General features: G+C 50.8%; 5 protein-coding genes across 7 annotated transcripts; 3 read left to right on the forward strand and 2 right to left on the reverse strand.

The window, feature by feature from the left end:
- The first annotated feature begins 9,135 nt into the window (after positions 1-9,135).
- Positions 9,136-12,283, forward strand: P2RX2 (purinergic receptor P2X 2). Of its 2 annotated transcripts, XM_065889639.1 has the most exons (12): positions 9,136-9,311; positions 9,606-9,741; positions 9,849-9,920; positions 10,031-10,106; positions 10,186-10,282; positions 10,456-10,536; positions 10,663-10,801; positions 11,179-11,309; positions 11,546-11,636; positions 11,757-11,822; positions 11,909-11,986; positions 12,179-12,283. In XM_065889639.1, exons 1-12 carry the CDS (start codon positions 9,136-9,138, stop codon positions 12,281-12,283), a joined length of 1,248 nt encoding a protein of 415 aa, XP_065745711.1. The 2 variants fall into 2 exon arrangements, with proteins under 2 accessions (XP_065745711.1, XP_065745712.1); XM_065889640.1 differs by lacking the exons at positions 11,909-11,986; positions 12,179-12,283 and having other exon boundaries at positions 11,738-11,791.
- A 3,485-nt stretch (positions 12,284-15,768) lies between these two features.
- Positions 15,769-69,999, reverse strand: POLE (DNA polymerase epsilon, catalytic subunit). Its single transcript, XM_065890100.1, has 49 exons — positions 69,938-69,999; positions 64,960-65,101; positions 64,433-64,513; positions 63,958-64,002; positions 63,712-63,804; positions 63,247-63,401; positions 60,514-60,655; positions 60,307-60,387; positions 59,463-59,570; positions 59,051-59,161; positions 58,691-58,776; positions 58,397-58,516; positions 56,804-56,936; positions 56,597-56,710; positions 56,274-56,486; positions 55,890-55,997; positions 51,548-51,676; positions 51,371-51,473; positions 51,133-51,279; positions 50,576-50,721; positions 46,722-46,870; positions 45,581-45,673; positions 45,193-45,337; positions 42,810-42,967; positions 42,237-42,432; positions 41,380-41,594; positions 39,775-39,877; positions 39,260-39,340; positions 39,024-39,146; positions 33,407-33,619; positions 32,962-33,171; positions 32,559-32,702; positions 31,027-31,167; positions 30,668-30,821; positions 30,485-30,591; positions 30,085-30,261; positions 29,755-29,978; positions 29,401-29,621; positions 28,946-29,150; positions 27,653-27,826; positions 26,584-26,709; positions 24,725-24,857; positions 23,071-23,242; positions 21,932-22,063; positions 21,624-21,817; positions 17,261-17,461; positions 16,772-16,897; positions 16,006-16,095; positions 15,769-15,882 (listed from the first exon to the last, which is right to left on the reverse strand). Exons 1-49 carry the CDS (start codon positions 69,997-69,999, stop codon positions 15,769-15,771), a joined length of 6,840 nt encoding a protein of 2,279 aa, XP_065746172.1.
- Positions 70,000-70,342: 343 nt separating this feature from the next.
- On the forward strand, positions 70,343-79,332 carry PXMP2 (peroxisomal membrane protein 2). The gene is given in 6 exon segments (XM_065890534.1): positions 70,343-70,475; positions 72,142-72,259; positions 73,764-73,807; positions 73,810-73,925; positions 76,657-76,776; positions 79,264-79,332. Coding segments are annotated over 6 exon segments (600 nt in total).
- A 3,022-nt stretch (positions 79,333-82,354) lies between these two features.
- PGAM5 (PGAM family member 5, mitochondrial serine/threonine protein phosphatase) lies at positions 82,355-89,133 on the forward strand. 2 transcript variants are annotated; one of them, XR_010656483.1, is made up of 7 exons: positions 82,609-82,799; positions 85,145-85,323; positions 86,268-86,393; positions 86,460-86,548; positions 86,685-86,815; positions 88,774-89,052; positions 89,093-89,133. XR_010656483.1 is itself a non-coding variant. In XM_065890071.1 (6 exons), the coding sequence occupies exons 1-6, from the start codon at positions 82,609-82,611 to the stop codon at positions 88,922-88,924; spliced, it is 870 nt and encodes a 289-aa protein (XP_065746143.1). In that variant the 5' UTR covers positions 82,355-82,608; the 3' UTR covers positions 88,925-88,970. The 2 variants fall into 2 exon arrangements, 1 of the variants encoding a protein (XP_065746143.1); XM_065890071.1 differs by lacking the exon at positions 89,093-89,133 and having other exon boundaries at positions 82,355-82,799; positions 86,682-86,815; positions 88,774-88,970.
- Position 89,134: 1 nt separating this feature from the next.
- ANKLE2 (ankyrin repeat and LEM domain containing 2) lies at positions 89,135-113,841 on the reverse strand. Its single transcript, XM_065889546.1, has 15 exons — positions 113,668-113,841; positions 112,995-113,001; positions 105,972-106,442; positions 104,795-105,001; positions 103,568-103,761; positions 103,303-103,491; positions 100,388-100,510; positions 98,716-98,782; positions 97,339-97,511; positions 95,862-95,968; positions 94,839-95,029; positions 93,896-94,538; positions 93,218-93,349; positions 92,833-92,976; positions 89,135-89,192 (listed from the first exon to the last, which is right to left on the reverse strand). Exons 1-15 carry the CDS (start codon positions 113,839-113,841, stop codon positions 89,135-89,137), a joined length of 2,880 nt encoding a protein of 959 aa, XP_065745618.1.
- Positions 113,842-121,080: the final 7,239 nt, after the last annotated feature.

A 121,080-nucleotide genomic window follows, 5' to 3' on the forward strand; every position in this document is an offset into this window, starting at 1 on the left:
TGTTAGCTATGGGCTTGTCATATATGGCTTTTATTATGTTGAAGTATGTTCTCTCTGTGCCCACTTTCTGAAGAGTTTTTGTCATAAATGGATGTTGAATTTTATGATATTTATAGAGATTTCCATCTGAAAGCAGCAGAATACACGTTCATCTCAAGAGTACATGCAGGGCTTTCCTGGTGGTGCAGTGGTTGAGAGTCTGCCTGCCGATGCAGGGGACACAGGTTCGTGCCCCAGTGCGGGAATATCCCCCATGCTGCGGAGCAACTAAGCCCGTGAGCCATGGCCACAGAGCCTGCGCATCCAGAGCCTGTGCTCCGCAACAGGAGAGGCCACAACAGTGAGAGGCCCGCGTAATGCAAAAAAAAAAAAAAAAAACATGCAACATTCTCCAGCATAGATCACATGCTGGGCCACAAAGCAGGCCTTGGTAAATTTAAGAAAATTGAAATCATGTCAAGCATCTTTTCCAACCACAATGCTATGTGGCTAGAAATCAACTACAAGATAAAAAATTGCAAAAAACACAAACATGTGTCCAGGCTAAACAATATGCTACTAAACAACCAATGGCTCACTGAAGAAATCAAAGAGGAAATCAAAAATACCTAGACAAATGAAAATGAAAACACAATGATCCACAACCTGTGGGCTGCAGCAAAAGCAGTTCTAAGAGGGAAGTTTACAGCAATAAAAGCTTACCTCAGGAAACAAGAAAAATCTCAAATAAACAACCTAACCTTATGTCTAAAGCAACTAGAGAAAGAAGAAGAAACAAAACCCAAAGTTAGTAGAAGGAAAGAAATCATAAAGATCAGAGCAGAAATAAATTAAATAGAGACTAAAAAAAAATAGAAAAGATCAATGAAACTAAAAGCTGGTTCTTTGAAAAGATAAACAAAACTGGTAAATCTTGCAAATAGAGATTATTATACTAAGTGAAGTAAGTCAGAAAGAGAAAGACACATACCAGGTGATATCACTTATTTGTGGAATCTAAAATATGACAGAAATGAACTTATCTGTGAAACAAAAAACAGACTCACGGACATAGAGAACAGACTGGTGGTTGCCAAGGGGGAGGAGGGGGTGGGGGAGGGATGGAGTGGGAGATTGGGGTTAGCAGATGTATGCTTTTATATATAGAATGAATAAACAACAAGGTCCTACTGTATAGCACAGGGAACTATATTCAATATCCTATGATAAACCATACTGGAAAAGAATATTATATAAAATGTATATACATAGATGAATTAAATTTTTTATGTAATAAAAAAAGAAACAATAATACTTTGGATGTATTAGGTTAAATAAAACATATGAAAAAAATATGATAGAACTTTAGCCAAAATCATCAAGAATAAAAGGGAGAGGGTCCAAATCAATAAAATCAGAGATGAAAAAGGAGAATTTACAACCAACACCACAGAAATACCGAGGATCATAAGAGCAACTATATACCAATAAAATGGACAACCTGGAAGAAATGGATAAATTCTTAGAAAGGTACAATCTTTCAAGACTGAACCAGGAAAAAATGGAAAATATAAACAGACCAATTACCAGTACTGAAATTGAATCAGTATTTTTGGCCACGCCACGTGGCTTGCAGGATCTTGGTTCCCTGACCAGGGATTGAACCTGGGCCCACGGCAGTGAAAGCGCGGAGTCCCAACCACTGGACCACCAGGGAATTCCCTGAGTCAGTAATTTAAAAACTCCCAAGGAACAAATATCCAGGACCAGATGGCTTCACAGGTGAATTGTACCAAACATTTAGAGAAGAGTTAGCATCTATCCTTCTGAAACTATTCCAAAAAAATTGCAGAGGAAGGAAAAGTTTCAAACTCATTCTATGAGGCCACCATCACCCTGATACCAAAATCAGATGAAGATATCACAAAAAAAGCAAATTACAGGCCGGTATCACTGATGAACACAGATGCAAAAATCCTCAACAAAATACTAGCAAACTGACTCCAATAATACATTAAAAGGATCATACACCATGACCAAGTGGGATTTATCCCGGGGATGCAAGGGTTTTTCAATATTGGCGAATCAATCAGTATGATACACCACATTATCATACTGAGGAATAAAAACCATGTGATCATCTCAATAGATGCAGAAAAAAGCTTTTGATAAAATTCTTTAACTTATTTAAATATGTTTATGCAAATTGCAAATTTTAACTGACACATTAACTGTCACCACTGACTCTGTGGTTGGGGCCATGCTTGTTTTCTCCCAGCCTGAAGTTTGCATTAAGACTTTCCACTTTTAATTTTCCTGCCAGGACGCTTCGAGACAACTCACCTGAACCTCACAATGAGCGTTTGGGGTCCAGACACAGGCTTCGCGCTGACTTGGAGAGGCTGCTAACGGGAGAGTTCTAACGGGGTGGGTGCACATGGCAAAGCCACCTTCCTGGGGGCACCCTGCAGCTGTCCTGTTGTCCTCAGCGTGACCATAATGACACAGCAGAAAACTCTTCTCAAACAGTGAAAGGATTCACTAAATGCTTGGACAAACGAGATTTTATAACATACCTTTTCTTCTGAGAAAAGATAAGGAAAAAACATTACACGTTTTCAGAAGACAGAACACCTGCCACAGCTGGCCGGGCAGGACTTTGCCCAGGGGGAGGAGGGTGACCTGCAGGGGAGAAATCTCCCTGTTGGTGTGGGTTTCTTTCTATCCCTGAAACGCCGGTATTTTGCCCTGACACTTTAGGTGTGAACCTTTTTTTTAATATATAAATTTATTTATTTATTTTTGGCTGTGTTGGGTCTTCGTTTCTGTGTGAGGGCTTTCTCTAGTTGCGGCGAGCGGGGGCCACTCTTCATCGCGGTGCGCGGGCCTCTCACTACCTCGGCCTCTCTTGTTGCGGAGCACAGGCTCCAGACGCGCAGGCTCAGTAGTTGTGGCTCACGGGCCTAGTTGCTCCGCGGCATGTGGGATCTTCCCAGACCAGGGCTCGAACCCATGTCCCCTGCATCGGCAGGCAGACTCTCAACCACTGCGCCACCAGGGAAGCCCCAGGTGTGAACCTTTTTAAAAATCCTCTTGCCTGGGGCCCACCAAGTCCATTTATCAGTTCTCCCCAGTTTCTCTTCTTTCCTGAACCGTGTGACAGCCTCTCAGAGCTGCTCACACCTCTCCTCCCTCATGACCTCTGTTCGTGGGGTCAGTGTGCCAGATGTTGAACGCTGCAGTTGTTGGGGTCAGGCTACTCGTGGGCCACACACAGCGACCAGCCCCTGGCCAGTGGAGAGCCCTGTACTGTATGCTCCTGTAACCCGTGCTGGGCAGACTGGCCAGCCACTCCCCTTCAAGGGCACAGGGAGAAACCGCCTCTGCTGACAGCAGCATCCGTGGGCCCAGGAGCAGGGCAACACCCCAGGGAAGGGTCTCTGTTGCCTCCAGGTCGCAGGCAACGAGGGAGCAGGGCCCCATCCCACCGTGGCCCCCTGGAGGTCCCAGGACTCTGTAGCCCTCACTCCCCATCTCCCCCCTCACCCAGTGCCTGGCAACCATTAATCTGCTTTCTAGCTCTATGAATTTGCCTGCTCTGCACATTCCATATAAATGGATTCATACAACAGGTGGTCTCCAGGGACTCACTTCTTTCAATGAGCAAAATTTTTTCAAGCTTCACTCACATTGTAACGTAAAAGGTCCTTCATTTTTTTCATTGCAGAGTCATTCTGTTGTATGGATTTACCACATACTATTTATTTATCAGTTGATGGACATTTGGGCTCTTTCCAATTTTAACCATTATGGATAAAGCTGCTGTGAACACTTATGTACACGTTTCCGTGGGGACACGTTTTCGTGTCCTCTGGGTGTTCCACCTGGAAGTGGATTGTTGGGTCCTGTGTAACTCTAGGTTTAACCTTTTGAGAGACCGCCAGACAGTTTTCCAAAGCGGCTGCACCACTGTTCATTCCCACTGGATATAAAAAGTATCTGACTTTTCCACATCCTCACCAACACTTGTTATTATCTTCTTTTCAATTACAGTCATCCTGGTGGGTGTGAAGTGGTCTCTCACTGTGGTTTTGATTTGCATTTCCTACTAGTGGATGCCGTTGAGTAGAATTTCATATGCTAACTGGCCATTTGTGTATCTTCTGTGGAAAACTTCCTATTCAGATCCTTTGCTCCTTTTTCAAATTGGTTATTTATCATTTTATTATTGAGCTGTAAGAGTTTTTGAGGTACAATCCCTTATCATAGATATGATTTGCAAGTATTTTCTCATTCTACGGGTTGTCTTTTTACTTTCTTGATGGTGTCCTTTGAAGCACAAAATTTTTTTAATTTTGGTGAAGTTCAATTTATTTATTTTCTCTATTTGCTTATACTTATGTTATCATTTATAAGAATCCATTGCCAAACCTAAGTCCACAAATATTTACACCTATGTTTACTTCTAAGAGTGTTATGGTTTTAGCTTTTACATTTAGGTCTTTAATCTTGAATTAATTTTCATATATGGCGTGAGGTATGGGTCCAAGTTAATTCTTTTGCATATGGATATACAGTTGTCCCAGCACCATTTGTCGGAAGACTACTCTTTCCTCAATGAATTATTTTGGTATCATTGTCAAAATCAATTTATTTTATTCTGGTTTACATATTTATATTTTCTTTCTTTGTTCTCAATTCAGTTCCATAAATCTACATTTCTATCCTTATGCCAGTAAGTGCAAGTGAATTGTTGGGTCCTATGGTAACTGTTCTGATTACTGTAGCTTTGTAGTAAGGTCTGAATTTGGGAAGTGTGAGTCCTCTAACTTCACTCTGCTTTTTCAAGATTGTTTTGGCTACTCGGATCCCTTGCATTTTTATATGAATTTTAGGATCAGCTTATTCATTTCTGCAAAGAAGTCACCTGGGATTTTAATAGAGATTGTGCTAAAGTTGTAGATAAATTCAGGAAGAATTGCTATTTTAACATCATTAAGCCTTTCAGTCCATGAATGTGGACTGTCTTCCAACTTACTTAGATCTTCTTTAATTAAAAAAAAAGTTTTATAGGTTTCAGATAAGGTGGGCACTAGTCCTGTTAAATTTATCCCTAAGTATTTTATTCTTTTGAATACTATTGTAATGGAACTCTTTTCTTTTTATTTATTTATTTGTGGCTGTCAGGTCTTAGTCACAGTGCGGGGGCGGGGGGGGGGGGGAGCGGGCTTAGTTGCCCTGAAGCATGTGGGATCTTAGTTACCCGACCAGGGATCGAACCCACACCCCTTGCATTGGAAGGCGGATTCTTAACCACTGGACCACCAGGGAAGTTCCTGGAACTGTTTTCTTAATTTTCAGATTGCTCATTGCAAGTGTTATAAATATAACTGATTTTTATATATTTTTGTTTTTGGCCACACTGCATGGCTTGCAGGATCTTAGTTCCCTGACCAAGGATTGAACCCAACCCCCCTGCAGTATAAGTGCAGAGTCCTAACCACTGAACCCTCAGGGAATTCCATATATATATATATATATATATATATATTTTTTTTTTTTTTTTTTTTTTTTTTTTTTGAGAATTTTTTTTTTTTTTTTTTTGTGGTACGCGGGCCTCTCACTGCTGCGGCCTCCTCTGCCGCAGAGCACAGGCTCCGGACGCGCAGGCCCAGCCGCCATGGCTAACGGGCCCAGCCGCTCCGCGGCACGTGGGATCCTCCCGGACCAGGGCACGAACCCGCGTCCCCTGCATCGGCAGGCGGACTCCCAACCACTGCGCCACCAGGGAAGCCCCCTATATATTTTTTACCGAACCAAACTTAGGTCTTCTCGCCTGCAAACAGTAAAGCCAACCCACTGACTCCGGGTTGTGATGAAGGAAAGTGCAGCATTTATTGCAGGTACCAAGCGAGGAGTCCAGGGAACTAGTGCTCAAAAGACCTGAACTCCCCGAAGGCTTTCAGGGAAAGGTTTTTAAAGACAGAGTGAGGGGGGCTTCCCTGGTGGCGCAGTGGTTGCGAGTCCGCCTGCCGATGCAGGGGACGCGGGTTCGTGCCCCGGTCGGGGAGGATCCCACATGCCGCGGAGCGGCTGGGCCCGTGAGCCATGGCCGCTGAGCCTGCGCATCCGGAGCCTGTGCTCCGCAACGGGAGAGGCCACAACAGTGAGAGGCCCGCGTACAGCATTAAAAAAAAAAAAAAAAAAAAAAAAAGACAGAGTGAGGGAGGGAGGTTGTGGGGTGTGTGATCAGCTCGTGGACCTTCTTCTGATTGGTTGGTGGTGAGGTAATTAGGGGTCAACATCATCAGCCTTCAGGTTCCAGCCGGTCTGGGGTCTGCGTGCGTGTAGGCAGCAGACAGTTAACTTTCTCCACCTGGTGGGGGTTTCAGTATCTGCAAAACAGCTCAAGGACACGGCTCAGCATAGTATCTACAGCCCTTGAGGAAGAACTAAAGGCCCTTAACTTTGTTTAATGGCTGAAATGTTGTTATTTTGTCTTGTTTGACTGTTTTCTTTCTGCATTTTCTCACTTCTCTGATTAAATTTGTTCTTGGAACTAGGGGAAGGCCTAGGAGGCTAAAGTTCTTCTACAGACAAGAGGCAGGCAGAGGATAGGGGAGGGTCTGTCCCGGGAAGGCCCCACAGGGTCCTACTCGGTTACATATTGATCTTGCATCTTGCAACCCTGCTGAACTTGCTTATTAGTTCTAATAGGTTTTAGTGGATTCCTTAGGATTTTCTATTTCTATTTTAATTTTGTCCCCATTTTCTTGCTACTTGCCCTGGCTGGAACCTCCAGGACAATGTTGAATAGAGGCAACAAGGGAGGACAACCCCTTCTTATTCCTGATCTTAAGGAGAAGCATTCATTCTTTTCACCATTAAGAATGATATCAGGGCTTCCCTGGTGGTGCAGTGGTTGAGAGTCCGCCTGCCGATGCAGGGGACACGGGTTCGTGCCCCGGTCCGGGAAGATCCCACTTGCCGCGGAGCGGCTGGGCCCGTGAGCCATGGCCGCTGAGCCTGCGCGTCCGGAGCCTGTGCTTCGCAATGGAAGAGGCCACAGCAGTGAGAGGCCTGAATCCCGCAAAATAAATAAAGACTTTTGTGCATCAAAGGTCATTACCAATAAAGTGAAAAGACAACCTACAATGGGACAAAATATTTGAAAATCATATATCTGATTAGGGTCTACTATCCAGAATACATAAAAAATTCTTACAACTGAACAGCAAAATTTTTTAACCCAATTAAAAAATGGGCAAGGTGGGACTTCCCTGGTGATCCAGGGGTTAAGAATCTGCCTTCCAATGTGGGAGACATGGGTTCAATCCCTGGTCTGGGAACTAAGATCCCACATACCACGAGGCAACTAAGCCTGCATGCTCTAGGGCTCGCATGCCACAACTAGAGAGCCTGTGCGCTGGAACTACTGAGCCTGTGCTCTAACTAGAGAGGAGCCTGCATGCCACAACTAGAGAGAAGCCCACGTGCTGCAACGAAGGGCCCGGGTGCCACAACGAAAGATCCTGCAACTAAGACCCGATGTAGCCAAATAAATATTTTTTAAATGGGCAAGGAACTTGAATAGACATTAATCCAAATAAATTATATAATTTCATCCACTAGGATGGCCGTAAGTGAGTGGAAAATAACAAGTGTTGAAAAGGATGTATAGAAACTGGAATCCTTGTATATTGCTAACTGGAATGTAAGATGGTTCAGCTGCTTGGGAGACATGTTGATGGTTCTCCAAAAAGTTAAACACAAAATTACCATATGACCCAGAAATTCCACTCCTAGGCATATACACCAAAGAATTGAAAATAGTTGTTCAAATACTTGTACCTGGATGCTCATAGCAGCACTAGTTACAATAGCCAAAATATAAAATATAAAAGCTCAAATGTCTATCAGTGAATGAGCAGATAAATTGTGGAATATCCATACAGTGCCATATTGGTGTGCCATAAAAGGGAGTGGAGTACTGACACATGTTACAACCCAGATGGACCTTGAAAACATGCTAAGTGAAAGAAGTCAGACACAAAAAGGCAAATATTCTACGATTCCATTATTTGAAATATCCAAAGTAGATAAATCCATAGAGAGAAGGTAGATTGGTGGTTGCCAGTATGTGTGAGGAGCAGGGGGACGGGAAGCTCTCGATGGGCACGGGGTTTTATCTGGTGATGATTAGAATGTTCTGGAAGTAGATGCTGGTGGTTGCACAATATTGTGAGTGTACTAAACTTCAATGAATTGTTCATTAAAACGGCTAATTAAATGCTATGTGACTTTCACCTCAAAAATGTGTACAACATTTAGTGAAATAGTACGATGTCTGGGATTTGGTCCAAAATAATGAGGTGGGGGTAGAGGTACAAAAAGTAAAAACAAAAACATGTTTCCTCCGAGCCGTATAGGGAACAAAACAAGAGACGGAAATAGGTAGAAGCCTAGAGTGCGGAAATCCAGGTGAGAAACGCGGCGGGGCGCTTTGTGCGGGGGTGGGGGGGGAATAGGGCTAGAACCCAACAGCACTGACGTGTATCTGTAGACAAAAGCAAGAGGACTGTTAGGGCAAAGAAAGAGATCCAGATTTTTTGTCTGAACCCTGGAGGCAGGGGTGCCTTTGCCGAGCTGCGGGGAACCGCGGACACGAATCAAGGATTGCTCTTGGGAAATCACCTCCTTGTGCACCTTAAACTTACAAAACTTCACGCGTCGGTTGTATCCCAACAAAATTGGGTAAATATACATATATTTTTTTAAAAGGGATTGCTCTTCGGGTTTAGTGCGCGCTGCGCATCAGACACCGGCGGAGACGCAGAGGAGGCGGGCGGTGCTCTGCCGCGTCTTCTCCCCGAGTTTTAAGTATCCTCCCGAGGGACGCGAGGGCCTGCACCGTCTTCGCGCCCTCCCTGAGCGGGCTGGGGGCGACGGCTGCCGCGACCCCGACTCTGCCCGCTCGGGGCCCCACCTGGCGACACCTGCCAGGTGCGCTGCGTGTCTACGCCCGGCGCCCCCGCGGCTCGGGGACCGACCTGGGGCGGGGCGAGGCGTGACAGGGCGGGGAGCGCAAGGCCACGCCCGGGAGGCGGCCACGCCGGCGCCCCCCAGCCCGCTTTCCAGTCCCAGCAGCTCGGGGCCATGGCGGCGGCCGAGCCCAAGACCCCCGCGGGGACGGCCGCGGCCCGACGCCTGGCCCGGAGCTGCTGGTCCGCGTTCTGGGACTACGAGACGCCCAAGGTGATCGTGGTGAAGAACCGGCGCCTGGGCATCGTGTACCGCACGGTGCAGCTGCTCATTCTGCTCTACTTCGTGTGGTGGGTGCGCACGGGGGAGACCCGGCGGCGGGGGGTGTCCAGCGGGGTCAGGAGCGTAGGGGAGGGCGCCGCCGGGACGTCCCAGGTTGGAGGGGCCGCTCTGGGCAAGGGGTGAGGAGAATGCTGGCGGCGGCCGCCAGGCTGGCCCCTCGGGCGCCGCAGAGCCTACCCGGCCGGCCCCCGAGTGGCGGTGACGCAGCCTCGATCCCGCCGGAGTCGAGCTGACTCGGCAGGGGAGGGGTCCCGGGCCTGCCGCGGGGTCGCCTCCAGAGCCGGCCCTGCCCGTTCGCACAGGTACGTGTTCATCGTGCAGAAGAGCTACCAGGACAGGGAGACGGGTCCCGAGAGCTCCGTCATCACCAAGGTCAAGGGCATCACTTCGTCCGAGAACAAAGTGTGGGACGTGGAGGAGTACGTGAAACCCCCCGAGGTGCGCCACTCGGGCCCCGCCCCCCCTCCCCGAGCACCCCGAGGGTGGGACCGAGCGGCGGCCGAGCTGCCCGGCGCCGGCCGACCGTCCCTTGTTTCTGAGCCCAGGGGGGCAGCGTGTTCAGCATCATCACCAGGATCGAGGTCACCCCCTTCCAGACCCTCGGAACCTGCGCCGAGGTGAGGCCGGGTAGAGAGCAGAGCCGGGGCGGGAGGGAGGGGCCCTGCCTGGTCCGCTGTGCCTGGGGGAAAAGGGTGTCGGGCCCCTGACCAAGAAGCCTCCTCCCTAGAGTATGAGGGTCAGAAACGCCACGTGCGACTCGGACGAGGACTGCGTGGCTGGGCAGCTGGACATGCTGGGAAACGGTCAGTGTGTGCCAACTGGGGGCGGGGGAGGGCCGCACCCCTGAGGGCGCATCTGCCACCTGAGCGCGTCTGCCCACAGGCCTGCGGACCGGGCGCTGCGTGCCTTATTACCACGGGTCCTCCAAGACCTGCGAGGTGTCCGCCTGGTGCCCGGTGGAGGACGGGGCCTCAGTCAGGTGTGCACGCCCGCTGTCCCCACCCACCTGGGGCCAAGCTCCTTTGCTCCTTTCTCCTACCTGACCGGAGTCGGGGTGTGTGGGGGGAGAAGGACGGGAGGGACAGCGCAGCGGGGGAGCCTGGGGGACCGGGAGAAGGGGAGACTAAACACACCCGGTCTGTGCCTCCTCAGCCAGTTTCTCGGTAAGATGGCCCCGAATTTCACCATCCTCATCAAGAACAGCATCCACTACCCCAAGTTCCAGTTCTCCAAGTAAGAGCCATTAGCGCGTGGCGACAAGGGATAGGCTACAGGGGGGGTTGCCTCTTGGAATGTGTTGTTTGGGGGTGCATGGCTTCTGCTCCCTCCCCATCTGATGCCACTAGGCCTTGTCTTTAGGGGCAACATCGAGAACCGGAAGGACGGCTACCTGAAACACTGCACATTCCATGAGGTCTCTGACCTCTACTGCCCCATTTTCAAGCTGGGCTACATCGTGGAGCAGGCAGGGGAAAACTTCACGCAGCTGGCACACGCGGTGAGGGCACCAGGGAGAGTGGGTGGGACAGCTGTCCGTCCAGGTGCTGGCTCCCACCTGCACACAAAGGGTCTCATTACAGCCGAGTCCGTCTGCAGTCTTGGCCAGCCCTGGCCCTGCTCGGGCAGAGGAAAGAAACACGATCGTCTGACCCATCTGGGTGTGCATGGCTCCTGCTAAATTATTGACTCCTGGCATCCCCTTGTGCCTCAGAAGCAGGGCACTCAACGAGCCCCCTTCCCCAGCTCTCTGCCCTGAGCTGCCCTGGGTGCCTCACAGTATGCACCCCACACGTAGCCTCAGCAGGACCTTGGGGCTGTTGAAGGTCCTCTCTGTGAGCCCACCCTGACCCCGTGTCTGTGCCCACTTCTGGACAGGGTGGTGTAATTGGGGTCATTATCAACTGGGACTGTGACCTGGACCTGTCGGCGTCAAAGTGCAACCCCAAATACTCCTTCCGGAGGCTCGACCCCAAGCATGTCCCAGCCTCATCTGGCTACAACTTCAGGTACCTTGGCCTTGGGACACTGGGTCCTCGTCTGCCCTAGCCGTGGAGGTCCAGGAGTCAACAGGGCAGGTGCCCAAAGGTTCAGGGGCGCCAGTGGTCGGCTGAGTCTTGGAGCTGCCCCACTTGGGCAACAGGTGCACCCCCCGTCATGCTCCTCAGGGGCAGGTGGCCAGGGCTCCTGCACCCGGGTCATTCCCTCCCAAATTCTGACGTGCTTCCGGGTCATTCCGCCCTAGGTTCGCCAAGTATTACAAAGTAAACGGTAGCACCACCCGCACACTCATCAAAGCCTACGGGATCCGAATTGACGTCATCGTGCACGGACAGGTAAACCAGCCCACCTTGCCTACCTGAGGCTTGGGCTGGCCCAGCCTCAATTTCTCCTACCACGCCCCACGCCTCCCTTGAGCCCCACTCCCGCATCTCAGGCAGCCTCTTTGCCTCCAGGCAGGGAAGTTCAGCCTGATTCCCACCATCATTAACCTGGCCACAGCGCTGACCTCTATCGGGGTGGTAAGGGATGCACACTAGGGTCACGGGGGGTGGGGGGACGGGGGGGCAGGTGCCAGGCTCTTACGCATTGGTCTCGCTGGTCTCAGGGCTCCTTCCTGTGCGACTGGATCTTGCTAACGTTCATGAACAAAAACAAGGTCTACAGCCATAAGAAATTTGACAAGGTGTGTACTCCAGGGCCTTCCTCAGGCAGCTGGCCTGTGACCCTGGCCCTTGTTTTGGGCCAGGGCCCTCCCCCACCCTATCCCTGCTCCGCAGACCCAGGCCAGGCTGGCCAACCGCAAGGTGAGGGGCAGAGCCAGGCCTGGGCTGTCCCACCCCCATGGCCTTGCCCCACCTCTGCCCCGTCTGAGCAGATGGTGGATGCTCCCAAGCGGGGTGCAGGACCAGGGCTTGGCGCCTCTGAGCCTTCCCAACAGGACTGCGCTCTCACAGACGCCCGAGGTTTGGCCCAGCTCTGAGCCCACTCCCACCTTCTGTCGTGCTGCACTGAAGACCTGGGCCTGTTGGGGGCCCCTGAAGTCTGTGGCCCCAGGAGCGCCCCACTCCCCAGGGCAGCATGGCTTGGACCTTGGACCTGGGCCCTGCCCACACACCTCAACACTGCGTCGCAGCAAAACCAGCAGCCAAAGGGCCCCGTGCAAACCAGGCAGTGGGATGACATGAAGGGGACGGCACCTGCTCCCGGCCTGCCCATCTTGTCCCCCAACTGCCCAGGGGCCTGTAGGGGGCAAGTCCCCACCTCCACCTTCTCCCTAGCTGTTCTCCTCCCAGGCTCTTTGCTCCTCCCCCCACCCACCCACCCACCCCTACCCAGACCCTTCACTCACCTCATAGCCAGGAAATCACACATCCAGAATCCAATAAAGCTGTGACCAGATCCTCCTGGCCTCGTCTTCGGGGAAAGCATGTTCAGGCTCTTAAAAAGACAAACATGCAATGGCAGGTCTTTGCGCACGGGGTGTCTCTTTTGGTGTGCTTGGCCCTCCGTATCGCCCCTCTAGCCAGCCTGCGTGCAGTGTGTGGATGTGTCTGCTGCCCCCACGTCCAGCCAGGCTACAGTCATGTCTGACCTGGGGGCCAGTGGAGGTGGGGGACACACAGGCTGAGAGCGCACGAGGACCCCTAGACTCATCCCAGCATGTCCTTCAGGCAGTGCACTTACCAGCTTCCTGCAGGGCTCATCCTGGGCCCCAAACCTCAAAATACAGGAAAAGGCTCCTCCTAGACCCCAAACCTCTCAAGGAGGAAGAAAGCCAGGAGGGAGGCGATGAGAGTTGTACCCAAGGAAAACGAAAGCTTAGGCTGACACCAAAATGCCCGCCCAGGCCCTGCGGCTCTATTTCAAATGGGGATTGGGGTGGAGGAAGGAATTCGGTGCTGGGGAACGGGTGGACAGGGCAGGACGAGGTTGGAGGAGTGTGGGAAGCCAGCACTCGCTGGATCAGGCCTACAGGTAATCTGGTTACGGCCTTGGATGCTACAGTGGTCATTCCACTAAGCAGCTCTGCCTGGCCAGGCCCTGCTCTGAAGACACCACGACCTGGTTGGACGGTGGTTTCCCCAGCAACGGCTATGATGGTGCACAGACATGAGGAGGTATAGTCCCTCCCACAGATCCTTTCACCTGTGACCCCGTCGCTCCCAAAGTCAGAGCTGGCCTCCCCACCTGCCAACGAGACCAGCACCACTCACTGGAGCCACAAACCCTTGAGAAGCCCCCACCCAGCACCCCTGCAGATTCTGCTATGCTCGCCAGCTCCCTGGGTCACTCAAATGCCTGTGACATCCAGTTTCTGACTCACTCATAGACATCCAGCTCTAGTTTTAGAGAAACCAGCTTTTCCAGTTGGAGCTGGGCTGCAGCTCAAGAACCAGGGCCAGGGGCTCAGGTTTCCCATCCCCAAGCATGAGAGTGACCCTGGGACCTCCACCGCCCCAGATGCCCCCAGCCCCTAAGCTGGCCTCCGCTGGCGCCCCCAGCCCCGCTGCAGGGAGCACAGTGGGGTGGGGTGGGGGGGTGAGACACGCAGCCCCACCTCCTCGCTCCTCCGTGCTCCCCTGGGACTTCTCCGGCTCTGCTTCCAGGAAGCGCCGTTAGCCCTCCTCCTCCCCAACTCGGCCCTAATTTGATTTGATCTCCATCTGGGGGCTGACAGGCTCCATCCCCTTCCAAGCCGAGTCAGATTTCTTGCAGTCACTGGGCCTGGATGCGCCTGGTGGGCAGTACCCAGGGGCCAACAAACCCAGACAGACAGACGTCAGTTATTTAGTCTTCTTTCCTTCCTTCCAGAAACCCAGGCGCAGTGCACATACACACACACAGTGAAAATTGTAGGAAATGTCAAAGTGTAAAATTAAAACGAAAATCCAAAGTGTAAATTGAGATAACGAGAACAAATTTAAACCAGGCTCCATAGCCAACAGTGGGGCCCCCACTGCCCACCCGTTTGGGGGTTTCTGAGTTTACGATTCAGGTTTGTTTTTTTTTTTGGTGGTACGCGGGCCTCTCACTGTTGTGGTCTCTCCCGTCGTGGAGCACAGGCTCCGGACAGGGAGGCTCTGCGGCATGTGGGATCTTCCCGGACCGGGGCATGAACCCGCATCCCCTGCATCGGCAGGTGGACTCTCAACCACTGCGCCACCTGGGAAGCCCCTATGATTCACTTTTAACATGTTTGTGTTCTTGCCAATTTGGCTGGTTTTCTTTTGCTTCCAGTTGCATTTAGTTAGAAATGAGGTGCAGAGTTGATCTTATGTTCTGGGGCTGCTGCTGGCAGAACGGAGCGAGAACTCATGCTCAGCAAAGGGTCCCCCAGCCTGGCCCATTCTCCTCTTTCAGCCCCACCCAGGAGAAGAAAACAGCACGGCCCACATCTCTGTGCCCCTCTGTTCAGGGCCCTGAACAAGCTGGTGGTGAGTGTCGCATTTTAAAGGGGGCACAGCCCAAGGACCCTCTCTGCCTTGGGGTCACAGGTCTTGTACTGATCCCTGAGGCTGAGAAGCAAGAACAGAACTGCCTCAATCCCGATAAAACTGCTGTTGCCCTTTTCTCCATCCTCTCCCAACCACTCCTCAGACCTGAAGGAAAGAACCTAGTCTTGCATGTGAAGAAATACTTCTCTAGAATCCAGGTGCTAACATATGATGTCGAAGTCCGCGATAATGGCGCGCCTCCTCCCTCCCCGGGGCCCTCAGGCCTCCTGCTGCAGTGGCCCCCTCACAGCACAGGCAGATTCAGAGGGAGAGGTGCCAGGCCCCGCTGCGGCTGAGCCCCAGCCTGAGACCCTCCCCTTCCTCAGCCTTCCCACCCCGCGCCCAGTCTTGCCGCTGCCAACGAGGTGACTACGCCATGATACGGACACTCCGGCAAAGGCTGCTCTGACTGGGAATCTCCACAGACAGAGGGGCCCAAGCCCCAGAACTCAGTGTGTGAGAGACGCCCAGGTGTCCACAGGTTCAGCCAGGGTCCCCAGGATGCGGCCCTCATGCCGCTGGCGTGGACTGTAGGACAGCCACCTCTCCCGGAAGCAAGGAACTGGAGAGCTGGGACTGCAGACTCCCACTCAGGTGCCCCTCGCCCTGCGTCTGGCTTCCAGCCACCCTCAGGGGCTCGGCTCAAACAGAAGACCTCCAAGGGCACCTCAGGGCAGGAAGTGGGCAGGAAGGGCCGGGGCCCTAGGGAGGGCCGTGCAGCAGCAGAGGGGTGTTCATCCAGTGAGAAAGCAGCCCTGGGACCCCTCGCTGGAGACGCTTCTTGGGCCTAGAGAGGGCTGCCCTGACCGAGGCTGGGGGCCCCAGGGAACCTGGAGGTGGAGCCACTTCTTGCTCTGGCTGGTTCACGCTTCTTCTGGGCTGCATGAGCTGCTCCCTGAGTATTGTCTTCCTGGGTGCCCGTCTTGGATGTGGGTAGTCAGAGCAGAGAATGGGGACGCTGCCCAGCTTGCTAATGTCCCAGCTGGGGGTTCTGCTGCAGCAGCCACTCCAGGGTCTCCATGAGGTACGACATGCCATAGTGCTGGGCAATGTTCTGGAAGGTTCTGATCTGCTCCATGAAGACCTACAGGAATGACCAGTCACAGTGAGAACTAGTCCCAGAGGAGGCACAGAAATGCAAGGCCGAGACCCAGAAAGGGCCAATGGCCGAGGGGCAGCAGGGCTGGCTGTCCACGGGAGGCCCCACCTTGGTGTGGACGGTGAGGGAGAAGGCCCCGGCACAGCTACAGTACATGGCCATGTTGGTCTCCTTCACACCCCGGCACTTCAGGCAGATCTGCAATGAGAAGCAGCCCCAGTCAGAAGCCTCCCTGGCCCAGGCCAGGGCTGGCCAGTCGCTTAGCACCTGACAGGCTTCCCTCCCCCATGGCCTTCACCTCAATTCTGAATAAAATCTGAGACTTGATAATGGGCTTTATCCAAACATCCCAACTGCTTCCCAACACCCTCCCGGTGGACACCCTACCCTTGACTCTGAGTCTGGGGCTCCCCCATCCATCACACCAGGCACCAGCTGTTCCCTGCCTGGACCGCAACACCTTCCTCGGGTCTTTGCTGAGATGTTCCCTCTTGGTGAGACCACTCCTCCATCTAATGCTGAAAGCTTCCCTTTTGCTCACACACTGCCTGTTGGTTCTCTTTACTCTTACCATCACTTAGTTGTCCTGTTTACTGTGTATCTCCCTCCACTAGAATAAAAAAGGTCCATGAAGCCAGCACTTGGCCCCTGTAGGTGCCTAACAGATGCTGTAGGAATGAACGAGTCACCTGGGCTCATGGCCAAGGCCTGACCCAAGAGGTGGTTACCTTGGAGGACCAGGTAACGATGCTGAGACCTGTGTACACCTCTAGTTTCCCGTGGGTGCGAACTGCTTATCAACAAACCCTCCACCAACTGGAGGGGCGGTCGGGCTGGGTGCAGAAAAGCCCCAGCACCAGGCCCCACTGCTCACCAGGTCCTGCAGGGTGAAGGCCATCAGTTTCTTCTGCAGGGTTTCCACCAGGGCCATCTCGATGACTGACGAGTCGTAGGCTACCTGACAGTTGGAGCAGAGCCACTGAGGCAGCACAGACCCATCCTAGGCAGAGAAGGAAAGGGACCAGGTCACCTTCCTCAGCCCCAGTATTGAGAAGGGATGGAAAGAGAAGAGCTCGTGGTGAGAACTGTGGTACTGCTTGCTCACAGCTCCAGGGCACACTCACACCACCACTGTCATCACTTACGTGTTTACCAGGACAAGGCTCTGGCATGTGGCAGCTGAGTGGCCTGAAAAGGGTGTTTGTTTCTAATTCACATCAAAGCTAGCTGGGGGCCCAGTAGGTGTAGCCCAGTAAAGGTGGAGACTGGGGTCACTTGATAGGGAGTACTGCAGGACCCCCTGATCCACTGATGCCTGGATATTCTGACTTTACCAGCAAGGGGCCTGACGGAGCTGGCCCACCTGAGAGAAGGAGGGCTCTTTGCACAGGTCCAGGTCCCGGCAGAAGTTACAGCTGCGGCAGATGACCTCAGGGAGCACGTAGGAGCGGCAGGGGTCTCGGAACTGGGCCTCCTCTGAGAACTCGCCGACATCTACCAGGCGAAGCAGGTCTCGGTTTAGCTTGTTCACCTGGTTTGTGATGTTCGTGTCCAGAGACAGGACCTGCAGAGAACAGAGCCGCCCACATCAGGGACAGCTCCCGGGGCCTCCCTGCTGCTGTTTGGACCAGAAAACCCCACAGCCAACTCTCTAAGCTACTGTTTCTCAGCATCATCTCAACTCTTCCTGCCTTCTGTACATCAGTGATTCCCCGACTCAGGGCCATAAGAGTGGCGTGGAGGCCCTGCCCCCAGGCCTTGTGGAACTCTGTCAGCTCCGTGGAACTCTGGGACACACTGAAGTGTGCTCTACGTGTTCTCCTTACTGGCTCCTTCTTCCTCAATGACAGGCAGTCCTAAGTCTACCAGAGCTCTACAGTCTCACTGCAAAGGGGTTGACTTCAACCTTCCACGGTGGGGGGGCTCCCAGGCCAGCCGAGAAACGCCTCTGCAGCACACGTGTGTGTCAGTGCCCACAGCGCTGGTGCTGGAAGTCGCTCCTGCAGAGCCACAGGAGACTCGTTAACCCCCATCTGTAAACAAGAGAAGACAGCACTGGCGTGTTTCACTGGCCTCTCCCAGCCCTACAACTCCTGTCGTAGCACAATGCCAAGAGCACAGAACCAGACACCACTTAGAAGACTTCTTTAGGAGGAGCGTTTATGGTCGATCTGAAACAAAGTGGGTGGATTTGCAAGCACATTTATCATGAGGATCGACAGCCTACTGGGCAGTATTGTTTAAAATGTATACATTATACATGTCTTTTACATAGGGAGAACACTGGACGTAATTAAGAGACAGAAAAAAATGAAAGTGAATTTACCAAAACATTAAGGAAGAAGTAATGCTGATTCTACACAGTATCTTCCAGAAAACACAAGAGGGAGAACACTCCTAACTCATCTTGGCCAGTATCACCCTGATACCAACACCAGACAAAGACAGTACAAGACAACTACAGTAAAAAAAAAAAACTGTCACACACAGACTCAAATATCCTCAACAAAATACTGGCAAATTGAATCCACTGGTATCACGACTAAGTGGGATTTACCCCAGGAATGCAAGGCTGGATCAACATCTGAAAATCAGTGTAATTCACCATATCGAGACTAATGAATAAAAACCAATACAATCATCTCAATTGACACAGAAAAAGCCCTTAACAAACTTCAACATCCATTCCTGATTAAAACTCTCAGGATAGGACTTCCCTGGTGGTGCAGTGGTTAAGACTCCATTCCTCTGATGCAGGGGGCGCAGGTTCGATCCCTGGTCAGGGAACTAGATCCCGCATGCTGCAACTAAAGATCCTGCACGCAGCAATGAAGATCCGGCGTGCTGCAACTAAGACCCAGCGCAGCGAAATTAAAAAAAAAAAAATCAGTGCCATTACGATAGCACCCAAACCATAAAAACCTGAGGTGCAAATATGTGCACTATTTTTATGCTGAAAGCTCCAAAAACACTGATGAAAGAAGTCAAAGACAACTTAAATAAATGGAAAGATATAGTGGTTCATGGATTGGAAGCCTGAACATTAAGATATCGATTCTCCCTAAATTAATCCAAGACTCCAAACAACTCCAATCAACAATCCAAGAGGATTTTTTTTTTGGTAGAAATTGATATGCTGATTTGAAATTTATAAGGAATGGCAAAGGAACTAATAGTCAAAATAATTTTGAAAAAGAAGAATAAAGTTAAAGCATTCACACTACCTGGTTTCAAGACTTATTGATAAAGTTACAGAAATTTAGACAGTGTGGTATTGGAGAACAGACAGATTGATGGAGACCCAGAAACAGACCCACACACATATATATGGCCAGTTAAGTTTTGAAAAAAGCACAAACATATTTAAATGGAGTAAGGCTAATTTTTTCAACAAATAATGCTGGAATAATTCGATATGTTTATGCAGAATATGAACCTCAATTTATAACATGCACATTGCACAAAATTAACTCAAAATGAATCACAGACTAAATATAAAACCTAAAACTATAAAACTTCTAGAATCTAGAAGAAAACATAAGAGAAAAACTTTGTGACCTTGGTTAAAGCAAAGATTTCTCAGATATGACACCAAAAGCTCAACCCTTAAAAAGTGACAAATTAGATAAAAGTTAAGACCCTCTGCTCACTGAAAAATGGAATTTTGAAAAGGCAAGCCAAATTCTGGGAGGAAGTATTTGGAAATCACAGATCTGATAAAGGACTTATATACAGAATATATGAAGAACTCTCAACACTCAACAATAAGAAAAACAACCCTGATTCACTTTGCTGTACACCTGAAACTAACACAGCATTGTAAATCAACTATACTCCAATAAAAATTATTTTAAAAAGAAACAATTTTTAATAATGAGCAAAAGCTCTGGACATTTCACCAAAAACACATGGAGAGCAAACAAGCACATGCATAAAATCTCCACATCATTAGCATTAGGGAAATGCAAGTTAAAACCACAATGATATACCACTACACACCTATCTGGACAGATAAAATCTTGAAAATCAACACCACCAAGTTCTAGCGGGTTGTGGAGCAGCTGGACTGTAGCCATACACCGCTGATGAGAGGCCTGAAAAGTGGCAAAACGGGGCCACTTTAGAAACAAGCACGACATGACCCAGCCAGTCCCCTGCTAGGTTTCTATCAAGAGAAATGAAACTTATGTTCACCCAAAACCTTCTCTATGAGAATGTTTACAGCAGCTTTACTAACAGTCACCAAAAACGTGAAAACAACCTGAATGTCCTTCAACCGGGGAACTGCGGTTCTCCCACACAACAAGGGAGCAAAAGACTCAGCGATGGAAAGGAACGAAGCACTGAGACAAGCAATGACATGGAGGAGCCCCAGGTGCATTCTGCTGACTGAAGGAAGTCAGACCTAAAAGGCTACATGACCAACCATTCCACTCGTGTGACATTCTGGAAGCGGTCACAACGCAGGGACAGATGACAGATCGGCGGTTCCAGGGCTGCAGGTGCGAGGAGCTGAGCCCGAGGGGAAGCGCGGGATAGTCTCTGGGGTGGTGACCCAGGCGCAAGGAGCTGAGCCCAAGGGGAAGCGCGGGGGGAGTCTCTGGGGTGGTGACCGCTGTGTACCTACCTGGCTGCTGCTGGCCAGCCCTATCCATGTGTGAAAACTCGAGAGACTGCACTGCACGGAGTGTCTTTTACTGCATGCAACTTTCAAAAAGTAAATGAACATAGGGACAGACAGATCAGAGCGTGCCAGGGGTGGGGGACTCTGGTTCTGTATCCTGAAGGCGTGATTGGGTACCTCATGGAATGCACACTAAAATGGTGAATTTTCCTGTATGTAAATTATACTTGTTCTTTTAAACATGTATTTATTTCTTTACTTGGCTGCGCCAGCTCTTAGTTGCGGCACGCAGGATCATTGTTGCTGCATGTGGGATCTTCAGTTGTGGCACGTGGGATCTAGTTCCCTGACCAGGTACTGAATCCGGGCCCCCTGCACTGGGAGGGCAGAGTCTTAGCCACTGGACCACCAGGGAAGTTCCTGTAAATTATACTTTAATAAAAATAAAACTTAAAAATTCTGAAGTCTACCAAGGAATTAAAATGGTACACTAAACCATTTCTTCACCACAATCAGAAGTCAATTGATCACTGTGAAACTGTGATTTGCTGGGAGGTAATTTAACGGACAGTAAAATGCTCTGTAAGGGATGACACCGGCTGGGTCCTCATCTGGTAATATTATGCCATCGTTTGATGCAGCCTGCCTTTCCCAGAAAGGCATTTAGCATCCGAGCAAGCTCTCCTCTTAGGTTTCACAGCAGCCCAGACGTTTTGGGAGCCCTGTCCAGTTCCTAGTCTGGCCCACCAGCCCCACGTGATCCACGAGCACCTGCCGTTCCACTACTCACCTTTCACCAGCACCACCAGGTCATCCCTCCGCAGGGTCTCTGCATCCCCTCTGCCCATGGCCAGACCCTCTTAGCCCCAGTGGTCTCATTCTCAGCCCCAGGCCCCATCAGAGGGCCTTCCTCACCTGCCCCGCCCCTGAGCCCACCTCTCAGCACCTGTGCTCTCTGAGCTCACCTGTCCCTCACTGACTTGTGCCCCCTCAGTGGAGTGAGAACAGAGGTCTTTCCCACAGCGGCTGCATGGAGTGGGCGCAGTGGGTGTTTCTGGAAGAAAGGAGTGACCTGCACACACGTCAATGGGAGTGTCCTCACCTTGCACACATATTTGATGAACTCCAGAGCGGGGTTATTGAGGAGCAGGTGAGAACCGGGGAGGACAGGAAACATTTCTGAGAGCTCAGTCGAGTTCCGAGAGCCTGTGACTTTCTTCTGAATCTTCTGTGTGATGGTGAAGAAGTTCTGAGTGAGTTCGTTCGCCACGTAATCTTGTGAGAAGGTGATCATTCCTGGGAAGAGAAGCAACACGATGCCTGCTCCCTATTTTGCACGGCGATCGCGACACCGAGGGAAGGACCCCTGAGGAGCACACAGTGGTGGCCCCCTGTGGCAACGGCGCTCACCCGGAAGGGCTCCGGCCTCTCCCTGGGCCTCCTGGGAGAGCTGGCTGGCCCCCCTCCTCCTCACAGGGGTGCTGCCCGGGGCGCTGCGCCTCAGCTCCTCCTTCATGCTGTGGTACACGGCCACGATGTATGCTGCAGAGAGAGGGAAGGCTCAGGCCACAGGCCCCGAGATTTGCCATTGCCGCCAACATCCCAGAATCCGGGGGCACCCTGTGGCTAGTCACACTGCCGGCCAGACTGGCTGAAATGTCATTAGTAGCAATGATTCTATTTGCTGCACTAAGATGAGCCAAAGTCAATCAGAGAAATGGGGACACGCAGGGCACTCGCTGACGCCCAAGCTCAGGCAACACGTGTCAACCTTCACACTGGACGGCAAGACAGAGGGCTCGCCTCGACCCCCAGACACAGCACACTTCTCCAAAGTCTCCACCAGGCCCACACATTCCAGAAGAGAACTTAAGAAAGCAAAGGGCTCAAAGACAAGTCGACAAAATATAAATATAAAATAACCACAACGGAACTACCTCTGTCGCTATGCACGTGGGTGCACCTATATCTACGTCTATGCGTCTGCTGACAATTTATGATTTAATTTATGATGCTCTTCATCAACTGTTCTAATGATTAGCTCTGAATTATAACGGGTGTTTAATCTACACACTTCGTTTACACATCAAGCTAAATAATTTGATTTGTAACACTAAACCTTTTTCTTCGTTTTTAAAAATTTTGTTGGAGTATAGTTGATTTAAAATGTTGTGTTACTAACACTAAACCTTTAGACCCAGATGAAATATAGGAGTTTCTTACACCATAAGTTGAGCCTCAAGGACCAGCCAGTGGGGCAGTCGATTCAGGAAGTGTCTAAACTTTTCTACTTGGGGTTTACCTTGATCACTGTATGTGCACGCGCACAAACCTCGGGGGCAGGGCCACGAAGCCTTCGTGACGCCCCCGGAAGGGCAGCCTTCCTCACGGTGAGCTTCTGCGAGGGGCCGAGGGTCTCCTCCCCGCCTCTCACAGTGCTGTGCAGCCAGGGCGCCCCTCAGGAGCCCCCGACTCTGGGCGTGCTCCCACCAGGGCCACGTTATTCCCACTGCGTGGCTCAGGCACTATGGAGCGTGTGGACGACTCACCTGAAACGATCATGAGGAAGTAGCTCTGGCAGGAGGCTGCCTGCGGCAGGAACTGCAGGATATTCCAGCTGTTTTCCAGCAGGTCCTCGACATCCAGCTCCTGTGCACCTCCCTCCTCAGGCTCCTCCTCAGGCTCCTCCCCCTCTGCTCTGCCCTCTTCGGGGGAGTCTTGCTGGGACACAGAGACAACCCCAGTCACGTCTGTGCACAGCAGCACCGGCCAGCGGGTGCCCTGTTCACCACCCGAGCCCAGGTGAGATTCCTGCGGGACGGCTTTAAGAATAAGGTCATTTATGGAACGTGCCTGGTGCACAGAAGCACTCAGTACACAGCTGACTGCTACTCTCGTTTGCTCTTTCAGAGGATTCACTTTAAAATTATTCAACTCCCACCTCCCAGGAAGGCAAGAATGTTCAACATCTGAACTCTGACGGCCGCCATCCTTCAGAGCAGCAGCCACCACTGCCTTCCCTTGATTCGTCTACATGGCCTGCACTTCCTTCTCTCCCATCGTGGTCTCAGTGGCCCTCCCAACCCCAGCACCAAGGGCAGCCTCTGTTTCCTACCTGCTCTCAGCAGCACGGCTCCTTCCTGCTGGGGCCACTCTCCCTTTGATGCCTGAGGCCCCATCCCCCCAGTTCCCCTACCCACTGGCAGCTTCCTCCATGGGGACCTGCCCTGGGGGCACTCAGGCCTCTCAACCCACGCTCACCCCCAGGTGTTCTCACCAGCCCCAGCTGCCAGGCTCAGCAGCTGGGATGACCCCCAAGTTCCCACCCCCAGCCCCTCCCCTGACGCCCCTGCCACCACCTGACCTCTGCATCTCCACCTTGTGCACGTCAAGCAAACGTCAGGCTCAGCAAACACCACACGCCGCAGCCAAGCACAGCTCCCCTCTCCCCATACTCGCTCTCCTGCCCCGTCCATCGGGGTTCACACACCCAAGCACAGGCCCACCTACAACCTACTCGCCCAGACATCGCCCCTGTGCCCCCGGACGTCACCCCACATTCATTCTGCTGGCCCATCCACTCCACCTGCAATGCCCACCGGAGTCCTTCTCCCTGACTCCACCCTGCCCCACATATCCTCCCCTGGGCCGACACTAACCGGGCTCCACTCAGACCTTGACCTCCTGCGGTGCTGTCCACTCAGGATCCAAGTGGAAGTCAGACCCTGACAGTCCCCCACTCAGAATCTCCCCATCACTAAAAGCCAAGTGTCCATCACAGCCCTCAGGCCCAAGTGGCCTGGCCCCGGCCAGCTCTCTGCCCACACCTGTGACCACTGTCTCTGCTTGTCCCGTAACTCACGGCAGCCTAACACTGCAGTTCCGTCACTCCCTCAGAGGACTCCTCGACCTCCCCATCCAAATCGGCCCCTCCCCCGTGGCTCACTCTCTATCTCTACCCTGCTTTTTGTTTACTCCGAGCCCTCATCATTGCTGACACTGGCGTATACATCTACTTGTTTGCTTGTTCGTGATCCTTGCCCTCACAGACTCCGTGAGAGCAAGGACTACATGACCAGGGCCTAGAACTGTGTGCCTGGCACTCGGCCTGTGACCCTCAAGTGTGCACTGAAGGGACCAATGTGGACCCCTAAAGTTGCTTCAGATTCCAACCTCTGCTCTCTAAGACTGGTTACCTCTTACCTGTCCACAGTGAATACTAGATGGAACATTTCCTTTGATTCCACCATAGTTAGAGGGATCCATCCAGAGAAGAAATTCCCAGCATCGAGAGAAAGAAATTGTCAAAGAATGGAAGATCTCTTTAGAATGGATGCTAAAACAAGCAAAACAGAAATTGCTTAAATGAAATCAATAGTTTTCCCTTTTTTTCCCACTTTCCCCACTTCTTTTATTATCTGTTTAACCCTCTACTTATTTAAAAAGGGATATAAAGTAGACGCACATTTTATCATCCCTCAAAGTTTCTAGGGAACACGGTAAACATGATACTAGGGAGGCGTCTGCGTCCAGCCAGGAGGGGCGACAGGGGCCAGCACCGCAGGGATGAGAGGCGAGAGCGGCACAGAGCAAACCCCACACTCAGCAGAGCATGGATCACGCGCAAGTGTGAGAAAACCACACCAGGCCTGGGGTGCTTGCTTCCCGCCGCTCTCAGAACCTCGTAACTCAGAGGCACGTGCCGCTGTGCTCACAAAGTCTTGCTTCAACAGTGGGAATAATGAGCCCTAGACTAAACACTGCTCTGGCTCTGCCTATACATCTCAAAAAATGCCCCAAAGGATCAAACTGTTTCCAAGTAACATAACATAAAGCTCAAGAATATTTACAGGAATGCAAAAGTACCCAACGGACAAGCCAAGATTCTTAATGTCTGGCATCCCATCCTGTATCACCAGGTGTGCAAAGAAGCAGAGAAAACACAACACATAATAAGGAGAAGAATCTATCAACTGAAGACAGATCAGAGCTGACAGAGACGTAATAACGAGCAGAACAGGAATTAAAACCGTTATTAGGGGGCTTCCCTGGTGGCGCAATGGTTGAGAGTCTGCCTGCCGATGCAGGGGACACGGGTTCGTGCCCCGGTCCAGGAAGATCCCACATGCCGCGGAGCGGCTGGGCCCGTGAGCCATGGCCGCTGAGCCTGCGCGTCCGGAGCCTGTGCTCCGGAATGGGAGAGGCCACAACAGTGAGAGGCCCGCGTACCGCAAAAAAAAAAAAAACAAACCCAAACAAACAAAAAAAATCCCTGTTATTAGGGGCTTTCCTGGTGGTGCAGTGGTTAAGAATCCACCTGCCAATTTAGGGGACAAGGGTTCAACCCCTGGTCCGGGAAGTTCCCACGTGCCGTGGAGCAACGAAGCCCGTGCGCCACAACTACTAAGCCTGCGCTCCAGAACCCGCGGGCCACAACTACGGAAGCCCGTGTGCCTAGAGCCTGTGCTCCACAACAAGAAAAGCCAACGCAATGAGAAGCCCATGCACCGCAACGACGAGTAGCCCCCGCTGGCCGCAACTAGAGAAAGCACGCATGCAGCAAGGAAGACCCAACGCAGCCAAAAATAATAATAATAAGTTAATTAAAACAAAAACAAAAAACCTGTTATTAGAACAGTATTGCATGTGTTAAACCAGAGGGAAGACGGAACATGTTAAGTAGACTCTAGAGATGTATAAGACCCAAACCAAGCTTCTAGAGATGAAAACTGTCAGTGTGAAATGAAAAATATACTAGATGGGATTAATGGCTGATTAAACACTGCAGAAGATCAGTGAATTTAAAGACATAACAACAGAAATTATCCAAAAAGAAACACAAAGAGGAAAAAAAAGACTTTCAAAAAAGATCCATCTGCAATTCTATGCCCAGCAAAAATATCCTTCAAAAACAAAGGTGAAATAAAGGCTTTTTCAGATACCCAAAGGCAGAAGCATTCGTTACCAACAGAGCCATGCTACAAGACATGTTAAGGCTGTCAGCAGCAGGTGAATGGATCAGATAAGACACAGATGAATGAAGGGTACAGGAATGCTGACACCTGTTGGTGATGTACTCCACGTAGGCAAGGGCGTCCTCCACCCGCCGCTTCTTGGTGCACAGGATGATGCGGTTGAAGTTGGCATACACGACTGACGACCCCAGGCGCTTGAACTCAGCAATGAGCCTGCAGACCAAGTTCAGAATCAACGGTCAAGACAGCAGAGAAGACCAGAAGACACTGTGAGAAAAAAGCTGATCGTCCTGAAGCAGAAAACATACTTAGAACCCAGAAGCAACAAAGAACAAAGAGGTCTGCATTGCAAAACCCTACCGTAAACAAAACCAAAGACAAAGACTGAGGAAAAAGTGTGCAACTCACATCACAGAAAAATGGCTAATTTTTATCTAGAAAGAACTCATACAAATTAATGAGGGGAAAAAAAACCCAAATCTACAGAAAAATGGGCAAAGGATATGAAAAGGAAGTCCAATTTCATTCATAATAAGGACTGCATATTAAGGGTATACCAAGAGAGCATTTTATCCCATCTGGTTGGCAATAATACCCCCATGGCGGCGTGGCCTGGAGTGAGGACATACATTCCCAACCATCGCTAATAGCACAATCAACTGTACGACCTTTACAGGGAGCTCTCTGACAATACTGATCAAATTGGTGTTCACCCATCTAGATTTATCTGATAATATCAATCAGATCTGCAACAGCGTTACTTCCTGAAGACTATTCTACAGACATGTTTGCGCGACCTCATCACGTACAAGACCACTCCACGTTGGTCACTGTGACAGCAAAAGTTGTGGAAGCAGCCTAAATGTCCATTAGCGTGGTACATCCACACACAGCTCTCTAAGATCTACTGTTAACGAAGGTAAGCGAGGTGCAGAACAGTAAGCACAGTGTACAATGACTTATGAAAAAGCAACAAAGACTATGCATCGCACAGCGTGTCTCTGGAAGCTGCGATGGCAGCTAAGCTCTTCCTGGGACCCATCTGATCGCTATGGTTCAAGTGCGCTCTTGACTCCCAGAGGTGCTGACTGCCATCTTTCTGGCTTGGGGACTGAGGGATCAGCGTAGCCCGGAGAAGGCCACGGGCGGCACTCACTGCAGGAAGAGCTTCTTCATCATGCTGTGCAGCGTGCGGTGCAGGGCGGGGTCGTGGAGCAGCGAGGACGGGGACCGGAGCCAGCGGTAGAAGTGCACCACCTGGTTGTCTGCGTAGATGTTGCGGTACTGCGTGATCTCCTTCACCCAGCCCACCACCATGCTCTTCAGGATCCTGCAGGAGGGGTTCAGAGGGCGCCCCCCTCTGTTGCTGGCACCAGCTCTTCCCTGTTTTGCTGTCACCTTTGCCCCCTCCCTTCTCACTGTTCAGATCCATTCCTCGGCCCTCTGTGACTCATCTGCACCCCTCAACACCACCACACTCAACACAACCTTCCAAGTTTTCCCTACGGCTGGTGCCAGGACAGAGCTGAGAAGACGGGGGTGCCCTACAAGAAGGCACCTCACCTGCTGGGAGAACCAGGAGAAGACTGACCACAGAGACCTGCAGGGCCCTCCTCCCTTGGGCCAGTCACGGGCCTAACGATCTGCTTTGCCACGACTGCCCTGGTTATGTCGCCCCAGGTGGCTCGCAGCCATCCCCGCCCCGTGGCAGCTCTGCTGCCAGCACCTCTCGGGACACAGCAGCCGCTTCCCTACCCAGCAGCCCTCGGCCCTGACCACACCGTGCCTTCGGGCCCTGAGCCTCTTCTCCACCAGCCCCCTGGCCTGCAGCCTGCTCCCTCCAGCTCTGCCCGCCTTCTGTGAGAAGGCAACAGGAGTGGCGGTTGGAGAAAACCATTCTTGAATCCCAAGACTTGCTCCTGAGCACCAACCCTTCCCCTCAACTGCAGCACGACCACAAGCACGGGGCCTCGGTTTCCTCATCTCTACAACGGGCCACAGTCATATCACCTGGTGGGCTGTGGAGAGCACACGTGCTCCCTGCCTGTGTCACCGCTGCAATTCGCACCCCCTTCTGTGTGGCTTAACCCACTGTGCATGTCCTGCTGTGCATCCCGCAGCAGATACTCGATACACACCCGCACCCCAAGTAAACTGGCGATTTCCTGCAGGCACGCCTCTGGCCACAGGAACTGTCAACCCATACCTGGAGGGCAGCAAAAGACCCATGAGCAGAGGAAGGAGCCTGGCCCTATACTGGTTTCTGGCAAGGTGGAGGGAAATCCCACTGACACTGTCTTAGCTCTTAGTTTCCGAAACAAGGACAGAAGATAAAAGGATTCTACTGCTCCTTCTAGAACCCAAACTGTTGTTCGGCCTTTGGAGAGGAGAGGGCACAAGAAGAAGAAAAGGTCAGGTGATGTTCTCAGGGTCGCAAGCCCCTGGGTACCTGAAGGTGCTGGAGCAGAGGGCCGTCTCGTCGTAGCTGGTGGGAGCGCTGGCAGCCTGATTGCCCGTGATCATGTCCTCCAGGGAGGCCTGCTGGATCACATCGAAGCTGATGCCCATGCTGTTGGCCCCCTCCATGTCATTGACGTGGTGAGATTGCAGGATGGTGTTGACAGCCAGGTTCTGAATGTCCAGCTCCACGCACACTGCACACAGACACCACCACTTGTGCACTGACCCCTCCTGGGTGCGGAGCCCGACCCCAGCAAGCACTATCTCAGAAAAATCCCTGCTGCTGCTGTTGGGGGCGGCCAACTGCAGAGCACACACCCGCAGAGCCCTGCAGGCTCGGCTCCCAGGCTCTCGGCCCAACAGGGCTGAGCGTTCCCAGAAGTACAGAACGGCAACAAGCGGCAGGGGCAGCAGCCCAGGCCCCCGAGCGCCTCACCCACCCACCTGTGGAATAACAGCCTGAACTGTTGACCTCCACAGGGGCTTGGTCATCGAACTCCACGACGAGGCGGTTGTCGTCAGCCTCCTTCCCGCCCAGGTCAGGCCGTGATGTGGAAGACAGCCAGAGGAGGTGGTTGTGGCGCTGGAGATGGCGGGCAAAGAAGAGGTCGGAGCCAAACGTAGAGATGTCCTCTGGCAGATTCCCAACGGGGACGTGGAAGTACCTGCAGGGGCATGGGGTCAGTCAGCCCCAGAGGGGACAACAACCAGGGAAGCAGGGAAGGCCGACTTGCCACCAGAGACCCGTGAGGCCAGCCACAACCAAGATGGGCAGAGACACCCCTCCACTCGGCTCACCTGCTCATCTCGAAGGCCTGTGACAGACAAGTGTCCAGGTTGAGGTAGTGCCGGATCATGCGCCGGGCTCCGTGGCGCTGCCAATCCAGGACCCCGTAGCTGACCTTATCAGCCACACGGACAGGCACTAGCGGGAACTCCTCCAAGACGGGCACTTCGCCAGCCAGCCTCTTCAGCTCCCAGTTGGACTGAACAGCGACGAGTGTGGGCCCACGGCGCTCCTCCTGGGCGCAGGGAAGGAGACAGCTAGGTGGACCCGGCCCGGGAGAGGGAGGGAAGGAGGGAAGGAGGGAGGGGGCTCCCACAGCGTGGGACCCTGATGGCACGCACTTTGTAGGCCAGCAGGAAGCGCTGGATGGCTCTGCAGATGACCTTCAAGTCTGTTTCAGCCCGAACTTCAAAAGTGTGTTTGCTGGGGGGCAGGAGCTCAGGGCCCACTTTTTCCAGCAGAAGGCTGTGCTCAGCTGAGTACAGGGCACTGAGGCTGGGCATCTGGTTGCTTCGCACCTGGACAAACAAGGGCTGGGTCGGCGCCTCTCCCCACAGGGAAGGAAGTGGGCAGCCCGGAGTGGACATGGGTGGCCGGGCTACCTCTGCGGATCCACTTCTAATTGCTGGGCGAAGGCTTTTGGAAACAAGGCAGCAGTGGGGTCAGGGGTGCGAGAGTTCCGTGCCCAGGGATATGCTCCTCCCCCAGCGAGGCTCGCCCACAGCCTGGCCCGGAACTCACGGTATCCAACACAAACACAGACGCCTTGCGCTGTGCGGGCACGAAGATGCCGAAGAGAGCTTTGTGGCCCTGCGCGTGGTGATACAGGTAGATGTGGCGGATGCTCCCTGCAGGAGAACATGGCCTGTCACCCTGAGATGAGCAGGAGGCGGGCCAAGCAAGGGCAGCTGGCACATGCCATACCTGGTTCCAGGTAGCTGAACTGGGCCAGAGAGCGCATCTCCAGGTGCTCAAGAGCGAAGGTTTCTGCTTCCCAGCCTGAGTGATGCCTCACCAACTGTTTATTGACCACACACACACAGCCCAGCTGCACCAGGGCCCGAAACAATAACGGAACCTGGAAGGGGGGCAGACAGAGTGGTATGAGGGCTGACGGAGAGGGCACAGGCCCGTGGCCATCTTCGGCAGACATGCTGCTGAAATTCACTGTGTCCATGAAGTCCACAGCCGATGCTGCTAGCCTGTCCATGCCTCTGTGGGGTTTGTATCCCTCTATTCCATCCGGATAGATCCTTGCACAGTTCAGCTGGGAAAACAGTTACCTGAGTCTCGTACACGCCCTCGATGTCCGGCGCCGCCAGCTCAGTGTTGATCTCGTTGATGTGCTCTTGGTACATGTCCTCTGGCACCGAGTACTCATAGAGATTGTAGACCATGTTGGAGCGAGGAAGGACCCGATTCACCTGGTGACACAATATGGCGATGATCTCACCCCACAACTGAGCTAAGTCGTAATGTGTGCTACAATGCACAGGCAAACACATGTGCGCACACTCTTACAGCCATGCATCGTTTAAACAGGCCTAGAACCTCTGGTGCCCACAACCATGGAGTAAACCCCTACAGCCCATCTCTCCCAATGAGTAAAATGAAAAGGTCTGGGCATAACTTCAAGAAGCTGCCTGAGGCTTCTAAAAAGCAGCCAAGCTCCAAGACTGTGAGGGGCAGGTGTTCCCGCTTTATATTCCTCTTTTCTCTCCTGGGTTTAACCTTAAGGGTGCAGGAAGCAAAAACCGTGAGAGAAGCCATGTTTTCCTGGACAGAAGACTAGGAAAGGAGCCGCAGCCAGAGAGTGTGGGAATCCTGGCGAGGAGGGAGCAGGAGAGGGGTGCCCAAAGGGGAAAATATCCTACAAGGATGTCCTCCTACAAACTTACATCACATCACATCCAAGAAAGCTACAGAATTCCAGATCATCTGTCCTCTGCTGTCCAACACCCCCCCCCCCCGTCCTCTCTCTAGATCCATATTCTGCTGAATATTCTGGTCAGAATCAAGTTTCACCTTCTCCAGAAGGCTCCTCTGTCTAGTTGCCAGTTACCAATACTCGAATCTCATCTCAACTAGACATCAACCTGTTAATCGGTTCCTAGCACCCAACCAAGAAATGTGCTCATTTGCTCAGTGAACGAGCTCTGGGTGGAGCTGACTGGGAACTCGGCCTCTGAAGACACCACAGCTGAGAGGAGGACGCCTGCTGTAGGACCCCACATATGTGAAATGTCCACAAGAGGCTAATCTAGAGGTAGAATGTGGACCAGTGCTTACTGAGGGCTGGGAGAGGGCAGAGACTGCCAAGGGGCCTGGGGCTTCTTTGGGAGTGATGAAAACGTTCTAAGATTGACAGTGGAGATGGTTGCATAACTCTGTGAATACACTAAAAGCCAACAAATCGTACACTTTAGATGAGTGAACTGTATGGCATGTGAATTAGACCCCAATAAAGCTGTTAACATCAAAAGAGCCTATGGAGACAGAGCCTGCAGCCTCTGACTGATGTCCACCCAGTCCTTTCCCTGCTACATGGATGTCAGATGCAAGAGGACGGTGCAGCAAGGACAATGACACCCGCAGCTTCCATCACTGAGCATTCACTTGGCGCTTCACAGCATCATTTCAATTAATTTTTACAGCATCCCAAGAAGGTTCTCAGGAGATGGAGGCTCCAGAACACCTCGCTCAAGGTCACAAAGCTCACTAGGTCTTTGCGTGGCCTCCTCCATAGTGGAGACAACCTCAGAGGCTGAGCAGACAGCTGACCTCAGTGATCAGCAACGCCAACTGCCCCCCGTACCTTCCGATAGGAAGGGCCCTCCTCCGCTTTGGCCACCCGCTGGTTCACGTAGAATATCCGGGGAATGTTCAGCTTGATGCAATACAGGTCACTGCTGATGACAGCCCACAGCCTGAACAAGCCAGCCTGGCCGGTCGCGCTGATCTGAAAGGAAACACAGGTCGCACAGCAGTGCGTGTCTCACCGTGTCACAGAAGGCACTCAATACCTGTGGACAGGCCATCTCCCAGGTGGCCTCCAGCACCAGGCCCTGTCACAGAGGCACAAAGGTAAAGCCCTGCCCTTCCTGCTCCATTCCAGACCAGGTCCCCAGGATCGTGAGCCATCCAGATAGCCCTTCGTTCCCATAGCCATGCTCCCGCCCTCAGGGGTGTCCCGCCCTCCCACTGCTAGCTGTCCGCACTTGCACGATCTGCCACGGGAGGTCCAGAATGCTGCGAGCAGTTCTTCGCAAGAAGCCCCCCAGCCCTGTGGAGGGCCCCTCTCGGACGGTCCCAGGCCTCGGTGCACCTTCTGGCCCCGCCAGACGCCGCCTCTTCTTGTGAGCAAGGCGCTGTCGAGCTTGTAGCTGCCACTTCTTCTTGTGGAACTGGAGCCAGACCAGCCACTCTTCCTGGGATAGGTCAAGAGGAGGAGACGGGAAATACAGCTGAGCACGAGTGAAACAGAAACACCCTTCCACAGCAACTAACCCTCACAGTCCCCAAGCGCTCTGTAAGAACTGGGTACATCTTGCCAATTTGCTCAGGGGTCAAGGCCCAGTTCAGGGCCCAGACCCTGCAGGGAGACGGCTCGTCACAGGTCAGGCCTGACCAGCATCCCTGCTACCTCCCCCTGAGGATTCTTGCCTGGGTGGATCCAAGCCCCGGAGGCTGCCCCAAGATCTCCTGCCAGGGCACCGTCAGCTCCAGGTCCTGCGACTCCTCCTGGCTCTCCCAGTGGCTACGCCTCCTCTTGGTAGCAATGGGCACTGCCGAGTGGAGCGGCTTCACAAGGCCGAAGTCCTCCATGTCGGGGGCGCCAAGGCTCTGGGCACCTTCTGAAGCTTGTGCCACGCCCACCTGCAAAGATCCAAAGGAGCCTTAGAACAGCTCTCTCTAGAAATCCACCATAAGTGCACCTCTGAAGAAGGTAAAATACTTGTATGCAAACGTATTCATTTACAGACTAATCTATTTTTAAACTTTTAAGAGTGAAAAGGTCAGACAGAAAATGTCACTCAGGCGTCACCATCATGAAGTGAACGTTTACATTTTTCTGTGCTTGCTTCAGAACTCTCTCCTCTTCATAAGAAATAAAATACTGCAAAGAATAGGTAAAGGCCCCCTGTTTCTCCCTCCCAGCCCCCAAGCACAGTGCCTACCACTCCCCACACATTTTGAATTTTTACTCCGTACCTATAAACCCATATACCATTACTTTAAGCTGCAGTTTTATATGAACAGAGACACATGGTACACATCCTACTGCAACTTGTTTTACTCAATAACATCTTTTTGAAATTGATGCCTATTGATGCATGTGGACATTGTCCATTCATTCTAACTGTAGGATATTCCATTATGCAAATAAATCAGCTTACCTATCCATGACATTCTAAAATGAAGAATGGTTAATTTCTACTCTTTCAGAACTAGAAACTGGGTTCTTCAACAACCATCCTTCCACATGCTGCCTGAAGACCTTGTGTTCACACTCCCACCAGAAATACAGATAAGCTCCTATTTCCCCACGTGTGCTAATAGTTGGTGTCACCATACTCATTTTTTGGTGTGATGTGGTATCTAAATACTTCATTTTTCATTTACCTAACTGACAGTGGGGTTGACCCTGGGGCAGTCAGTCTTCTAAAATGGCCCTGATGATCCCCACCTCCAGCTGTTCATGCCCCTGTGTGACTCCCTCCTGAGTGTGGGCTGGACCCAGTGACCTGCCTCAAATGAACAGATTACAACGAAAGTGACAGGATGTCATTCTGAGATTAGATTATAAAATACAGTGACCTCTGAACTGCTGGCACTCTGGCTCTTATCCAGTGCTTGCTCTGAAGTCAGCTGCCAGGCTGTGACCTGCCCTCTGGATAAGTCCATGGAGCAAGGAAATGAGGACGGCTCCACTAGTGAATCCTGCCACCAGCTACCAGAGTGAAGCACCTCCTTCCCCAGTTGCTGGGGAAGCCTTCAGATGAGACCACAGTCCCGATGACACCTGACTGTAGTCTGTGGGAGACCCTGAGCCAGGGAACCTTGATAAGCTGTCCCCAGATTCCAGAACCACAGGCCACAGAAAGTGCAAGATAATAACACACCTGTGGGACTTCCCTGGTGGCGCAGTGGTTAAGAATCCACCTGCCAATGCAGGGGACACAGGTTCGATTCCTGGTCCAGGAAGATCACACATGCTGCAGGGCAACTAAGCCCATGCACCACAACTACTGAGCCTGAGCTCTAGAGCCCACGAGCTGCAACTACTGAGTCCGCATGCTGCAACCACTACTAAAATCCATGCATTCTGGGGCCTGCATGCCGGAACGAGAAGCCACCACAATGAGAAGCCTGCACACTGCCGCGAAGGGTAGCCCTCACTTGACACAACTAGAAAAAGCCCGTACGCAGCAACAAAGGCCCAGCGCAGCCAAAACAAAAAACAAAAACACCTGCGTTACTTAAGCTGCTAGGTTCTCAGATTACTTGCTACGCAGCAACAGAAAAATATACACATACTTATGGACCATTCCTAACTTTCGTACATGCCGAATATCTTCTTCGAATTATGACTTGTCTCTTTATGGTGACTTCTGTACTATAAAAGTGTGTGTGTTTTTTACTTTTTATTATAAAAATTACAAAAGTAATGAATACCCATGTTCTTATAACTCAGATTCAATAAATACCAACGTTCTGCCATTCTTGTTTCAGACTACAGAAAATTTACATTTTAATTAATTGAATGTATCTGTCTTTCCCTTTGTGATCGTTTTTTATGCATGCCTTAAGAAGCTCTTTCTACCTCAGCATCATAAAGATAGCCTCCTGTGTTTTTTTCTAAACAGTTGTTTTCTTTTTCAATTTAGATCTGTATTTGGAATTTGTTTTCATACTCAGTGTGCAATAGCTACTTACTTCTTGAAATATGAAAAAACATTTCCCCCAGTATCATTTATTGAATAAGCACTCCGTTCTCCTTAATAATGTATAACGCTACCTCTGTGATAGACCAAGCTCCCATACGTATTTGGATCTGTTTCTAGGGTACCTATGAGCGCTACTGCTGTATGGTCTTGCCTTAATACGACTTTCTTGTGTGTCTTGTTACATACTACGACAAGCTTCCCCTTGTTCATCTTCAAAATTGTTTTTGTTTTTCTTATACTTGTTCTTCATATGAATTTTAGGATTAGACTTTCAAGTTACATCAAAAAACTTTTTGAAGGACTTCCCTGGTGGTCCAGTGGTTAAGAATCCGCCTTTCACTGCAGGGGGCGCAGGTTCAATACCTGGTTGGGGAATTAAGATCCTGCATGCCAGCCTTCCCTGGTGGCACGGTCGTTAAGGATCTGCCTGCCAATGCAGGGGACATGGGTTTGAGCCCTGGTCCGGGAAGATCCCACATGCCACGGAGCATCTAAGCCCATGTGCCACAACTACTGAGCCTGTGCTCTAGAGTCTGAGAGCCACAACTACTGAAGCCCACACGCCTAGAGCCCATGTTCTGCAACAAGAGAAGCCATTGCAATGAGAAGCCCACACACCGCAATGAAGAGTAGCCCCCGCTCACTGCAACTAAAGAAAGCCTGCACACAGCAACAAAGACCCAATGCAGCCAAAAATCAACAACAACAAAAAAATCCTAATTGTTTCTAGTATAAGATAAAGCTACAGATTTTTATATATCAGCTTTGGATCTAATAATCTTGCTGAAATGTCTTATTAGTTAAAACAATTCCTGGGTTTCCTTACATTTTCTGTGTTAACAATTATATCACCTGCAAATGACGAGTTTTATGCCTTTCTATCCTTAAAATTTAACTTCTTTTCCTTGTTGAATTATGCTGGCCAGGACTTCCAAACAATTTTGAATAGAAGTGATGGTAACAGGCATCCATCTCCTGTTCCTCAACTTTAATGATTCTAACGTGCCACTATATGATGTGTGCTATTGAGTTTCGACAGAGACTTTATCAGAGAAACATCTCATCTTTTATGATTTTGCCTGCTCAAAGTTTTATCACGAACAGACATTAAAGTTTATCAAATGTTCTTTCTTGCCTCTATTGGAAATGATCCCATAAGTCTTCTCTTTTGATGATGATGATGAACAGATTTTTCCTAAAATTAACAGAATTAGCAGATCTCTAAAGCTAACCCCTGCCATTCCTTGCATAAGTCCTACTTGTACACAGTGTTACTGTTTTTATACGGTGCAAAATTTAGTTTGTTACTATTTTTGTACCTGTTGTTTGTAACTGCCAATGGCCTATAACACTCCTTCCTTTTCCTGGCCTGTCAGTTTGTTACCAAGGTAACAAGTGTTATCAAGATTACCAAATGAGTAATCTTGATATTCTCTGGAATAATTTGTTTAAAAAGTTTGGTAAAATCCCTCTGAGAAACCATTTGGGTCCAGTGTTTGTTTCTTTCTAATTATGATTTTTTTTTTTTTTTTTTTTTTTTTGCCGTACGCGGGCCTCTCACTGTTGTGGCCTCTCCCGTTGCGGAGCACAAGCTCCGGACGCGCAGGCTCAGTGGCCGTGGCTCACGGGCCCAGCCGCTCCGCGGCACGTGGGATCTTCCCGGACCGGGGCACGAACCCGTGTCCCCTGCATCGGCAGGCGGACTCTCAACCAGTGCACCACTAGGGAAGCCCTATGATTCATTTTTTAATGGTTAAAGTTCTATTCAGTTTTTCTACTTTTTTTCTTAGGTTAATTTGAATAATTCTTCTAGGATACTATCCATTCCATCTAAGTTTTCCAATTGTTTAGGAAAGGTAACTACTTATTTATTTTCAGGCTTTATTATATCTGCAATGATAATCTGTTTTCATTAGAATAAAACCTGAAATACCTATCTTGACAAAGATTTGTCTATTTCGTAAGTCTTTTCAAAGATCAAGGTTTTGGTTTTACTGTTTGTTCATTCATTTCTGCTCTTGCCTTTATAACTTCTTTCTTTCTACTTTCTTGGTTCACTCTACTGTTTTTGAATTCTTCAGCTATAAGCTTACTTAATTTTCTACTGGTTTTTCTTTTCTATTATATGCATTTAAATAGATTATGTGTTATTTGTAGTCCTCTTTAGCTGCATACTACAAATTTTGATAGTATTTTCATTCAGTAAGTATTTCTAATTTCCATTGTGACTTCTTTGATCCATGAGTTACTTATAAATGTGTTTCTTTTTAGTTTCCAAACAATATGGTCTGTATATAAATTATTTGGAATCTGTTGCAATGCACTTTGCAGCATACAGACAGTCTTATTTTAGGTGTTCTTGAAAAGAATGTGTATCCTTTAATTACTGGGTGCAAGGTTCTATTTGTTAACTAAATCTAGTTAGCTACTAAATCTAGTTAGCAATTGTGTCATTCCAACTGTACACATTTTTACTAGTTTTTGGTCTGCTAGATCTATCAATTGAGAGAGATGTGTCAAAATCCCAAACTGATTAGATGTCAATTTCTTCTACTTAGGTAATTTTTACATTATTTAATTTGAAACTAAACTATTAGAATTGTTATATATTTCTAGAGAATTGTTGACTTTCAGTATAGTTTAATACCATCCTTATCCTGACTAATACTTTTTGGCCTACATATTTTTTTGGTCTGGCATTAATACAGCTACATCAGCTTTGTTTTGGTTAATATTTACCTGATATATATGTTTTTTCAACCTTTTAATCATTTTGAGCCCTTTTAAGTATAGCTCTTAAAAATAAGATAAAGTTAGACTGTAAAAATTCAACCCGAGAGTCTGCTTTTAGCAGGTGAGTTTATTTACTGCTCTGGTTGAAGCTCACTTTCCATCTTCAGCACCTCCGAATTTTCTTCTTGCTCTTCTGATTTTAGCTGTGCTTTTCATTACACTGTCTTCAGTATTTTTTGGAGTTTCTAACAGAATTTTTTTTTTTTTTACAGTTTAGACAACTGAGGTCTCAAGGAATAGTGATGCATTCCAAGTTACTGAGTCTAATCAGTACATCCTCCATTTACACATAGTTCTTCACCCTAAACTGATGATTCAAAGTTTCTTATCGCAAAAGAAGAACATTGGGAGGAATTAAAGCATAAAGTATCAATGTGTACATTTTTAGAAAGAAAAAAAAAAATTGTAAATGCCTGAATGGAAGGAAGCATCCAAAATTATGGACAGCAATGTGGAGACTTTGGTGCCCTGTGTGCCCATGGGACACTGCCCAGCACCAACCGTCACAGCCTCTGTTGGCCTGGGCCAGGCCCCATTACCTGTCTCTTGCCCTCAAGGACGAAGAGCTCACTGATCTTCTTCTGCTTGTAGACATCGTTCTTCTCCAGCAGTTTTTTGTGCAGCCAGTCAGGGTGCTTGACACGTGGTACTGGGTTCTTCACCTACATAAAGGTGAGATCGATCACTTGTCTGATGCTGTTAGTCTGGGCCAGGCCCAGGTTTCTGTAGCTTTTAGGTCACACTGTGCCCTGTTTCCACCAGTTCTCAACCTCACCTGCTGCAGAGCCGCAGGGATTGTGATGATCTTCTGTATGGCACTTCCCAGTCGCTCGATGTAGTAGTCCCAGTCCAGAATCTGAGCGTTCAGGAAGCCAGCAACAACCGGGGTGTATGAGAGAAAAGCAGCAGCAGTGGCATGCTTCACGTGTCTCACTTAACCCTCTTAGAAATTCTAAGATACAAGGTCCCATTTCACAGAGGAGGAAACTGAAGTGGAGAGTGTAAACGACTCTCCCAGGATCAGAGCTGGTAGGGGGCCAAGCCAGCACTAGAACCCTGTGCCAGACCCCAAGCCTTAGTCCATCCAAGAGAACAGTTAAAAGGGCCTCCCCAACATTTAGCTTCTCCAGTTTTGCCCTAAAATGTAACTATTTCCTCATTCATTACATAACAGAAAGGAGGAAATCAAGAGTGAAGTCTCCAGCCAAAAAGGAGACCTGAGTCAGGGATACTCTGCCCTGTCTAGTTTTCCTCCTAAACTTCTGAGAGTAGGAAAAAACCCGCACTCACTGTCCGAATATCAAAGTCTTGAAGGGAAGAACTCTTAAGCCATTTCCGGAGAAAGTGCTTCCTCACGGTGGGCTCTGCCTGGAAAATGGCGAGTGGAATGGCCCTGGGCAAGAAGAGACACAAAACTCAACAATGTGAAAACCTCCCTAAACCAGGTCATAGCACTTATCAAGTACACACATATTCTACATGGAAATAAGTTATTATGACCTACTTTGTAACCTATGTTTCTATTTATTGTAGTTATTTGTATAAACTATACCTATATCTGATGTTTATCATACTTAATAACTAAACAATACTTCATCATATTAAAATACCACGGTTTAATGTACAATCCCCTACCATTGGCCATCTGGTCTGTGTTTGGCCACTGTTAATAGAGCTATTTATACAAGTGTCCTTATATAAGTTATATATTCATGTGCATGTATGTAATTAAAAACTTAAAAAATTATTATTCATTGGGTAAAATATTAGAGAGCCCACCTGCTCACCTGAAAATGAAGCCAGTTTTCACGTCATTAGCAAAGCAATAGGGCAACTGTCACTACCCCTCTTTCTTTCATTGGAGGAAGTATTTGTTATTGTGAAATATCATGAAGAAACTTAGAAAGAACACGACACCTGTGCACCCACCACCCAGTCCTATCAAACTGGCCCTGCCATTTTTATTTCATGGATGAAAAAATAAAGATGACGATGAAGTCCCCAGTGCAGCTCTCCTGACCCTCCTCATATAGAAGTAAACACAATATTTTTCTTGGTGTTTATCAATCCCATGCATGCTTTATAGAACTATTTTGTGTACCCATAAAAAAATGAGTACTTTCTATGTGTGTAAACTTAAACAGGTGGAAGTACACTGTATGTGTCGCCCTGCAGTCTGCTTTTCTTGCTCTATCAGTGATGTAACATGTAGCTGTGATTCAATCATCCCAACTCGAAAAGTACAGCATCAGTCTCCTCGGGGGTGTGAGTGATCTGGAGTCCTGTCCTAAACCTGAAATGGACCTTGTGATGGGGCCCATCGCAGCAGACCCTCCAAGACATCCCCACTCCCCTATGCCTGACTGAGAGGGTGCTCTCAGTCTGGTCTCCCAAGAACCCAGATTCTCCGGGCTCCAGGTGGATGGGCTCACCACGCTCTCAGGGGTCCCACCAGGGCCCCAGAAAGCCTTCCTGTCATCTGATCTGCAGGGGGTCTGAGGCCCAGTTCCTCCCTTTTCTAAATCCAGACTATCCCTGCACTGTTTTTTTAAATATTTATTTATTTTTGGCTGCATCAGGTCTTAGTTGCAGCACAGGGGATCTTTTCTTGCGGCAAGCAGGCTCTACAGAGCACGGGCTCAGTAGCTGCGGCGTGCGGGCTTAGTTGCCCCACCGCATGTGGGATCTTAGTTCTTTGACCAGGGATCGAACCCACGTCCACTGCACTGGAAGGTGGAGTCTTAACCACTGCACCACCAGGGAAATCCCTCCCTGTACTGTTTAAGGAAGCTCATCTCTCTATGGAAGGACAGAGATTCCACAACAGATGCAGGTTTTCAATGTGAGCATACGAGACCCTTAAGGAATTCCTTCCTTAACACTGGAAACCCTTACCTCTCTGTGACCGGAGACCCCTCAGGCTTCCGGGAGATGATGTAGCGGCAGCTCAGCCCTGCATCCTTCACCATCTGATCCCCCAGGAACTCAGCCAGGCGCCTGGCCGTGCTGATGGACGTAGACTTCTGCTCCCCATAATCTTCCAGCTTCCGAGACATGGAACGGTTCTCAGAGATCAGCTCGAACAGCTCAGAATCAGGCATGTTAGCTGCCTGGAGAAAGAGGCAATGGGCAAAACGTCACTCAGAAGGAAGGGAGCACCACCGTGAGGCTACCCGAGACTTTCCTCCAGGTGAAAGTCTGCGTTTCTCTAGCCTGATGAGCTGAAGGCAGCAGTGTAATAGGGCTGTCTCATACCAGCATACAGCAACACTTACACCACACACAAAACCGTACCTTTTGTTTTATTAAAGTGTGCAGAAAAATATCAAGAAGCGTTTATTGAGCTATTGGCACGAAGACTGCAGAAAAAGAGAAAAGACAGAGCATTGATTTTTCTCCTAAAAGGAAAAGAAAGATGGGGAAAGGAGGAACCAGGAGGGAGAAGAGGCACGGGCCAGCCGGACAGCAGCTGGACCAACTGAGGGGCCAGCAGCTTCCTTCAGCGATGAGGAGTCCAGGGGGCCTATCCGAGGACAAACAGCTTACAATTCGTTCATTATCATGCTATTTGTTTCCTTCACTGTTTCTGTCACTGGATATAGAAGTTAAGGGGGGATTCTGAGAGGCCCTGGAACTAAGGAAGTAGTGGGATCCCATCAGAATTATTAGCCTTGAGTTCACCTGTCACCTTGCTCACCAGGACCCTCTCTGACTGCAGGACCCTCAGAGCCAGGTGAGGAGGGTGGCCTTACCTTACTGTACAGCACGTCCAGCCAGTAATCAGCCACCTTGGCAACAGAGCCATACGCCTCCTCTAGGGTGCTGCCCTTAAGGAAGGCCTCGAATACTGAGGACTGGAAGATTTTAATCAGCTGCAGCTCCCCACGGCGTTTGACCTCGAAGCCCTTGAGCTCAGCCAGGGAACCATCCTCATTGAATACGGCATACCTAGAAACACAGGCAAGCACAGCAGAGAGGGAAAGCCTGGGATGCTGGCTGCTTCTCCTCGCCCTCGGCCTTCTTCCTTCTCTTACCCGCCCCTCTAGCATCCATCAAGCAGCAAACATCTCTCCATCCTGAGGTTTATGCTTCTCCAAACTAAAAATGACTTAAGGCCCTGCCATCTGTAGAACCAGAATATAACAGGTGGAGAACAGAGTTGGTAGCATCAGCGTCAAGAACAGCTTTCCAAATTGAATCAAAAAGGCCAAAAAACTAGAACTGAGGTCTGTTCCCATCCTGGCTCCTGGTCCACTTCCTGGAGGAGTTGTTAAACCTAGTCTATCCATTTCCTTTCCTAAGCATAAAGTCTGTGGGATTCCTACCTCTTCTTCAGTTTCTTGCCTTCTTCCTTGGAGGCTGGAAGGATCATGGCAAGGTAGGGTCCGTCAACCTCAAAAAAGATGCTGTTCTCTGAGCGGGAGACATAGGTGAGCGAGGAAGGCTCAGCCAGCTCCTGGTACTGCTCATTGGTGAAGCCCTCCTGCACAGCAAGAGTGAAGAGGGGCTCAGCCTCACTTGTGATCGTCCAAACCTGGAAACCACCAGCTGCCCTCCAAGGGGTAGACAGATCAGCCAAGCTGGGGCTCTTCCATACAATGGACACCACTTGGCAAGAGAAAGGGATCAAGTTCTGACACGTGTCCAACGTGGATAAAATGAAGTGCATCCTGCTTGGTCCAGAAAGTTACACGCATGTTTCCATTCATAGGACACGCTGGAAAAGGCAAAACTATCACATAAAGGACATGCTGGGGAGCCAGGTTTGGGTGTAAGGAGAAGGGCTGACAACAAAGGGGCAGCACCCAGGAACCTCCAGGGTAGTGGGCTATTCTGTGTTGCGCTGTGGTGGTGGACACACACCTCTATGTGTGAATCAAAACCCACAGAACTGCACCCTGTAAAAAAGTGAATTTTACTGTAGGCAAATTAAAAAACATTCAACCAGGATCTAGGGTGACCCCAAGAGAGCCTGCAGACTGGGACAAACGAGCTTAACTTCATTATCGCTGCATGACAGAACCCTGCCAGAGGGCTGGCTTAAGAAACTTTGGCAAACCTTGTGTTACCTGGGTGGTGTAAGACTAAAGATAAAACACTCGACTGCAGCTGGTGAGCTTACTGCTCACAGACACATGGTTCTGAACCTATTTTACACAAATACTAGGGTTGAACAAATAAATACATTAGGAAAACTAGAAACAGGAGAAAGAAGTTACTAGTAAGGAAAAGAGAATAGATTGGAGCTGGATATATCAATAGACTCATGTTATATATTTTTAAATATATATGCAGATAAAGAGAGAAATAAACGTACATTCATGTGTGCAGGGTTATACACACACACATTTCCTAGCCAATCTGCTGTGAGCAGCAGTGACACCTCAGACCCCATCTCGGTTTCTAACACCACTCTCCAATAAAAGGAAGCCAGGCTCCTTGGGGAAATGGCTGATTCCAGGGTGGGACAGGGGAAATACAAGATGAGGCTGGAGTGTCTTGTAGTCCCAGGAAGTAAGAAAGTACTCCAAAAAAAGCCAAACCCAAACCCCAGAACGGGGCATGTCTCAAGGACACGCGGGTGAATATGGAGGAGTCCCCAGCGGCCAAAGGGGAACAAGCTGAGTAACAAAACATGCCAGGACAGAAGTGGGTTGTGGCCCAACAGAACAAACATGCGCAAACCCACACTGACCTAACAAATGACTCAATAAAGTGACAAGCAAGGGAATAAGTGGGAGGGAAGGGTGACAGCTCTTCCTTACAGAAGGTTCCGATGAATAATTTTCAAGGAATGAGGGAACTAGAGTCGCCTTGGGCAGAGTGATGCCTGCTGTAACCACTGCTGAGACCACTGCTAGCGCTAAAACCAGGGGGCGAAGGTTCCAAGCGAAACGGCACATCTGCAGAATCTCAAAAGTATCTCCTCCACTGTCTTTACTAATTACAGTGGTGGCTTTGCTATGTGGCCAGACTCTGCCACTCCTCCTGGGAGTGTGGACTCACTGGCTCACTCCAATAACGTGACACTGGGAAGCCAGCAGGCAGCAGGAGTGCAGGTCCCGACACCATGCCCTGACAGAATGCCAACACGGGGCATGTACTCTGGAGTGTTCCTCCAAAAACCCCAAATAACCTCAGTCTAATAACAAACAACAACAGACAAATTCAAATTAAGGGTCAGTTAGCAAAGCACCTGACCAGTATCGAAGTGTCCTGGTCATAACAGACCAGAGAGACCAAGGGGCTGCCAGGCTGGAGGGGACTAAGGAGACAGGACGCCTAAACGCAGTGCACAAAAAGTGGGGAATCCAAATACAGCTGTAGTTGAGTTACGGTGTGGTGCCAAGGTGACTTCTTAATTCTGACAATTACACTGCGGTTTATAAAAGATTTTACTTAACATTAAAGGCAGCAGGCTGAAGGATATACAGAAATTCTCTATTCCATTTTTGCAATTTTTCTGTAAGTCTGGGTATTACACTGAAGGCGAATGTAGACTCAGGTAACTTTTGAGCATAGCGTTTTCTGGACAGATGCTCAGGCTAGAGAAAAACAATCTGACGGTTGGAGACGGGGAGGCCTGAAGTCAGGATGGGAGCATGTCAGTGACAGCCAGCCCAGCCCCCTTTCCCAAATCCCCGTCAGAGCGGTGGCACGAGGAAGCCAAGCCCAGACGGTAGCCCCTCACTGGAGACGCAGGCTCACCTTGACCATGATGTTTAACATAGCCCCAGGGTAGGAGATGGTCACCTTGGGCTTTTTCACACTGGTCGTCTTGATGACAAAGTTTTCCGGGAAGCTGTTGGGCAGGACACACCATATTCCATCTGTGTCCAGCTCTAAGGGCCTCCTTCAGGGAAACAGAAAAATGAGACCACATGGATGGTGGACATCGACGCCTACGGAGCAAGAACCCCCTGTCAAGTCCTGACAGTGGACAAGGCTCCCCCTGGTCGTGAACCCACAGAACGAAACACCTGCCCCTCTCCAGCTCTATCTTCATCAACCTGTCCCTTCTCTCCCCCAGCCATCCGGCCTCCCCACCAGGCCGCGGCCCACCCAGCCTCAGCAGCTGACCAAGTGCAGCACTCACCCGATCTGCTCAATCAGCTCCCGTGCCTGGGTGATAATGTTGGCCCCCGTGAAGCAGACGATGCCAGCCATCTCCATGGAGTACCAGCGGGCCCTGGGAGGGACAGTCACAGCAGAGGGGGTGGGAGGGGCTCCCTCTAGAGGGTCATTAGAGTTGGGGCTGGGAGGAGGGGACATCTGAAGCAGGGAAGAACTAAGGCGGAATTTAGCTCTGTGCTGAGGACACTCCTCTGTTCCTACTTCAAGGTGCAGGGCTCCGCTCAGGAAAGTTCTGGAAGGATGCAGCATGCTGCCACTGCAACAGCTCACAACCTCAGTTCAGCAGGACTCTCAATACCAGCCAGATGGCCGTGTGTCCGAGTCCCCTCCCACTCTCCCCAGCACCGTCTCATGCCTCCTTCGTTTTCCCAAAGCCCACTCTCATCCCGACTTCTCAGGGAAAACACCAGCCCACCTGGCTCAGTGTTCACACCAGGTCTCAGAGGTGTCAAGCGACCTGAGGCCAGGCCCTCCTGCCCCAGGGAACTCTGCTCCGGTTCTAGCCCTGCTCTCAGCCCCTCCCTCTCTGCCATTAAAAAGCAGTAACAGAGAATCAAGGCCTCTCCCCCTCAGACCAGTCCCTGGCCCCATCACCACCTTTCCCCTTCTCCAGGCCGCCATGCCGACCCTCCCAGTCTCCAACCACAGGGGCTAGGCCTCACCTTCGATCACCTGCTCTCCCGAGGCCCCCACCCACCTGGTTGTCGGTCCAACGGACACAGGCCCCACCTTGCCTCATCCCCCTTTGGCCTCTGATCACGGGCACAGTCTCCATGGGGCTTTAGGACACCCGGCCCTGGCTTTCTCGACTTCTCAGAAGGCTTTATTTACACCCCTCACTAGTCGTATGCCAGAAACTACCACACCGCTGTCTGCAGCCCAGTATGCTCAGAAGAACATGCCCAGCAGTACTGACCCCGCTGATGCCCAGGACCCTCTGAGCCAGCGTGACCTCCACCCCTACCCAACCTGCTCGGCCACATTCCTTGAACTGGGGCCCTGCCTCTCCCCTCTCACTCGTGTCCATGGGCCCCATGCATCTCAGCTCCTCCCTTAGTCCACTAGCCCCACCGGCCCCACCAGGCACCCGGGCAGGAGCCTACCCCTTGCGCATGACGTAGCCGTAGAAGGAGTTGAGGATGCACTTGTGAGCCAGCTGCAGGGAGTCGTACAGGACCTCCATGTTCCTGCAGCGCTTTGCTTCCGCTGCCTCTCCCACCTCCACCGCCGCAGATAGCTTCTTTCTCCACACCTGAGACCCACACAGGCTGATCATCCCCCACTCTTCCAGCTCACATTCTCTATGGCCAGTGGCCCAAGGTTTACTATGTTGCAAATTTCCAGTCTATAGGAAACTTGAAAAAAAGTAGAGTGAAGACCATATGCAAGAGGGGCCACTGTTGATATTTTGTGCCATATTTCCTTTATTCCATTCTCTCTCTCTCTCTCTCTCGGCACAAACAATGGAAAGATGTAGCTCTCATGACCAGAGCCCCCTAAGTACCTAAGCAGACAATTCCCAGGAACAAGCACACTCTCCTACAGAACCTCAACACTGTTATCACACCCGAGAAACTTAACACGGAAACGACAACTTGTTCCTCACAGGGTCGGCACGCTTGGTTCTCACCAATCCGGAATCACCTTCAATCTAGAACTGCCCCATGTAAGACAGATATCCTGAAAGGAGTGCTGAACACAAAGGAATATGTTGATATTACATTTTTGTTTCTTGTGAGACTATGGCCTAGGAGAAAATACTCTATGACAGCAACAACTCACTTGGACACCTCAGACTTGGGGCAACTTCAGCCTCCTGGGACAGAACCCAGAACCCAGCAGCTACCTGGAGAAGGGGATGAAATCCACACCTGAAGACCAGTGACAGAGGCAGGGGTTTCGCTCCACTAGAGGCCCAGGGGCTCCCAGTCCAAGTCCTGTTATTCCATTTACTCTTTTATTAATAGACTGGACAAGCTGAGTGACAGGGTCTCTCAAACTATATAACTCACAAACCACTGACTGAAAGCAAAGTGCACATCATTAGAGGCAACATCTTAGAATAACAATTTACCCCTTAGCCAATACTTATGAACACACAACTGTTTACCAGACACTAGACCAAGCGGTGGAAGATGGACACCGCAACGCTAACCAGGACCGTGTGCTACTATAATTGGTTGCAAAGGAAATGTTCTCGTCACTGTGGTGGTGGTTACACAGCTGTATGCGTTTGTCAAAATCAATAGAACTGCCCACCTGAAAGGGTCAGATTTATCCCACGACAATGTTACCTCAATAAAGTAGACACAGCCACTAGGGACGGTGACAGACATGGACGCTCGGGGGCGTATGAACTCACTTCCTGCCCGAGCAGCATTTCTTTCCATTTGCTAGGCTACATGCTGTCACAGTGGTCAAACACCGGACATTCCCCTTGCATCTCAGAACATTTCACCTTTACTCCCCCAGCTGATACCACCTTTTCAGTACCTAGAAGAATGTCGGGCACATAACAGGCACTCCGTAAATGTGCTAAGCGAATGAAAGGCTTCCCAGGATTTGTATCACATGGGAAGACATCAGGCTGTTAGTGCTGAGGGGGTGGGGAGGGGGCACGCAGGACCCCAGGAACGCCCAGTGCCAGCCGGGGTCGGGGTGGGAGGCTCAACACGGTGACACCTGGCCCTCGTGTCAACACAGGCTGTACCTCCCGGGACGCTGAGCCTCAAGGAGGCCAACAGACAGCTCAGCTCCCCCAGCTCAGCCCCAGCAGCTGTGAGGCTGGCGTTTGGCAGCTTAGCTCCCCCTGCTCCATCGAAATGAAGCGAGTCTCCGCTAATAGGAAGGGTGGGGGGCCTGCAACACCACACTGCCAAGCTTCCGTGATGCGAATGGCCGTCCTGAGGTACCCTAGGACAAGAAGCCAGGCCCATCTGTGTCTTATTAACTAGGGAAACAAGAGCTACTCAAGAGGTCCCTAGTAAGAGCAACTGATAAAGAAATGCAAAGAAGGCCATAAATATTTCAGCAAATTCCCCGTCCAATGTGAGAAGAAATTCTTTTAAAGGTCTGGTATTTAAAGAACAAACAAAATTAAGAAATTTATTGAGTGCCTACTATGTGCCAGGTAATATGTTAGACTCTAAAGAACAAGACAGTCACTACACTTTCGGCACTCTGATGAGGCAGACAGATGAACGAGTAACTCAATAGTTTAATTAAAATAAAGTGAGAAGGTATGGTGGTTCCTCAAAAGATTAAAAATACAATTACCGGGACTTTCCTGGTGGTCCAGTGGTTAAGACTCCGCACTCCCAACGCAGGGGGCCCAGGTTCGATCCCTGGTCAGGGAACTAGATCCCACACGCATGCCGCAACTAAGGAGCCAGCGAGCCTCAATTAAGACCCAGCACAACCAAATAAATTAATTAAAAATTTAGAAGTAGGGCTTCCCTGGTGGTGCAGTAGTTGAGAGTCTGCCTGCCAAGGCAAGGGACACGGGTTTGAGCCCTGGTCTGGGAAGATCCCACATGCCACGGAGCAACTGGGCCCGTGAGCCACAACTACTGAGCCTGCGCGTCTGGAGCCTGTGCTCCGCAACGAGAGAGGCCGCGATAGTGAGAGGGCCACGCACCACGATGAAGAGTGGCCCCCGCTCGCCACAACTAGAGAAAGCCCTCGCACAGAAACGAAGATCCAACACAGCCAAAAATAATAAATTAATTAATTTAAAAAAAGAAAAAAGAGTTCTGAAACTCATTAAATATTTAAAAACAAATTTTAAAGTAAAATAAAATTTTTCTCCTTTAAGAAAAAAAATACAATTACCATACGATTCAGCAATTCCACTTGCGGATATATACCCAAAAGAACTGCAAGCAGGATCTCAAAGAGATGCCTGTACACTATGGGTGAATAATTCACAGCAGAAATATTCACAATATCCAAAACGTGGAAGCAACCCAACTGTCCACCGATGGATGACTGGATAAACAAAATGTGTTATGTCCATACAATGGAATATTATTCAGCCTCAAAAAGGAAATTCTGACATAAGCTACAACATGAATGAACCTTGACAACATTAGGCTAAGAGAAATAACCTAGTCACAGAAGGACAAATCCTGTGGGACTCCACTTATATGAGGTCCCTAGCGTGAGCAAAGTCTACAGAAGGTACAGAATGGAGGGTTATTGTTAAGGCAGAACAGAGTTTCATCTCTGCAGGATGAAGAGCTCCGGAGAGGGATGGCGGGGATACCTGAACAACAACGTGCATTTGCTCAATGCCACTGAACTACACGCTTAAAATGTTACATTTCACGTCGTGTATATTTTATCATAAGAAGCCAAAAAAGTTAAAAATGATAATAATAAAGCACAATGACGACAGTCTATCAAGGCAGGGTGGGATGTGAAGACTCACTGAGTCTAGCAGTGAAGGAAGGTCTCTCAGAAAAAAATGATTTGCTTAAAGAGAACACAATTATTTGTTGATATTACAACTGAGGTATTGCTATGTATTTCTATGTATTTCCCTTAATCCTAATCCTAATCCTGGATCAAACATGTCAGTGAAAACACCCCCCTCACTCCTCCTGGTCAGAGGTTGGCAAAGTAAAGGGCCACATGGTGTGTACTGTACACATGTAGGCCTCAGTTTCTGCTGCGGGCAAATGCAGCTCAGTTCCAATAAAACTTTAGTTATAAAAATGGCTGGCCCGGCCATAGTTTGCTGACCCACTGCTCTAGATAGTTACTTTAAAAGCAATCATTCAGAATAGTTGCGAGGCCCCAAGCCCTTAATTCTTCAAAGTTAAGAACAACTGCACATTTATTGTCTGAATGCAGGTACCAGCCCAGAGGTGGGGAGTAACACACCCAGACAGTGCCAAGCAAGGATTTTCACCTCAGAAACTAGACTCTGTTCCGACCTCACAAAGGTCAGGCCCACCTTGTGGAGACCTTTGAACTCGTAGCGCCTGTCCCGAAAGGCACGCACTGTGTCCACATAGAAGGAGTTCTCCCGCTGGCAGATGGTGGTAAGACGTTCTTCCACCTTGGTCACGTGGATTTTCTTGTATGCCTTCCGGCAGTAATCTGAGGCACAATTGAGAGTGGGGGGCACGTGAGACTCCACACAGCAGACAGGCCTCCTGGACACAGCCAAGAAAGCTAGGCAATGGATGCCAACAAACGTGGCTTTTTAGGTTAATGCAAAGGAGCAGAAAACTCAGAAAGACATGTGCTAGTGAAGCATATCAAAGAAAAGGCAGCCCCGTATGAACGGACCAAACACATGAAGACCACAAGGAGGGTTTGGTAGCTGAACACGCACCGAAGGATAAATGACAAAAAGAAGCCTATAGGAAGAACTAGTTCCCAGTGGTCTCATCTAGTTCAACAATTGGTTCGACTGACCTCAAGGGGTGACACACCAACACAGCCCAACGAAGACTCAAGTCAGAGAAAACGCAGTCTGTGGAGATGCACGCTGTCCCAACTGCTCACCTGCCAGCCTCCGCTTCTCGTATTTAGCCTGCTCCTCGCGGGACAGCTCGTGAAAGGCCCGGGCTGGGCCCTCTGGGGTCAAGGGAGGGAACTTCTCTGACTCCAGCTGGTGCTGGATCCGATGGTACTCACTGCGACTGGCTGGCACTGGGAGGGGTGATGGGAAGAGAGTGTGTGATAGAGACCCAGCCCCTGCTGGGCTCCCTGCTGAGCAGCCCCGCCCAGGGCGGACACTCACTGAACTCGCCCCTCCACTGCCAGGCCATCTTCCTCTGGCAGTTTGCTCCAGGCTTGTTGAAGTCACAGGCAGCACAGGTGGCCTCATCCACCATGGCAGAGGGCTGTGAGGGGACAGGAAGGGAGCAGTTAGGGTTTGCGCAAAAGAGCTTGATTCTGATGTGAGAATCTCTCTCACCTGCAGGCGGTTCGTCAAGATGATGTTGGGGTACATGGCCCCCACGTCCAGGTGGTAGATAAGGGGACACTCAATTCGGTTAGGAACATCTTTCAGGGAGGTGAGCTTGGCCTTAATCTGATCACACACCTACAGAGAAAGGGGAAAGAAGTGGAGGCTGGCGACCAAGACGAAAACTTGGAGACTGTACAGAGTGACAGAGAAAGCACCATGGGTTGCAGACGGACGACAGATGAAAGGCACCAACACCAGGCCCTGGAGGTGCAGGGGACTTGCAAGAAAAGACAAGACAGCATCACGGGAAGTAGCAGCCTCCACCCCAAAGAACTCTGGGGTTCAGGAGAAAAGTGCAGAGTCTGTGGCCTCACATGGCACGGCCCATCTGCTAGCAAGTAGGGGACCCAGCTACATTATCAAGAGCCATACTTCCTGGGTGCCCCGAGTGCCCCCATGGTGCAGGTGTGTGACACAACATCAACATCCCAGCAATCCCTCATCTGATGGATGAGAAGTTTCAAGAGGTGAGTATGGGCTCAAGAACAGGCCCTCTTAGACTAAACACCTGCTCTGAACTGTGACGCTAGACTGTTTCCAGCATTACTTTATAAACCAATGAATCAGATTCTGTTTCCAGCCAAGGTTATTAGCTTAAAAACCCTCCTAATGCCAAACACCTAGAAATCCTAAATGAAATGTGAAAACTATCCCTGTAAATGCAGTTCTGAGCTTCTAAGTCATCCCCAGAGAACAAAAGTGATGAGCAGGCTCAAAACCAGAGCAGTGAGTTGACTCAATGGGTGCCTGGCAGGGCCAGGCCCTGTGTTGGGGTCCCCAAGACCATCCCCAGGTTTGGTGACTCACAGGGAAAAGACACAGAGCTCAATCAGCAAAGGAAAAAGGCGATGGGGAAGAGCCCAGGCTCAAGCTTGGATGAGCTGAATTCTTCCAGCATCAAGCCATGACAACACGTGAGAAGCGATGTCTCCCAGAGAAGCTCGTGGAGACCCACTGCCCAGGGTTCTTACTGGGGGCCGTTCACGTAAGCAGCTCTGCCTGCATGGACCAAAACCCGGACTCCCAAAAGGAAAGCAGGTGCTCAGCACAGACCACCTTGTTTGCACAAGCAACTGAGCTTCCGTGAGGCCTTCCTATCAGAGGGAAGCGAGAAACCTGCTGGAACCCGCGTTCCCAGACGCCGAGGGCAGCCGAGCAGCAGGCCTTTCCGAGGTCAGCGGCCTCAGGCCTGTGCTGTGAGCTCTTTCCTTCACACTTCTCATGCCTCCTCAGGGAGGGGCAGGCTACACACAACAGGGAGACAAAACACAGAGCCCCAAATAAAGGCAGGACTCTCAAAGGCCACCTCCATAAAAGAATAAACTAGAACAAGTCTGCTCACCAAAACCATGTGCATTCTGGGCTCTGGGCAAAGAAAGCATCTTCCCTGAGCATCTGTCATCACGGGTGCTAAGAGGTCTGTGATTTGCATTAAACTCTCCACTAAGACTGAGACCCTCCAGCCAAGGAACCAGATAAGAAGGGACATCAGGCCTGTGTCACTTTTGTGGAACCAGGAAGAAACTGTAAAATTACCTGACAGTCCTCCTACTGAAGAGGAATTCACATTCCAAAACTGCTGAGCATGGGGAAAAAACACCCACCGTGACTGAGAGCAGACACAGTGGGAGGAGACCCCTGAGAACATCAGAGAAGTAACCTCCTGGAGTATACATGCTAAAATGAGGCTAATTAAAGACAATAAACACCAAAAATCTAAAACACAGGAAGAGAAACAACAAAGACCTACTGTATAGCACAGGGAATTATATTCAATATCCTGTAATAACCTATAATTGAAAAGAATATGAAAAAATACATATATATATAGGGAATTCCCTGGCGGTCCAGTGGTTAGGACTCTGCACCTCTACTGCAGGGGCATGGGTTCAATCCCTGGTCGGGGAACTAAGATCCTGCAAGCCACGCGGCACAGGCAAAAAAAAGAAAAAAGAATATATGCATGTGTATGTACATATGTATGCGTGTATATATATGTATATATATATATATGTATAAAACTGAATCACACTGCTGTATACCTGAAACATTATAAATCACTATACTTCAAAAAACTTTAAAATTAGAAAGTAAATAAAACACAGCAAGAGAAAAAGTCCACTTTAAAGAAATAAAGCACATTTGAAAAAGAACCAATAGAGCTTCTAGAAATAAAAATATTGTCCTAAAAAACAAAAACAGTCACTGAAACTATAAAAGGCTAATAAACAGGCTCTGATAGCCACGTATTTTTGTTTTATTTTTATTCACTCCCCAAATGTAACACCTAGTTAAACCAGAACATTAGGTATGTACTTATTTGATCCAAAATGTATATGCAGCACTAAAATTTGAGAACTACTGTATTTAGGAGTTATCTAACACCCATTAGATAACTTAATTGAATACACTGGCATTCTTAGACAGGCTGGCTAGAAAAAACCTTTAGATCTGGGGTCGGCAAACCTCTGTGAAGGGCCAGATAATAAATACTTCAGGATTTGTGGCCACAGTCTATCACATATTTTTTTTACAACATTTAAAAAATATGAAAACCATTCTTAGCTTGCTGACTGTACAAAAACAGGCCTTATGGGCCATAGTTTGCCAATCTCTAGACATTCAAGTATAAACTGGAAAACATCTAAATTATGCAAAAATTAACCAGAAGAAAAACATCAATCAGAAGGGCAGCCATCTTTTATGAAATACATTAACTTTGGTAAAGTCACATTAGAAAATCACTTGAATGCAAAATTGCCCTTAGTATTAAAAAATTCCTTAAAACCCTCCAAAGAAGTCAAACTCAAACTAGTAAGGAAAAAATGACTAAAAGGAACATCTATCAAGTAGAACAGGAAATACCAGAAACGTAATACTTATTGTTTCTAACTGAATCTCAGGCAAATGAGCCATTTGGAGAACAATCCCCCATCCATCTCTGTGCTAAGGCAAGCTCTGAAATGCTGCTCTGGAGGGAAGATGAAGACGACCCAAATAAGGGGCGGAAGGCTGGGATGACAGGGGATGACACCTGGACAGGCCAGACGTCACTGTGAGCCCCAAGCTGACGCCTCCCACCAGCTGTCATCATACCACTGCCCGGATGATCACTCAGGAACAAAAAGGTGAACCTGCTGCCCTTCCCGTAAAGACCCTGGGCCACCCTATAGAGAAGTTTCAGGGACTTTGGAGACAGCTAAGACGTACTACCTGTCACCTAGAAAGAGTTCACATCCAGATTCACTAAGGTGTCTGGAGTCCCTCCAGTTACCATACCTTAAGCCTCACTCCTCACTCATTTCATTGGTTCTTGGACGTGAAAGTAGTATCTTTTGGGAACTCCCTGGTGGTCCAGTGGTTAGGACCCAGTGCTCTCACTGCCAGAGGCCTGGGTTTGACCCCTGGTCATCTGGGAACTAAGATCCCGCCTGCTGTGCCCACCCCCACACCAACCCCTCAAAAAAGAAAGTAGTAACTTTGTTCCTTTCAAGTTGTTCTTTAACTCCTATTTGTTATTCAGCCTAGACTCTCTTCTTCTCAAGTTGGTTCACAGAGCGTTCCCAAAGTACATGATAGCTGCAGCTGACAAGAGCTGCACAGTACTTCATAGTTTGCAGAGCATGTGCACACGTTCTTGTTTGAACTTTGCCTGGTGAATCTGTTATAAGGCGTTTCTTGAAATCAATCCTAGAACTGGTAAGAACTGCAAAGTACTAAAGTAGCTGATGTTAAAGTGTTGAGCAGGACCTGACAGAGACCCAAGATGTGCCGCATCCAAAGGAACAGGACAGCGAAGTGGGAGGTGCCTGGGGCCTCCAGTCATGTGACACGCTTTGCATATGGCATTTTCTAACCATTATGTGATGGACTTTACAGTCACTATATTCTGCCCTGTAATTTGTAGGAACTCCTACCATCATTTTTTAAAGTCTCTTGACAATAAAAGGTTAAAATCCTCCAATGGCTCCTCATTGCCTACAAAATACAGTTCAGGTAAACTGGCACGAAACCCTTCACTTGCCTTCCTCTCTCCCACATCACACCACTTTGTCCCGAAAGCCTTCGCCATCTCTGTGAAATTCTCCCACCTCACCAAATCGAGTCACTCACTGCGAGCACCATGCTCTCCTGTCCTAACTAGACCAGACCAGGCCCCGTGTCCTCTGTCTCGGCGCCCAAGCGCCACCACACAATAGCTGCACAATAAACATGCCGATGAAAGAAGCCAATGTGCAAGGCGAGGCGTGTAAGCAGACTGTCCCCCCTCCAGCCCCCTGTGCGTCACCTCTTGGAAGTTGGTGACCTGCTCCATGGGCACCTTCTCCTCTTCCTCGATGGCGTGACGCATGGTCTTCTCCACCCGCTGCAGCAGGAAGTCAAAGGCAGCAGGATTCTAACACAAACAACCAAAAGAGGACATGAGTAAGAGAGGAAAATGCCCTCGCACCAAGTAACCTGCCTCAGGTGGGACGCTACAAAGAGAATGCTCCAGAAGGAGCCAAGTGCTCGCCCTACAGCACCCTAAAGGGCAGGCCAGACAAAGGACGGCTGGCGAGGGGCCCACGAGGCGAGGGCTTTATTTCAGCCCTTATGGGCTGGGTCCTTCCTGGGTCCGCCCACAGCACTGGCGGGAAGAGGCCCTGCTTTAGGAGCCTCAGGAGGGGCGCACCATCCGGAACCGGCAGGGGATATCGCTGCGGAACACGCCCGACTCCAGGGCTTCCACGTGGCCACCCACGTAGGTCTCGGCATCCAGCACGTGGCCATCATCTGTCAGCTTGCTGAACTCTGGCTCCTGCTTGTTGGGGAAGACGATGTTGGCGTGGAAGGCCTGTACCATCAGCAAGGCCTCACACAGCGTCCCGGAGCCCTTCCGCAGCACCTACGGGGGAAACGCCAAGCTTTCAGCCAAACACCAAAATCCAACGGCTGCGTCCACATCAGCTGCCTGGGACCACCCCTGGCAGGCAGCGGGCCAGGAGAGGCACTGACCTCATCGGGCTCCATGGGGATAATGGTGCACAGGGCGAATATAAAGGGGTGGACGTACTTCATGTATAGGTAGTATGTGGCCACTGCGTCTGACACTGAGTAGGTGGCCAGCGTCTAAGGAGAGAATATCAGAGAGTAAGGTCAATGAGGCGCCCAGCAGGCCACCACCGCCAGCCGAAGGGCAACTCAGTGAGGCAGGGCACGTGCCTGGGGCTGCTCAGTGGCCATCCGGCACATGTCCTCGGGGTCCAGTTCCACGGGGTCATAGCCCAGCTTGGCTTTGGCAGCTGCTTTGAGGTTGTGGCTACCCACGGGAAGGTAACTGTCCCTCTTCACCCACCTGGGAATGAGAAAGAGCAAAAGCCAGAGATGATTCTGAGACAAAGCCCAGGAGCCTGTGAGAGGCTGCAAAGCTGGACACACCCCAGGAAGATGCAGGGTCCTGATGGGTACCCAAAGATCTCCAAGGCGTCACGTGGTGCAGGCCCCTTGTGAAAAGCTTTCACCCTGATCCAGTCAATTTCACAGACAAACCCACAAACAAGGAGATGCCAGAGCCAGTCCTTCCAGCCCCACGGCCTTCCTCTCAGCCTCACAGAGAAATGCAAAGGTGGGCAGGCAGGAACCTGTGCCCTCTGGCCTTCTGGATCCCTCCACAGCTTGTCCCCTCTACAGCCAGGCTCTGCCCTGCTCTCCCCGCCCCTCACACCCTGTCGTCAAACTCTCTTCATCCTCTTGCACCATCCGTTTAGCACAGAAACACTCCAGGCCACTTCACGCCCATCTCCACCTCTTCCCCCATGACACACACCGTTGTCTCTCTAGGACCCACGTCTTCTTACTGGCAGCATCCAATCTCACCTTCCTTGGCCTCTCTGCCCTGTGGGCCATCCTCTCCCTCAGAAATGACCCACTGGGGCCTCCATGGCACTGCTGCCTCCACTGAGGGTGCCCACTTCTCTTTTACTTCTCTTCTTGAGAATCTATCAACTATCACTTTTTTTTTTTTTTTTTACCACATCACAGTGTCCCATAGTCTCCAGGCCCTCCACGTGGGTAGGGCTCCCAGGCCTGCTTCTACTCGGAACCCGAGCTCTGTTCTATTCCCCCATAAGCCCACCCCAAGCCCTGAGAACCAGAGTTCGCCATGCCTCCTGCACCTGTCCCCAAATCTATAGATCCCCAAGTCCTCGGCTCTCAAATATCTCTAGTCCAGCCCTCTTCACTCCTGTGTACCTTATGACCTGGCCTGCCCCTTCAATCCACGCGCCGTAACACCAGGGCTAAAGAGAAAATGCATCAATGGCTCCCCATGACCACCAAGATAAAACCCCCTCCCCACCAGGCACAGAAAGCCCATGAGACCTCCTTCTACTCCAGCCTTGCCCCTCAGCACTCTGGGCCACCTTGCACACTTGTCCTCAGCCTGGACACCCCAGCCTGCCTGGACACCATGCACGAGCCTGACTACCACATCCCAACCTTGTGTGGGAAGCCAAGGCCCCTCCACGAGCTCCCATGGCACCGGGCCTCACTCTACCAGGTCTTTCTTTCTGGTCTGGTTTCCACACCCTGAGGACCAGTGCTCAGCATGTGTTTGCTGACTGAATGAAGGATGAACAAATGATGAAAGATACATCCCGGGACCTGGGCAGAGCCGGAAGCCACTGTTCTCTCAGATGATGGGAGCTACTTCTTGTGGACAGGACCAGCGTGTGCGAGAAGGGAACCTTGGACCTCACTCACAGGAAGCCCTCATGAGACACTGTGACCAGCCGCCAGGTGAGCTGTGGGGCCTACCTGAGACAGTCCATGTGGATGCACTGGGGTGCTTTGTACTCCCCCTGGCTGTCCTTCTGGAACCCAACCTCCTGGTACATGCTCAGTCCATGGACCGCTGCTCTGGCCTCCACAAACGGCCTAATGACGAAAGGATGGACAAGCACGTGGGGCAGTGAGTCTCTAATTCCTAAGAGACCAGGAAGACTGCCCCCAGGGGACGCCTCACGTGAGCTCCTCTCAATCACAGTGCGGAGCCCGCCCGCGCCACCCAGCAGTGCTCCTCCCCCGCCCCCACCCCACGTTCTGACTCACCAGTCGAAAAAGTCCCCATTATAGGTGACCATGATGTTGGGTTTGGTCTCCTGGATGTGTTCGAACCATCTTTGGATTAGATGAACCTGAATTCAACAAATCTTAGCAGTCAGAGGGTTGCTTTTACTCTCCTTCAAGCGATTTCCAGGCAGCTCTCCAAAGCTGAGGAGCAGCAACCTCACGTGAGCCTGTTATTTCCAACCCAACAGGGCCTCCAGGTGAATGAGGACCAGCCACTGGGGACTGAGTCCAGCTGCTGCTATGATTAGAGGAATGCCGAGGCCTAAGAGGGTCACCAGGCCTGCCTCCCCTTCCCACTCTACCCCAAACATCAGGCAGTTTCCCAAGTGACACCTCTACCTCGTCAGGCGCATTGAAGACATAGAAGGGCCCTTCATATTCTGGCTTGGGGGTGAACTCGAAATCTTCTATATCTTCTGAGACGATCTCCCTGTTGGTGATGAGGTAGCCCTGGGAAGTTCATTAGCAGTCAGTATGAGTCAGAGACACAAAGCCAAAGACACACCTCTCACACGCAGCCCAGAGACTCTCGCTACAAAATGTCTGCAGCAGCTTGAAGCGCCCTGGCTTTCCCAAGAAGAGACACTCTACCTAATCCTCAGATTTGCCTGGAAGGCAGAGCGTGGCTGGATGTTAGAACAGGTTCTGGACTCCACTCACTCATTATTCACAAAAAAAGTACTAACCAAGGTGGACACTGTTCTGGTTTGAGGGCCAGCTATGGTCCTTGTTCCCAGAAGGCACCACTCACCTGGCCATCAATCATGTAGGAAATCATCATAATCTGATCAGTCTCAGCATCGGGAAACTTGAGGGGCAGTTTGGTCGTCTCAATGTCAAATGCTAAAACCACAGGGTCCTGAAGGGACAAAATGTAGCATTAAGTCGGCCACAAACCAAGCTGAGCTCTGGAGACCCTGTGGTCCTCTTGACACCCACCACCTCCACCTCTACTGCCAGTTACTAAAAGTAAGAGTCAAGCTGCTGCGGGGAAAGGTTCAGGAGGAAGTGGGACTGGCATCTTGAGGATGAATGACCTATGTCCAGAATACCATGAGGATATGAAAACTTAAACGTATGAGAAAATGCTAGAGTAGCTGTTCACAGGAAAAGTCTAGAATTACAGAACACCTGAGTCTCAAAGCTCTTTAAAATGCATCACTCATTTTGTCCTTTATGACAACCCTGACAGGAGATGATGATACAGAACTGACAACTTCATTTTGGATGTGAGAAAACAGAGTATAGACTTTCCCAAGATCACAGAGCTGTCCCCAAACCAGTTATGAATCCACTTTTCAACATATCACTTTACTATTAACCACCCAAAATGGAAGTCAGAGCTTTCCCTCAAATGTTCCGATCCAGCCTAGCTCAAATACTGACGTCACGTGATGATGTCTGTGTGCAAAGTCAAATTACACTGTCAGGTCAGAAACTGATGAAAAAAACAACTACCCCATAATTCTTTTAAGAAGGTATCTGAGGAAAAAGAAGCAAACAAACCTTTGAATCAAATTCACCTTTCAGCGCAGAATTCACTCTCCAAAAACAACTGGAAAGTTTAAGATGGAAGAAATGCAAGTGGTACTTACGGGTCGTTCAACAAGATCATCGCGGCGGGCAATTTCCACTGGAAAGGCACTTCCTCGGTACCGGACGTTGTACCAGTGAGCCTGCAGGATGTGTGGTGCATTAACTAAAGACTTCTCCGTCTGTCCAAGGAAGTCAACTCTATGGATCTATCCTTCAGTATCACCTCCTGGCTATCAGGAACTGCCCACATGCAATAACCCACTCACCACATGGATCTTCAGGTCAATGGAGAGGCGGATGTGGTAGGGCACATCGTACTCTCGCATGTCCACAATGTTGTCCAATTGGTCAGAAATCTTCTTAGAGGCTTCCTCTTCATCAGTAATCACACTGCCCCCTTGTAGAACACTGCAAAATAAAGACAGCAGCTTTTTCAACTATGCTCCGCTAGGGGCTGGAGGGGGGAAGACCAGTGTCCATACAATGAAAACACTAAAGTTTTACAAGGTGGCTGAGATGATCAGGACAGGCCCTTCGTAAGGAATGACCTTGGATGAACCCCACCCCACCAAGCAGCAGGCCACAGTCACAAGGAAATTCAGTATACTTAGGACATTCATTTTATAGGACATAAGTTACACCCCATTTAAAAGAGCAAAGAAAGGAAACTGTTACTTGTGAGGCATGTCTACAGATGTGACCCACCCTCACTAAGCTTATTTCTTCATCAAGAAAACGAGGATGACAGTAACAGGCCCACCCTGCAAGAGCGTCATGAGGTACTAGCCACAAAGCTCTCGGCATGGTGAAGTGACAGGTAAACAGTGACTATTTCTGTATCATAATTATTACCATATCGAAGAGGGAATCATTGTCACTAGAATATTCACTCCAATATTAGCCCACTAAGCTTCCAAATACCGAATGGACTATTAAGGGGGGAAAGAAAGGCAATGGGTTTTAGAGAAGGCAGGCCTCTGGGGACTCGGTCTCTGGTTACAACTTGCAATATTCTGAAAAGTAATTAATGGGCCACTGTGGGGGGGTAGTGTGCAGAAATGTTCAGGGTCCCAAACTGATCTACTTTTGTCAGAGGATACAATTAGTTCTTCTGAAGTCATCTTAACTTTTTGTGTGCCTTTTTTAAAAACTGAAGTAGAGCTGATTTACAATGCTGTGTTAATTTCTGCTGTACAGCAAAATGATTCAGTCATACATATATAAACATTCTTTTAAAAATTCTTTTCCATTATTGTTTACCACAGGGTATTAAATATAGTTCCCTATGCTATATAGCAGGCCTTATTGCTTATCCATTCTATATATAGTTTGCATCTGCTAACCCCAAACTCCCAATCCATCCCTCCCCCTCCACCTTGGCAACCACAAGTCTGTTCTGTATGTCCGTGAGTCTGTTTTTGTTTCGTAGATAAGTTCATTTGTGTCATATTTTAGATTCCACATTATAAGTGACATATAGTATTTTCTTTCCCTTTCTGACTTACTTCACTTAGTATGATAATCTCTAAGTCCATCCATGCTGCTGCAAATGGCATTATTCTATTCTTTTTTATGGCTGAGTAATATTCCACTGTATATATGTACCACATCTTCTTTATCCATTCATCTGTCGATGGACATTTAGGTTGTTTCCATGTCTTGGCCATTGTGAATAATGCAGCTATGAACATAGGGGTGCATGTATCTTTTGGAATTATGGTTTTGTCCAGATATATGACCAGGAATGGGATGGCTGGGTCATATGGCACTCTATTTTTTTAGTTTTTTGAGGAAACTCCATACTGTTCTCCATAATGACTGCACCAATTTACATTCCTACCAACAGTGTAGGAGGGTTCCCTTTTCTCCACACTCTCTCCAGCATTTGTTACTTGTAGTTTTTTTTTTTTTTTTTTTGCGGTACGCAGGCCTCTCACTGTTGTGGCCTCTTCTGTTGCGGAGCACAGGCTCCGGACGCGCAGGCTCAGCGGCCACGGCTCACGGGCCCAGCCGCTCCGCGGCATGTGGGATCTTCCCAGACCAGGGCACGAACCCGTGTCCCCTGCATCGGCAGGCAGACTCTCAACCACTGCGCCACCAGGGAAGCCCTGTAGACTTTTTAATGATGGCCATTCTGACTGGTGTGAGGTGGTACCTCACTGTAGTTTTGATTTGCATTTCCCTAATAGAGATGTTGAGTATCTTTTCATGCACCTGTTGGCCATCTGTATGTGGAAGTCATCATAACTTTTAATTAGCCAAGATTTCTTCTTAATCTCTTACCCTGTTTCTTATTACTTTTGCTGTCTAAATATTTAATGAACAGTGTTTGTTGTCCTATACTTAATTTCTCTGTATAATACCCAGGGATCTCTGGAGATGTGCTATGTAAATATAGGTATTTAATAAAAGTTGCAGACATCTTAACACTTACTAAAAACCATGAAAACAGACCGTGTTAAGATGGTGGGATTAGAAATCTAAAACGTCTACTGTTACAGCAACTAAATTTGGAGACACAAATCTACCCTCTATGTTAGAAAAGAAGGACAGCTAAAATACAGCCTGGGAATCCACCATTTATTTAACACAAAGGGAACATATAAGAAAGTCTACCAGGGCTTCCCTGGTGGCACAGTGGTTAAGAGTCCGCCTGCCGATGCAGGGGACACGGGTTCGTGCCCTGGTCCGGGAGGATCCCACATGCCGCGGAGCTGCTGGGCCCGTGAGCCATGGCCGCTGAGCCTGCGCATCTGGAGCCTGTGCTCTGCAACGGGAGGCCACAACAGTGAGAGGCCCACGTACCGCAAAAAAAAAAAAAAAAAAGAAAGAAAGTCTACCTAATTGCTCAAAACTGTTTCCACATTGAATGGAGCCAATCATTAAGGTAATTTTATTGCTGAGTTTTCCCACCTCCTACCCATCTTGTAAACGTAAGAAAAATGGGAAACAGTCCTTGTGGACTGACTGGCTGCTCTGCTTATGTGAATGAAGCTTACCTGGTGAGCATAGCCGTATAGGCATCACTGGTGTGGCCCTGTTCCCGGTTTTTCTTCACAGCAGGGGAGATCTCCTTCCTCACTTTGACAAGGTCCTCCACGGTGTTGAAGGACAGCTTAATGTAATTTCGTTTCAAACCAACCAAGTGATTTGGCTACAGAGTGAAGAGATGGTGCTCATGAGTTCAAAGAGAAAAAAATACTACATTGGGGAGAGGAAATAAGGCAACACGATTTAAAGGTAAATAAATGATTTGAAGAGTTGGCAACTCCAAAGCACCTTGTTCAGCTCTGCATGTGGCACCAACTATGCCACTAGAGTTCTCTAAGAGGATTACAGGGACAGTCACCAAAGCCCATCATCTATACTGTCCCACAGGTGTGGAACTTGTCCTCTTCCCATCTCACCCCATGGGCAGGGTGGACCCGGCCTCATTTACCCTGAAAGGGCTGGGTGATACTCACCAAGTCCAGATCCTCTTTAGGAACAGTCTCTACTTTAGCAATTTTACCCTGAAACTTCTTAGAGAGAAAAGACGAAACTTCTCGCTCACAACCCTAAATCAGGATCAGAATGAAAGGACTTCCCATTAGTAAAATCTATTTCCTTCCTTGCTCATTTCTCTTGAAGACTCTTTATTTCCAGTTTTAAATCCCCCCACAAAACGAGGCACAGGTCGTTTGACCTGATGCCATGAACCACAGACTTACCTTTCTGGTTGCAATGTAGAAATATGGCTTATAGGGCAAGGCCACCTGCAAGAGTCACACCCATTCAGGGGGGTGATGAGAAAGAAAAAAGGAAGAAAAATGAAGACAGGCTGTTTGCTGTTATACCCGTGATATAGCCTAGCCTAGATCCAATGCATCCTTGACCTTGACATATCTTAAGAGAGACAGTGCAATAGAAAATTAGGACATGCACATATCACAGGGGCAAGAGTCTAAGAGACACACTGCTGCTCATCTTTCAGTCTTTCTGAGCTAGCTTCTCTTAGGACATCTTAAGTGGTGACTAATGTGGCTCCAAGGGGCCCATGTCCCTAAAGGGCTTCAGGAAGCTGCACACCACAAGCCTCCCAATCCCTCTCCTCACAGTTGCAGAGCTAAAAGGACACTTGCCATTTTGAGCCCAGCTATGCCTCATTACTGAGTGGTTGTTAGCTTCTTGGAGTCAAGGGCTTACCTTAAATCTGCTCCCATCATCTTGAATAAAGTAGTAATCCACTGCACTAACTAAGCGTTTATCTTCATCTAAAATCTCCGTCTACAAGAGAAGCAGTCAACACGGGCACAAAGTTATCCTCTACACAGCACAAGAGCCTTTTCCTCCTTCTCTGGGAAACTGAGCACTTTAAAAACAAAATCTTTCTCTACCCTTTTGCATAAACACTACTGGCCCCATTCACAAGAACCGCGTCGTAACAGCCTCCAAATGGGAATTTCTCTGTTCCCCCCTCATCTTTGAAAGCTTTATTCTTATGGGTAACAGGGATGCCCCTTACCTCAGTCTTCCCAGTGGCCTCTTTATGACCCAAAGAAGTTAGAGAGGAAAGCAGGAGAGCTACAAACAATCCCATCTCTACCTGTATTGCCCAGACAACAGGTTCCCGCTAGGGGTCACCTACTCTTCAGACAAGGGCTATGCCACAAGGGGTGCAGCCACCCTCCTGAATGGAAGGAGGAAGATGGAGGAAAAGCACAGGTGCTTACAGGGTGCATGTTGATAAGCCAGCCTGTCTTCTCACCAGGCTCCTTGAGTCTCTCAAAACCAAACCGCAGATCCATCTTATCTGTCCACTGACTGCGCTCCAGGCGCTTGAGTGCCGAGACAGAGGTAGAGGGGCCATCGTCCCTGAGTGAAAGGAGAGAAATCCGGTCTCCACTGATCATGACACTATCTACTCCCGCAGCCCTCAGTCTGCTTAGTGTAAGAATTTCATTTATGACATGGTAGGAGCATCCCTGAAAAACCTCACATTTGGCAAAACAGCTCATTAAGATAACAGGTCTCAGGAAAAAGACAACTGTGGCAGAACTCTCAAAACTTGTTTACCTGTGTAACCAGAACACTAATAAAAACAACAATCTTGGCTGGACACTGCTGCCTCATGGGATATTAAAAATGCACAAAGTCCAGTACTGCAATCCTGAGCTTTCATCCCAGAGAAAAGTCGTGCTCATACAAAAGACTTGCATGTGAATGTTCATTGCAGCTTTGTTCATTACACACAAAAAGTCGAAACAACCCAGATATTCTTCAACAGGTGAATATTTAACCCATGTTATATCCTTCCCATGGAATACAATTCATTGATAACACTTATTGATACATGCAATAACCTGGATGGGTCTCAAGGGAATTATGCTGAGTGAAAAAGCCAACTCCCCCAAATTGCGTATTTTATTCCACTTATATAGCATTCTTAAAATAACAGAGGTGGAGAACAGATTAGCAGCTGTCATGAATGCGGGAAGGGGGGCGGCTGTGGCTATAAGAAGGTAGCATGAGGGATCCTTGGGACAGAACTGTTCTGCGTCTTGATTGTGGTGGTGGCGGTCATGAATACACAAAGTGCACAAAACTAAATACGCACACACATAAATAAGTGTACATGCATTGTTGTATCATGTCAATTTTCTGGTTGTGACATTGCACTCCAGTTACATCAGATGTTACCACTGGGGGAAATCGGGTTAAGGGATCTCTGTGTAATTTCTTACAACTGCATAAGAATCTACCACTATCTCAAATAAAAAGTTGTTTCTTTGTTTATTTATTTTTTAAATGTTAGTTCCCAAATTTAGTTTGTTTCTTGGAAAATGCAATTAACAGTATCTACCACACAGGATTTTCACGAGCATTAGAGACAATGAACGTAAAAGCGCTTTGAAAAATGCCAAGCTGGCAGCACAGTATTATGTATGAAAAAATGAATGACCAATGGAGTGGAGTCTAGTCCTACCAAAAGGGAGCAGTGATGATTAAATCACATGATGTGAGGATAGGATTTTTTGTAGCTGAGTGGGTGCTTGATATAGTATGTGTGATATTTACTAGAGATCAATAGAAACAGAGGGGAATATCTGTTTTTTGTCATCTACAAGGTAAAATTCGGTAATGTCAGAGTTATTTGAAATAACCTGAATGAACTAATTCATCTGTGTTTTCAAGTCGTGTAATTTGAGTTGGAAAAATATTGACTGAACACTTTTCAGGTACTGCCCTGTGCAAGGCACATGTAATAAAGCACAGTACTCCTACACACACTGAGGTGGCTGCAGCACATCTGGGAAAGCGCATTTCACACTAGCAAAGCGCAACAAGGAGGTCTGCAGTGCCTGAGTGTATAGAGACAGCAGTGACCCAGGCTAGGCCGTTTTCTCTTTTACCTGGTTTATAAACATTGAAAGGTAGCTTTAATTTCTACACAGCAAAGTCATTAACCACGTTTTTACAGAGCTGTTTGTTTTAAATGCACAACATTTAAAACTGCTGAGCACAGGAGAAAAGTGTAGCCTGCCACCTGAGACGGGAGGGAGGCCCTGGTGCAGGCGCTCAGATGAAATTTTCTTCAAACAGAGCCAACAGTGCACATGTCTGTGCAACACTCCAGCCAAGAGCTCTTTCCTTCCCTACTGCGGATTCCAACCCCCTTGCCTAGAGAAAATTGCAAATGAACCAATATAATCTCCACATTTTACTGATATTCTCCTGTTTACCAACTACATATGAGCAAACTGGGGTTACAGAAACTCACCTGTTGTGGCAGAATAAAGTGTACCTTAAAAACACGATGTATCTTCTGGGACGCCTGACTCTAGATGTCAGTAGAACCACATATGGATAAAGGTGGGGATATAATATTGTTCTGTGTGAGAGGAACTATCTCAACTGAGAAGGGAAATCACTTCTCAGCTCAGTACATCTGCTTCAAACTTCCCAAGCCTTTCTCTGGTTAGGATTTTGTAAATAACTCTTCATACAGATTTGATCATAAACCTTAAATTAAGTACTTGACGAAGACTTTCCACCAACAGAACTATCCAAAACTGTTGATTCCAGAGGTTGGGATGATCCCAAATTGTTCACAATCTTTAACTCCACAGGTGTGATCCCATCTAGATCGACCAGAGTAATTATGGCTTATCTATCTTCAAAACAGAACAATTATTTTATTAGCATTCCAACTTAAAACACAAATGCTAGGGCTTCCCTGGTGGAGCAGTGGTTAAGAATCGGCCTGCTAATGCAGGGGACACCGGTTCAAGCCCTCGTCCGGGAAGATCCCACGTGCCGTGGAGCAATTAAGCCTGTGCACCACAACTACTGAGCCCTCGTGCCACAACTACTGAAGCCTGCATGCCTAAAGCCCGTGCTCCGCAACAAAAGAAGCCACCTCAATGAGAAGCCTGCGCACTGCAACAAAGAGTAGCCCCCACTCTCTGCAACTAGAAAAGCCCACGTGCAGCAACAAAGACCCAACGCGGCCCAAAAAAAAAGGCTAGTCTCTTCTTTAAACTGCAGTTCTGAAATTCTGGACCCTATATATTTTTGGCAGAAGGCCTATTTATTAGCTAAGCCAACTATATTCTGCCCTCCTCAAAAATGTACAGCTAAGAATCGATAGCCCTTGCCTTTTTGTCTTTTTTTTTATTTATTTTTGGTTGCATTGGGGCTTCATTGCTTTCTCTAGTTGCGGCAAGCAAGGGCTTCTCATTGCGGTGGCTTCTCTTGTGTGGAGCATGGGCTCTAGCTGCGCGGTCTTCAGTAGTTGTGGCACGAGGGCTCAGTAGGCGTGGCTCACGGGCTCTAGAGCACAGGCTCAGTAGTTGTGGTGCACAGGCTCAGTTGTTCCGCGACATGTGGGATCTTCCCGGATCAGGGCTCGAACCCGTGTCCCCTGCGTTGGCAGGCGGATTCTTAACCATTGCACCACCAGGGAAGTCCTGCCTTTTTATCTTAATGTAAATAAATGAGCTACTTTATAAACCAGTGAGCAGAGAAAAATATGTATGTGCAGTCCAAGAAAGGAAGCAGTCTAAGAAAGCTAAATATACAAAATAGAGACCAGATTAAAAATAAAAAAAAAAAAGATCTGAACTAAGCCTGTGCAGAATTCATGTCTTTAGTTACTGTAACACATTTCACTAGTTATTAACTTATAAACAAAAGTGGTCAGAGAGGTGCTTAAGAAAAACTCCTTTGCCTGAAGGTAGTCCTTGGGTCTATCACCTCCACTTGAAAAACAGAATGACCTATTTCAACATTAGGATCCTTATTTTTCACAAAAGATTACAGCCACCTGTTGCAGGCAGGATACTTGACAACCCTCCCCCCCCAGACGTCTATGTCCTAATGCAAGAAACCTGTGTTATCCTACATGACAAAAGGGAGTCTGCAGGTGTGATTACGTTCAGGACTTTGAGATGGGGATCACCTGGGTGGGCCCACTGCAATCATAAATGGTCCTTACGCGAGGGAGCCAGAAATCAGAGCGAGAGACTGGAGATCTGACAGTGCTGCTTTTGAAGGTGGAGAAAGAAGCCTCTACGAGCTACAAAGGGCAAGAGAACAGATTCTCCCCTCAAGCCTTCAGAACGAAAGAAGCCCTGCCCCATCTTGAGTTTTAGAACTTCTGACCTGAGAATACACCGGTACAGTGTAAGCCACTAAGTGGTCGTCTGTGACAGCAGCAGTGGGAAACCAACACACCACCGCACGGTATGGCTTTAAAATCTCTGGATCCACCTTCAATCAAAACCGCAGAAAAACTGTATTCCAGGCCCTGCTAGAGAACACAGGTAACTTCAGTCTGAGGCCCAGATCTTTACCCAGTCAAGACTGAAGTGCTACTTACGGAGAACTGCTCCCGGGCGTGCGGCGCTCCGTACTAGTAATACGTTCCTCCAAATACCCTGGGTTCTATCTTGGCATCAAGTGTTGGATTAAGTGGACTCGAAAACTGCTCACTTGGACCACACCGCCTCTCAAAACTTTTCTCAGGAGCCGCATAACTCACTTTTAACCCCGTGATAGTACAAAACCCGAACGACGGAGGCAACCGTAACAAAGACAACCACCGTTACTGACCGCTTACGACAGGACCGACACTGTCCGAGCGCTGCGCCCAAAGTCCACAGCGGCTCTTCCTATTCGGCAGCGGCGCCTCACCGCGCTCAGGGCCGCCGGGCCCCCGCCAGGCAGCGGGCGGGACCGGGAGGCCGACGCTGCGCGCCTCCACCGCCGCGACTCGAGCACACAACGCGCCGACCACAGCGCGCGCCCAGAGCTTGGGCGCCGACCCGAGGTTAGGCTACACCGCCTCGGCGCGCTCCTGGCGTGGCCCCGGGCTTCTCCCCCGAGGAGAACGCACCCGCAGCGCAGCCCCGCACGAGCCCCGCTCCGGCGCGTCCCTCCCCACGGCCCCGTCCCAGAGACGCACAGTCCCCGCTGAGCCGCCGCCAGGCCGCTCGCCGAGGGCCTCGGACACGGCGCCGACAAGCTGGCACCACCGAGACGAGGGGCGGCGGAGGAGAGACGCCCGACTCTCAACCCGGAGCCCACGTCGGGCGGCCGTGGGGAGCGCCCCAGGCACTCTCGCCGCTGCTCGCGGAAGCCCCGCGCGCTGAGGAGGGGGCGCTCCCGCGCCGCCCGCCCCCCGCCCGGGAGGCCGGGCCCCCCCCTCACCGGCTGGCCTCGCCGTCCAAGCCCGGCTCTGCGCGCCGCCGCCCGCTGTTCCTCAGAACCATAGCTTCGAGCTACCGCCAACTCCTCCGCCGCAGCTTCCCCGTAAAAATTTGGCGCGCTCCCACCAACTCTCGCGAGAGACCGGAAGCACCCATCGCCCAATCAGAAGGCTCGATGCGCCCCGCCCCGCCGAGCTCCAATCGCCGCCGGCGCCCGAGGCGGAGGTGGCCCGTTAGGGACTCCCGGAAAAGTGCGCGGAGGCTCACGCGGCGCACTGAGGGGTGTGTCCCGGGAGGCACTGCGGCTCGCGGCGGGGCGGGAAATGTCTGGCCGTCCCAGCCCCTTGCGCCGCACCCGGAACCCAGTGGGGTCGGTGTCCCCGGCCCGCGCTGCGCCGGGAAGACGATGGCGCCGGCGGCGTCGAAGCTGACGGCCGAGGCCGACCTCGGGGCATTCCCGCGGCGGGCGCTCGCCCAGTACCTGCGCCTCCTGCGGCTCTACCCGGTGCTCACCAAGGCGACCACGAGGTCGGCGCGGAGCGGCGGCGGAAGGGACGGGCCTGGGCGAGGGGCGGCCCGGAGCTCGGACGGCCCGGTGACGCAGCCCCATAGGTGCATCCAACGTGGGGGTTTGAGCGTGAAAGGCAAAATCTGGTGCGTCAAAATGACCCTCCAGAGGACTTAAATCAACCAGAAAGCTCAGCACGTGCCGTACCGTATATTCGGTTCCGAACCGTAACTCTTAGACACCCTAAAATGTGGACCCAGGGACCAGACTAAAGGAGTGCACGAGCTGAAGGACCCTGCAGACCTCGGGGCCTCCAGCCCCTCTGCCCCGGAGGTGACGGCCGTCCGGGGTGAATGGGGCCCGGGGGAGAAGTCTGTCACCCGCCAGCCTGCGTGGCGTCCGCTGCTACCTTCTGGCTTGTTAGTACCTGTTCTTGTTTTGAGCACTAGAATGAACTAGAATGGGTTGAGGTGAATGCCTTTAGGAAGTACGCGGGAAGCCTGGACGGGGTGGGAGGTGTTAAGGCTTGTTTTCTTTGGCAGCTTTGCATGTGGGAGAAAGCCGACACAGCGCTCTCGGTGCTCGTGCTCGGTTAGGTCGGCCCTTTGATTTGGAGTACTGAGCTTTTTGTGAGACATCCCCCCTTCATTACTTTCAATTAGTCGACTTTATAAGTTTGTCCCCTTTTATTAATTTAGCCGTGCATACTTGTGCACAGCTGCTTCCTGTGTGAGGAGCATTAGCGGTGATTAAGATAAGTAAGTTCCTACCCTGACGGAGCTTGTATTCTAGTAAAGAACTAGACAAAAAGCAGATAAATGTGTAACGCAGATAAAGTGGTCAGGGTAGTTTTTATCTGAGGAGGTGACATTTAAACAGCGGATGCAAAGGTCCTGAGGGAGGAGCTAGCTAGTAATGGTGGAGTGGAAGGTGGGTCTGTGTCCCTGGAGAACATGAACAGTGAGCAAGGGGGACGATGAGAAAGAAGTAGCCAAGGACCAGATCAAGAGGCTCCTTACTGTCCCTTCTAAGAATTTTGGATTTTATAGCTTAGAGAGCTTCTCAGAACGCAGCTATAGACCAAGCCTTTGAGCAACTGGGCCTGTCTCCACCTTTTTATTTGAAAATTTTATTGTGACAATTGTAGATTCACATACAGTTGTAAGAAATAATACAGGGAGATCCCTTGTATACTTTTCCCAGTTTTCCTCATTGGCAACATTCTGTAAAACTGTAGTACAGTATCCCAACAAGGACACTGGCATGGATACAGCCCATAGGTCATATTCAGATTCCCCCAGCTTTTCTTGTACTCGCCCATGAGTGAGTGTGTGTTTAATTCCATGCAGTTTTATCACATGTATAGGTTTGTGTATCCACCACCATAGTCAAAATACAGAAAAGTTTCATCATAAGGATCCCTCCTGTTGCCCTTTTATAACCACACATGGTAACCTTTTGCAAAATTATAGGATAACATGACAATCAGGATATGACACTGATACCACCCACCAGATGGAAATCTTACTGTGCTCCTGTGTGTGTATCCACCTTTTCATGTAGGGACCTCACATTTCGGCTGCTCTGATAAGGGTTCATCTCTACCCATCCCCAGCATGTTCTTAGAACCGCCATGCTAATTACGTGCAAGAACAGATGCCCTCCTGCACGTTTTCTGAATACCTCTCTGTCCACAGGTGGCATTTTGTCAGCACTTGGGAACTTCCTGGCCCAGTTGATTGAGAAGAATCAGGAAAAAGAAAACTGCTCTCAAAAGCTAGATGTCAGAGGGCCTCTCAGATATGCCATTTACGGGTGAGTTCCATAAAGGGGCTGGTTTACCCAGTAGCAGGCTAAGTGCGACAAAGCTAGGATATCAAGACCTGGAATTATCTACCTCAGAAAAACAGTTTTTTAAGAAGCATCGAAGTCATCATGGGAGAAAGTCAGAATGGTGGGTAACATTAGCTTCACTTATTTTATAGTTTCATTTGGTTTTTGTTTTGAATTGCATGGGTGAGGGTGGCCATTGTAATTGGACTGAGAAACCTGAGAGCAGATAGGTCACCTGAACCTAAAATCAGACTTCAAGACCCAAAGACCCTGAAAGAGGAAAACAGACTCGAATATGGCCAGTTAGTTTCTGTTGTTATTTTCATAGCATAAACATCCAGAAAAGAAATACGTACGTATCCTGAAAATTGTCATTTCTGAACCACTTTTTGAATTGCAGAAGCACAGAGATTCAGAAGTTTTACCTATTAAATCCACCCTGAGTTCTCTGGCCAACAATAGTGTTTGTATAGATGGATTATTTGGAAGTCTTTTGCAACAAGAGTGATTTTTTTTCAGTTCAGAATTCACAAATAACATTTTGTAAGCATACTAACTCGAGTTATCCCAGCTTTTTCCATAACATATTTAAAGTCCTAATCCCCCCAGAGAGGGGGAGTGTATCAGAATCACCTGGGAGGTCATCCAATCACAATTTCCCATCCTCAAGACTTCCATTCTCTTCCTCCTGAGAAGCCCTGCCCTGGGCCGCTTAACATTCTGTGAAAGGGTAGGGAAAGACAGGGGAGAACTGCTTGTTTAAAGACTTTTCACTGTCGAGCTGGGAGGCCCCTGGGCCCTTGCCCATCTTTTGATTCTGGATTCTATGGAGCCTCCGGTCTGTTTTCCCTGTAGACGTGGTGGCTGGGTTCAGTTCTCTCCTGAGTACTCTGTGCTCTTTGCAATGAATAATCCTGATACAGACAAGCCAGCGCACAGCACCAGGTTTCAGCCCTGATAATGATCCAAGAGCGACTGATGACAAGTTCTGACACCAGGGATGCTCCCATTATTTACCGAGCACCTTCTCTGAGCCAGGCCCTGTTCTAGGCACTGCAGACACAGCAGTGGACAGACAGACACGATCCTGTCTTGTGGCGTTTACCTTCTAGGGGTGAAGAGAGGGCACTATATAACTAAGCAAATGAGACCATGACAGCCAGTGATCAGTGCTCTGAAGAAAATGAAAGAGGGCCTGGAGTAGAGAGTGGCTGGGATGGTGGTGGGTTCATTATTCAGGACAGTCGGAAGGAACTCTCCAAGCCAGCATGTTGAGAAAGAGCCAGCCATGTGACAGCTGGGGTCAGGAACGAGCCTGGTCTGTCAGAGGCAAAAAAGAATGCTTGGAGAGGAGTCATAGAAAGCGTATTTTCTAGAAGGGCCACACAGACCTGTGTGGTCAGTGCTGAGAGACTCAGGGTTTAGGGTCTCGGGGTGAGGCTGGCCCCAGGATGAGTGTCCAGCTCAGCCCCACCGCGGGCCTCAGGTTCTTTTTCACAGGGCCGCTGGGTCACTCCTTCCACCTCTTCGTGGGGACTGGATCCCTCCCGAGGCCCCCTCGGCAGGCGTCGCGAGGCTGCTGCCGGGCCACCTCCTCTTCGCGCCCGCCTTCCTGTCATCGTTCTTCCTCATCGTGAACTCCCTGGAGGTTGGTCTCTGCCATAGCACTCATGCAGGCCAGCTCTTCGTTGGCACAGGGTTGCTGTGGTTGGAATTCAGAGGGTCTGTGAACTTTACACTCAAACTTAAGTTTCACGTTGTCCTCTGTGAACGTCAGAAGCAAAGCACAGTCGTGTTAGCAGCATCTGTTGGCCTGCGGTGGCCGTCCCAGAGAGTGGGCTGTCACGTGTCCATTGTCGCAGTTATAGCCCAGAGTATCAGTGATGCTTACCACTCCTTACACCTGCTGGCAAGTGTCAGCACTGAATGTGTTAGTAAAGAAGCATATATGCTGGTCTGTCATAAAATTTTTTCTGAATATTTTGATAGCTGTACTTCAGTATAATTGGTTTCTTTGTAGTCCCACATATTTTATTTTATACATTACAAAACATGATTCTGAGAAGTGGGTCCATGGGCTTCACCAGACTGCCAGAGGGATCCATGGCACAGAAGTTCCAGCCCCCTAGTGGCCTTGCAGAAGCCTGTGGTCACTCAGGGTCTGGACATCACAAGTGCTCTGAAGAGGCAACTTACCAGTGTAGACTTAACATCACAACGGAAGACCTGGGAGGTGTGTTTGCCCAACCTCACTCCACTAACTGGCTCCCTCACCATCCCCTCTCCACCTCCGTGCCCGAGACGTGTCACGTTCTGCCCTGAAAGTAATTCGTTCAACCAGTCACAGCAGGTGAATGCTTCTCACTTGGGTTTTATTTTGAAACCTCACCTCAAGTTCTTATTAGTAAGGAGAACACCCATGCTGTCTAAAGTGACCCTGGTGGGCAGTAGAAAAGATGTTTAAACTTCACTGTGATTGCTAATAAATCCCTGATAGTAAAAAGAAATATTTGGGAAGTCCTTGGGAAATCAGAGGTAGGAGAAAGTAGAGGGTGCCCATATTAGGAGTGAGGGTACCACAGCAGTTTCTCCCTTTTTTTTCCTTCCAAATAGGAAGGGAGTATATTTCCATTAAAGAACAAAAACATTTGCCTCTACGTATATGGCAAATGTGATGCAGACGTTGTGTTACAGACTGCAGACCGTTCCACCCACCGTATGCCTGTCCCTTTTGTGTAAGGATTCCTGCTTGGTTAATTCCTAGAATTGTTGTCCAAAAAAGGCTGTCGTTTTCTGTCCTCCCTGCAGTGGTGCAGAATAATAGCATCAGCAGACATTTATTGAGCACCTGCCTTGTTCCAAGCTCTGCATCCAGTGCTTCAGGTCTTTGAGCCTCACATCAACCCCACCTGACAGTTGAGGAAGCTGAGGCCTTCAGTTATTTGCAGGGTAAACACTGGCCTGAGGTCGTGTAACGAGTCCGTGAGTCGGGATTCAGACACAGGTTTTGTGACTCTTGAGAGCTCCTAACCCTTGTGGCTTTTCCCTCTGTGTGAAGTTTGTTTCCCTACACTTTTTTTATTTTAATTAATTTATTTACTTTTGGCTGCATTGGGTCTTCATTGCTGCGCTCAGGCTTTCTCTAGTTGCGGTGAGCGGGGCTCCTCTTCGCTGCGGTGCGCGGGCTTCTCATTGCGGTGGCTTCTCTTGTTGCGGAGCACGGGCTCTAGGCATGCAGGCTTCAGTAGTTGTGGCTCGCGTGCTCTAGAGCGCAGGCTCAGCAGCTGTGGTGCACAGGCTTAGTTGCTCCGCAGCATGTGGGATCTTCCCGGGCCAGGGCTCGAACCCGTGTCCCCTGCATTGGCAGGCGGATTCTTAACCACTGCGCCACCAGGGAAGTCCCAGGTGTTTGTCTTTTAACTTCATATAAAGTTAAATTGTTTGCATAAGTTATATAAATAAAAGGTGTTATGGTGGCTTTCTCCATACAGGAGTTTAAAAAATTCATGCATTCAAATCTGTCATTCTTTTCCTTTGTAGGCTTCCTTAAAGGAAAATAATGGAAATATTCTCCTATATTTTCTTCTTCAACTCTTGTGATTTTTTTTTTGTACATTTTGATAGGCCAAAAGATAATAGAAATATTCTCCTATACTTTCGTCTAGTATTATGTGTTTGTTTTTAATATAGTGAGAGATATACTTCAGTCTTAGTTTTTTCCACTTAGATAGCAAACTGTCTCGTTACCATTTATTGAACAGTCCCCAGTATAGGAAAATGTTAACTTTATCATATTCTCATTCCCATGTGTACAGGCCATTATCTGGGCTCTTTGTTCTTTTGCTGGATTCTGTTCATTTCCACATTTCCATGATTTGGTTTGTTTTGGGCTGTTGCTGCTAGACTTTTTAATTGCCATAATTTTACAGCATTTTAAAAAATTTCTAGTAAGGTAAGCCTTCCTTTCTTATTCAAGATGGCTATTCTTATGCATTTATCCTTCCAGATGACAATTAGAATCAATTTAAAAAGCTCCTGACAACTTTGGATTAGAAATGCATCAGCTTTGGAGATTATTTTGGAAAGAATTGACAGCTGAGCCATCAGCAGAGCAGTTCTGGTGCCCAGACCAGCAGCGTGAATCACATCGTCAGCTCGGCTCTCAGGGGTCATGGGCGAAGGGCGTGCAGTGTGAGCGCTGTCCTGATGATTTTCCTGCTGGATTGTTAGCTCCTTGCTGCACCGCTGCTCAAGCACACGTGTGTGCTGTGTCCATATGAACGGAACAAACTGCAGTTTTAAAGAAATCACTGTGTCAGGCTTTGGGGCCCCGGTATTGCTCACGGTCTGCGTTTCCCCCTGCGTTCCCCACTCTCCAGGGGAAGGACGCGGCCGCCTTCACTGCGAAGATGAAGAGAGGATTCTGGCCGGCACTGCAGATGAACTGGCGACTCTGGACTCCAGTGCAGTTTATTAACGTCAACTAAGTCCCTTTGCAAGTAAGGCCAGCCCGGCACCGCGGGGCCAGAGAGGGGCTTCGAGCTCCCCCAAAGCCCACCCCCGCCAGCCTTCTTTTTCTCGAGCCTCAGGGTCACCCCAAGTTCCAGATTCCTTCTGGGGCTTTCCTCTTCGCCCAGAATCGTTACCGGTCTGGATTCTGGCAGGCAAAGTGACATAGAAGGAGGGGCCTCCCAAGCGGCGTCCACGCTGCGCCCTTTCGTCCCGAGCAGCGCTCGGCTTTCTAGGGCTGGATTGCAGCCCGCGCCCACAAAGCTGCGGGAGGGCAGCCTCACCTGCAGGGATGTCAGGGCCACACCGGGGCGGGGCAAGGGGCTCTGAGCCGAGGGTCGGAGCGTCTGGGTGGGGAACCTCTGCAAGCGGGACCGCAGGCCGCAGGCAGGCTGCGGTGAGGCCGCCCTCCGGTTTGCAGAAGGCCCTGCCAGTGTCCACTGCCTCCACACCCAGTACAGCCCATCTGTGTCTGGGTCCCAAGACCACTGCCGGGTGGACGGGCTCACAGCCTAAGTTTATGAGGGCCACGCAGCCAGGATGTACAGCTGGATCCTGGGAATCCCTCCCTACCCTGAGGACCACACAGAGCAAGCCCTCACCCACCCACAAAACACAGGCACGTGGCGTTTCTGCCCAGGGTTTAATGGGGGCTGGGCACATGGGCACCGCCCCCTGCACCAGAGTTCCCTACACCCCGGGAAGAAAGGCAGGAACCCCACATGAAATCCAAGTTCCCAGACACCAGCCGATCACCAGCCTCTCAAACAGGCCTTTCCAGGGATTCCCAGGCCTCAGGCCTGCTGTGTTAACCCTTTTCTGCACACCATTTAAGTAACCTACCTGAAACTAGCTCATACAGGCTGATTTCCATCCTGCTTTAGGGAGAGGAGAGAAAGAGACCTGGGGCAAGAGCCCCCTTGGGAAAGAGGTACCTTGCAAGGGTGGGAAGAGGGAGGGGACGGGCTTGGTAATCACACACACACACACAACACACACAACACACACACACACACACACACACACCCCAAGGGGTAGCAGAAAACCAGAGGCAGCGATGGACAGCAATAGCTGATGCTGCAGGAAGTTAAATCAAAATAAAAATCGGAACGTTTCCATTGGCTTTAAAAATGGCCTTCCCAAGAGCAGCTTCAGTGGCTCGATGGGGCTGAAGCCAGATGGCTGAGAACTGATGAGTGGGTGGGAAGGTAGAAGATAAACTACAAGTCTAAAAAAGTCTCTCGGACTTTTGGGAAGCGGAGGGGAAAATGGCAGTTAGCAGTGGGCCGGGGAGGAGAAGGTTTTGCAGCTAGGAGAAGAGTGGCCACGCTGCATGCAGGTGGCACCCCAGGCTGCCCCAGTGCCCGGGGGTGGGCGTGGGACTGCAGCGTAAGCAGAGAGGCACTTCAGGTGGAAGGCTCGCCTCCCCTGTGAGCACAGCAGAGAGAGGAGGTCACTGTTCACTGGGGACCCCAGCCACACCTTGTGGCCAGAGAGGGGCTTCGAGCTCTCTGGGATGGGGAGGGGTGGGGAGGCTTGGGGGGATGGGTATTTTGAGGGGAGTAAAGAAGTGGTCACCTTGGTGCTGGGGAGGATAGGAGAGGAAGCTGATTGGAGATGGGAACCAGGAGAGGCTGAAGACTCTTATGTGCAGGGGCCTGGGGCCTGAGGCAGGTGAGAAGGCAGGAGGATCTAGGTTTTTCCAGGGAGTGCATCTGAGGAACAAGGGAAGGAAACCAGGGCTATGCACTGTGGTTCTAAGGCATATAGAAGATGAAGTAAAGACATGAGAAGACAGACCGGCTGAGGACGTGGAAGGGTCTATGGCAGGGAAAGTAGAGAGGCTGGAGAATGGAGTCCTTCTGACTCGTGTAGGGACAGTGCTGCAAGCCTGGGCTTAGAGACCTTCCTAAAAGGTGGTTGCCGGCGCGTGCTTAAGGGGCAGGGAGTTTATTCAACACATATGTATTGAGCACCTGCTGTATGCCCTGCTGCTCTAGACTCTGGGGCTACAGTGACTAATGAGATAGACCAGACTGCTACTTTCATGGAGCTTATGTGCCTGGGAGACCCAGTAATTGACTACAGGTGATTTCGGGTGGGAGTATGCCTGTCAGATCATAGAAGCAGGGTAATGGCATAGGATGGGTTAGGGTGAAGAGCAGGTCATGGGGTTGTCAGGGAGGAGCCGGGTGAGGCCACCTGCATGGCTGGTCCTGGGGTGAGAGGCTGAGCCAGGAGCCGAAGTGCTCAGTGAAGGAGTATTTTCCCTGCTGTCCTGTAAACACCATCAGGCAGGGACTGTCCTCACCCCTCTCTGCTGGGCCCCTAGCACAGTGCCTTGTATGCAGTAAAGGCTCAGCAGGTACGGCAGTGGGTGCATGGACTGACCCGCGACAGCTCTGTCCTGGGGGGTGGGTGCCTGATGAGCGTGCCCAGGGCCCTGCTCTTACTGCAGCCCGTGTTCTCTCCGGCAGTTCCAGGTGCTCTGTGCCGACTTGGCGGCTCTGTTCTGGCACACCTACTTGGCCTCTCTGCGGAAGTGAAGATGACCGGGAGAGGTCCTCAGACACACTGATGACGTGGGGGGAGGAGGGTGCGGGTGAGAAAGCAGGAACAACCCAGCCTGCCTCTAGATCATGTGATTCAAGATGACCCTAAAATGATGGATGGAGAAACAGAAATCTCTGAACGTCAGAATCCGTTTTTAAAAAGGTGGTCCCTGTCTTCAGGTGGTGCTCCCCTAAGAAACTTAAAATACAGTAGAGATGATTTCACCTCTCACCTTGGATTGAATTAGGATCACAATAAACTATAACATAGTTTTTTCAGTGGTGATTTTAATTTCTCAGAATAATTGCTGTTGCTTTGAAAGAAATGGGTGATCAGAGGGCTGCCTTCAGATTTTTTTAAACGTTTAAAAAATTGTGGTAACATATATCACAGTACTACTGCTTGGCTACCTGGCCCCATAGGACACGGGCCCCTCTAGACCAGGACTTGCCCTGACCTGCTGAGAGGCACTGTATGCCACCCTTTCAGCAGCGGGGTCTGCTTTCCTGTTGGTCATTTACATTAGCCCTCCCTCCCTGCTTTTTCATTCTTAAAACATTCCTTCCTGATTGCCTCCCATCCTTATTTCATGGATACAATATCTCTTGGGATCTTAATTATATATTTTGTGAATTTTTTTCTGTCTCGCATGCTGTTTCTATTTTCTCAGGGTTTTTTGCTTTTTGTTTTTCCCCTGTTTGATCCTTGTGTTACCCTATCAGGATTTCCTGAAATGTCTATTGATCCTTTTCTTTCTCTTTTTTTTCTTAAGATTTTTTCTTTGAAGTGGAGCATTTTAAAAATCTTTATTGAATATGTTACAATATTGCTTCTGTTTTATGTTTTGGTTTTTTGGCTGAGAGGCATAGCTACCTGACCAGGGATCAAAACCACACCCCCTGCACTGGAAGACGAAGTTTTTGTTGTCGTCATTGTTGTGCCGGGTCTTAGTTGCAGCTTGCCAGCTCCTTAGTTGTGGCATGGGGGATCTAGTTCCCTGACCAGGGATCAAACCCGGGCCCCCTGCATTGGGAGTGTGGAGTCTTAACCACTGTGCCACCACGGAAGTTGCTGAAAGTCAAAGTCTTAACCACTGGACCGCCAGGGAAGTCCATGTTGATCTTTTTTTTCTTTTTTTAAAATTTATTTATTTATTTTTGACTGCGTTGGGTCTTCTTTGCGGTGCATGGGCTTCTCATTGCAGTGGCTTCTCTTGTTGCGGAGCACGGGCTCTAGGCGTGCAGACTTCAGTAGTTGTGGCTAGTGGGCTCTAGAGCACAGGCTCAGTAGTTGTGGCGCATGGGCTTAGTTGCTCCACGGCATGTGGGATCTTCCTGGATCAGGGCTTGAACCCGTGTCCCCTGCATTGGCAGGCGGATTCTTAACCATTGTGCCACCAGGGAAGCCTGGGACCCAGTTTTGTTGGGGACCACCCATTTTCAATAACTGAGGTATTTTCTCCTGGGCTGGTCAGTTTACCCAGAGAGGAATCTCTTCATTTCTTGCCCAGGGTGGGGGGGTGGGGCAGGGAGAGTGGTGGCTGTAGGGGAGCATGGTATAAGCACAGTGGCCAACATTCTTGTGGCTAACTGGAGAAAAGGGGTTAGAGTCCTACTATTAGTATGTGAACTTCATATAATTTCATCTTTATTACTGCAGCCCAGTCTCACCTGTCAGGTGTTCTCAGATCCAGAGGCCTTCTGGTTCAGATCCTCTGTAATGAAAGTTCTCTAGTCTTCTGCCATGTTGGAGGTGAGGTAGTCACTTGAATACACTGGTGATGGAGGGGATGAAGAGTGCAACCTCTCAGGTTTTCAGTCAGTCCTGCTGTGTCCTCAGAGCTCAGAGGTGGGGCTAGTAACTGTAACTGGCCGGGCTCTGCCAGACTCACCGGAATAGATGAACTTGCTTCTCGGCTTCCCTCAGTGCAGGCAACAGATATTCCACCTCCTCAGATCAATAACAATCTGATTTCCAGCTTCCAAAATTTTGTCAGCTGATCTCTTGGCTTTGTTTCTTGTTTCTTCTGTGGACTCAAGTATGTCCTTGTAGATTTGTCTTTTTAAATTTTTTTGCTATCATTTTAATAAGCGACCTTCTGGAAGAAGGAGACATAAATATATGGGTTCAAGACACCATGCTTAAGCAGAGGTCTGGGTATTTCTGTGGAATACACTTATTCTTCAAAATCCAGAGTGACTTTTAAAAATGTAAATCAGATCGTATCACTTCCCCATTTAAAAGTCTGTCAAGATGATCCAGCAATTCCACTTCTGTATATACACCCAAGAGAACAGAAAGCAGGGACTTGAAGAGAGATTGCACACCCATGTTCACAGCAGCGTTATTCACAATAGTAGCTAAAACTGGGAAACAACCCAAATGTCCATTGATGGATGAATGCATAAACAAAATGTCGTCCATCCATACAATGGAATATTATTCATCCTTAAAAAAAGGACATTCTGACACATGCTACTACGACTCAGATGAACCTTGAGGACATTAAGTGACATAATCCAGTCCGCAAAGGACAATACTGTCTGACCCTACTTCTTTGGGGTCCCTGGAGCAAATTCATAGAGACAGGAAGTAGGGTGGTGGGTGCCAGGGGCTGAGGGAAGGGGATGGGGAGTTAAGTGTTTAACGGGGACAGAATTTTAGTTTGGGAAGATGAGAAAGTTCTGGAGAGGGATGGTGGTGATACTTGCACAACAAAGAGAATGTCCTTAAAGCCCCTGAGCTGTACACCTAAAAGACGGTTACGATGGTAAATTTTGCGTTATGTGTATTTTGCCACAGTAAAAAGGCAACCAGCAAACCCTGCGGGAGTTTCCCAGTTCACTTAAACCAGAACCCCAAGTCATCTGCGGGGCACGGGTTCCTCCTGGGCTCTTCCCACATTTGACCCGGCCCAGCCGCCCGGCGCCGGCTTCGGTGCTCCCGTTGCGCCCCCGCCCAAGCGGCTCCCCGGGGGCGCCGCGTGAGCACTAGCTGCTCGAAGGCAGGAACGACTCCCGCCCCGGGCCCCCCGCAGCGGGTCGAGGGCAGGGTCTCAGAACCACCGCCCACCACCGGGCTCCGCCTTCGTTCCCGGAAGTCGCCCGCGGCAGGCAGGGCCATCCCGGCGACTCCCGCGTCTCCCGCGTCTCCCGCGCAGCCGGGCGGCCGGAAGCGCGCGCCCGCCGAAGCCTGTCCCTTGCGGCGCGCCGTCCGCGCCCGAAAGCGCCTGCGCGGAGTCGACGCGGCCCCGCGTGGGACGGGCCGGCATGGCGTTCCGGCAGGCGCTGCAGCTGGCGGCCTGCGGCCTGGCCGGGGGCTCGGCCGCGGTGTTCTTCTCGGCGGTGGCAGTGGGGAAGACCCGCGCGGGCGGGGACGCGGAGCCGCGCGTGGTCGAGCCGCCGGCGTGGGCGGGGGCCGCGCGCCCCGGGCCCGGCGTCTGGGACCCCAACTGGGACAGGTGCGGGGCCGGCGGCGGGAGCCTTCCCGGGCCCCGGCCGTCCCGGCCGGTCGGTGTGGTCGGTTCCGCGGAGGGGCGGGCGGGGCAGGCTTGCGGGTTTCTCTTTCGGTTCTGGCCGCAAGGGTGGCTGTGGACGTGGGGCGTCCTTCGACCCCTCTTCTGAGCGCCAGTTTCCTCGTCTGCCCAGGGAGTCGTTTTGAGGAAGGAGCACCGTGATGCCAGGGACAGTGCCTGGCGCACAGGGAAGCCCAAAGTGGTCGTTTTTAGTCCTAGACGGAGGGCTTGGACCTTTGTAGGGCTCTTGTCCTTGTTTCCGTTTCCCAACTTCTGAATCCTCAGATTGGGTGACGGCACGTTGGTCCCATATTTGCGATACAGCTGAGACGGCGAGGTGGAGATGGGCCCTGGAAGGGGCCTCCGCGAGGCGGCCTCGCGGGGACAGGACCAGCAGCCATCTTGAGTAGGAACGTGAGGTCCAGGGGTCCCGGTCCCACCTGGCCGCGCGCTGTCACTGTTCTTATTGAGCCCTTTGAGTGTGGCTCCTGTGATCAGGAAGCAATTTTTAGTCTTACTTAACGTTAATTAAATTTAAAAACCAGAGCAGTGCAGAACTTAAAATACTGTATTGAAACGATAGTAGTTTTGGTATGCTGGAGTAAATAAAGTGAGTTACTGAAATTTCACCAGTTTTTTCCTGCTTTGTAAATGTGGCCACTTGGAAATTTTAAATTACGTATGTTGCCGGTGTTCTGTTTCTATTGGACAGCCCTGCTCTGGGTTGTGGGATGGTTTACCCAGTCCCAGCTCTTCACTCCTTGACACTCTTGAGTGTGGGGCACAGATCCAATATTTATTGCTGGCCTAGTTGTATCGGGAACTTCATAGGTATTCTTTTTAACCTTTAATTTTTGAAAAGTAAACTTATCTTAGAATCGTCTTGTATTTACAGAAAAAGATGATAGAGTACCTGTATACTCCACACTTAATTCCCTCTGTTGTTAACACCTCACACTAATATGGGACACTTGTCACAATCAGTGAACCAGTATAGATACGATATTTTTAACTGACGTCCGTACTTTATTGAAATTTCCTCAGTTTTTACGTTGTCCGTTGTGTCTTCCGTATCCCACAGGACAGTCAGGCTGTGACGGTTTCTCAGACTTGACTTGTTTTGATGACTTTGACAGTTGAGTGGGCTGATCAGGGATTTTATAGAATGTTCCTCAATTGGGATAAGACTGGGGTCGTATTCTCTTTTTTCAAACATCAGTACAATCTTGTGAATTTCTTGGGTCTTTTTAAGGAAACAGAGTCACTCTGAGGTTAAAGGACTGACTTGAGGTAGAGCCGGACTCCAGCCTTGTATGAGGCCAACATGCTGTATTTGCTTGCCAAGTCTAGATTTATGGGGCGGTGAGGGGGGTGGTGTCCATGCTAGAAAGTTCCAGGGCCTCATCCAGTGAAATCTCCAGCCTCTTTCTGAGGAGCCAGGCTTCCTGCATCTGTGCCTGTAGGTCCCAGATGTCTTCTCTGGCTCAGCCCCAGCTCCCACGTGACCGCCAGTGTGGCATCTCGGCCTGGCCATGTTACAGGCACCCCAGGTAACCCAGGTTCGCACGGCCCAAGCAGAACCCGTGAATTCACCATTATTCCCCTCAAAACTTATTCTTCCAGCACTGCCTCAGCTGAGTACATTCTTTTCCCAGCTCTGCCGGTCTCACAGGCATGTAATTTCTGTTAGCTTGAGGCCAATGAGCCGTCAGAGTGCCTGTCTTCACCAGACTTGCTGGTGTCTCAGCATCTTTTCTGCTGCAGCTCCCTCCCAGCATTCCAGCAGGGCCATGCAGGGGGTTTCCGTGGTAACGGGAGCATTTTCCTCACTGTCCGATGTGATGCCCACTGTCCCATGTGCTACTAAGCATTGAAAATGTGTTTAGTGTGATTGGGGAAATGGAGTTTTAATTGTATTTAATTTTCATGATTTTGAATTTAAGTAGCCACGTGGTCAGTGGCTACTGTTGGGCAGCACAGCGTCCCCGTCAGTGAGGCCACCCTGTGGGCATTTCCCACCTGCCCTTCCACAGACACTCCTTCCTCTTCTCCGCGTCCCTGGTCCCCTTGCTGTGACTGTCAATCTCCTCACAAGGACATGGGCAGCACAGTAGCTTCGCCTGTCTGTCCTGTTCACATCCAGCCGCCCAGGGCGGGCCTGGCGCCAAGAGAAGGGGCGGCGCTGGCTCCTCCCCTGTGCCTCACCGACCCAGGAAGCCCCTCTGTCAGAAAGACTGGGGGTGACTTGTGAGCAGGGGCACAGGACACACCGTCTCGTATTTCTGCATCAGGAGAGAACCACTGTCCCTGGTCAACCTGCGGAAGAGGAGCCTGGAGCCCGGAGAAGAAGAGCTGGCGTCCAGGCTGGACCACTACAAGGCCAAGGCCACACGGCACATCTTCCTCATCAGGCACTCCCAGTACCACGTGGACGCCTCCCTGGAGAAGGACCGCACGCTGACGCCCCTGGGTACGTGGCTGGGCCTCCTTGAAGGTGCCCTTGGGGCGCTGGGCCTCTTTGGACGGGTGTCAGGTGTTCTCGACCCAGATGCGAGCCTTGTCATTATTAGGAATAATCAGCCAAATCTGACACAGGCTTTGAAAACGTCCTCGTTAAGGTGGATCCTGCCCGCAGGCACGAGGCTCTCTGAGGCGGCCCCGCCCGGTGCTCCTTCTGGCTTGACCTAGTTGCTGGAGAGCCTTCCTCATAAACGGTGGGGGGTCTCAGCTGCCCCGCGCCTCGGTCTTTGTGCTCATGTTGTCTGTAGGAGAAATTCCTAGCGAGGAAACGCAGGGAGGTTGGAGATAAGAGTTTACATTTTAAAAAATCTCTCTGTTGAATGAGATAGCACCCACTTGTGTGAAGGGGCTTGCTGGCCTGTCCTCAGACCCGGGTGGAAGTAAAGCTGCATCTGTGGTGTCACGCATCCAGCTGAAACTGACTTTCCAAGGGCATTTCGACTGGATTCTAAGATACATTTGAGGAAAAGCATTTGTATTTGCACCCAGGCTGCAGCAGTGCCGAGGCTGTCCGTCCTCACGTGTTAACACCTGGTGGTGCTGATTGAGCGGCAGGTGGTCACTGGCGCACTGACACCCAATCTTTGGACAAAATTGAGTAGGAATGGTGTGGGGGACCCAGAAATAGTAAACAGGACCCCACCCAAACTTCAGCCAGCCTCCACCATGGCCGTTGTCTTCAATGTTTCTTCTTTATGGGGCTGAAGGTGGCTGGTTTGTCTCATTGATTTTACCTGTTGAAATCCTGGCCCCTTCCTTAGGCCTGAGCCCCGGGAGGGGCTGCCCGTCTTGTCCCCCAAACCTAGTGGTGCTTGGTAAGGACTGAAGTATTTGTGAAGTAAACAAACAGGGACTCCGGCGACGTGTAATTCTCCAGTGTATTCCACCTTCAAGGTCGTGAGCAGGCTGAACTAACCGGTCTCCGACTTGCAAGCTTGGGGTTGAAGTTTAATAAAATCGTCCATTCCTCCATGACCCGTGCAATAGAAACCACTGACATCATCAGCAAACACCTGCCAGGTGAGTGCCAGGCGCCCCCGGGCCGGCTGCTCCTGAAGGGGCCCTGAGTCCTGTGTCTCTCCGCAGGCGTCTGCAAGGTCAGCACAGACCTGCTGAGGGAAGGCGCCCCCATCGAGCCTGACCCCCCCGTGTCTCACTGGAAGCCGGAGGCTGTGGTAAAAACTCCCCCCGGGTGGCCTTCCCCGGGAGCGGCCTCCACTCCACCCCTGGGCTCCCGGCGGCCCCTGGGCTCCCGGCGGCGGGCCCGCGCACTGCCTCCATACGGACGATCCCTCCCTCTGCCCCCAGCAGTATTATGAGGACGGGGCGCGGATCGAGGCCGCCTTCCGGAACTACATCCACCGGGCGGACGCCAAGCAGCAGGAGGACAGCTACGAGATCTTCATCTGCCACGCCAACGTCATCCGCTATATCGTGTGCAGGTGAGGCCCCAGCGGGCGCCGCGGCCCCGCCTCCCCCCTCCCCCCCGCCGGCCTGTGCCCCTAGCACGGCAGGGCCCCGCCCCCCCCGCCTGTGCCCCACCCATCACCGCCCCGCCTCCCCCCTCCCCCCCGCCGGCCTGTGCCCCTAGCACGGCAGGGCCCCGCCCCCCCGCCTGTGCCCCACCCATCACCGCCCCGCCTCCCCCCTCCCCCCCGCCGGCCTGTGCCCCTGGCACTGCACGACCCCGCCTCCCGCCCCGCCCCCCCCGCCTGTGCCCCACCCATCACCGCCCCGCCTCCCCCCTCCCCCCGCCGGCCTGTGCCCCTGGCACTGCACGACCCCGCCTCCCGCCCCGCCCCCCCGCCTGTGCCCCACCCATCACCGCCCCGCCTCCCCCCTCCCCCGCCGGCCTGTGCCCCAGGCGCGGCTCCCCCTCCTCTTGTCTGATGGTGCCCGCCAGGCCCAGCCGGTGGTCTGGTAGAACGGCTTTCTAACGACTGCATGTTTTTGCTGGGAACAGGCCAGACTGAGGTGGCCCCCGTGGGCGGCCTTTCCCGGGCGATGCTGACGTGGTCGCTTGGTTTAGGCGCTGTGCGCTGCCATTCCCGCTGCGAAGTCCCACGTTGTAGGAGGCAACGCGAGCCCCCGTTTCCCTGAGGTCCCCCAACTGGTTTCAGCACCTGTCGATGGCTCCTGCCCCCGTGGTTGCACGTGGTGTTTGCTTAACGGTTTCATATGTCCCTTTGTTAATTGGAATGTGTGTGACAAAGGACCCACGGGTCTGTTTTGTGCAGGGTGATAACCCGTAAGCGCCTTAGTCCCTGGCAGCTTCAGCTGCTCCTGCGGGGCTCCTGTGTCCGTGGGGCAACCAGGTCCCTTCGTCCTGGCACCAGAGGTCCAGGGCCCTCACAGTGATGCCTGCGCTGAGCCCCAGGCAGTCACGGAGGGCCCTGGACCTGGGAAGGCCAGCTGGGTGCTCGCGTGTTTGACCACATCCCACTTAGTGCAAGTGGGGACCCAGCCTCCCCTGGGGCCATTGAAGGTGCTCCGCAGGTGCTTCAGGAGCTGAGGGGGTCCCCCTTCTCACGAGGGCCCGTTCGCTTGCCCTCAGAAGCCGCCCGCGTGGCCCGAGGCAAGCAGCCCTGCACCGGGGGAGCAGGCTGCGGCGCCAGGTCCCGGCCGGGTTGAGAGCTGCTGGGAGGAGGGGCTGGGCTTCGGGGGCAGCCCGAGCCTGTGTGCCGCTCAGGGCGACTTCGGGGCTGTGTGAACACGCGTCCTGCCATATCCCGGGACAGCACTGACCCCAGTGCTGAGGGCCGGCCGGAGACGTCAGGGCCGGGAGCGGCCTGTGCCCCCGGGACACGTGAGGGCGCTCTGCTCCCTAACTTAGGGCAGTTTTGAAAGCGGTGAGGGTGACGCTGAGCCTTGAAAAATCAGCGTGTAGGTAGTTAATCCTTCAAGTCGGCAAAACTCTCAACAGAGGGAGTGCCAGTTGCTGGTGAGCCACAGGGATGCCGCTTGTTCACCCCAGTGTCCTGGGGCATAAAGGGGTCCGGTGGCTCGGACGGAGGCCATAGTCCTGCTGGGCTCTTCAGCAAATACCAACTGTGCCTAAGAAGCATTAAGAGCATGGAAATGCTCCGGGGTTGTGGGCTGCCCCCGTCCCCTTTTGGTGACACTGGAAGAACACACTCAGTTGCACGCATTTGTTAACTAGTGTGTTTGTGACTCACGTGCAAGCCTCGAGTTGGGTTGGTCCCCCCGTCCCAGAGGGGCTGGGCTGTTACCTCCCCCTTGTTTGATTGATGGGTTGGCATCCACCCGACAGTTCCTTCCTCTGAGAAACCCCATTTGAAAATGGGAGGGACTTGCAGGTGTTGGCCCCAGCCCCAGGGAAGTCCCCTGAGGCCTTGTCATCTGAGGTGGGCCCCTTCCCAGCCTGTGCTCTCTCCTCCAGGGCGCTGCAGTTCCCTCCAGAAGGCTGGCTCCGCCTTTCCCTCAACAACGGCAGCATTACCCACCTGGTAGTCCGGCCAGATGGCCGAGTGGCTCTCAGGACCCTCGGGGACACGGGATTCATGCCTCCTGACAAGATCTCTCGCTCCTGAGGGCCACCTCGAGGCCCCGCTCTCCTCCTCAGCCCCATGCCGGCCTGGTGTGGGTGCCACCGAGACCGCGGGCTCCTCCCCTGCCCCCCCCCACAGGCCGCGCCGCAGGGCCAGGGCTCCAGGGCGCAGCAGCCGGAGAGAAGGAGGATCCACGAAGCAGTGCTGCAGCGCTGAGCTTCTGGCCCAGGATGCAGAAGGGAAGCACTCAGGTCAGATCAGCTTCGTCTCTTGCAGTGTCTTTGCCTCACTCTCGTCCACCAGGATGAGCCTGTTTCAGGAACAGGAACGAGCAGGCCTGTTTCAGGCCTGTTTCAGGGACTGGATGAGGCCCCCAGATGCCGTCCCCACAGGGGCCGCGGCAGACGCCGCAGCGAGCTGTCCGTCAGCAGAGCCCGTCAGGCAGGAGGAGGTGGGCGCCAGCGCTTCTTCCATTCGTAACTTATTTCGCTGCTTTTTACACTGTTTTCATTTCCTAGAACTCTTTGTCATTTAAGTTTTCATCGATTGAAGATTTTCCTCATCTGGTTCTTGTTTTGAAAACCCATTTCTCACTCCCGAGTCACACAGCCCTGACACTGTTGGATCTGAACTCACGTGTGTTGCTAGGCCTTTCCGACACAGAGGAGGGGCACCTTGGCGGGTGAGGGAGGTGACTCGACCTGCTGCTCTCGTGGGAGGGGCTGGGCAGTGATGGACCAGGAGGGGCCCTGTTTCAATAAAGTGTCTGGCTGACAGTTCAGTCCTTGTTTGCCTGTGGCTATTAATCTTTTATGCTTGTGGATTAAAATATTTAGATATAACACTGTCCATCCCAAATCTCCGTTTATTTAGGAGGAAGTACGATGTCTGTGAAGTGGTTATGGACATTTTTGCAATCAGTGCAACTAATTGGGATATTCGATCCATTTCTGTCAATTTTGGAAATACCTACAAAATGAAATTGTGTTTTACTGGTTTTTCAAAGTACTAATTGTGAGTGTTTTAAAGGAAGCAGGAAGCCTGTGCAGCATGACAGCCCCAAACTTGCTGAGACAGATTGAGCAGAAAGCTCCTTCCCCAGTATTTTGTGCGCCCCGGGCTGACAGTTTTGCAGGGTGTCTGCCCACCAGGGGCCTCAGTGAGAGGCCCTGACCCAGGACAGTGAGCTCGGTAAGTAAAAGCAGCAAGCACACACCATTCTGTCGAAATAGTTCAGACAAGTTATCCGGGGGCTGTGCTAACGCCTGAGACCAGAAAAGCCAGAGGCGGCACCACGTGTCTGGCCTCAGGCGCTGTGAGGCCCCGCGGCCGAGCCCTGGGCCCCTGGACCCTCGGGCTTGCGTGGCCACCCTTTACACTTGACCTTTGAGAAGCAAGGCAGCATTTTAGAAACAGGAAAGGAGCCCAGGAGCAGGACAGTGGTGTTTGGACGGGGTCAGTTAGTTACAGGGGCCCAGGGAGGTCGCACTGGAAACCGCCCCGAGGTAGGACAGATGACCGAGAACTTCTGAAACGTCGGGAACGTCATCCTAAGTGTGACCAAGGTGGAAAACCACCCCAAGAGCCCATGTGACAGGAGGGATCCTGAGCTGACAGCAGTGGGAACGGTAGTGGTTCCTACTGACCGCGTTGCTGTTGGTTCCAAAATATTTTCTTTCTTTTGAGACGGCTGAGGAAGGAGGCCGAGGGCACGTGTAAGAAACCCCTCCCTGCGGGCCTTGCGCGCACACAGACCTGCATGGTTCCAGCAGCCTGGGGGGGCAAACCCGGCTGGGGACGCCTGACGAGGCAGTCACCCCACGGCTGTTCCCTCTGAGCTGCAAATGCCTCTGCCTCTGGAAACATCCAAACACTATCCCAGAGGGTCCGTCTGGATCCAGGAGCGGGGAACCTTCCGGAGCCGCCTGCATGCAGCCCGTGGCACCTTAGCCGCCGCCCCCCGCTCAGAGGGTTCCTGTCACCTCTTCCCAACTGAAGAAACGGCACACTGACTGTCAATGTCACAGAAAAAGGCTCCCCATTTCCCAGGGCAGTTATAAAATATTCGATAGTTGAACTGATGCCAAGGTTTTTCACAACCGTGTTGTTAGGAAGGAAAGGGCCCCAAACAGCAGATAAACCACTCTCAGATCCATGTTCTGTTTAACCAAAACACTGCTTCAAAGTTTGCTAAAAAGGACACTTTGCCTGGGCTCAGGCGAGAGAGGTCTTCCTGAAAGCTCAGAATGATGACCACATGGTTTTAAAAATAATTTATTTCATTAAGTAGTTTTAAAAAGACAAAATCACCCCAGGACACATGACTATGCATTCAGTGGAACCGGGGCCAACTTATACAAACAAATGGAGAAACAGTCAAAGGCGGCCTAAACTTCAGAAAATAGGAGCAGAAGTCTGCAAAATACGGGCAAATCACTTTAGCTTCCATCTGAATATTTACAAAAATACATAGGACGGCACGGTCAAATTTTAGACAAAACAGATCATCACTATGACTACATCTGTGTTCTGATTTCTTTGAGAATAGAGATGTCTTTTAAAAATGCCATTTGGTTTTTAGAACAGAATGTATTTTTCTGTCTTAAACTTAAGTCGTCTGCTACGCAAGTGAAAACACCCGGTGTAACAACCTTTTGAATTTTAAAATCCAAATCTTGGTTCCAATATTCCTGACCTGCCTCTCGTTATCGTGTGAAAGAAATGTTTCTGTTTTTTTTTTTTTAACATAAATTTAAATTCAGAATATTTACAACTAAAAAATCTCACGTCTACTTCCTATCACTGTATATTCTCAAAAAGTAAGTTCGGGAAAACCAAAAGTGATTTACAAAAGGCACTGAACTCCGCAGAAGCATTAGAAGTCTTCACTTTGGATAAAACACTGGCAGTGTCCCCAGAACACCGCTGTGAGCAGTCGTCGGTGACACCCAGAGAGACAGCCCTCAGCTCGGCTGCAGCGTCCTGGCACAGAAAGCTCTGCGCACAGACCCTCCAGCAGGTACAGCCAAGGGGGAGGGGCGACAAACTGCACTAAAGGAACGGAGCTGGGATCAGATACGTCCTCCAAAGTAAACCTTTCTTTTCTGTACCAAAACGCAATGCTCTTTCATAAAGCAAATCCAACTGAAATGTGTTCTAAAATATGGGGTACATTTCGAAACTAGGCAACGCCTTTCAGATTATTTTATTACCACTGCACTGGCAGCTAAATAAGGTGCACTGTGAAAGGTCAAGTGCTGGTGAAAAGGAAATCACCTTCCAGTGACTGCTGGTGAGGGAGCTGTGTGTGACTATTTGCATGGCTCCCAACGGCTAGATTTTTTCCAAGAGAAAAGCTAGTTTCATCCTCTGGTCACTCACTTAAATGACTTAACCTGTAAGTGTCGCTGCAAGTCTCCAACACGTTAAGGCTCGTTCAACTCCTGGATGCCCACCTCGCCACTGTCTAACCAGCGGGGCCGACCAGCAAAGCAGAGAGGCTTTTCTGTCACGAGCCAGGAGGTCAAAGACCCTCCCCAGGAAAGGAAGAGGCACGAAAGTCACCTGTGTTTTAGGAACAGAGCTGAAGTGAGTGCAGCTACTCTCGGGGGACCGGGGCCCGCGGGGCGCCCCGGCCTCTCTGGCGCCCTCCTGTGCCCCTGGGGCAGCTAACTGGAGCCTGTTGCCACCACACTGACCGTTTCTGGGAAATCTGCGTCTGAGTTTGCTTTCACCCACTTCTCTCCAAGTATCAGAAAGCGACATTTTATACAGGACACCTGCATCTTCTAAAATTCTTTTACCCTCTAAATGAGGACTGATATTCTTTCTTTGGGTGAGACTTTAGCAATAAACACATTACCTTTCCTTGTTCCTTTTTTCCTTTGACGCTTTTTTTTTTTAAACCCAAAGAACAAGCTGACAGCCCCAGCCGCGCGCACGGGCCCTACAAGGCGGCGAGCTGGGCCAGGCGCGCCATCCGGTGGAGGTGGCCCCTGCGAGCGGGGCTGTAGCGCCCGGGGCCGCCGCTAGGGGGGCCACCGATGTCCAGCAGATGAAACTTCACCTTCCCTTTCAGCGAGGGGCTGGGCCAGCTGAGGAAGCAGAGAACGGGCGGTCAGCAGGGCCGGCGGGGTGGGGAGAGCGGAGGCCACCGACCCGGGGGACCGCGGGGGCTCCAGGAGGAGGTGCCTCCTGCGTGACTGCGAGCTCACACTACTGCGTCCCCCACCCCCCTCAGCTCCCAGCAGCACCCCTTCTGCTCCGCCACCCCCGGCCACAGGGCGGGGAGCTCCCCCGTGAACCTGGCGACACCGTCCGCCGGGCCGCGGGTACCTCTGTCTGTCCGCGGGCGAGTAACGCAGCACGGCACTCCTCCACCTGTGCAGGGCCGGGTACTGGTGAGGGTCCACGTCCGCACACTCCAGGGCCGCCAGAACATCGCGATCCAGTTTTGACGGCTCTTCTCTAGAAGGTGCGAGAGAAGCAGAACAGCCGTGACCACACACGCACCCGGCACCACGGCCCCCTTCAGAACCAGCAGAGCAACAGAGGCGTGTGTGAGGACCCAGCACCCCCACCGCAGGCTCCGGCGGTCCGGCCGACCTCCAGGCAGCGGGGGGACGCACTGCCCGCGGGAGGAGACCCCGGCCCCGGCCCTGCTGGGAAGATGCACTCTGCGTACCCCCTCCAGGATGATGGAGCAGAAGGTAGGACGGGCCATTGGCCGGGCAACTGAGACCGACCCCAAGACGACCTTTCTTCCAAAAACAAACTAAACCCACAGGACAGCTCAGTGATCGTGGGAAGCACAGCGGCTGCAAGGACGAGTGAGCAAGGAGACCGCTGTCTCCCACCGGCCTGGAGGACACCCGAGGAGCCATACAGACTCGCGAGGGAGACGGAACCACAAGTGCCCGTCAGGCAGGCCAGGGTGGAGGGAACCGTCCGGGAATCACACAGTGGCACCCATGCCCACTGCCCCTCGACGTGTGTGTGCTTCCCGACTCATACCCAAAAAGGAAGAGGCTCTGGACGGACTCCTTCGAGGCAGGGACCCCCGAGGGCTCAGAACTGCCACGGTGACGGGCCTCTTGTGTGGGACTGTCGGGGTCCAGGCACATGTCAGCCATTCCAGCTGACATTCCGTGCTCTGTCCTTCCTTGGTCATTCCCGAGTTTGTCAGCAGCAAGAGGTCCTAACGTGTCACTTTCTGCCGTGTTCACGCTTGATGTCAGGATCCTCTTATCTCTAGTTTTCACAGTTGGACGGGGTGTCTTATTAGAAAAGCTACTTTGTAGATTCTGCAAATTCAGTTTATCAAACTCCACAGTCAAGCCGGAGACAGGTGACAGGAAGGCATCCTCCCCACTTGGGGCCTTTGGCCTCTTCCCACCCAGGGTCTTGCTGTCACTCGGGGGGCTGCAAAACCCATTTTTGCTGCTGCGGGGACTGGTCGGGGCTGAGGCTTCTATGAGGTCTGTCTTCTGCTCCAAGGGAAGGATGTCACACCCCGAGTCTCCAAAAGCAGCCACCGTGGGCTGGGTGTTGTTTCGGGCTGTGTTTTGCCGGTTTTTGATCTCTTCCAAGCTCATGTCATCATCTTCATCTAGAAACGCCCTCACGGAGATGGAATTGCTGCACTTCCCGTGACGGCCTGTGAGGGAGAGACGGTATGGATGGGGGCTGTGGGGTGTCACCCCGCACAGCGCAAACCCTGCGATGAGTCACTCCTGCATTCCAAGCCTCCTCCCTCCTCAGATTCCACGACAGAAAACCACTTGCAACATGCCTTGGGAAAGGCAAGCAGGAGCCCGCAGACAGAATGCCAGGCTCCAGGCCCAGCTGTTCCCCCTCACAGGCAGGAAAAGGAGAAGGAAGCCGGCTGGTTGCCACGGATGCGGCCACAGGACGGGCTGCCAGTCCCGCCAGCCGCGGACACACTGCATGTTCTTACCGAGGGCTGAGGCGTCCTCCTGCAGACAGGCTGCATTTTCTCCCATGTCTTGCTGGGGCTTTTTGCCCACTTCCTGCTGGGTGAGATATTCTTCTAGTTTTTGCAGGCCCGCCTGGGAAGACAGATCAACAAAACAGCCCAGAAAGTCCCAGTATTCGACCCAGGGATACCCCAGCTCATGAGCCAGCTGCCTGTAAGAATAAAGCAAATTAACCAGTTGTGAGACCAGAAGAAAAACTCACAGAACTAACTAAACAGAAAAGGGCCATTTGACACTGGAAGTGCCAAAACGGCACCTGCAACCGTGGCTACAATTCCACCTTATCCTAAATTTGGGGCTGAATTAGTGCACTCCACTTCCTGAAGCAGCGCTCCCTCACTGGGTAAGACCCTGTTACGGAGCAAGCCAGGGTCACGGGGAGAAAGGAGACGCCAGCCGAAGTGTAGCGCTCACACCGACACTCACGAGCCATCAAAAAGAGGGCAAACGGTAAAACTCCACTAACAGAGGACATTTCGGTTCTCCTGAAACCGTACAAAGTCGGAGATGATTCGGGTTTGGGCCAGACGTGAACATTTAGAGGTCCTTTTCACTTTCAAGTCATAAACCTAAAGCTGGGCACATACTTTGAGAAAAAGTTCTAAAATGATTCAATTAAGCTTTATTTGCTCACACTGTAAATTAGCTTCTGAACTGTGGAAAACACACTTTTCAGGGGCTTCTTTCACTAGCAGCTTCTGGCCACGCCCCCCTCCTGTGTTTGATCTTCTCCCTGGCTGCGCGCCACCTTCTCCCACGCACCGTCATGCCCCTCGGCCACCCACCCCCGGGAGGGACTGTTTTAACGGAGACTTTTGCTGCACAAGCTGCAGGGGGCACGTTCGCAAGGAATCAGACCTTAGTGAAAAGGCCTTAAAAGTCTCCAGTCAACGCTTTCTGGGAACTGCTGTTTTGAAAGCCCCAGTCAGCACGCGAGGTGACACCAGCACTCGGCCCTCTGTCACTCTGTGCCCTTTAAGTACCTTCCCACTCTCTCGATGCCTCTCTCCGGATCAGACTTCCTGACGCTGTGGAAGAAGCCCGCTTTCTCTCGAGGCGGGGTTTTCCAGAGTCGGCGAAAATCTTCTGCCTAGAACAGAAGTGTGTTGGGCTGCGCTAGGCATCCATGTCACCAGGCAGCCCTCCCCCACCAACCCAGCGCGGGCAACATGCCCACCTGCCCTGGAGCTAAGGGGCCGTGGCTGCGTCCCGGTGAGGCCAGGAGGGACCCTGGCAAGGCCTGGGCTGGGCTGAGGATCAGAGCTGACCCAGGAGGCCCCGAGGGAGACACTGCAGAGCTGTCACCCCAAGGGCTTTGAGTTACCTTCCCATCACATGACAGGAAAATAAATATTTGTGCTTTCGGTATTTCATGCAGCTGAATCTAATCCTAACGTTTTTATAGTTTCAGGGAACTAACTATCGATAGTTACAACTTTCTTTTCTTTTCTTTTTTTTTTGCAGTACGCGGGCCTCTCACTGTTGCAGCCTCTCCCGTCGCGGAGCACAGGCTCCGGACACGCAGGCTCAGCGGCCATGGCTCACGGGTCCAGCCGCTCCGCGGCATGTGGGATCTTCCTGGACCGGGGCACGAACCCGCATCCCCTGCGTCGGCAGGCGGACTCTCAACCACTGCGCCACCAGGGAAGCCCACAGCTTACTTTTAAGAGGAAAGATTATATACAGGTCAGTGTATGAAGTACCTCAGTCTGGAAGGTGAACACCGGAGTCTGCAAATGGAAGTTTCCTAGTGACAGTACAAATCCAAGGACCCTGGAATGGACAGCCTAGCCACCTGGGCAATGTGGTGTGCGAAGGGCCATGGGCACTTGGGGGAGGGGAGTCAGGTGACGCTGGTGTGAGGAGCGTTAGCCCAGGTAAACCTCGCTTCTCGGAAGCACGGCTCATCACATATCTGCCCTGGCTAATGAAAACAGGGGCAGGCTTCCCTGGTGGTGCAGTGGTTAGGAATCCGCCTGCCAATGCAGGGGACATGGGTTTGAGCCCTGGTGCGGGAAGATCCCACGTGCTGCGGAGCAACTAAGCCCGTGCATCACAACTACTGAACCTGCGCTCTAGAGCCCACGAGCCACAACTACTGAGCCCACATGCCACAACTACTGAAGTCTCAGTGCCTAGAGCCTGTGCTCCACAGCAAGAGAAGCCACCGCTACCCGCAACTAGAGAAAGCCCATGTGCAGCAACAAAGACCCAACACAGCCAAAAATAAAATAAAAATAATAAAATAAGTTTAAAAATAAGTAAATAAATGTTAAAAAATAAATAAAGGAAGAAAGAACAGGGTCAAGACACTCGTTTCTCCAGGGAAGTTCTGAAGCCTCACTGACAACTCTCTGGGGTCCTGGTCTCCAGGACCAAGCACAAAGCAAAAGGCTGGAACAACCCAGCATGCTGGTGGGATGGCCAGGAGCTATTCCAGAAGGTTCCACAGATGCTCACCTTGGACGGACTCAGGGGCCCTGCAAAGGCTCGCAGGGTCAGAACGGGGTCTCTGGGGCCACCTCCACCGTGGCCGATGTGAGAGACCTCGCCCGGGTGGTCTGAAGACCACAGCTCCCCGATCACGGGAGAAGACGTGTCCTCTGCCCTCAGGAGGGGCACGTAGTAGTGACCTGGGAGAGGAAACACACCAGGGCTGGACCATCTGCGTGGACAGCCCCACACCCAGTGGATGTCAGGCAACTAGGAAGCAGCCTGGGAAACAGCGCGGTTTGCTACCCCACGGGCTCTGCACGCGAGTCAGCGATGCTAACGGTGAATAAAAAGGCCGCCACGCTCCGGAGCCAAAGGACGCGGGCAAGAGGCCAGTCCACGCCGGACTCCCGCACACAACGAGCCCTGCGTTCTTCCTCGGCGGGGAAGTAAAAAGGAGGAGAAGAGGAGGTGGGGCGGCAAACACCTGCTCACCCCCAGGCTCTTACGAGGCAGGACCTGTGAACCAGAGCAGCGGAAGCCAAGCAGAGGAACATTACAAAGAAGACACGTTTGACCCCCTCCCTCCCCAGTTCCCTCTTCTGTTTCCTACGTTACAGTTTTGTATCATTGAACACCCGTCTCCAAACAGACCTAGAATCACAACCTGGAAAGAACAAAGGCAGCGAAGCCACAGGGATGGGGCGGGGGGCAGGAAAGGCCCAGAGACATCGGGCGAGCGGCAGTGGTGGCCGCCGGGCGCCACCACAGGCCTGGCCGACCCCTGCACTAAACGGAGACCAACGGGGAGTCGGGTAGGAATGGCAGCCGAGAGAGAAGTAAGGACGGGCAGACGGGGGAGGCCGAAGAGCCTCAAGCATCCGAGGCCAGGCCATCCAGCGCGCGGGGCCAACTCCAAACTGCCCGGAAACAAGGCAGAGGAAGGGCTGGGAAATGCCTCCCGCCCCTGGCTGCCTTCGCGCCCCTGCGGCCTGCGAGCCGGGAGCTTGGGTCCAGAGGCGCCAGGCCCCGAAAGCCGAGTGCGAAGCGCTGCCCCGCAGGCCACGGTCTGAAAGGCCCTCGGCCTGGAGTGTGGCGATCCGGGGCGGCGAGGCCGCAGGGGCGGGGGACCGGCTGGCCGAGGGGCTCCAGGCAGGCCCCTCCCGCCTCCCCACCGCCCTGCAGCCTGTGCCCGAGGAAGAGGGCCGCGGAGGTCGAGGGGCAAGGCCGCGAGCAACAGACAAATGGCAGACGAGTCGGTCTCTCAGGAGCGGGAGGTGCGGCACAGGGTGACTCGAGGCTCCCAGCAGCCCCCGCTTCACTCCTGCACACAAGGCCCGGCCCAGACGCCGCCCAGGACTTCCCCCGCCGTGGCCGCACCTCGGGCGCCCACTCCCCACTTACCCTTTAAATAGTCTCTAATCCGCTCCTTCAGTTCCACAGATTTATTTTTGCTTCTTTCACAAATAACCTGTTTTAAAAAAACAGAGTACGTGAACGCTCTAAACCTGATTGATCACATCTTCTTATCATTAAAATGACTTCATAAAGGCAAGTTGTAAAGTCAGTGAGACAAGGGTAGTGCCCCAATGCTGAGCATCTCCTAAAGCCCACGTTAGAAACGTGTGTGGAACAGCGTAACCCTCCTTCTCGTTCTGTAACGGCTCCGAGGGGCCAGGACAAAGAAGAACCAACTCTGAGATTACAGGCGAATTTTGTCTCCTTTCTTCGTGCTGCTCTCCATTTCCTAATTTTCTGTAAGGAAAGGAAATCTTAAGGTGCACCATCAAGTCAGAGCAGAGATGCAGACAGGCCGCACCTTCGGTCTGGGCGCCTCCCTGGCCAGGAGCCTGTTTGCTATGGTTTGGCTGGGTTGACATACAACTCCCATCTAACACGAACACAAGTTTTATTCTTGCAACTACAGGAATCGATGTTCTCAGCCATTAGAGGACTGTGAACATTTTAGCGACAAACAATAAAAAAACACACAAAAGAACCAATAACCTTAAAATAAGAAGGAAGGAACCACAGAATTACCACCTCCTGCCAGCCTGTGACAGAAACAAACTACAACCGCACAGTGGACCCTTCAAGTAGTGCAAGTATTTTCTTTTAAATTCTGTAACTGATTGTGAGATGTCCAACGCTCTAAAAACGTGTTACCAAATAGCACTTTATATTGAGAAAATATACATACACGTGCACACAAAAAGTTGAGTCAGATTTATGCAAAATGATGGTAATTTCTGAGTTGCGGAATTGTCCGGTAAATTTTATCCTTTTTACCTGTATTCTAAACTTTCTACAGAAGTGGGCACGACTTACATAATCCTAGCAACTACAGAGGAAGTGGCACTGCCAGAATCGGACCTTACAGATTCTACTTCCAAAGGGCTGGCAGGTCCAGGCCAGCTCACAATTCCAATGCCTGGTACAAATTAACCATCTTCCAGTTCTTTTCAGGCCCACTCTCCTCTCCACCTCACTGCAAGGAGGCACCTCTGCCCTCTCTAAGGCACATGTGCCCAACTGCTGACAGACCATGACAAGGCCTGTTTCCTAAGGCTGGTGTGGGCCAGGTGAGAGCACCGGGAGGGGCTCAGGACAGCACCTTTCAGCGGCAGCACCCTCACCAGCACGTTACCCTCCCACCATCACCATCTCCACCAGCCATCAACCAGTCACCATCAGCCTCACCAGCGCCATCCTCACCACCACCGTTCTCACCAGCAGCAGCATGAGTGCCACCTCCTCTGCTCTCTCTGACCTTGGTCAGCTGAAGTACTCACAGAGGGAACGTGACAAAAGACAGTGCGCTGCTGAGAACAACCTGACCACCAGCTTCAGGAAAATAAAAGCAGCCAACAGGCAGTTCACTCCCTCCTGGCTTTACAGAGGCATCTTCTTCACAGAGTACATCTTACTCAACAATGAGGGTTCTAAGATGTGCCACAAGGCAAACACAGTCACACAGAGTTACCCGAGTGGTCACAATAGCTGTGATCGCAGACTGTAATTTTATGCATTTTCATTTCTAACACTATGTAGTAATAGCATTTTAATAGGTACTTACATCTTCAGGTGTTTTATCATATTTATTTCTTGGGTTTTTTACAATCAAAGGGTGTGAAGAGAGCACATTGACCACATCAGCGTTTCCAAACTTACAAGCAAAATGCAATGGTGTGTCGTAGCCCTGAGAGAGATGAAAAGGAAGAACACTTACTTCTTATACACACTCTTTTGCTTCCTAAGGTTGCTTTAAGGTAAAAATAGGTATTTAGTAAAACAAACAATCAAACAAAAACACTCAAAAATAAAAGACTGTAAAAAGACAGTGCTTTTATAACTGAAAAGCAACTGGCTTGCTGGCACACACCCACTTTACTCCAGGGCGTGAGCCCGGCACAACGTCCCAGTCCCTGCGTGTCTAGTGCCTGTGGGAAGCTTGCAACAGAGCTAGGGTGTAACACCTGCTCAGCAAACGGCAGCTTTAACGACTCAGGGCCCTGTACAATGTCTTAAAATCAATGTTCAAAAAGCAAAATAAACAGATGAAGACAACCTCCAGAATGAAGCAAAGACCACGATCCGGTCTGTGCTCAGAACTTTCTCTAGTCGCTAATGTTGCAGCAAACGAAACTCTCCCCTCCTGACTTCACGAGGTTTTCCCGTGCTGACCTGCCCCGGTGGCATCCTTCCCCGGGCTGCCCGCAGACCAGCAGGCCCCCGAGCTGTGGAGCCACCACCTCCGGCACCTTCACCTGGACAGCCTCAGGCTCAGAGGCAGCACATCCCAAACAGAACCCGCTCAAGTCCACCTGCGGCCACCGCACGTTCCAGCCCCCAGGTCCCTTCCTCCGGACGCCACGCTGCATTCGCCCAGAGCTTCTCCCCCAGCTCCAGCCCCCACTCCACTAGGCGACCCCGGGGGCCTTGTGCAAGCAAATACCCTCAGGCCGGCTCCGATCCCTGCTCCACACCTTCTAGGGGCATCTCGCTACCTCAACATCCTGTCGGCACCACCACTCCCTCTCCCACACAGTCAGCCGCCGGGGCTCCGCGGGCCACCCAGGCCCTGCCAGCACCCCCGGCCGGCCTTCCACAGCTGCAGACGGCACAGGAAGAACGAGCAGAGCTAGGCTCCAGGCAGGCGCTTCCTGGTCCACGGTCTACCCGAGTCGCCTCCAGCCCTGCGGCCCAGGCTCCAGCATCGGCGCAGCTCCCGGCCAGCCCCACGGGGCCCGGGCCGCTGCACATCGGGGCGGCCGCGTCCACTCGGCGTTCAGGGCATCAGACCACAACATGCCCCCCACACCCCTTTCCTCCTGGCCACCCCTCTCCCTCACCCACACAACGCCCTTCTCTAACCTGCTCCGAGCCCCGCCAACGTGACCCCAGCCTCTGCCCCGTTCCCGCGCGGCCGGCGGGCTGTGGGCCCTCCCGCCACGCCTGGTGACCCCGCTTTTCCTCCACACCACACCCTCTGGGGAGCCCCCGGCCTTGCTACACAGTCCAGGCGCTTGAAGCGATTCCTACTCTTAGCGCCTATGGTCAGGGGCTGTGACCTGTAACGTCTAGTTTCAAGAATCTATTCAGTGGTCTCTGTGGATCCACAGATGCGTATTTCCAACAGGCGCTGCAGGCATTAAGAGAAGACTGTATTTCCCGCAGGGTACGTGCCCTTCATCGCGTGTAGGAGCGGCACTTCCCGACTGAAGTGTCGTACAGCCTTACTGTGTTCACACTTAGTCTCATACACTTGGATTTTGTTCCTTCTGCCCTATTTCACACTTACTATTGCTTTCACGTAACTACCGTTTTCTCCTTTATGCCCTTCTTTAATTTTGCTAGCATGGCCAAATTTATCTCCATTCCCCCTTTTCCTTCTTGCTAACTGAAAAGTTATTCTTGCTTGCAGTTCTAGGGTTCAATGTATCATATTCAGTATGTTACGAAATAATACAATAGGCTTTTTTAATTCCCTCTCCCGCCCACCACAACTTCTCACACCCCTAGGTTTCTCTCAGAAACAATCCTTGGTTCTCAGCCATCTCTGGGCTTTCCCTCATATAAATATGTAAAAACTCTTCTGTTTCAAGAATCCTTACTTAAGCTTTGTGCACCATCTCCCCACTGGAACTTCCCTGGTTGTCCAGGGGTAAAGAATTCGCCTTCCGGGCTTCCCTGGTGGCGCAGTGGTTGAGAGTCCGCCTGCCGATGCAGGGGACACGGGTTCGTGCCCCGGTCCGGGAGGATCCCACGTGCCGCGGAGCGGCTGGGCCCGTGAGCCATGGCCGCCGAGCCTGCGCGTCCAGAGCCTGTGCTCCGCAACGGGAGGGGCCACAACAGTGAGAGGCCCGTGTACCGCAAAAAAATAAAAAATAAAAAAATAAAAAATAAAAAAAGAATTCGCCTTCCAATGCAGGGCACGTGGGTTCGATCCCTGGTCGGGGAGCTAAGATGCCACGTGCCACGGGGCAACGAATCCCGCGTGCTGCAGCTACTGAGCCCACATGTCTTAGAGAGAGAAAAACCCAATGCCACAACTAGAGAGAAGCTCGGGCACCGCAACGAAAGATCCCGCATGCCACAACTAAGACCTGACGCGGCCAAAATAAATAAATAAATGAAATAAAAATTTAAAGAAAGACATATCTAGGACACTAGACTACAAGGGACCAAAACCTTTCTACGTCCTTCTCTCTTTAGCTTTGTGGCACTTGCCCACCCTCCTATCAGCTTGGGACTCTCTGAACAAAGGCCAGGAGGGACGTGTCCTGGGGACGGCTCCACCCCAGCTGGGACCCCGGGGCGCCAGCCAGCGGGGTGCACTTCTCACGTGTGAGCGGGTCTGGGTCCAACCGTATCTTTCTGAGCTCTCTGACCTCAACGAACGCACATCTCCTCTGAGCTGACGCAGTGCAGGGACGCAGTAAATAAACACCCAAACACTGTTTCCACCCTGAGCCCGGCTACGAGGCGCACCACTCTGTCAGGGGTGTTGAGGTACAGGTCCACCACGTAGCAGATGCGTTTCTCCAGCATATGCGGCTCGTCGTCCGGGTACATGAGCCGCATAAACTCGGGGTTCTCCAGCGTCTCCAGGGTCAGCTGGCATAGGGCAGCCTGGTTCTCTTTGGCAGCAACATGCATGACGTTGTACCGACATCCTTCCTGGAACAAGACCACAGATTCTGGGCTTCACTTTCATCACCGCGGTCTTGATGCTAAATGCTGGAAGCAGGCTTACCTGTACGATGGTCGGGTTGTCCCCCGAACCAATCAGATACCGGGGATTACTCCAGATAAGGTCGGAAAAGGCGTCTTCCTCTCCCTTCTCCACAGCTTTCCGAAGTCTGGCCGTGAGATCTTGTGTACGAGGACTTTTATAACTGTTTGCTCGCTCCTTGCTTGCTGTTTCTGAATCAGACAAGTACAACCCATCTGTTAAGAGACAGAATTTGAGAACATTTAAGTTCACATTTTCTCATCATCCACTATGCGCTTCACTGAGGGCAAGAAAAATCTTTCCCACAGAGGCTGACGATCTCCTTGCAGCGAAAAGTAAGAAACAAGATGATCCACAGCAGACGGACGTGTGTCCCAGCCCGTGGCAGCGAGGGAAGGGCTCTGCGGAGAAGGCGGGGGAGGAGTGCGAGGGCACGCGGCCAGGACGCCACCCACACTCGCGAGGGGCCTTCCAAGAGCCAGGAGCACCCCCAGAAAGGCAGGGAGCCAGGAGGGACTTCTGCCGAATCATGACACCTGCGGAGGTAGGAAGGCTATCTTGAGGAACCTTCACCAAGTGTGAGGGGCCTCTAAGCGCCCCAAATCACTCTGGCCTCCGTGAGGTGGCACACGGACTCTCGATCCAAGGCCAACCGTCTGCAAGGAAAGGCGCATCCTCGGGAGCCCCAGCCAGCCTGGGGAGCAGAGCAGCCGTGAGCCCATGGAGCGGAGGGGACCAGACGAGGCTGGGATGCCGGGGTTCTGTACGATGCTGACAGCAAAGGCCCCTCACGAGACCCTGGTCCTGAGCTGGGAGTGGCGCTGGCCAGCTTTCTGGCTGGACAGTTCAGCCACCACAGAATCGTCTGCAGCCAAGCAGGTGCCACAGTCCTAGAAGGAGGTGTAGCTTCACGGGGGGAAGGAGAAAGGTCTCAGCACCTAAAAAGGCCCTGAACCCAACAGGCCGCAGGGACAAGAGTGTGACAAAGGGGACAGAACAGAAGGCAATGGAGGCCCTTTCGCGGCTTCTCCCACGGTCCCCTCAGCAGCTGCCTGACCCACTTGGCCCCTGCTACCTCCACCCAGACCAGCCTACTGACCCACCCTCCTCCAGCTGCTCCATGGCCTGGGCCTCAGCTCTCTGTTCCCAGCAAACCGGGCTGCTCTCAAAGGTGGAGAGAACTAGTTACCAGGAAGGAGGGAACAAAATACCCAGGAGTAAATCTGACAGTAATGCCAGACAATTTACCTCTTAACCCACCACTGCTAAAGAGCGGCACTGTTTTCACAGGAGAAAGTGGTGAAGAGCTTTTGCTTGGAGAAGGGAAATAATCACAAGTTCCTCTAGCAAATTTCTCTGCATCTTCTCTGCTTGTAAAAGCCTTAAATCGGGATCCTTTGATCATTTTGACAGCTTGCAAGGCTTCCTTCTTGTCTTCATAAACATGAATCCTTTCTGTGTGGGAAAAGCAGAAACAAGGAACTGCAGCCAACGTCACTTAGTTCACACTTGAAGCCCTGGGTTTGGTAACTAACGACTGTTAGCCAGTGGTCTGGTTTTTCTCTTATTAATATTTCAGAGTTTTAATCTTCAAGAAAAAAGGCTTTAGTCAGTGAAAAGAACACAATAACTTTGATCATATGTATGTACATGGATATAAATGATACATATTTTGTACCTGTATATGTAGTTTTTATACCCAAGGACACTATTCCATACCAAAAAATAAAATTTTTGGACCAACGATCTAAATAAAAATAATTTTAAAAAGTAAGTAAAAAACTATGACTAGGGACTTCCCTGGTGGTCCAGTGGTTAAGAATCTGCCTTCCAATGCAGAGGATGTGGGTTTGATCCCTGGTCAGGGAAGTAAGATCCCACAGGCCGTGGGGCAACTAAGCCCATGCGCCACAACTACTGAGCCTGCGCTCTAGAGCCCATGAGCCACAACTACTGAGTCCACATGCCTAGAGCCCGTGCTCCGCAACAAGAGAAGCCACCGCAATGAGAAGCCCGCGCACTGCAATGAAGAGCAGCCCCCGCTCGCCGCAACTAGAGAAAGCCCGCGTGCAGCAACGAAGACCCAATGCAGCCAAAAATAAATACATGAATGAATAAACAAATTTATTTTAAAAAAAGGGAGGGAGATGGTTAATCAAAAAATGGAGCCAGCCCATAAATATTTGTAAGTGAAGTATATCCCCATAGAATCCAATTTTCTTAATTTCTAAAACTTTCCATATAGATTTACAAAAAATTCAGGAACATTCTATATAAAAATGCTAACAATGGTTAATTTGGAGTGATGAGATTATGGTGATTAAAGTCTTCTTTCTTCTCCTCTGTAGTCTGTGATTTTCAAAACCCCTCTCCCCCTGCTGTCCACGCACCACCTGTGTAAGAACCACGGCGCTGGTCACATTACCATTTCTCGCCGGGGCGTCCTCGTAGGCTGGGCACACCCCATAGTATAGAGGCGGCTCTGCAGAGGCCCGCAGCATGGCTTGGTGGCTGCCGACCCCGGCCAAGGCACTGAAGGGCACTGAGCAGGTCTCAGACGTCACGGCATCTTCCTCCGGAGGATTCAGGCCCACACTATAACCAAAATCTCTGTCTTCAGAAAAGCTGACCCGCTCAGCCGGGCTCCCTACCGCAGACTTCACAACTCTTTGTGTGTCCTGGCCCAGGGCTGGGGCACCTGCAGTGGCGTGGTCTGGAGGGTGGGAAGGCAGTGTACTGTGCTCTAATAAAGCCCGAGCCAACTTTTTCTCAAAAATAAACCTTGTGGTTGATGTAATGGGTCCACATTTCAATCCAGCTTTGATAACTTCTTCTCTAAGGTCATCTGGATTCAGGAGTTTCAATCGAGCCAAGATGGTATCCATTGTCATTTCACCTAGGCCCAAGACAACAAAAATCAATCTGATGGCTGTAAAGTACATCTTCTCTTAAACGAATTCAGCAAAGTTGCAGGATGCAAGATTAATGCACAGAAATCTGTAACTTTTTTATACACTGATAATGAACTACCAGGAAGAAAAAGTAAAAAATAAATCCCGTTTAAAATCACATCAAAAAGAATAAAATGCCTAGGAATAAACTTAACTAAGGAGGTGAAGACCTGAATAGACAGTCCTCCAAAGAAGACATACAGATGGCCAACAGGCACATGCAAAGGTGCTCAACATCACTAATTATTAGAGAAATTCAAGTCAAAACCACAATGAGATATCACCTCACACTGGTCAGAACGGCCATCATTAAAAAGCCTACAAATGATAAATGCTGGAGAGGGTGTGGAGAGAAGGGAACCCTCTTGCACTGTTGGTGGGAATGTAAATTGGTGCAGCCACTATGGAGGATACTATGGAGGTTCCTTAAAAAACTAAAAATAGGGACTTCCCTGGTGGTCCAGTGGTTAAGAAGCCGCCTTCCAATGCAGGGGATGTGGGTTCAATCCCTGGTCAGGGAACTAAGATCCCACATGCCGCCAGGCAACTAAGCCCATGCACTCTAGAGCCCTCACGCCACAACTAGAGAGAAGCCTATGCACCGCAACGAAAGGTCCCGCATGCTGCAACAAAGATCCCAAGTGCTGCAACTAAGACCGATGCAGCCAAATTAAATAAATAAATAGATAGATAGAACTACTATATGATCCAGCAATTCCACTCTTAGAAATAAATAGATAGATAGAACTACTATATGATCCAGCAATTCCACTCTTAGAAAGAAAACAAAAACATTAATTTGAAAAACTATGTGCACCCCAATGTTCATAGCAGCATTATTTACAATAGCCAAGATATGGAAGCAACCTAAGCGGCCATCAACAGATCAATGGATAAAGATGTGGCGAGTACACACAATGGAATACTACTCAGCTATAAAAAAGAATGAAATCCTGCCATTGGCGGCAACATGGACGGACAAGGAGGGTATTATGCTAAGTGAAGTAAGTCAGACAGAGAAAGACAAATACTGTGTGGAATCACGAATGTGTGGAATCTAAAAAATAAAACAAACTAGTGAATACAACAAAAAAGAAACAGACTCACAGATTTAGGGACCTAGTGGTTACCAGTGGGGAGAGAAGAGAGGGGAGGGGCAAGATAGGGGTATGGGATTAAGAGATGTCTATGTATAAACTAGACAAGGAACGAGGATAGATTGTACAGCACAGGAAATTATAGCCATTATCTTGTAATAACTTTAACTTTTAATGGAGTACAATCTAAAAATACTGAATCACTATGCTGTAACCTGAACCTAATATGATATTGTAAATCAACTATACTTCAATTTTTAAAAAGTGGCAAAAACGCTCGCTTCAGGGAATTCCCTGGCGGTACAGTGGTTAGGACTCCATGCTTCCATTGCAGGGGGTTCAATCCCTAGTCGTGGAACTAAGATCCTGCAAGCCTCGTGGCACAGACAAAAAAAAAAAGCTGGCTTCAAAGTTTCATTTCAATCCACTATTTCCCCATATTCTCTGGAGTCTATGAACTTTCTATGAGAATTTTCATTAGGTTTTTGTTTCCGGATTTATAACAATCTAAACAAGATTAAGATAGGCAGTGTCTGGTTCATTCGGATAAGAATCTTACAGCCCAGTGTCATGACGTGATCTGATCACACCAACATTCTAGGGAGGTCAGCATGCTGGGGAAACAGGCACACCCATCAGCTGTCACCTGCAGTGTGATTAGGAACAAATCCCCAGGAAAGCAACTGGATAACATGCGTCAAAACTCCAACTGCAGAAAGTTATCCTACGGATACATTTGCACTTTATTTCACAAGTCATGAGAAATTATGCAAAGATTTAAACAGAAGAGCATACAGATAGCTCCACAGTCATTTTGCTAATACTGAAAACAAACAGCTAATGTTTAACGTCTGGGGGGCTTCCCACATGCCTGGTTCTGTCCTAAGCACCCTGCCTGCACGAAATTATTTAAAATTCACGATAACTCCACATGGAGATTTTTCACCACTGCTCACTCCTGCTTTACAGATGGAGATCCTAAATCAGAGAAGCTAAGTTAACTTGTTCAAGTTCTTCAGCCACCAAGCAAGTGGATGTGAACTGCAGCTGGAGCTTTAATCAACATATTTACAGAAAGAGCAGTTAAATCTATGGGGTAAAGGTTTAAGCATGGTCAGCCAGAATTGGGGAGAAGGTAGGAAATGACAGGGTTCAGGCCACTGCTGCAGTTAATGGGGCTGGAGATGAGCGCTCAGACTAGAGAAAAAGGATGTCTCGACCACAGATTAGATGCTGGGGTCGGTGGCGGGCGGTGGTGGTGTCTGAGGGATTGCAGTCAGACTACGATAATACCTAGGTTTCCAGCCTGGATGCTTAGAAAGAGATTCTGCCCAAGAAAGAGAATATGGAAGAACAAACGGGGGTTTAAGCGCTGAGCATTAGAAACACCCACTGCACATCACGTGGGCGTTCTGATTTTCAAGTCTGAGATTCAGAAGATAAGCTCAGAGTGAGAAAAACAGCGCCGGGAGTCATGAGCCCAGAGGCGGTGGTTATAACCCAGGGATAACAAGGAACACACATGGCCGGTAAGCCAAGAATGGGATCTGAGTAACAACAGAGATTGAAAGACAGGTGAGAAAGAAGACAGACTTGAAGAGGCGATCAAGAAAGAACCGGACGTGTTAATACTGTGTATCAGTGAAGCTGGAGTAGAGGCTTTTAGGACGTGTTTACAGATGAAATTATAGGATATCCCAGGATTGGCTTTAAATTACTCCAGGAGAGCAAAACAGAGGGGGCAGCGACAGGTAAAACAAGACTCACAAAATACTAATACCTAATACTTGCAGCTGGATGATGGAAATTTCTGCATATTTCTTTTTTAATAACTTTTTATGATGATACCACCCTACCCCCTCCAAGATTTCAAAAATGGCTATTACTTATTTTAAACAGTGAATGTGTTGCACAGCCCCCTCTAGAGCTGCCGAAGAACATGAAGGGGGAGGCCAACTGACCACAGGATTCCACTCGGGGAGCACCCCTAAGGGTAGTCTCTGAATACTGGGCATAAGGGCAACAGAAGTGATAAGGAACTGATATGAAAGGTACAGGACAGGCTGAAGCCACATGCAAGGCAAAGTCTGAGGGGTAGGGGCGACTAGGGCAGATGCTAGGAATAAACAGAGAGGAATCCACCCGATCCTGGTAATATTCTCTTCTGCATACCCTCCCTGTGTGTTTACTCAAAAGCTACCTTTTTTCCCAGTAAATTTATTTATTTATTTATTTATTTATTTATGGCTGCGTTGGGTCTTCATTGCTGCAAGTGGGCTTTTCTCTAGTTGAAGCGAGCAGGGGCCACTCTTCGTTGCGGTGCGCGGGCTTCTCATTGTGGTGGCTTCTCTTGTTGCAGAGCACGGGCTCTAGGCACGCGGGCTTCAGTAGTTGTGGCGCACGGGCTTAGTTGCTCTGTGGCACCTGGGATATCCTTCCAAACCAGAGCTCGAACCCATGTCCCCTACATTGGCAGGCAGATTCTTAACCACTGCACCACCAGGGAAGTCCTAAAAGCTACCTTTTTAAGACAGGCTAGTCTGAGGGGGTTCTGTCCTTGTAATCAAGCAAGCCCTAAATGGAACAATTACATTACATTATATCACTAACTGGGTGAGCTTGGGCAAGTTATGTAACTCTAAGCCACAGTTTCCTCATCCATAAAAAAGACATAACAACAGCTCTACTTCTTAGCTTGTAATGAGAATTAGATAAAATAATGGATGTGTTTGACACTGACAAATTATCCATTAATGTCAGTTAGGGCTACGAAGTTATCAAGTAATACAGACTTATCAGCCTTGGAGAATACACAGCGTGCTAGAAAGTCAACCTGAATAAAGACCAACATGTACACTCTGTTTCTAATATTCTTTTTTTTTTTTAATTTTTGGCTGCGTTGGGTCTTCGTTGCTGTGTGCGGGGCTTTCTCTAATTGCGGCTAGTGGGGGCTGCTCTTCCTTGTGGTGCGTGGGCTCTAGACACGCGGACTTCAGTAATTGTGGCACATGGGCTTAGTAGTTGTGGCTTGCAGGCTCAGTAGTTGTGGAGCACGGGCTTATTAGTTCCTCCGCGGCACGTGGGATCTTCCCGGACCAGGGCTCGAACCCACGTCCCAGGCATTGGCAGGTGGATTCTTTTTTTTTTTTGCGGTACGTGGGCCTCTCACTGTGTGGCCTCTCCCGTTGCGGAGCACAGGCTCCGGACGCGCAAGCTCAGCGGCCATGGCTCACGGGCCCAGCCGCTCTGCGGCATGTGGGATCTTCCCAAACTGGGGCACGAACCCACGTCCCCTGCATCGGCAGGCAGACTCTCAACCACTGCGCCACCAGGGAAGCCCGGCAGGTGGATTCTTAACCGCTGCGCCACCAGGGACACCCTGTTACTAATATTCTTAATACAATAAACAAGTGTCTGCTCACGTGTGGAAAAGAAACAAAGGATAAAGCAGAAAATAATGCGACTGCTTAGCTTCAGGGGAGGGTGTGAACCAGACAGTAAGGACAGAGGGCAGGGGGAGCAGCACTTCTGAATACGCCTTTACATGTTCTGACCTTTAGAAGCATGTTTAATTCACATACACCAAAAATACGTGGATAAACAAATAGACAGGGGGAGACCCCCAAGTGGAATGCAAACCAAAACAAATTCGCTCAAGGGTGTTACAAGTTCGTATCATAATGAGTGGGGGAGAAGGAACGTACTAACTGAAAGATAACAGCACGCGACCACGTCCTCTAAGGGTAAAGACAGAGGAAGGACAGACAAACACTATACTCTAGCTGGCAGGTGGGTTTTCACAGTGGTATAGGTGAGCAATTCCGAAGCTATCTTATGTGTGCTCTAGGAACCAGCAAATAATTGTATATACTGTGGCTAATGAGAGCCAGTCTCCTCACTGAGAAGGGAGAAGCCTTCAGCAAACTTCTGTAAAGGGCTGGGGAGTAAATTTTGAGTCTTTGTGAGCCTAAGTCCCCCCAAACACTCAAGAGCCACAGAAGGAAGAATATGGCTGTGTTCCAAAAACAGGTGCGGGCAGGATCTGGCCCGTGGGCCACAGTTTGCTGACCCTGGGCTGGAATTTGAAGTGTCTGCCAGACCTCCATCCACTGACTGATAGATAGAAGACAGAGATGTAAAGGTACAGGTATAGGAAACTGAGGTAGGACTGCAGACTGGATAATACTTCCTGGCTCTCCTACTTGTAGTGATTATGTAAGATACTAACGCTGGGGAACCTAAGTGGATTTCTTTAACTGTTTATTTTGTAATAATAATAAACACAAGAAGTTGAAAAACAGTACAGAGAGGTCCTGTGGCCCCATCACGTGGCTTCCCTCAGTGGCACGCCGTAAACACTGCAGTGCGTCATCCAAACCAGGCAGCTGACCCTGGCACAGCATAGCGGACTAGACCGTGGCCTCACCAGGTTCTGCAGTCACTCTCCCCTTGTGGGTCTCTGTATGTAATTCCATGATCGTTTATCACATGTAGAGCTTCACATGGACATGACTGGTTCCTGAACCGTTCCATCAGCACAAAGGTCTCCCTCCTGCTGACCTTTTACTGTCATGTCCAACCCCCACCACTGTCCCCTACCCTCGGCGACCACTGACTTGTCCTCTGTCGTTATAATACTTCCATTTCAAGAATGTTACATAAATGGAATTGTACACTACAGACTTTCTGAGACCGGCTTTTTTCACTCAGCGTAATGCCCTTGAGCTCCACCCAAGCTGCTGACGGATCAACAGTTCTGCCTCACTGCTGAGCAGCATTCCACAGCTCGGAGGTACCAGTTTTACCATTCACCCCTCGAGACACAACTGGGCTGTTTCCAGTTCTTGGCAATTACAAATAAAGCTATAAACAATCGCATATGGGTTTTTGTGTGAAAATAAGTTTTCGTCCTTCTAGGATAACGCGCAGGAGTGCAGTACAGGTTCAACTATTTGAGAAACTGGCAGTCTGACCTCAGAATGGCTGCACCTTTAAAATTTCTACCAGCAGTAAATGAGACCCAGTTTCTCAGCATTTCCACCAGCATTACCAAATGTCGTCGGTATTTTTCATCTTAGCCATTCTCATAGGTGTGTGGTGATATCTCATTGTAAGTTCGATTTGTATTTCACTACTGGCTGGTGATGTCGAACATCTTTTCACATGTGTTTATTTGCTCTGTATTAATGACTTAGAAATGAAAGCTAAAAATTAAAAAAGAATTTAATGAATAAGGCACTCGAAACTCTAATCTCGTAGCCCCAGACCCCACTGGCCTCACACGTCCTTTAGCTCTAGGGTCTGCAAGCCTTTCGACTCTGGCGTCCTGCGCTGGGTTCTCTGGCACGGTGTCGACAGTGTAACTGGACAACTGAGCATGCTGTTTCCTAAAAGTACCACCTGAAACCTTCTTAAGGGGATGAGAGAAGGTAGGACAATCAGCATCTCAACAGGTTGGAAGGCAAGCTGTACCTCGTGTCAACAGGCCTACGTCCCCACCTGGCTTCTGCCTTGGACCTGTGTCATCTTTGCCGAGCAGGACCTTCCTGGAGCCTGTGTCCTCAGCTGTAAAAACTAAGTCACCCATAAGGACGGCTTTAGCCCTGAGAGTTCAAGGTGGGTCATCAACTATGCTTTCTGCTAATAAAATTTCATCTTCTTATCAGGGTACTTGAGGAGCTCTTGCTTATCCTCCAGGAAGAAACCAGACTTGCGGGTAAGAGGGTGAATGAAAACGGAACGAAGGCGCGTTCCGGATGCGCGCAGGGCGCACACGGTCTTCTCAGTCAAATCAGGGGATCAAACAAGCAAAACTGCGCACAGACGCGGTACCCAGGCTCCCATCCTCCCATCCTCTACTCTCTCCCACTGTCTGTGCGCGGAGGACTCGTGACTTTTACTCCAGGTCTTTTCCCAGAACTCCCGACTCAGGCCGGGGAGGAGAGCCCCGGGAGGCGGGAGGTGAGGGGTGCGGAAGCCCAGGGGGGCCCGGGCTGGGGAAGAGGGGGCTGAGGATCCAGGCCGGGGAGGGGCGCGGGCCCACCGGCGGACCGGCCTTACCTGGATCAGGGACTGGGCCCGCGGCCGCGCAGGGCGGCGGGTCGGGGGGCCCGCTCCGGCCCAGGCCCCGCGGCCGCCTGTCCAGCCGCCGCACCAGCCAGCGCACCGCGATCAACAGCACCGAGGCGCCCAGCAGCTCCCACGCCAGCGCCGCCCACTCGGCCGCCGCCAGCCGCGGCCACAGCATCGCCGCCGTTCGTCCTGTCGCCGTTGCCGTCGCCGCAGCCGCCGCCGCCGCCCAGGTCCGCCCGCCCGAGGACCCCGCGTGCCGGGCTGCCTGCGCCACTGCCTGACGGCGCCGCGCCCGTGGACGGCCGGCGCGGGGCCGGGTCTGCACGCGCGAGACAGGGCGCTCGCCTCCGCTCCCGGCGGCCCGACGGAGGAGCGCGACCGCAGGCCCTGCAGGCGCGGGGCCGGTGAGGACGCTGTCAGGCAGTGGCGCGGGCAGCCGGCACGCGGGGGTCCTCGGGCGGGCGGACGGCCCCCCGGGGCGGGTCCAGCGGTCCCTGAGGCCCGGGGCGGGGTGTCCGGGGTAGGGGTCGTCCTGGGCCGTGCTGTCCGCGAGGATGCCGCGCTGAGGCTTCAACCCGCAGGCTGGCCGGGCCCAGGTTCCGGTCGCGGCGGGACCACAAATGAACCGCTCCGGTTTCCCTGGAAACAACCAGCTTTGTGTTGCGCTGGGTGGAAACTTGGCTGCTTCGGCAGGTGAAAGCGACCAAGATCCTACAGGCGAACGTCGGGTATGTTACTCTCACGGACACACTTTCAAACAGCAGAGGTTCTGACAGCTTGGGATTCTAGAGAACGAGTTTCTCCGCCGAAGCAAGCCGACTTTCCAGCCGCAGCGTGACTCCTGTTAACTTCGCAGCAGACTCGTCTCTGCGTCTGGCTTATCGGGCTCTGATTACTCTCTTAGCCGGAGTAGGTTACTTTCTCACCACCCTAGCCCTGTGGGCACCCACGGCTTCCCAGAAACGGATGCACAGCTGTACCTAAGGTGTCAGGCTCCACGCTGTGTGACCCTATTCACTGGACGTTCACGCAAAGGGACAGGCAGGGGAGTGATCGCCGCGGGCGGGGGAGGAGCTGACTATAAAGTGGCTTAGGGAATTTTAAAGACTGCTGGAAGCTTTTGTCTTAATTGTGGTAGTGTCACACAACTACATATGCTTGTCAAAACTCTCAGGCATGTACAATAAAAAGGGTTAATTTTACTGTGTAATTTATACATTAACTTTTTAAATAGAAAAAAAACTAAAGAAATAAAATTGACATCCTTGGTTAAAAAAATTGGATGGTACTAACAGTTAATCGAGCACAACAGAAGAATCAGTGAATTTGAGGATGGTTGAAATGCAGATTAAACCCAGAACGATACTACTTTACACCCACCAGGATGGTTAAAATTAGAAGACTGACAGTATCGAATTTTGCTGAGAATGTGGAGCAGCTTTATAATTCTCATACACTGCTGGTAGGAGCGTATAATGAGCCAACCACTTTGAAAACTATGAGGCAGTTTCTTGTAAAGTTAAACGTAGGCCTCCCTATGGTTCAGCAGTGCAGCCCTAGGTGTGAAAAAGAAAGTTCACAGAATGTTCATAGCAGCTTTATTCATAATAGCCAAAGGAGAAACACCCAGATGTTTGGATAAACCCCATAAGAATGGATAAACAAATTTGGAATCGTCATATGATAATCCTGTGGAGGTTTATTATTAGCAACAAGGCGGCTGAATCTGAAAACCATGCTAAGCAAAAGAACCCCACACAAAAGTGGTAAGGCAGAGCTTATGGTGATAGAAATCAGAACAGGGGTTGCCTGAGTGGGGTGGTGAGCCGGGAGGGACATGAGGGGACATTCACTGTGGAAGAGACGCTCTGCATCTTATTGTGTCGATAGTAATACAGGTACACATTGGTTGACATTTGTCAAAACTCACCAAAATATACACTTAAAATCGGTGCCTATTTTAGTGTAAATTCTGTCTACATTTAAAAAGGAAGAGGGGGGCTTCCCTGGTGGCGCAGTGGTTGAGAGTAAGCCTGCCGATGCAGGGGATACGGGTTCGTGCTCCGTTCCGGGAAGATCCCACATGCCTTGGAGTGGCTGGGCCCGTGAGCCATGGCCGCTGGGCCTGCGCGTCCGGAGCCTGTGCTTCGCAACGCGAGAGGCCACAACGGTGAGAGGCCCGCATACCGCCAAAAAAAAAAAAAAAAAAAAAGAAGAGGGGCTTCCCTGGTGGTCCAGTGGGTGGGACTCCGCGCTCCCAGTGCAGGGGGCCCGGGTTCAATCCCTGATCAGGGAACTAGATCCCACATGCATGGCGCAACTAAGAGCCCGCATGCGGCAACTAAAAAAAGATCCCGTGTGCCACAAGTGAGATCCAGCGCAACCTAAATGAATAAATAAAAAGGAAGAGCAAGCACCATGTTAGAATGAAATCTTACCATTTGTTGTTTTTAACTTCTAAGTACCTGAGAACAGACCTCAGTCCCCAGCTGCTCCCCAGTCTTGACCTTTCTGTGAATCTGTGCCACTGTGCAGTGATGAGTGCCAGGCCCTGGGCAGACCGCCCCTGCCTGCTGGGTAACTGTAGGTGGATTCTTTCATCTCCCTGTGCTGCAGTTTTCTCAGGGGTAACATGGGATGATAACTGCCCCTGTCTCAGAGATGAGGATTCATATGTGCCAGGCTCTTGCTACAGAGCAAGGTGAGGACTTCATAAACATTAGTTGTTATTACCACTTCTTTCATACTTCAAAAAACATAAAAGTTATATATATATACATGCCTTTCAAGGGTAGCAGGGTCAGCCCCCATCATGAGGGATTTTGTTATAGTAATCATAAATCCCAGGAATTCAGAGCACAGGGGTCTGATCTGAGAGACTGTGTATTGTGATAGAGGCTGTTGCCAGTAGCATCCATCCTCTTGATAACAGAAAGTCCCAGCTGGAGCTGGACACACTGCTACAAACACACATCCTGTGGCCTGGTGACTTAGTGGAGGCAACAGACGGTGTACACAGCTAGTGAGTGACACCCTTGAACGAGGGTGTGCGATGTGCCTTCCACCTGGGAAAATGCGGACAGTAACAAGTGGGACCTGGAGCAGCTGTCCGAGGCCACAGATGGGACTGGAGGTTAGAAGGCACTTGTGTCCTCGGCACCAGAAGCTGCCCTCATCAGTCCTGTTTTTCTGCTTCGGCTGTTACGTGAAAGAGAAACTTCTCATTTAAGCCATTGAATTTCGGGGTCTCATAGCCTTTACCAGCCTAACCAGTATCTTAATACCACGATTTTCTGTGGAATCCAGCTAACAATAGGTATGCTATTATGGCTGGATTCTCCTCACCACCATCTAATGCAGTCTACACTCCATCAAACAAGACTGCGATAAAAGCAGGGGTGGGGGGAAACACAATTCCACTATTAAGAAGCCAACCCTACAGATGGCCAAGAAGCACATGAAAGGATGCTCAACATCACTAATCATTAGAGAAATGCAAATCAAAACTACAATGAGGTGTCACCTCACACCAGTTAGAATGGGCATCATCAGAAAATCTACAAACAACAAATGCCGGAGAGGGTGTGGAGAAAAGGGAACCCTCTTGCACTGTTGGTGGGAATATAAATTGGTGCAGCCATTATGGAGGTTCCTTAAAAAAGTAAAAACAGAATTACCCTATGAACCAGCAATCCCACTACTGGGCATATACCCAGAGAAAACCACAATTGAAAAAGACACATGCACCCCAATGTTCATTGCAGCTCTATTTACAATAGCCAGGTCATGGAAGCAACATAAATGCCCATCAACAGAGAAATGCATAAAGAAGACGTGGCACATATATGCAATGGAGTATTACTCAGCCATAAAAAGGAGCGAAATTGGGTCATTTGCAGAGACGTGGATGGACCTAGAGACTGTCATACAGAGTGAAGTAAGTCAGAAAGAGAAAAATATTGTATATTAAAGTATAGATGTGGAATCTAGAAAAATGGTATAGATGTATTTGCAAAGCAGAAATAGAGACACAGACGTAGAGAACAAGGGGAAAGCAGGGGTATGTGATGAACTGGGAGATTGGGATTGACACATATACACTATTGATAACTATGTATAAAATAGATAACTAATGAGAACCTACTGTCTAGCACAGGGAACCTGACTCAGTGCTCTGTGGTGACCTAAATGGGAAGGAAATCCAAAGAAGAGGGGATATATGTGCATATATAGCTGATTCACTTTGCTGTACAGCAGAAACTAACACAACATTGTAAAGCAACTCTACTCCAATAAAAATAATAATAAAAAAAGCAGCCAACCCTATACTGGCCACTATTCACCTGTGAGGTAGAAATGAGAGAATTTGAGATATAAACCCCTGCAGGTAGAAGTGGATTTCCACGAATGAAGAGGAATTAAGTTTAGGGGAACTGATGGTGTCTTTTGGGAAAGGAGCAGGTTTAACCTAATTGCTGATTGCAGTCGGTCTCCTAACTTCACTCCTGACCCCAGATCACGAGAGGGCCAGGGTCCGAGCCAGCCCCGGAGACTGAGGGGGGAGGTCTAGTTTCACATGTATTGTGAATAGCCTTCAATGAGAGGAGGAAAAATATGTATGCTGTTACACATGGTGGGGGTCTGGTCAGGAAAGCAGCCCGTCCCAGGTGATTCAAGAGGGGAAGTGCAGCCCTACGAGTGACAAGGGACGGCCACAGCAGGAAGCCACCGAGATCCTCGGAGCCCTGAGATGGCAAAGATGCAGCCACTGAGGAAGCTGCACCGGCAAGGGAGCCTGGACATTTCATTTGCAGATTAGCAAAGGGATATTTTACACAAAGCTGTCAGGGGGGGCTTCCCTGGTGGCGCAGTGGTTGGGGGTCCGCCTGCCGATGCAGGGGACGTGGGTTCGTGCCCCGGTCCGGGAGGATCCCACGTGCCGCGGAGCGGCTGGGCCCGTGAGCCATGGTCGCTGAGCCTGCACGTCCGGAGCCTGTGCTCCACGCGGGGAGAGGCCACAACAGTACCGGAAAAAAAAAAAAAAAAAAGCTGTCAGGATCTTACAGAATTTTAAGAGATCTTGAAGGGCATTTATTCCTAATTCATGAAAGTGCTCTGTGAGCAGTGTTTTGTTGTGGTACTATATGTAGCCACCATTTCTACACCAAATTAGCACGGAAGGAAACCCAGTTGGTGTTTGTTTACATGTCTTTCAGTTACTGAACTAGGCTAACTGAGGCTCATTGTCAATGAAATCCACCTGCTGAGTGTTCCCATGCCCCTGATGCCCTGTAATCTAATAGGAGAAACAGGGACTCTCCAGAAATAACATTGCTGAAAAGAAACATGATGTAAAGTGGTATAAACTTACATCTATCTGTAAGTGCACACAGGTTCAAGGGTCATTCGGGGTTGGGATCAGGGAAGGTTTTACGAAGCTGACCCAGGTCTGTTTTCTGCTCACTTGTCGCATCCCTAGGGGACAGTCTGCTGGGCCAGAGTCCCCTACCTGCGACAGCCCACACCCCTTCCCAGCTGCAATGACTTCACAGTGGGAGCGTCCCATGTGCCCCAGTGGGGTATTTACACCTGGGAATCACCAAACGCTGCGAATCAGGCTTCTTCCTCCTGCGGAGCTGCTCTTAGATAGCTCTAGGAACAGTGAGCGCCAGCCCCAGACTCAGACACGTGCTCAGTGAGCAGAGACAAGGCAGGGGCAGCTCAGGGCAAGCGAAGCGGGCAAGACGTCCGGGCGAGGCCAGGGCACTCCTGGCCTGTCGCGGGCACGCAGACTGGCCAGGAGAGGCCGAGGCACATCGCAGGAACAGGTCACCCCAGTCTCCAGAGGCGTGAGCGGAGAGGTTCGTCGCTTGCTCCCACCTGCTGGCCCTTGTGGGTCAGCTGCTGGCACTGTTCCTCAGGTAGGTGCGCATGCTGACCAGCGCACCGGCCGAGGACAAGGCTGTCGCCATGTGGGAGGGCTTCGCTGCAGCCGGTCAATGCCCTGCACCATCTCACCGGCTCGAGGAGCTGTACCTGCCGCCCCATGGCGCACATCTACGTCCCGGGCGAGTGCTGGCGGGGCCTGCAGAGCCCACCCAATGCACGCGGACCAGCTAAGAAGGGAAGCCAGAGAGGCTGCTCCTGGCCAGATGGTAGCGGGCTGGGAGGCCGGGCCATGTGCGCAGCACTCGGGCCACTGGAAGGCTTGGGCAGCAGCGGGAGGACGACGACCCTGAAGGCTGGACAGCGTTAAGGGGCTGCCTCCACAGCTAAGCCAGGCTCCGGCTGATGCGGAGAAAGGCGGGGCACGGAACAGAGACAGGGAAGAAGCCGTGGGCCAGGCTGGGCCGGCGAGAACGGTGCCGAGGGTGGGAAACCCTGAGGGTTAGAGACCAGGGGACTGTATCACGATCAGAGTCGGTCAAAGGAAGGGACTCTTTTCTGGATGGAAATGAGGCGTTCCAGCTTTCAACACACCAAGGCTTAAGCACCGGGAAAATCGCTCCAAAATGTCCATCAGGTCTTTAGAAATGCACACGGAAAGCTCACAGACGAAACAAAGGCCCTGAGACCCCAGGAGCCGAGAATTACCCCCGAGTGGAGCCTCCTCCAGCAAGTGCCAGACCAGGCGAAGGAGGGCCGAGCGTGCAAACCTCGAGGTGCTTCCAGCCCGAGCCAGAAGCACGCTGTTCGAGAGGGGGTGCCCACTCCGCCTGGAGATGGGCTGGGGTGTGAGAGGGGGCCTGGCGCAGGAGCGCCGCCCTCTGCACCCCACCGAAGAGGTAGACAAAGGGGTCAGCAGCCCAGTGTCACATCTCCTGTGTTTCCAGGAAAAAGTCATTGCCAAAGAATGCTTCTTACGAGAACCCGCAACACTCTTTGTGACGTGAAAGCTAGCATGAAGGCGAGCAGAAGAATTCCAATAAATGCTGCTTCTGGGGCGGGCAGCTGCTGACTGCTAAGAATTCCTCCTCATTTAGGGAAAGGCTCGGAGACTCTCCCAACAGCTATCACGCTTGTCTACCACACTGGACGTCGGTGGCATAAAGAATCCTACTTCTGTCCCCACCTAGCCGGCTGCAGGACGGATGAGACCGCGTGACCGGGAGGGCTGAGACCAAGTCCTCGGGCCACACTCAGTGCGCACTGCTGCCCATACTCGCACCCCCTCTGAGCCGGGGAGCAGCTGCCCGGGAGTCTGCACCTGGACCACTCCGGTAGCAACCACTGCACTACCGTTAAGAGGGTGCGGCACGGAGCAGCTATCCGACGGAGAGACAACTTAAAAATAAACCCGTCAACTCGTTCGTTTAGCGCCTGCAAGTGTTTAGCAGCTTTACAGGAAAAGGGAAAAGTTCCGATACATATAATCACCCTCTTCGTGATTACTGTAGGAAGGAAAATTTGCATC

Source organism: Phocoena phocoena, chromosome 13 (assembly GCF_963924675.1).
Source record: "Phocoena phocoena chromosome 13, mPhoPho1.1, whole genome shotgun sequence".
NCBI classification, from domain to species: domain Eukaryota; kingdom Metazoa; phylum Chordata; class Mammalia; order Artiodactyla; family Phocoenidae; genus Phocoena; species Phocoena phocoena.

Excerpts from the sequence above, each read along its gene's own strand:
- P2RX2 (XM_065889639.1), top strand. The coding sequence starts at position 9,136 with ATGGCGGCGGCCGAGCCCAAGACCCCCGCGGGGACGGCCGCGGCCCGA. Across the intron at positions 9,742-9,848 it reads AGTACGTGAAACCCCCCGAG|GGGGGCAGCGTGTTCAGCAT; the intron begins GTGCGCCACTCG and ends TTCTGAGCCCAG. Across the intron at positions 10,537-10,662 it reads CCCAAGTTCCAGTTCTCCAA|GGGCAACATCGAGAACCGGA; the intron begins GTAAGAGCCATT and ends CCTTGTCTTTAG.
- POLE (XM_065890100.1), bottom strand. The coding sequence starts at position 69,999 with ATGGTTCTGAGGAACAGCGGGCGGCGGCGCGCAGAGCCGGGCTTGGAC. Across the intron at positions 46,871-50,575 it reads AGTTCAAAGGTCTCCACAAG|GTGTGGAGAAAGAAGCTATC; the intron begins GTGGGCCTGACC and ends TGTGGGTCTCAG. Across the intron at positions 33,620-39,023 it reads TCCTTGAGGGCAAGAGACAG|GTGGGCGTGGCACAAGCTTC; the intron begins GTAATGGGGCCT and ends GGATCTTTGCAG.
- PGAM5 (XM_065890071.1), top strand. The coding sequence starts at position 82,609 with ATGGCGTTCCGGCAGGCGCTGCAGCTGGCGGCCTGCGGCCTGGCCGGG. Across the intron at positions 86,394-86,459 it reads CATCAGCAAACACCTGCCAG|GCGTCTGCAAGGTCAGCACA; the intron begins GTGAGTGCCAGG and ends GTCTCTCCGCAG. Across the intron at positions 86,816-88,773 it reads ATCCGCTATATCGTGTGCAG|GGCGCTGCAGTTCCCTCCAG; the intron begins GTGAGGCCCCAG and ends TCTCTCCTCCAG.
- ANKLE2 (XM_065889546.1), bottom strand. The coding sequence starts at position 113,841 with ATGCTGTGGCCGCGGCTGGCGGCGGCCGAGTGGGCGGCGCTGGCGTGG. Across the intron at positions 103,492-103,567 it reads ACAACCCGACCATCGTACAG|GAAGGATGTCGGTACAACGT; the intron begins GTAAGCCTGCTT and ends GTCTTGTTCCAG. Across the intron at positions 95,969-97,338 it reads GGCCCCTGAGTCCGTCCAAG|GCAGAAGATTTTCGCCGACT; the intron begins GTGAGCATCTGT and ends CTTCTGTTCTAG.